Source organism: Salvelinus alpinus, chromosome 1 (genome assembly GCF_045679555.1).
Source record: "Salvelinus alpinus chromosome 1, SLU_Salpinus.1, whole genome shotgun sequence".
NCBI lineage: Eukaryota > Metazoa > Chordata > Actinopteri > Salmoniformes > Salmonidae > Salvelinus > Salvelinus alpinus.
Window position 1 is genome coordinate 48,678,926 of NC_092086.1, and position 144,179 is coordinate 48,823,104.

Here is a 144,179-nt window from a genome sequence, read left to right on the forward strand (position 1 = left end):
TGATCAGGACAGTACAACGGCTCCCCGCCAGCCCGATGGAGGGGACATTTGTTCCTTTTGTTAGCCACAATAGATGTGCCACAAATACCACTAGTTGGAGAAAGAGGGGCTGGGGGGCAAGACATGAGAGGTGTGTGTGGTAAGGATCTAAATCAACAAAAGCTATTATCCCTATGTGGGGTGGCAGGTAGGCTAGTGGTTAGAGCATTGGGCTAGTAACTGAAATGTTGCAAGATCGAATCCCCGAGCTGACAAGGTAAAAATCTGTCACTCTGCCCCTGAACAAGGCAGTTAACCCACTGTTCCTAGGCCATCATTGAAAATAAGAATTTGTTCTTAACTGACTTGCCCAATTAAATAAAACATTTGGTTTTATGTGGTGTGAGACCTTCCTGCTCCTTCAAGGCATCTTTCCACTGAGGTCAGAACAAACACAGAGGAGAGAGCACAGTGTGTGACCTGGGCCTGTCACCATAGTGACTCTGCAATGATATCATCCAAGATGGCCTACTGTCAACTGGCCCAATCATTGTGCACTTTTACAGGACTTTAGGCACCAAACCTACAAACCTTACAAGGCTAACAACCTTTAGATATTGGTTCTAGTCCCATCTGCCAAGGGTTTCAAATACCCCTGGATGACAGATGGCTTTGGTTCCCAAATACTGAGAGGCCAGAAGGACATACAGTGCCTTCAGAAAGTATTCACACTCCTTGACTTTTTCCACATTTTGTTGTGTTCCAGCCTGAATTTAAAATGGATTAAATTGAGATTTTGTGTCACTGATCAACACACTACACTCTACATTCAATCTACACCCACTCTGTGTGAAATAATAGTGTTTAACATGATTTTTATTATAATTCCCTCAGCTCTGTAACCCACACCTATAATTATATGTAAGGTCCCTCAGTCAAGTAGTGAATTTCAAGCACAGATTCAACCACAAAGACCAGGGAGGTTTTCCAATGTTTCGCAAAGAAGGGCACCTATAGTTTTGGTAGATGGGTAAAAAAGAATGACATTGAATATCCCTTTGAGCATGGTGCAGTTATTAATTAGACTTTGGATTGTGTATCAATACACCCAGTCACTACAAAGATTTAGGCGTCCTTCCTAACTCAGTTGCCGGAAAGGAAGGAAACCTCTTAGGGATTTCACCATGAGGCCAATGGTGATTTTAAAACCGTTACAGAGTTTAATGGCTGTGAGAGGAGATAACTGAGGATGGATCAACAACATTGTAGTAACTCTTTGTCCTGAACACAAAGTGTTATGCTTGGGGCAAATCTGCCACAACACATCATTGAGTATCACTCTTCATACTTTCAACCATTGTGGTGGCTGCATCATGTTATGGGTATGCATGTCATCGACAAGGATTAGGGAGTTTTTAGGATAAAAAGAAACGGAATAGGACTAAGCACAGGCAAAATCCTAGAGGAAAACTTGATTCAGTCTGACTCTAACAATGGGAGACAAATTCACCTTTCAGCAGGACAATTATCTAAAACACAAGGCCAAATATTCATTGGAGTTGCTTACCAAGATGACATTGAATTTTCCGTAGTGTCCTAGTTACAATTTTGACTTAAATCATCTTGAAAATCTGTGGCAAGACTTGAAAATGGCTGTCTAGCAATGATCAACAACCAACTTGACAGAGCTTGAAGAATTTAAAAAATAATAATGGGCAAATATTGTATAATCTATGTGTGCAAAGCTCTTCGAGACTGACCCAGAAAGACTCACAGCTGTAAGCGCCTGTCACGACTTCCGCCGAAGTCGGTCCCTCTCCTTGTTCGGGCGACGTTTGGCGGTCGACGTCACTGGCCATCTAGCCACCGCCGATCCACTTTTCATTTTCCATTTGTTCTGTCTTTGTCTTACACACCTGGCTTCACTCAACCAAATACTTGTTTATTATTTAATCCTCTGTTCCCCATGTTTTGTTTGTGAGTGATTGTTCATTGTACATCGGTCCATTTTTTGTGGACTCGCTATGTTGCCTTGTATTATTGTATTTTTTAGTAAAGTACGTAGATTACTCAAAACTGCTGTCCTGCGCCTGACTGTCTACACCAGCTACACACAGGACCATTACATCGCCACCAATCAAGATATTAGTGTTTAAAATTTCTATTAAGTACAAAAAATATATAGAATTCTTCTTCCACTTTAACATTCCAGAGTATGTTGTGTAGATGACAATTAAATCAATTTTAATCACACTTTGTAACACCATAAAATGTGGAAAAAGTCAAGGGGTGTTAATACTTCCTGCAGGCACTGTATGTGCAGGTACGGTATTATACTGTAAACAAGCAATGACAGGCAATGCATCTCATTCATCCAAGATGGATTTAGGCAGAGATTAACTAAAGTAACCTTTCGGGGCATCACCCGTTCATTACTGAAGATCCCATAGTGCGTAAGCAACAGTTTATATCTAAGAACCATAAACACAGCAGGTAGACAACCAGCAATCATCCTCCATGGGGATTGAACATGGTTTAAGTCTGCAACTGAAATCTTTCACCCCTTTTAACATGGCAAATTTCCTCATAGGGGTAAATCAAGGACTCTGTCTTTGTGAACATTATATTCACTCTATAACTAGTCAAGAAAGCCCCCCATGTTCATTTCAACCAACAGCCCTATGGTTGGTTGCCTCAAGTCATCACTAGCTCAAAGTCTTCTGTCTGTAACCACTGAAAAAATACTTAAAAACTAAAGACATGTGTCTAAAGACATAAGTGTGCCAGAAACTCCATCGTCACTCTGTCAGTTCTACACTTTTAGAAAAAAAGGTGCTATCAGGAACCTACAAGGGTTTTTCAGCTGTCCCCATAGGATAACCCTCTGAATAACCCTTTTTTGTTCCAGGAAGAACCCTTTTGGTTCCAGGTAAAAACCCTTTTAGGATCCATGTAGAACCCTTTCCACAGATGGTTCTACCTGGAACCCAAAAGGGTTCTACCTGGAACCCAAAAGGGTTCTACCTGGAAGCAAAAAGGGCTCTAATTGGAACCAAAAAGGGCTCTATCCTGTGGGGACAGCCGAAGAACTCTTTTGGAACCCTTTTTTTTCTAAGAGTGTAGAGACGTGTTCAGTGTGTGTCAGATAGGGCTTTGAAATGCGATGCCTCTCACCGTTGATACCACACTTGGCGTGTGTGGAGACGGCACACCCTCCTCAGACCGCCTGCCTGCCTGCCTGCTGGTGCCTGTCCATGACATGCTGCCTCAGCCACGCTAACTCCCTCTCTGTAGAAAAACAACCAAAACAGAGAGAAAAGGTCATAGTGTTCCTTCCCTCAGACAGAAAAAGAAAGTCACAGTAGTTTATCAAAGGAGAAGATCTCCACTTAACTACTCTAAGATGGTTTCTGAGGAGCCTCATAAAGGAACAGCAGCAGATGCCTATCTACCAGCATGTGACAGGGTCTAGGCCTAGGGAGAAAAACACTTATATAACAAATTTCCCAATTAACAGACCCTAGTGGCACTAAGAAAGAGAAGAGAAATAACCATATTGATTAATTGGATAAAAGATCTGTTTCACTAACTTAAAGGCAGTTCTAACTAAGGGTGCTTGGCAGCGTAGATTCCTCCAGATATTTCTTCCAGTCCTTAAGTTCCCAATTCCTCCGGGTACGTTACACTCATCCCTTTCTCCCTCCACACGGATGATGGCAGGCACCTCATGTGAGGAAGGATTGTGTGTCACATGATCAGTCTTGTGAGGAAAGATTCACTTAGAGGGCCCTTTGCCTTGACATGTTTGTCTGTGTCTCTAGCTGGTCTCTCAGTGCTATTGGATGTCATTGGATTTGCAATGTTGTGACTGAGACAACGTGCCCAGCCACACCTCTGTGCTTGTTTGTTTCTGTTTCACGTGTGCTTACCGTATGGCCATGTAAAACTTGCACACAATATTATGCTACTCTTTTTCTGAATGGAACCATTTAGCTTACGTACATAGCTAAGAGTTCAGATTTTCCCTGATATACAGAACAATTCAAATGCCAATTGAAGAACATCAGGCACATAACTTTGACACTTTATCTATTGGCACCGATCCAAAACTTACACAGAAAGCTTCTTTTTTTTTAAAACCGACAGCAGTCCAGACCGATTGGTTCCAGTCCCTCTGAAAGTGCTCACGGTCCCCAGGTCACGGCTGAACATCTCATATTTATGTGAGTTGAACTGCAGGCTGGCAGGCTAATTCAATGGTATGTTTTCATTAGGTCTCAGGGGCCGAGTAGAGCCCCCTCCCTAACGTGGCCTGTCTGGACTCTGACCCCGGTTTTATGCAGGGTGATAGCGATGGGGGTCAAGGTTTTGGAACGCACCCAGCCCAGACTTACGGTAACAATTTGAGGAGGCAGGCAGCAACATTACAGGGTTATGTAACACATAGTCGCCGGTCCTTAATGACTTCACAGGCCCGCTGGAATGTCCAATTCTCAATAAGTCTCTTTTTTCACCGCTCTGTTTGTGGCAACACAAATTAGGTTTGGTATGGTAACCTTAAACAAATTATTTTCTGTGCTGTCCTGTGCTGTGCAGTGGTGGAAAAAGTACTAAATTGTCATACTTGAGTAAAAGTAAAGATACCTTAATAGAAAATTACTCAAGTAAAAGTGAATGTCACCCAGTAAAATACTACTTGAGTAAATACTACTACTTGAGTCAAAGTATCTGGTTTAAAATGTACTTAAATACAGTGGTGGAAAAAGTACTGAATTGTCATTATTGAGTAAAAGTAAAAGTACATTTTTACTTAAATACTGTGCATGAGACCGGTGGCGATTTTCTAAGAAGCATTAGTAGTTTTCAATGGCCACCTGACAACCAGACATAGACATCTGAATTTTAGATTGGGTTCTTTCCATTTATCTTTTGTTCTGCATTATTTATGCATTCCTGTTCTTTCCCGCTTATCTGCTCACATATTTCTCTCCTTCAGTATAAACACAGGGAATGAAGATTGGGCTATCATGTACAAAAACAAAGTCTCACCCAATTTCAAGATAAATATGTTTCCTACCATTATGACACCATTGATTGATATTCAATGTCAGCAGCAGTACATTTGCATTCTGCTACAGCAGGACCCTGTAAGCTGACTGGTCCTGTGAATGAATGGCTTGATAAAGATCAATATGGCACCTTGCCACATGTGGTCTTTCCACTCTACACCATTTGTAAAGTGAGGTCATAACCTCAAGCTCTACCCCCCCCGCTCCCTTATTGTCTGGGATGTGTCTCAGCTGTGTAGGGAAACTAGCCCCCATATAGAATGACCAGCTCTGTTTGTCCAGGGGGCAATCCACCCCAACACAGGGGCCTTCAGCCCTATAACATTGAACATCCTCGGCCCAGGCCAGCCGTGATGTCAGCAAGCCTCTGGTGCTTAGGTGACACATTTCCCAGGGGACGGAGCCCAGCCCAGGCCTGGTGCTGCTGCATCATGGGCCAACTCACTCTGCTCTGCTCTACTGCGAGTTGTAAACAGCAATTACTTAATGAGGATGCCTGAATTCCTGCCATGCATGCTGCCCAATTTACTGGGTCTCCACTGTGGCTGCCCAATATACTGGGTCTCCACTGTGGCTGCCCAATTTACTGGGTCTCCACTGTGGCTGCCCAATTTACTGGGTCTCCACTGTGGCTGCCCAGGGTGGGATGCTATCTTATTATTTTGGGTCCTGATGAAATTATGCCATTGTAAGATAAAGGGAAAACTGCAATCCTTGACAACTGCCCTACTTTTTAAGTTATTTTGGACTTTAACATTGTTACGGGCCATGATATTTCAGGCCATGGTAGTTCTACTTTGTGTGTTTGTCTGAATCTGTCTGCCAATGGATGGGGACATGTTGTACATTCTTGCCAGATGACAGGCAGCAGGGCAGGGACACTGACATAAAATGTGCCACTCCCAGTGGTGGGGTGAAGGATACATGTTCAGGATGAGAGAAGCGCAGTTCCTAGCATCATGCCCCTTAGGCAGTCTGACTGACTGCCATGATTGCAGTATATGTGGGAGAGATGCATGCCTCACCTGGTAAAATCTTGCCCAAAGTAATGATTGACACATTTGATTGCTCACTTGCCTACAGCATGTTTCTGTTACATCACACACGTATTGTTTTTCAAATCAAATGTTATTTGTCACATACACATGGATAGCAGATGTTAATGTGAGTGTAGCGAAATGCTTGTGCTTCTAGTTCCGAAAATGCAGTAATATCCAACGAGTAATCTAACCTAACAATTTCACAACAATTACCTTATACACACAAGTGTAAAGGAATGAATAAGAATATGTACATAGGTGTGTGTTTTTGTTGCAAAATCTAAGCGGTAGGCGGTAATGTTTGGTTACTTACTACCTGCATTAGAGGTGTAGTTGTGTCCATTTTTTAAAAGACATCTACAGAGGCAGTAGGAGTAGGCAACCTGTTGAATGCCACCCCAAGTAGGCTAGTGCCTGTCTATCAGCCGTGTCGTAGTATGCGCACTGCCTTTAACCCTCCCCCTTAACAAAGTCAAATGACCATTGGCTTTCATGTCACAGCGTCACTGAGAAAGCCTGGCCCTGAGATAGAGCAATTTTGGGACTGTCTATCCACACGCAAACCAACATACAGCGCTTGGCTTGATTACAACTGCGGTCTATTACCAGTTCCTTCATACTTTAATGATTCATCTGTCTATTTCTTGCCAGTCAGTCTTTTTCTGAGGGTCACAGAATTCACCTGGGGACTTTTTTTTGTGCTGAGAAGTTTGCTGTTCTATTACAACATATTTTTCTCTTCGTTTATCTTCCTCTGCATTTTTTTGTGATGAAATTAACTTGAACGTATAGAACAGCAAATATAACTTCTGTCAAGGAAATATCTTGTATCATCTCTCTCCAAACGGACAGCGAAGCAATGATGAACAAGAACGGGATGGTGACAAAAATTCACACGAGAATTAGGACCGATCCTTTCACGAGCAATTATGAGTTGCTTGGCAGAGAATTGGGCAGGTAAGTCGCATGAAATGTTGAATAGGTTACCCTGTCCAGATCATGAAATTATGAGCTAGAATAGATGTCAATGCGTGCTGCAGTGCGAAGTAAACACGGGGAGGCAGGGGTAAACGCACTGTTCAGTCTTTAAAGTGAGGGATTACAAATTGGAAATGTTTGTATTTTTCTCTCTGCACGTGCAAACGGGAATAAGTAAACATTTCACCGTGTCGGCCTAATCCGGATGAGTGGCGCTGGCACTGCCATGAAGACTCTCGTTCTGCGCCCATGAAATTGTTTTGTGTGGTTGGCATTTTTTTTTTGCAAAGGAAATCTGTGGGATTTATTCATCTTTGTGTGAGCCCTGATATTTCTGGAATTTGATTTAAGTATAACCAGCCTGGTCTCATAGACTAGACGTAACATAGTAAACGTATATCTGGCATTCTTAAATTTAGTATGATATGTTACTTTTGGTATGGTTACTTATGGAAAAAAATTGGTTTGTTGGCCAGGTGTATAACGCGAACGTCTAGCATGCTTGTTGGATTCTCATCGTGGACAACTTTAGCATTTTAGCAACTTTGAAACGACTTACTACTTTTTTGCTACTTTGCAACTACTTAGCATGTTAGCTATCCTTCCCCTAACCATAACCCTTTAACCTAATGGTGGTGTAAAGTACTGAAGTACTATATATGTTTTTTGGGTGCATCTGTACTTTACTATTTATATTTTTCGCAACTTTTACATTCCTATAGAAAATGATGTACTTTTTACTCCATACGTTTTCCCTGACACAAAATTACTCATTACATTTGAATGCTTAGCAGAACAGAAACATTGTAAAATTCACACACTTATCATGAGGTCCTCCCTACTGCCTCTGATCTGGTGGACTCACTAAACACATGCTTCATTTGTAAATTATGTATGAGTGTTGGAGTGTGCCCTGGCTCTCCGCTAATAAAAAATGTAATTGTGCCATCTGGTTTGCTTAATAGAAGGAATTTGAAATTGTGTACTTCTACCTTTGATACTTAAGTATATTTAAAATGAAATATTTTAATGAATTGTGGTCCCGTGTGGCTCAGTTGGTAGAGCATGGCGCTTGCAACGCCAGGGTTGTGGGTTCATTCCCCACGGGGGGACCAGGATGAATATGTATGAACTTTCCAATTTGTAAGTCGCTCTGGATAAGAGCGTCTGCTAAATGACTTAAATGTAAATGTTAAATGTAAATAGTTTTAGACTTTTACTCAAGTAGTATTTTACTGGGTCACTTTTACTTGAGTCATTTTCTATTAAGGTATCTTTACTTTTACTCAAGTATGACAAGTGAGTACTTTTTCCACCATTGACGCTTAACCCTAACTCCTAGCCTAGCGAATGTTAGCAACAACAAATTGGAATTCGTAACATATCAAACTTTTTGCAAATTTGTAACATATTGAATGAATTGCAATTTGTAATATATCATACTAAATGGATGGACAGCCACAAATGAATACATACCATATGAAACCTATTATACTAAATGGAGTGTTCGGATGACAACAGCGCAGGCGCGTATTTTCAATCACACTAAGGAGCATCATAATTATGTCTCTATTGTAATGAGAGCTGGTTTTGTTTTGGTATGTAGGCAAAAAAAAATCATGGCTGATTTTCCATGAGTAAGGACTTGAGATGATAAATGTGATGCTAAATCAACCTTGTTTTTCTATGTGCTGTTTTATTTTGGGGCGGATGGTATGTTGAATGTTACTTAATTCTAAAACGGGACCATTTTTATGCTCATGATACACATACAGTATCAACACTAGCACAATTTTGTTTTCCTCCATTTGGAATTTATCCCAGCCTCAATCAATGGCTTGTGAGACTTCTCTGATTCTCCTTCAATTGTGGCACATTCAGAGAATAAATTGAGATGTCAGAGAATAATTTTACCCTATTTCCCTAACTCTCCCCTCTGTTACTGCTGTGGGGGCCCTCGGTAGAAAGGTGAATATGCAATGCATTTTACCAGCCCCAGTATTATTAGCAGGAAATATGCTCTGACCTACTGGTCTCAGTAGCTCCCTATCTCTATATCTCCACCATCCAAGGAATCTCTGGCACACACAAGCTATTAACACAGGAAGAGATGTTTGCTATTATTCTGTTTTTTCCAGAATCCAGACCATGCCTACAGCCTCACCCATGGCTATTTGTTTGGGATTGTTACAGTGTGCTAATTCCCTGCCAATCGGCCCTGTTTTGTCCTGGGGGTCAGGGTGGGGGATAACGTGCAATTACCTTCAGTCTCCCTCCGCCCTGCTCCGGCCCCCTGTTGTTCTCCACAGATCAGCGAGTGTGACCTACAATGCATTTGAACCCAGACACTAAAATGTGTGCATTCCAAGGCGGTTGAATGGGGGGGGTCTCAGAGATTTTAAACTCCCGTTAAAAAGCCAGTAGCCAGGCTACTACTTCCCTAGGTCCAAAATGTTTTATTTAGAACCTGTTGACTAGGATTATTAAATCCTCTGGACTTGGGTCATCGCATCGTTTCTGTCTCAGGTGATATTGTACCAATACCCCATGCAACCGTCCTTTATAACTTCATAGGGAGTGGGAGACAGGGAGGTGTTACATGTTTCTCTCTTTTCTGGATAGTATGCAGTCGGGTGCTAAATAAAGACTCATTCACTTTGCCAGTTGGTAGCAGCCAGATTTCCCTGTCTGACACCATGGGACATCCTGGGCCAGCAGCCAGGACCTGGGGGGGCTGTTTGCTCTGAGCGAGCCCAGCGTCCTCTCAGCACTTCTTCCATCTCTCTCTCCTCCTCATCCTCCTCTCATTACCTCCTCGCCCCCACAACATCCTGATCTGGCCTCATAAATCCCATTAGGTGCAGGAATGTGAGCTGTGTTGGATGCCAGGAGAGCAGCGTGTCAAGATTTAGATGGCCAGTAGAAGAGGAGGGATGGATCTCTCCCCCCTTTCTCTCTTCTCCACTATGTTTGAGACATTGTGGCCCCTGGTAAACCTGCTGGAGTGGATTTCCGCAGTAACACCTTTTGAAGGCTTCTGAAATCTGCCCCTGATTGCTTCCCTTCAATGACCCCCCTCCCTCTCTGTAAATATACTCCCACAAAAATCAGGCATTTAGATAACGTAGAAGAGTTTTGACTTTGAGGACAAGTTACAAGAGTTGACATGAAAGGTATTGACTTCAAATGAGTTGGAACGATCCCTGTTTCTAGGTCAAATGGGTGTCCTCTGATATTTACTTAGCCTAGATTTTCACTATCTTCACTATGATTTAGAAGGACAGCAAAGGGGTTGTCATTTAGCAAAAATGTGTGGGTTTTTGTGTCGTCTGAGAGGAGTTTATGAACAGGAAGAGGAACCCAGCCTGTACTGTGTGAGGCAGCTGAAGGCGATCAGCTGTCTGTTTTTCTCAAAAGGGGAGTGACTCATGTCTGGGTCACTCCCCTTTTGAGAAACACAGACCCCACAGGAAAAATAGTTTCTCAGTTAGATTAGTGCCATCACCACCACAAGTTCCTGGGTTGGTGTCTATGCATACTGAATGAAAACGTCCTTTTATGACCCCCTGTTGATTTGGAGAGTGACACACCACATACATGCAGACATGATGACGTGAAGCTGCATAATGATAGATCAGCAAATCAGGTGTTGGTGTGTCTGCATAATTGCCTTTTCTGTGGGTTTTGGGATTTACACAACATGTTAAAAGCAACCTTCAAGTGGCAGACGTGGTTTCTGTCAGAGTGTCTCTAAGGAGCAGCTTCCTGCTCAAGGAGAAGGCTGAAAGTCATGTATTCTCTCATGGGTCAGACATTTGAAGCATGTTGAATTCTATGTCTGTATCCACCTATAACCCCTGTGCTCTTGTCTCTGGTGTGTTACTACAGACAGTGTGTGAAAACAGCAGGGTAATGATGGCCTAGTTTAGCAACCTTTGACCTGTTGTCACCATCTTAAAAGGCCTCCTGTTGCTCCTCAGCATCGCCTGTGGTTTCTTTTCATTTCATCGGCAGTTCCCAGCACAGAGGTAGCTGCTCTGAACTTGGGGAATTGGCTAATTAAAGAAGAAAGGCTTTGACTTTGACTGGTTTGGGTCTTTTGATTTGGAACAATGTGCCCTAGCAATCCTCACTAGGGCTGGGAACCAGTGAGAGTGAAGAAAGGGGAAGGAGGAACAGCCCACAGGGAATGGGCTTGTGCCAGCTAACATATCCAGGAGGAGTAGCAGGCTTTGGTTTACAGCACCGCCAGCCTGGAGGAAAGATGTGAGAAAATGACCAGCACCAAGTTTACACTCCCTCTCCATACAGACACTGCTTTTAATAGCAGAACTGTAGGGATGCCATTGTCTACCTGTGCAGTTTCTATGAATGGTTGCCTTTCACTGCCAGGCTCTGTCTGGGTAAAGACATTGACTCCAAAGCAGTGTCTGTCGTATGTCAAGTAACATGGCAGAAACAGTTGTCAGTTGAACCAGGGAAGTGAGGGAAGGCCAAAATTCACTAACAGGGATGCCAAATGATTTGGTAAGAGAAGTTGCGGGCTCCATTTTCTTTTCAGGGGTTAGGAGGACTCTGCTGTGGCCTCCTGGACCCACTTCTCCCCTAGTCCAGCCCCAGGGAAGTGGGTGGTGCTGGTCGTAGTGCAGGCGCTGCCATGTTTGCTGGGCTGCCATGTTTGCTGGTCAGCCTGCACAGGCCTTTGTGTGGCTGTCCGAGGAGATGCAGGGTCCTGCTTACGGTCTGGGTGGAGGCGTTTGGGAATTCCATTTGTCCCCCGCTGCTGTAAGAATGGGAAGTGTACAAGGCTCCGTTATCGCCCTGGGATAGTGTTTGTAGAAGGCTGGACACAGTGGGGCGATTCTACACATCGGATTTCCTGCCCACACCCGCAGTCTGACCCGCAACACCTCTGCTGAATCCATCACTGTATGAAAGCAGCAAATGGAATGCTCAGATGGTATTCTAGAATTGTGGTTGTACGTTCCTCTTTTCTGTTCTCTGGGGGTGGGGCTTGTGGACAGACAAGCCCAGCTGTTGCACCCCTCTCTTTATGTTGACTTTTAAAGAGTGCTATTAGTCTTATCACACCCCCCCCCCCCCCCCTCCCCCCCCCAGCCTGTCCATACAGCCACTCAGGAGTGACGGTTGGGCCCATCTCCTGCCCGTCAGGCCCTCCACTGAGGAGGAAGAGGAGAGAAGGATATCTTACTACACTGATGAGGGAGCCTATCACTTGGTGTTCATCATCAGTCCATTGCATAACAATGGTAGATAACTCCATGTGTATCCCTCTGTTTTGTAATACCACTCAGTCCACCTCTTCATTTTCCTTGGTGGTCTTTCAGTGGCCTGTGCATCCTACCTATTGTAATCTGTTTCACTGCACTGCATTTTTTTTGTTACTATATTGGTTGTGTCATAATTGTTTGGAACTCTGTGCTGTAATTGCTGTTTATCTCTCCCATGATTACTCCCTGCAGGTTCATGGCCAGAGTCAATCAGATTTACCGATAAGACATTGAAGACAACCAAATCAAACGTGTAAGCCTACTGTAAATGAAACTGTTAATTGTGTTTCTGATTATTCAACATATCCCTTTCCCCCACTATTTTTCTCTTCCCAGGGGAAAGTTTGCTGTGGTGAAGAAGTGCATTGAAAATGCGACAGGGATGGAGCACGCTGCCAAGTTCTTGAGGAAGCGTCGGAAGGGCGAGGACTGCCGCATGGACATCCTCAACGAGATCGCTGTTCTGGAGTCAGCCAAGGCTAACCCTTATGTGGTGGCACTGCATGAGGTCTACGAGACCAACTCTGAGATCATCCTCATCCTCGAGTGGTGAGTAAACTCGTATGCATCAAAACGCAAAGACCATGGAAAAACGTGGTGTGCACAGTATGTGAGTGTGTATTTGGATCTCTGCACCACCCTTAGCTCATGTCGCCAGTGATGGGAGAAAATGCTGGTGATGGTAATCTAGAAGACCTTTTTAAACTCTCTGTACATGTTGATGCTCCACCACAATGCAGCACTGGCAGGAAAAACGGGATGAAATGATAAGGTTCCTAATGAGGGGGGAAATGAATAACCTTTATGCGCCATTTACCGAAAAAACTTTCCGTCTCTGCAGGTTTTTATCTTTCTGCGTAGTTTCGAGGGGTTTTGATGCGGTCGCCTGAGTAAAAATGTATTCTGCTCATATAAAACATGGGATTTTTTAAATGTCATCTTTGTTTCAGAACTGCATGAGATCTTGCGTAGACAGGATGTTGAGTGACGCGAATGTGAGAGCGTTGAGTTTCTTGATAAATGGTAGAACTTCCTGTGTTGCACTCTTTCTGCTGAGGATGCAGCTGCGTGTCACTCAAGAGTTTCTCACCTTAAAAACAGCTGCATGAACACGCACGCCAAACACACGCACGCCTGCTTGAACCTTGTAACCTTATAAGGTAATGATAAGTCCCCTGTGGTTGGTCGCTGTGCTCATAGCCACATCTCTGATTCTTGTTACCTTGCCTGACTGTGATTGTGTCAGTGCTTCTATAAACAGACGGACGAAGATGGACCAAATGACTCAATCTGGAAGATTCTTGAGAATAAGTATTTGTCACATGATACATTTTAAGGAAAACTAGCATCAGTCAAATTTATTTCATCATGCATCAAAGCATCCATTCCATCCAAACACAGGTGAACCAGTCAGGGTGGAAGGAAAGGATTTGTCTGGTGTCATATACTATGACCACTATCTAGTGTATGTGTCATGGCTGTCCTCCATGACCACTCTGGTCTCATTGTAATTAGGAGCCAGAGATGGTAATAAGCATCGTAATGATCCCCAAGCCCCATTACAAATAGACAACACCACACCAACCAGTTCATCTAGAAGACCAAAAGACTGTGTCCCCTCCTGACCCTGGTCTGGTCATAAACCACCCACATCTCCACCCATTCCCCTCCTAGACATAGAATGCTCCTGCAGAACAAAAGGTTCCCTATAGGGGGGGTGGTGGTATGTGCTTGGCCTTGGACCCCAGTGCGAAAGAGAAAGCAGAGCCACTATTTCATGCCTGCAGTGGCAGGCACTGGTCCATAGCCCTGCACTAGCTGCCAGATAACTTTGCACTTCCTTGTGCAGTCTTCCTTTGTCTGTCTGAAAGTTTTAGAGATTCTTATAGGCCTATGTTCATCCAGATCCCAGTATAGGTTATGGTTCCTAGTGAAATACCCTGCTAACTTGGTAATCTGCAGCCATTGAGATGCTGTTGCAGCCTGTATGACTGTGAACTCTTTGCCTGTTAAAGGGCTCTCTGACCTCAGCGTGGGCTAACTTTGCTGCAAACCAGAGAATAATGTTCCATTTCCTGTGGGTTTACATAGAAGCAGTTAGTAATGCTCCCAAAAGTAGAACACACACACACACACAGTAGCATGCGCATACACACACTCACACTCACACATTGGTCTGCACATAGCCACAACCACATCCCCACGCAACTTATGAGAAATGGAAGCGAGAAACAACATTTTCCTCATCAGTAAGTTTAAACCCAGTCTGTGCGAGCAGCACACATAATGACTAGTCAAACCAAAAATACCACTTTAATGAGAAATGAACCTGCGTCGTCTCTGCTTAGAACGCATTCTGACGGTTTAATCAGAATGGTTTTCTGTACTCGGGGCCTGCTTCTGATGGTGGTGAATAGTTAGTTGCAAGAAATACATTTCTTCAATGATTCTCCAACAAACATTAGATTGTCACCTGTGTGTTCCCAACTCTCTACGTGTCTTGTCAAGGAAACCCATGGTGTTCCCAGAGATCAAACAACCCTCTAGGATGTGACCAAACATCTTACGTTTTTGTCATATTGACAAATACAGTATTGTGCAGGTGCATTTCTAGAGGTCTACATTATACGTGGGAAAATTAGATGAACCAAGTCACCCAACGTTTGTTTTTCAAGGTCAGTGTACGCACGGCTACGGTTTGGTCCAACCCTCAGTCACTACATATTTGTTTATCTGGCAAACAATATGAGTTACACGTTTTGTGAATACTCAACTTAGCCGTTTCACCTCAGAGTCTTTGAACTCACGACACTGCTGTAAACTCTGCGGTAACTTCAGATAAGAGGAACTCAAAATCCTAACCAATTACAGGCAATCGGATAGTCTTGGGAATGGCAGTCCGGTCCACAGATTGCCCGGCCAATCATAACCTTAGAGCAGCTTTAAAGCTTTACAGGGTATGTTTCTGAAAATGTATCACTTTGACTCGCTTGATCTTTCAGCGTTGACGGAATCATTCCTGAGGTAATTTTTTCTAGAACAGTTTTTCAGCCCCTCTGTAATTGGGAAAGAGGGTGATGTTTTCTTCTCCCCCGCTGTCCTCCTAATTCTGCTTTCATCCTCAAGTGTAACGGTATCTGATGTTTTTACGTGGGTATTGAAACATCTTACGTAATGCAAATTGAAACCCTCACCTCCAGTCCATGTCAGCCATTTATCTTTGTCACTTCAAATGTATGCAGTCCTCAGATAAGTAAATGGATTATATACGAGTCTTTGACCCACATCTCCACTGTCTGGCATGGGCTGGCCTTCATTTAAAACTGCAATAAAGTCTTCAGGAAATCTTTTTAGGAACTAGTAAAAGTGTTTTTGAGGATGAGGGCTGTCTAATAAATTGTATTCCAATTTTCGAAATGGAAAAACCTCCTTGAAAAACAGTTTGTACCGAGTTCTCTTCGTTCTAGTAAGGTTTGACACATCAAGTCTCCTGTAACGGAGGATGAGTGTTGTCACAGCATAATCCCATCTAAATGATGACAACTCTGAAACCAGAGTCTATGTACTGTACTGAGTACACAATGCAGTCAACACACAGGCCTTGTGAGAAGTGATCAGTAGTAGGCTTTGAGGTTTGGTAGCTGGCCAGCAAGAGTAAAATGCCTATTCCTGGAGATCTTAAGCCCAGACTAACCGAGTTGGCTTGTGAGAATGCAGCCAATATCGTGAAGTACATACGTAAATACACACTCTGTCCCACATCCTCTCATTGAGAAGTCATGGCTCGTCGGTCTTCAGCTCATTCTCAAGTATCTCTTTGACCGCCCTCCGCCCAACCCTGATGTTCTGCGGGTGACGGCTACTGTGAATCTCTTTGATGGGACTCTGCACAGTTATTCTGTCATAAGTGGATAGGAAACCATTCCATGTCATCAGTCTGCTGACTGACAGTGGGGAGACTGATCCACTAAGGCATGGAGGGGGAAATGAGACCATACAAACATGATGGCAGGAGATGTATCAGATCTTTCCATAGTGCTTGGAGAGTATGTCCTCAGTCCATTTAATTTCTACAGGATGGCTCTTGTTAGTACTAAAAGCCTTGTCCCCTCACCCTCCAAAATACTTTAATAAACTCTCATATAGGAGATCTTTGTTTCCGCCTATTGGTAATTAGTTCAAACGGGGGAAAGGAAGGGGTGGGATAATTAGACCTATTTGAGTCAGTTGTATTATAAATTGAGACCCAGCTCATGCAACAGACCAATAACGGGTGGCACAATCTTTTTTGAACATTTTATTCGATTTTTTTTTAAATCATGCAGTTGTCAGCAAGCATAAATCAAAGCCATGCTTCCAACGACACACTGATGTCACATTTCCTCTATCCTAAAACTGGTCAACTAGGACTGCTATGCCTATTTGGTATACATGTGTACTGTCGAGACTTTGGTCCCCTTTCTTCTTTTAGTAGTCTTCCAACAACACTTTTTTGTGTGTGGGGGGGGGGGGGGGGGGGTTTAGGAGGTGGGGTGGGGGAAAAGGTCAAAAGAGACGGCCAGCATTAAATGTGTGGAGCCCCAAGCGAAAGGGGATTTATAGCCCAATGATGGATGTCCAGAAAAACACAATCTCCTATTTTCACAGCTGAGGACAGTAAAGGTGAGGATGCAACAGTGCGAGGCTGCCCAGGGATTAGATGGTGTGGTTATGTAACAGTTATGCCCGGGCCATGGTCGCAGATAAAAAGCATGTGTGCTGACTAAATCCCCCACACATGGCTGTGCTATTTGGCAAGCATCCTCTCTCCAGGCTTTTCATCTGCTTTGGAGAAACATCCAACACAAATCTGCCATGTCCCGGACGGCATTGCTTACCATTGTTACACAAGCATGACAAGAATTGACAAACCAAGAATTTGGCTTAACAAAAAAGATGTCAGCATTTTAATTTGGTAATTAGCCTTTCTATTTTCTAAGTGGATCCAAAAATAGGATAACCCCCCTAATCCTGAGTAGTTAGGAGTGGATGCCCAGATTGAATAAACTTCCAATTTTTGGGGAGCGACACAGCAGTGTGGTGGTAATCCCAGCAATTTAGTGTTCTATCCACTACTGTAAACTATGGGATCGTTTCAGTGTGCTGTCACTGTCTCAAGTCTTAGGAAACTCTTTATTATACGACAGGGATCTCTAGTTTGATAGATTTGAAATTCTTTCCCCTTCGTTTTTTGTTTTTGACTTAACTGATCTGGAATGTGTGTGTGTAAACTCTGGCAAGTCTTATCCGGGGCTGGCACTGACTGATATGGGTCCTCGTATCTCGAGTCAAAGCTGAGGTCAGGGAGGCACCATTTTTCTTCTGATTTCCCTGTGGGAACGTCGGAGTGCCACAGACAGGAGTCACATGCTTTGTGTGTGGATGTGGAGCATGGACCCTGTTCCCAAGCCCAAAGTACAATAACCACAGGGCCTGTTGCGTAACTTTAAAAGTAGAAAATCACGGGCTAGGGCTCGACACACTTCACCGTGTATGTGATAACGGGATAGGGGTGGGATTGGCATTGTCATCATGTTTGAGTTGATAGTTGTACAAATGCAGTGATTTTACAGTGTAAGGGTGTAGGCTTCATGAGTGTAAATGCTTTACAATGCATAATCAGCAATCAATCACAGCAGCCCAAGTAAAAACTACAGATATAATAACCATGTACTGTTCGTTGTTCATCTCGTCACCATGGCTCTATTTTGATCCCCCATTGCCTCTGTGTTTTCCAGTGCCGCCGGTGGAGAGATCTTCAACCAGTGTGTTGCGGAGAACGACGAGGCCTTCACAGAGAAGGATGTGATCAGGTTGGCCAGACAGATCCTCACCGGCGTGGCCTTTCTGCACCACAACAACGTGGTCCACTTGGACCTGAAGGTCAGTAGAAAGCTCATCTCGGAACCCAGAACCAAATCCGCTACTAGTTACGGCTGTCAAAGCGAGAGACTAGTAAAAAAAAAAACAGGGCACCCCTGGAATGGGCGACTGTTTCTCAACTGCCATATTTCTCCCCTTAAGCAATGAGAACCCCTTAATGTGGCAGAGCAGTAACTCTTCCTGTACATGGGACATGTCTAGCAAATAAAGACGCCCATCCAAGTTACTCTGTCAGCTTTTAACGAGTGACAACTGTTTTTATGTGAATGCTGCATAGTTCCCGTCCCGGAGTTCCCGCTCTTACAAATGAACCCTGTCAGGGTCTGGTTTCTCTCGAACTTATTTTGTAAAATACTGCAGGGTTGTGTCACAGAAGACACAGAACAAAAGCTGTAAGTCTTATAGGTTTGTTTTGTCTGCCCAGTGATGTCAAAAACATTTTGTATTGTTGATAATGATGAATAAAAAGCTGTTTTGGAGCGTGTTAGAACTTGGCAGACAGGTTATATATGAAGAAACCCTCCTCTGATCCAGGGGGTTTATGAGCAGCGTTTTTGGGTGAGGGGGACTGAACCGACTGTCCCCAGACTAGATTTGATTGGCTCCCCATTTTCCTTTTCTACTCCCCCACTGATAGACAGTATTAAATCTATTCCTGGTGAAATGTCACAGGCTTGCTGTCTCTGGCTCTGGTCTGTCTCTCTTGGTCCTTCATTTATCCTAGATTTTTTTATTTTATTTGACCTTTTATTTAACTAGGCAAGTCAGTTAAGAACAAGTTCTTATTTACAATGACGGCCTACCCCACCAAACCCTCCCCTTACCCGGACGATGCTGGGCCAATTGTGCGCCGACCTATGGGATTCCCGATCAAACCCGGGATCGAACCTGGGTCTGTAGTGACAGCTCTAGCGACGCAGTGCCTTAGACCGCTGCGCCACTTGGTCCCTCAAGATGTCCTGGCCAAAGGCCCCAGGCCAGGAATCTAGCCAGTATGACCTGGAGGTTAAGCATCATATATGAGCCATCTAATCTGATAGGCCCTCCAAGACATCCAACCTTTCCTAGGAATCATCTAATAGGCTAAGGGGATGAACCTGGTTTAGTGGTATTGATGTAACCAAATTGAATCCCTCTGTGGGTTTGGCTTATTCATGTAGAGGTAGATTAGACTCTTTAGTGGAAGGCCTTGAGGCTCAATGACTACTCAACTGATTATCTATCAAGCATGGTATGTGACCTCTGTCTGTCAATTCACTTACCATGCACTCTTTGGATTTGGTCTAATCTGTCTATCTCGGTCTCTCCCCTCAGCCCCAGAACATCCTGCTGACCAGTGCCATCCCACTGGGTGATATCCGCATCGTGGACTTTGGCCTGTCCAGACGCATGGACAGTGTGACAGAAGTCCGAGAGATCCTGGGCACCCCGGAGTATGTGGGTGAGTCCTGCCTCCTGGCTTCTGCAATCAGATTATATCAATAAGGAAGATAGATAAGCAATTCTTAACTTCAGTACTGTAAAATGTTTATTAGGACTAATTGGCGTTGTCTATGCTATTCCAGCTCCAGAGATCCTGAACTATGAACCCATCAGCATAGCGACAGACATGTGGTGAGTATGAGCTAAAGAGACTGTGTCAAGCAGATATCAGCTAGTGTCCTCAATACATCTTGGTTTTTCCAGAAGCCATAAAATATTGATCACCAGCCAGCTCCACAGTGGAAATCTGAGAGAAATACTTCCCCATGTCTTGTACTGACACCTTTTCCTCATCTCTCAGGTCCATAGGGGTCCTGACCTACGTCATGCTGACGGGCGAGTCTCCGTTCCTGGGGGACAACAAGCAGGAGACCTTCCTGAACATCTCCCAGGTCAATGTGGACTACTCCCAGGATGCCTTCGAGGGCGTCTCCTCCCTCGCCATTGACTTCATCAAGACCCTGCTGCTCAAAAACCCCAGGTGAGGAACAGGACAGGTTCAAGAGTCAACACTCACTTAGTTCAGTGCCACAGCCCGACAGATGTTCCCCCACATGTCCCATAGTGAGTTCAACACTGATTAACAGGTGAATGATGTCATTCATACTGCTGCTTGCGGCACATCCTCGTTAAGTCTCCCGATGCGTGGTAATGCATATGAATAATTTAATATAAGGATACTGGTCCTTGTTACGTTTCATCTATTAACACATTCTGTGTCACCACTGTCACTATTTGATCAAGTGTTCCAGCACAGAAGGGCTAGATACTGTATGTCACCATCATGTCTCAATGACAAACAGCAGTAGTCTATCGCTGTGATCCAGGGCCATAATCTTCACTCAATATAATTTAATTGCTGCAGATTATCGGCAGTATCTGAGTAATCCCAATGTCTGTCATGTCTGAGTAATCCCAAAAAGCGGAATCGCTGGGATGAAAAAGTGGTCTTTGGTGGTTTTTCAAAAAGACTCAGGGAAAGAAGAGTGTCTGAGGGAAGGGGAGGGAGAGGAAGTTGTATAACTGTGTATTTGTCACCTTTTTACCATTGGCTTTCCTCTACATATATTCACATGAGCTATTTCAGTTTTACTTTCAAAACGGATGAACAGAAGCTTTAAGGTCCTTGCTGCCTAGACATTGATGATTGATTTGAGATCTGACACGCATCCTCTCCGTCTGTGTGTCCACAGGAAGAGAGCCACTGCAGCGGAGTGCCTTAACCACCCCTGGCTGAATGGACCAGCTGACCTCTACACCCAGCTCCATGCCAGCTCTCTACCCTCATTGGACGAGCCTGAGACCAGCCAATCAGAGTCTGAGCCTGAGAGCCCGGCACCCTCCCCAGAGCTGGAGAGCATGGGTTCGTACCTGATGTGCCCCGGTCAGGTAGACCTGAAGACAGGCCGCAATGCCTTTTCCTTCACTTCTGAGCCCTTCGCCGCACTGCCAGAGATCCAACATGAGCTCATCTGCTGAGGAAGGGCTCCACTAGACACTGTGTGTGGTGACTGACTGGACTGTTGTCACAGAATGGACACTGACTGGAAGCCAGTGAGACCTGGTCTGGTCTGATGCAGGGCCTCCAGTTCTGTTTGACTCTGTATGTGTGCTGCTGCTACTGCTGCGATGGATGTGTGATATCTGTCAGCTGACCGTGTGCAGTAAATCCATGCATGTTTGATGCATGTTACCCTGTGCTGATAGTGTGCTGATGCGTGGCGTCTGGTAATGAGCCACAGACACACTTTAATGCATGTGTAGCGAGGGTACTGTAACTGTATGCGTGCTGTGAATGGAAGGAGTGGGCCAGTTCTTTGTGCTCGGCTATGAAGACTAGAACAGTGGGACTGACTTCATCCATCACTTGGTCTGGTCTGCACTCTCAGTGAAGGAAGTCCTGCTTTGTCCCAGGCTGGGTTGATCCCTTGTTGGCCCTCAACCTGGCTCTCACCTTGGCTGCCCTTCACGTTCCACTCCCTAACCGACCTTTGAACCAGGACTTCGCCTCTCCTTTGTGAGGATGTAACTGCTCACCCTGAGAGGAAATGACGTTGGCCAACAGGAAGTTGGAACCACTTTGCTTTTGTTGAGGTCTGAACATTAAATGCCTTTCATGATGATGTTGATTATGAAGGATGCCAATGTGGTTAGATAGATGTCCCTAGATGAGATGCTGCCTACGCAGCAAAGGAAAATTGACTGACTGTGTTAGGGGAGTGCCCTCACAGAAACCAGTCAGAGGGTTAAATAGTCTTCTCTGATTTTGTTTGTGTTCATATGACCACTTCAGGCCTCCAAACATAGAAAGCCATCTCAATCACCACATCTAATTAAATCACATCCTTTGTTTAGTGTAAGGACAATCTTGATGTCAATTTAAAGCACTTTTTATTTTGAAAAATGAACTACACAAATGATCAAAGTATTAACCAAAGTCTTGATGAAATGGCTCAAAAAGCACAGTTTAGTTGAATGATTAATTAAGACACAAATGTACATGGCCACTTCCCACCATCTATTGTTAATATATTTGCATCACTCGTTTCCACCAAGTGCCATATAGTTCACCTGTTGTGTTGATGTTTCTGTTTATTCTTGTAAGATTTTTTTTGTTGCTATTGTTGCACAATTTCCATGTACTCATGTTTGAAATATCAGTTTGCAATGTTGGATATGTCAAAATATATTTCGCTTCAGGCTTTGTGAACAGATGTCTTTTTGAAGAGGAAGTGACTAGGATTCAATGACGTCACAATAAGTTTGAATTGTGGCGTTTTAATGACAGTTCAATGATTTGCAACCAATTGAAAGGCTTTGAAGAAAGCTCCTTTGGATATGTGGTGTTTGAGAGTGAAGAGAAATTACTCTTGAGGACTTACTGAAGTGTATATTGTTTGATAGTGTAAGAATAATCTGTAAAATATTTTAAGATCCATAATGTATGAACATTTTAATAATTATTGTATGCCTCTTTTTTCTTCTTTTTTTATCTCGACTCTGTACTTGTGACTTTCATTCCTGGTTACTGCTCATGAATTTCAGGCAGGTTTGCACTTGTGTCCAGGTGGACGTTACATTGAAATTAATAAATGTTGATGGCATGCCTCGCAAAAATGTATCGAAGAACAATAAATGTACATTTTGTATTAAACTATTCATCTTGATGAATTTACTTCATTGTGTGGTCTGTTTAGGCATGGAACAACCACTGCTTGTCTTGTGCCCTCAACCAGAATGCAGTTCCTTGTACAAAGGACCAGGGAACCATTGTGACCCATTTTAACCTTATTCTCCTCTTGTGTGCTGAATATCAAGTCTCTCCACTTGAAAAACATTCCTCAAACTACAGTATCTTTAGTTTACACTGAAGACCATTTCCCAAGTGTCTGTCTTTCCTGTTTTTGGTCTTTTTGGGGAAAACAAGTTAAATGTAGCAAGAACAACTGATGGGTTTCCAGAAATATCTAGCCACACTTCACAGGAAATACCAGTGTCACTTAAAGGGACATGCTGCTCTGCTTTCTTCACTGGTGTGTACACACTCTAACCTGCTGCAAGTAAACAGGAGACAATGTCCCTGCATGCCAACGTTCTGGATTCTTGCTTTAATGTGCTCTTCCGCTGAGGGTCGGTACTAAGCCCAGTCCAGCTAGCTCCGCTCAGGCCGTGTTGAGCTCTGGACGGACGGAGAGACTGGCCCTGCCTGGAGTGACCGTTTCCCTTTTATATCCTGCTCCTCAGACCTTTGGAATGCAAATGTAAGTAACTTTCCCCCTCCCTTTATTCACCCTTGTTAATATAGCCTTTGTTTTCTCAGCAGGAGTGGCTCTGTTTTACACCATTGCTATATTTTCACACCTACCAACCCCAGACACAAATTCACACCCTCGCACGCTCACATTATGCAAACCATGACAGAGGTAATAGTCATAGCCTATGTTGCTGAGTTTCACACAGTTGCGGGAACATTTTGTCCTGATATCTGGAAGACAGCCATTGTGAGGATTTTAAAAATTAATTCAGGTGTAGTTATAGCAAGACCAAAGCCTTCACGGAAGAAGTACAGCTCAAAACCACTGGACCAATACAAATGAAAAGAATAAAGCAAAGCTTCCATAGACACTAAGATAACCTGCTCTCTGGAGGAGAAGCAGATGCAAAGGCTTTGGAGTAGAGGTTTTCCTTTAGTTTATCAGTCCTGGCCATCTTTTTCCACCATAGCAGGACATAAATTGATTCAATGATCTGTTACAGCATCTAACTCATCTCAATTGACCTTCACCCTCACATCTCCAGCCATGATGTTAGTAGTACTCTGTGTGAACTGTTTTGCTGATGTACAAAACAAAATGTGGCCGTTCCGTCCGGAAAATGTCAGACGTCTGGATTCTAAATCGTTCCTGCTAAAAGGAGCCAGCGAGCTTTTTGTTCCCTGGTAACCAAGCATCCTAAAAGAGCAGAAGTTGTCACAACCTTGATCCCCGAGTTGAAAATGTAACAGGGAATCAGAAAAGCAGAACGTGGGGAAGAGGAGGAATCTTTTGTCTTCCCATATCGACACCATTGACTGAACTCAACATCACCAGTTACAAAACCAAGATCGACCATGTTTGACAACAGGTTGGAATTAGGGATATGGACCACTGGACCGGTGTTCATTTGAATTGTTTGAGCATAGAGCAAATAGAATGTTGGACTTTGTTCCATTAGATCATATATGTCAGAGTCAAGGCCCGCGGGCCACATCCGGCCCGCGAGAAGGTTTTTTACGGCCCCTGGGATGATCTTGATTTATTATTAGAACCGGCCCGCAGACCGCAGCAAGCCGGCAGCCCGCAGATCTTTTACACGCACCAATACTACATTTCCCACAATGCAACGGTGACGCACCGAGCAGTAGGCTGCTGTGTAAATGAGATGGAGCTGCCTTGGGAAAAACTCGTGGGTTTGACAACCGACGGAGCACCTGCGATGTGTGGACACAGGAGCGGACTGGTGGCGAAGATACGGGAAAAGATGCAAGAGGAAAACGCGACAGGTGAGCTGACAGCTTATCATTGTATCATACACCAGGAAGCGTTGTGCGGTAAAGCCTTGAAAATGGAGCATGTAATGAGCATCATCACGCGCACAGTTAACTTTATCAGAGCCAAAGGTTTGAATCACCGCCAGTTCAAGGCATTTCTGACGGAGTTAGAAACGGAGCATGGTGATTTGCCTTATCACACAGAGGTGCGATGGCTAAGCCAGGGAAAGGTGCTTCAAAGATGTTTCGAGCTTCGTGAGGAGATTTGTCTGTTCTTGGACAGCAAAGGGAAAGACACAACACAACTCCGAGACGAAATGTTTCTGTGTGAAATGGCTTTTCTGTGTGACATTACGAGTCATCTGAATGCAATGAACTTGCAGCTGCAGGGTCGGGATCATGTCATCTCTGATATGTACAGTACAGTGAAGGCATTTAAAACCAAACTGACTCTGTGGGAGACGCAGATGCGGAAAGAAAATTTGAGCCACTTTCCCAGCTGCCAGACCATGAAAGAGAAGCTCTCTACCAGTGCGTTCCCGAGCGCACAGTTGGCTGATAAAATAGGTATGCTTGCCGCTGACTTTCGACGCCGATTTGCTGACTTTGAAGCACAAAAAAGCAGGTTGGAACTGCTCGGTAACCCATTTGCTGTTGACGTGGAAAGCTCACCACCAAACCTCCAAATGGAGTTGATTGACCTCCAATGCAATGATGCACTGAGGGCAAAATATGCGGCAGTGGGTGCTGCGGAGTTCGCCCGTTTCCTCCCCGACACAATGCCCCAGCTGCGCATCCAGGCTGCTCAAACGTTGTCTATGTTTGGCAGCACATACCTGTGTGAACAACTGTTTTCTTTGATGAACCTGAACAAAACATCACACAGAAGTCGACTTACTGCTGAACACCTCCACTCAATTCTGAGGATTTCCTCAGCTCAGAGCCTTACCCCGAACATTGATGAACTTGTGGAAAAGATGGGACACCACCAAGTATCACCCTCAACCTCAAACAAGTGAACATTACTGTGCAATCACATATTTAGAGTTTTTACTCAGTTCAAGTTTAAAAGTTAAAGTTTAATATTTGTTTTCACTGCATGTTACTTCTCCTTAAACAAAGTGTTGTTTTTGATTAATAGATTTTTGCACTTTATTTTATTGTATTTCAATCCAATTATATTTTAAAAATATTTCAGTTGAGTGGATGATAGAAAATTGCTATTATTGTTTTTTTCTTTGAAGTAAATTTAGCCCACTTTTGCTAAAATAGAAAATATAGGCTACTGATGGTGCCTTGAATACCGGTTTCTTTCATTTAATGTTCATGTTATGGGGATTTTTATATAAAGGAAATTTGTCTTTTGTGTCTGTTGAAAATTAAAGATTACTGACAGAGCCATAAGAAAATATTGCTTTATTTATCTGATCATATTGGAATATATTTGTTAGGTTTTCAGTAGGTTCAATTAGGTTCACTAGACTATATGCGTCATTTAAAAATTTTTCAATGAACATTCGAACAGTCCGGCCCTCGGCTTGTAGCTAAATTTTTTATTTGGCCCTCCGTCCATTTGACTTTGACACCCCTGCATTAGATCATATCGATATGACGTCTTGAGAGATCTTCCTTATGAGATTAGTGTGAAGGCTGTTTGTATGAAAGACCAAGCCAACACACGGCCTTACCATGCTCTATTTCAATACTTAAGGACATTTAGCAGCTGACACCATGGGAATAAAATGACTCTTTTCTTTTATACCCCTGCATACTTATTTTTCTCTCTCACTTTTCTCTCTTTTTGTTTGTCTTTATCCATCATGTTTCTCTGGTGCTCTTTCATATTTCATTCACCCCGTTCTCTTCAATCTCTAGATCTCTGTCAGTCTTTCAGCTTTCCTAGAAGCTGCTCCCTCACACCTTACATAACGGGGAAATTATTTGATGCTTATGTTCCTGATTAAAGTTTCATTATGGTGTGATCATGTTGATGTCAGAATAGTCAAGAGGGGGGATCACAAAACAATCCCTGCTCAGGGCCTTGGAGGGGGTAGGAGGTTCGGCTGCCTTAGGATACTCCCTCCCTCGCTCCACCCCACCCCCTTTACGCTCTTCTCTCTCAGGACCTGCTCACCTTTTAAATATCAGAACTTGTATCAGTTTGACAAGCTTTGTATGTGAACAATTATTAAGGCATTGTTAATGGTACAGCAATTAGATTCCAGTGAACTTTCTGTGCCATGTTGTTCAATAGGCAAGCCTGTCAATCTATCAACCCCTCATCACATCACGTGGCATTCCATTCCCATGGCCCATCCAACAGCGTTCCAGCAAATGACTCTAGTTGCCCTCTAGTAGCACAAGTGTAGCCTACAACATTGACAGTTCATTGACATACCAATTCATCTGGCATGTGCCTGTTTGTCTGGCCCTCTCCAATTAGTTTACTTGTTGTGTTACATTCCAGCATTGACCTCAAGTATCTCATGTCATCAAGTGCAGTTCACAGGAGACTGAGAGAAAACTCACTGAGAAAAGACTCAGATGGTCATGTCTTTGTGTTTCATGGCCAGTAGTGTTTCCTATTGATAACACGACCAACCACGGCACGTGCAAATACTGTTCCTCTCATGTGCAGTGACGTTCTGCTCGTGTCCTCTATAGATATCAACTAAGACAAAATAAAGAGAAAATTGCTTTCACAAGTTAGTCCCGCTTTGAAGAGAGAAAAAAGAAAATGTTCAGAGAGCACAAAGCCTATCCTAACCACGGGTAATATGTTTCTCATGGCGAGGCATTCTCAGCCAAGACATTGAATGCCTTTGGTTAAGCACAGCTATTTATTCTTTCCCTGGAAAAATCTTAAGAACACAAAAGCATTCTAAACAAGAAGTTGCTAGGTCCGATGGCTGATGTCTGTTTTTTCTCCGTCTGTGGCAACTGTATCCTGCCACAACATGGAAGAGGCATTGGCAGAAATGATATTATTGAACTTGGTGATACTCAACTCAGGGGGATCTTCTCAACTTCAACTCAATACCTTTGAAAAGGCCCCAATCAAAACAAGAGGCACAGCTAAGCCAGTCCTTATTGGGTTCATTTTCTGTGTGGTGGGTAAGCTCACTGACAGCAAAAACAATACTGCCAAATACAGTTGTTTGGACTGGAGTACTGTACACGCACAAACACACACACACACAAACACTAACGTGAATACACACAGGCACCCACAGTGAACTCTGTGGGCTCATTGTGACTCTACTAGTGTGTAAGGGAGTCCAGTGTTTCAGAGTGAGGGGGAACAGAACTGAATCTGGTGGTCTGGATCATTCAGAGCTCTTAGTCATTTCCATCCCAATCCCACATGTATACTGTTCCCTTCAGCTCTGGGGTTCTGGAACAGTCAAGTACACAACACGCTCTCTAGCTGCTATAGGCTGATACTGTTGGTCTTTCCCTCCTCTCCCGGCCTATCTCATGCACCAACTATCTTTCTCAATACCTCTCTACCCTGTGACTTCTTCTACTCTGCCACGCTTGTAGTTGTCAAAGAGGAAGGGAACAATACAACTCTGGCTTCCTGGATTTTAATTGCAAGCTATGACTTGCGATTCTTCAGTGACGTGACATAACTGCCACTTGGTGTGCCCATGTGAGTTGAGGATCAGACTATTTACCATGATGGTTTCAGCTGGTGGCTGGCATTAGCTGTTTTTGGTTCTGGTTTGGTGACATAACTGTCATGTTGTGTGTGTGTAAAGGAGAATGGTGACAATGGTGTGCTGTGTGATGATATGATGGCCATGGCAGCTGGTATTACTGGTTCTGTTCCGGCGGGTGTGTTGATGAGGAGGCAGGGAAACCAATAAACCTGTGTTCTTTCAGTTTAGTACCAGCTGATGTATCAGGATACCATGGAAGAACTTGTTGGAACCCTCTAAGAATACTTTCAAGGTTGCTCGGGGGAGCACAGGACACTTTAACGAGAAGAAAGGCTGTCATCGTTTAATTTGTGTCTGTAGCTTCTTCTTCCTCCACTTTTTGTTGTTATGTAACTCACTCCCACAGAGGTGTGTTTGTGTATGCGTGTGTAATGCCGTCGTTAGAGTCAGATGTTCATATTGTGAGAAACTTCCTGATGTAATCGGCCAAATCGTTGTGCACAAAAAAACCCAGCTGATAACAATGGCGAGGCCAGACAGGTCGTGGAAAAGTGTTTCTGTAACAATGTTATCAGAGCTCTTAGCAGTAATAACACTATCGTGAGGAAAAGCCCTAGCCCTCAGAATAGGGGGTTTCTCTGTCCCGGCCTCACCTGGGCGTTTAACATACCTAATGTACCTGTCACTCAAGTGTCTAACGCTCTCCTTTATCATCTCATCGGTCTCTCCGACTCCACCTTCTTACACTATCCGTCAGCTGTGCCAATTTAAGTTTAAGGAGTTTTTCTTTAACCTGTCTCAGGATAAACTGACAGATGGTACATTATTTAAGTTTAAGAGGTAGCTACTGCTGTGGGGAAAGAGAGGGGCCTTCAGAGGAATGTCAAGAGGTAACAAGTCCTACAACTCCCAGGACAAATTGTCTCGTCTTTCCTCCTCTGTTATTAAAATGGCAAACAAACAGGAGAGACTTGATTTCTTCAATCAGTTTATTTCTGTTTTTAAGTCAGATATTTTACTTGAAAGATACATCTTCTAGGACTGGGTCAGTCATCCTGGTCAAAATAGGTAATATGCTATGCTTAGGCCATGTTCCACAGTCGGGGTCATTAATGATCCTGTAATTCACAGATCATTTTACTCCCATTACTGTGGTTTATAGTGGTGCCTTGGATTAAAGCTAGAATAGGATTTCTCCATTTCAATGTGCCTGCAACTCAGACAGTAGAAGCAGATGCACATTGGAATAACTAAACAATAACTGGGGCTAGAAATGATTGGATATGTGTGCCGCCAGTTTGTCACCTCTAAGAACCTTGTGGTTGGCTGAGCACTGGGGTTGTCACATCCAAGGTTCATTGGCCCTAATTGTGGGAGGGGGAAAAAAAGTGCCGACCTAAAGAAAAGCATATGATCGATCGAATTCCGAAAAAAAAAAGCTTCCATAAGCCTGTCAAGAGGATGTTAAAGGGGTGTTAGAATCAGGCTAATGAGTTTAGCAAGGTACACAATGTTCCAATTCCATGGTAGAGTACACTGCCGTCCCTATAGACCTGTGTACTGTACACACAGGCCACACACAGACAGGCAGTGTACAGTACACACAAGTGTATAAAAATAGACTGTGCAAATAGTTATTCAACAAAATACTGGGCTTTGAAATGGAGGGGGGGGGGGGGGGGGGGGTGATACCTACCACAGAGCTGTGACTGTGCACATATTTGTACCTAATTGATTAATATCACATCTTGAGCCTGTAAGTCCCTATATCTTACTGTACCTGGATCATTGGATGTGAAGAGATTTGAGAATCAGAGCCAGTACAATTACAACAGCTGTAAAAGCATATTTTGACCCAGGAGAAATCTCTTGTAACCATACTAGAAAAATAACATTCCAAAGGAGATTATTTGTGGTCAGTTAAAGAACACTGTATATTTTAATTAGGTAAAGGAGAAAAATAAACTCATCCTTACTTTCTGCTTTGAAACATGACCAACGGGGGGCGGGGGGGGGGCTGGTGATGTAAACACAGTGGGGATTCTAGGCCTCTTACGCAAGCCAGCTCTTACTGCTGCTTATCCATGACACGCTGGGAAATAAAAGTTCGCTAAATAAACAACTATTATTACTTTGTGCTGTTATGACAGATGGGGGGGCCTAGTGTTGAAGGCCCTAGAAAAAAAATATTGTCAGGAGAAGAACACAGTGTTCCCTCTTTCTCCCAATGTCTAAGGACTACTGTTTAAAAAGGGCACGTCACAGTAACACATGGATCAGAACCACACCAGCCTCAGGGCCACACCATGTAGACAGAGACCCCATAGACATAGTTCAATTGAGGAGCCCCTCGACATGCCTTCCCTTGTGTCGTCCTTATTCCTTGAGATAAACCAGATCAGGTTTAATTATGGGATTGAGGGGGGCTTCTATTTTCAAGCTGTCTTCCACAGGATAAGAGGGTCAATGTGACTCTGCGCTAGCTGTGCAACAGGAGAAATATCTAGTGTGCACTTAAGATTTTTGGAGTAATCATATCATAACACAATCCCCTGCCATAATAAGTCTTAAATCAGGTCAATCCATTATGCAATGAATAAAAAGTGGTTTACTTTAAGAAAAGACCCATTATGTGAGAGCGGATGAGTGTACCTTGATGTGCTACAGTAAGTGCCCAGCCGTTTCTGGACTCATTTCGGTTAGCACGGAGCTTTAAGATATCACATTCCAGCCACAAAGTACACATGTAGAGCAGGTCATTCAAATAATTGATGTGTCACGGAGACGTTTTAGCTGATGTTAAGACCTTTTTACACATATATCGGATTCTGGTAGGACAGCCAAGGAAAAGTTCCCTTACGGTGCAAATTAAGTGTCCTTCCGTTGACAGCTAGTTTTGAAGAACAGAGCACTGTCTACTAAATAACATTTATCTTACTTGAATGATTCAAGTGAATAAGCTTTTGCAGTGAGAATGTGTTTGGCTGCTCGACCAGTGATAACTCCAGTGCAATAGCTCCCTCATGGGGACTGCTGAGAAACTAGAGACACTGATGCTGAAAACCATACCTGCACTACACTCAGTAACCACCAGAAAGTGCCCTTGGCTTGGTTTTTGTCATCCCTGTATTCATATAGCCACAGTTTCCGTTTTAGCACAGGCTTAGACCTTGACGTTTGTGAATGTATATTGAAAGCATGCATAATGCATTAACCATTTGACATACTACCCCAAAAAAGTGTTGGAATTGAATGTAAGTGTGGTGCTAGCATTCAATTAATTATTATCCACTTAACGGCATCTTACACCCTTAAACACTCAAAACCCAACACTAATTTACTTGATCTGTTAACTGCTCACTTGAAACGTATGACCCTCCACCAATCCCAGCCAGAAGAATTGTAAAATGTGTTTGTTTAACCAGCTCTTTCCTGTTTAATGACAAACACATACAGACAGATTCTCAATGCAACCACCCTCATATACAGATTTAGTTGATGTCTCACAATTATGACGATACACTGATCCCCTTTACATATTCCCGTTGTGTGGTTTGTCCTTCCCTCTCCCCTCACACGGGCCTACAACTCACGGTGTACACACTTAATTAGACAGGTGTGGAACAAAAACAACACACACAATGACCAATAATCTCATAGTCACGGATTATCACAGAAAATCCAGCTACTTTCTACACTATTGAAATACTCCACACTAATATGACACGTGACAGACAGGTTACCCAAAGTTCACTGCATATCACAGATATGTAGACCAAAACAGTGCAGTCAGTATAGAACACATCAGGTCAAAACGGCAGAAAATGATAGGACGTGTCAAGATCGTATAGATACATAAGAGATTCAATTCACTGCGTCGCATAAAGAAACTGCTAGCATGAGTCATTGTATGGTAGAACTCAATCCCTTTAGACTTTTTTACAGTAGAGGTCTGTCTGATTTTATGTGCTGCAGAGAATGTGTGGGTGAACATTTTGTGTATTAATATGAGCAGCGACGTGAGAGGGAGATGTTGATAAGAACAAGGGACAACTAAAAAAATAAAAAAATAAAACACTTAAAGACCTCCAGTAATCGCCTTTACTGGATTTGAGCCTGGTGCCATTTTCTCTCATTTTCCATGGACATCTACTGTATCAATGACAATCTGTAGATTAACTAAATTTAGACTACCGGAAAGCTAGTCCTCGTTTACAATGATCAGAAGTGCAATTCTCACAGGGAGGTTCAAACACATCATCGGACAGGTTTCACAACAAAAAACACATTAAATAATTTATCGAACAAACAAAACAATCACGGCACCAGGATATGAAATACAGATGTGATCAACTTCAGATTTTCAAAAAGAGCTATTTTACCCAAGATCCTGACCAGCGAGCTCAGAGTTAATCACATGGGATCCTGTGGCAACACCCAGGGTGGGTGGAGTCTACCTTACACCAACATCACATTGGCTGTCAAGAGAAACAGAGAGGTTATAGAAGCAGTGGTCAGGACAGTGTTCAGTCCTCAAACCTTCCCTCCAGAATGCTTTCAAAGGTGAACGGGAGGAACTTGAAGCCCTGGCCTACGTAGAACTTATTCTGGAATTCCACCCTAGAGAGAACAAGAGAGGCAACAGTTAACATCAGGCATATTACAATAACAATCAATGCAAAGATCAATGCTGCACAGACATACTAGTACAGCACCATCAACGGTTATACAAACATCTTTTGAAAGTAAGGCTGGAGTCCCTTTAAAATAGAGTTTCTTTGAGGTGCAATATAGGTAGCCCTTAATGATTGTATCAAGCCAAAGCCAGACGGAGATGATGGCGAGATGACCCCTGCTCTTCATTCCACAACCTCCCTGTGTAACCCACTTTGTATCACACCCACGTTAGGGCCTAGGCCTGGTCCTCAGAAGCGAAACACAACCCTCTTTCCATCTCCCTGCAAACTAACGGCTGGATAACCTTTCAGTGGAGGAAGCAGACATGCTTCTCATTCCTCCCTATGTCTGGAGGTAGATGTTCATCTGGGTAGGCTGGGGCTCTAGAATATTCCACTAGAATACGCTTACAAGAGAAGGTAAAACTTAGCGGGATATGTTTGATGTAGTCAACTAGCACTACTTTCTTTAAGAACATTTAAGGCAAAGAAACAAAGAAAAAGTGATATGCTTTGTGTTTCTATGAATCTGAGATGGTAATTTCTCCCTAGACTGAAAACTGATTTACAGTGAGCTCCAATAGTATTGGGATAGTGACAAATGGTTTGATGCTTTGGCTCTGCACTCCAGCATTTTTGATTTGAAATGATACACACAAATGTCATACCCTTCACAAAACACTAACTTCCCCTGTTATTGTTATGGTGAGAGGCTAGCATGTCTTGGGGGTATGATATTTGTGCGTCTAACTTTCTCGATCATCATTATTCACAATTCATTCAGGAGTATCCATAATTATGGTAGCATCCACATTAATGTAGTGTTTAGAAACATATTATATTCTTATTTACAATAAAAGTGATTACAAAATGATATTGACCATTAATTTCTATTGGGCACAAAATAATCTGAAACCACCAAAACAAACAGCAAATGCATCCAACAAGTTTGTAGAGTCACAAGCTTGATGTAGTCATTGTATACTAGGAATATGGGTCCAAACTTTTGACTACTTTAATACACAAGTGAATTTGTCCCAATACTTTTGGTCCCCTAAAGGTGGAAGGGGGGCTATGTACAAAAAGTGCTGTAATTTCTAAAACGTTTCACCTGATATGTACGAAAATATCCTAAAATTAAAGCTGACAGTTTGCACTTTAACTACAGTCATTGTATCCTTTCAAATCCAAAGTGCTGGAGTACAGAGGCAGTATTTGATTGAAGCTAAAATGTCAGAATCTAAAATAGACCAAGAAGTGTTTAAGGGATGACTCCTCTCTCAGCTACTGGAGGAATCTCTGGCTGGATCAAATGGTTTTGGAATAGGAGCACGTACGTATGCATGGTGGCCACAGCTAGATAAACATTTACTACTGCTATACATTTGACAGACGCCTGACATTACTTTGGCAGTTCAAAATCACATTTACAACTGTGTTAGTTAGCGGCCACTAAGAAAAATAAGTTTGAAAAAAAAAAACACAAAAAAGTTTAGAAGGCCTAAGGGCCTTTCCCTAAGGGCCTTTCAGTGAGAGTGGAGCATTAGATTCCAATGTGCTGGGTAAATACAGTGATGAGGGTCTGTGTCAGTGCGGTGCGAGGGTGCTAGTGGATGATCACTTCCAGTTCAACAGGGCTGTTCCGAGACACCAGAAGTTTCTCCATGATGGCCAGCATATCACACACAATCCTCCACTGCTTTATGGGATGCAGAGAGGTTCCAGGTTCCTGGCCAGGAAAGAGCTGAAGGTGAGCGCTGGATAACCACAGCTCCCAGTAGCACCGGTCTGCTTAATACAAGTAGGACGGAGAGACACGCCCTGTTTCCATTGAGACACACACGGTTGAGGGCTCAGACGATGCCCCGAGTAACTAGAGCTAAAACGTCTGTTACCATAGTTTCACCAGCAGGGGGCGCTACAGGGCTGAGCCACACCTCCATGCCCTCTGACAGAGGAGGAAACTACTGAAGACATGCTCCTTCCTTTACAGGGTCTACAGACAATCACGGATTACAAAAATAAAACCAGCCCCGTCGCGGACTTCTTGCTTCCAAACAAACCGACGTGGCCCGCTACCAAGGACTGTGGGCTCTCCTCCTCCGTGGCCAACATGAGTAAAACATTTAAACGTGTTAACCCTAGCTTTAAACGGCATCCCTAGCTGCGTCCTCAGAGCATGCGCAGACCAGCTGGCTGGAGTGTTTACGGACATATTCAATCTCTCCCCACATGTTTCAAGATGGCCACCATTGTTCCTGTTCCCAAGAAAGCAAAGGTGACGGAACTAAATGACTATCACACCGTAGCAATTCACTTCTGTCATCATGAAGTGCTTTGAGATACAAGTCAAGGATCATATCACCTCCACCCTACCTGTCACCCTAGAACCACTCCAATTTGCTTACCGCCCCAATAGGTCCACAGACGATGCAATCGCCATCCCACTGCACAGTGCCCTATCCCATCTGGACAAGAGGAACACCTATGTAAGCATTTAACACCATAGTACCCTCCAAACTCGTCATTAAGCTCGAGACCCTGGGTCTCGACCCCGCCCTGTGCAACGGGGTCCTGGACTTCTTGACGGGCCACCCCCAGGTGGTGAAGGTAGAAAACAACATCTCCACTTCGCTGACCCTCAACACTGGGGCCCAACAAGGGTGTGTTCTCAGCCCTCTCCTGTACTCCCTGTTCAGCCACGACTGCATGGCCAGGCACACCTCCAACTCAATCATCAAGTTTGCAGACGACACAACAGTGGTAGGTTTGATAACCAACAACAACGAGACAGCCTACAGGGAGGAGGTGAAGGCCCTCGGAGTGTGGTGTCAGGAAAATAACCTCTCACTCAATGTCAGCAAAACAAAAGAGATGATCGTGGACTTCAGGAAACAGCAGAGGGAGCACCCCCATATCCACATTGACGGGACAGCAGTGGAGAAGATGGAAAGTTAAGCTCCTCGGTGTACACATCACAGACAAACTGAAATGGTCCACTTATGCCGTTGAAGAAGGAGCAACAGCGCCTCTTCAACCTCAGGAGGCTGAAAAAAATAAAATGTGGTTTGTCACCGAAAACCCTCTAACTTTTACAAGTGCACAATCGAGAGCATCCTGTCGGGCTGTATCACCGCCTGGTACGGCAACTGCACCGCCCACAACCGCAGGGCTCTCCAAAGGGTGGTGCAGTCTGCATAACGCATCACCGGGAGCAACCTACCTGCCCACCAGGACACCTACAGCACCCGATGTCACAGGAAGGCCAAAAAGATCGTCAAGGACAACAACTGTTCACCCCGCTTCCATCCAGAAGGCGAGGTCAGTACAGGTGCATCAAAGCTGGGACCAAGAGAATGAAAAACAGCTTCTATCTCGAGGCCATCAGATTGTTAAACAGACATCACTAACACAGAGAGGCAGCTGCCTACCTACAGACTTGAGATCATTGGCCACTTTAATAACTGGAGCACTAGTCACTTGAATAATGCCACTTTAAGAACGTGTACATATCTCACATTACATCTCATATGTATATACTGTATACTACACCATCTACTGCATCTTAGCCGCTCTGTCACTGATCATCCATATATTCTTATCCCATTCCTTTACTAGATTGTGTGTTTTAGGTTTTGTTGTGGAATTGTTAGATATTACCTGTTAGATACTGCTGGACTGTCGGATCTTCACTACACTCACAATAACATCTGCTGGCCTCCCGGGTGGCGCAGTGGTCTAGGGCACTGAATCGCAGTGCTAGCTGCGCCACCAGAGTCTCTGGGTTCGCGCCCAGGCTCTGTCGCAGCCGGCCGCGACCGGGAGGTCCGTGGGGCGACGCACATTTGGCATAGCGTCGTCCGGGTTAGGGAAGGTTTGGCCGGTAGGGATATCCTTGTCTCATCGCGCTCCAGCGACTCCTGTGGCGGGCCGGGCGCAGTGCGCGCTAACCGAGGGGGCCAGGTGCACGGTGTTTCCTCCGACACATTAGTGCGGCTGGCTTCCGGGTTGGAGGCGCGCTGTGTTAAGAAGCAGTGCGGCTTGGTTGGGTTGTGCTTCGGAGGACGCATGGCTTTCGACCTTCGTCTCTCCCGAGCCCGTACGGGAGTTGAGACAAGATAGTAATTACTAGCGATTGGATACCACGAAAATTGGGGAGAAAAGGGGATAAAATGTATTTTTAAAAATAAAAAAACATCTGCTAACCATGTATATATGTGATCAATAAAATGTGATTTGACCCAAGTCAATGAGGACTCCAGACTAGCAGAAGATGGAGCCCTCCACAGCTTACAGTGGCTGTTAAGAGCAGGGAAGGTTCTAGAGACCTTAGTTTGAGACGCCACAGACTGAACAAACATGTTGTCTATGTGCAAGAGAGCAGTGTGTCTCTCACCAATGCAGACGCAGTGCGTGCAGGAAGGCAGACAGGCCCTCCATGATGAGCAGGATGCAGACAGTGAGGACGGCAAAGGCCCCGAAGATGATGGACAGGACAACGAAACCCCCAAATCTCCTGGAGGACAGGCCAAGGTGCATCACCATGGTCCACAGAACCTCTGACAGCTCTGTTGGATCACAGAGGGAGAGAAGGAAATCAACTGTTTTACTGTACCCTTTCAAAGAGAAACCAAAACGGGTAGAGAGCGAGACGCAGCGAGAGAGGAGAACATGAGAGAGAGAGGGTTATGTACTCACGTGCGTGGGCCAGGCTGAGGGCCCATAGGCGTAGGTAGGAAGCTGTGTTGGAGATGCAGCCCAGACAGTATTCTATGGTGTGGATGGCCTGGTGCACAGCCACGTCCCCAAAGTTAAACTGGAGGAGGGAGAGAGAACACACATCCAGTATGAACCCCTAGGGGACAAGGACACAACAGTACAGGGACCGGGAGACCGGTCCAAATGAGGTCCGGGGCAATCTCTAACGACAGTAAAGTTCATGGCTAAACGGTACCACATTGAGGAAGACATTCACCAGATTAAAACAGCTCCAGAAACAGCAGCCTGACCCACTAGTCAGACCTCTGTAGCAGAGGTCTCCCAAGAAGCTCCTTCCCTACGACCCATGAAGCAGACAAATGAGGAGCTCTGCAGGATATGCCATGCTGGTAATGGTAGTACCATCTCATGATCGGGGCAGAAAGGAAGCACTACTAGTCTAAGGGTGCGGCCAAGTGTGCTGCTGCACGTTAGAAGAATCCCTTGAACACCCAGAGACAGCAAAAACTCAGACCACACACACAGTCAACAGCCTCAGGGGACAGAACACACACATGCAGGACAGAGATACACACGATCATACACAAGCAGGGGCATAGAGAGACTAGCAAGACATGCGCTTTGGGTAAGGGGATGGGGGGGGGGGGGGGGGTGAGTGCCTGGCTTACCACTTCCTCCTCGGGGGCCTTGAAAGCGATTGACAACAAGTTAGGTTTGTTAGTGACAGGTGACATGACACAGTGATGAGAGAAACAAGAGAAAACAATGACATTAAACATAGGAAGATGTATAATATACACAATGTGATTAGGTGTTGCAGTCGTCACAGGCACTGGATCAAAACTACTGACAAAGTTTCTTAAGGGGCTGCATAAAAACATTATGGCACTGGTATCTAGGTGATGCATAGCGATTCCTCCAAAAGCATGCATTTGTGCATGCTTAGTATTTTGTGACAACATTCTACTGTGACATTTCCAGATATATCTATAGGCCTTTGGTCTTTGGCATATTGTTGTTGTGTTTACGTCTGTGGTTGCTAGGGGAGACAGTGATGGGGAATGTAATGACCAATGGGGTTGGTGACCCACTTCTGACAGTGACAGCAGGTGGGACTGGGCTGTTTGGGTTACACCCTGCTCAGCCATTCAGGAAGGCTGGTTAGGAAAAAGCTAACTAAAGCTTTAGCCTAGTTAACGGTAGTATAGCTATTTACCATATCTAAGACCAAAGACGGTATTTCCCAATTTAACACAAATTAATGAATTAAGTTCTGTCTTTGAGGATTAACACGGTTAGCGTAATTTGGATACTTGACCAGATGACCCGAGTAGTTTATAGGCAAGAATTCTGTATAGGTGGCCTGTTAAAATGAGTTCCTCTATGTTAAAACAGAAATGCTATATTTACTGTGTTAGTTACTTAGCACCCTGCCTGCCTGAACACCTGCTAGCCAGAGGGAGGAGCTGCACAACTCTAAACACATAACACAAATGCAGTCTGGTCAGTGAACTGGAAATACACTATGCAATTAATAAATGGCTTGAAACGGATTGCATGGTGATACATGCAACCACTGCAATCCATTCAACCTTTTGTTAATGAGCCAGAGCTCACATTATCAACATGCGATGTAACACGGCTCTAAAACGTCTTGGAAATGAATACAACATATTACAATTAAAAGATTTGTTCCAGCACAGCCCCGTCCACTGAATCACGTAGAGATCGCTTCTCATCCAAGTCCATAGTTTATAGTGGCATGGACTGTAGAGACTAACATTGCTAAATAAAGTAACCTCCAATCAAATAAAATTCCTCTCCACTTCAAAGTCAACTATGATAGGAGAGGAATCTGTGTGAGGCGCTTTGAAAGCTGCTCTATAAATCTTCGGTCCTGGAAGCATAAAAGAGCAAGCTCTGTCTTAACAGCCATAACTGCTTCCTGAGAGCTACAGAAACAAACGGACAGCTCGTCTGGTTTGAGGTTCACAGGAGCCTGTTGTATCGTTTCATATGTTTATCAGAAACTCCTGAAAAGGTGAGGGAGAGAACACAGAACAATCCCACAGACTTGATTCAGTGTGACTGTTTACCGTCTAAAAATTAAACTACATTTTTGTAGGTATTACAATAATGCACATGTTGAGTAAAAAGAGCTGCTGGATTAGCTTTGTGGTCAGTTTCATTTGCTCCTGCCAGATCCCACTTCTATAATGAATACATATTCTATGCTGCTGTTAGTGAAGCAGGGAATATGAGAGCTCTGGTAAAGTAAATGGGTTGAGTTTCTATATGTGGCTGATGACTTCATTACTCAAGGTTATTCCATCTGGGCTAGGACTGGATCATATGCCCTCGCTAGAAGCCTGTGTTTCAGACATAAGGAAGTGGATGGCTGAAAACGTTCTACTTTTAAACTCGGACAAAACAGAGATGCTTGTTCTAGGTCCCAAGAAACAAAGAGATCTTCTGTTAAATCTGACAATTAATCTTGATGGTTGTAAAGTCGTCTCAAATAAAACTGTGAAGGACCTCGGCGTTACTCTGGACTCTGATCTCTCTTTTGACGAACATATCAAGACTGTTTCAAGGACAGCTTTTTTCCATCTACGTAACATTGCAAAAATCTGACATTTTCTGTCCAAAAATGATGCAGAAAAATTAATCCATGCATTTGTTACTTCTAGGTTAGACTACTGCAATGCTCTACTTTCCGGCTACACGGATAAAGCACTAAATAAACTTCAGTTAGTGCTTATTACGGCTGCTAGAATCCTGACTAGAACCAAGAAATTTGATCATATTACTCCACTGCTAACTTCCCTACACTGGCTTCCTGTTAAGGCATGGGCTGATTTCAAGGTTTTACTGTTAACCTATAAAGCGTTACATGGGCTTGCTCCTACCTATCTTTCCGAGTTGGTCCTGCCGTACATACCTACACGTACGCTACGGTCACAAGACGCAGGCCTCCTAATTGTCCCTAGAATTTCTAAGCAAACAGCTGGAGGCAGGGCTTTCTCCTATAGATCTCCATTTTTATGGAATGGTCTGCCTACCCATGTGAGAGACGCAGACTCGGTCTCAACCTTTAAGTCTTTACTGAAGACTTATCTCTTCAGTAGGTCATATGATTGAGTGTAGTCTGGCCCAGGAGTGTGAAGGTGAACGGAAAGGCTCTGGAGCAACGAACCGCCCTTGCTGTCTCTGCCTGGCCGGTTCCCCTCTCTCCACTGGGATTCTCTGCCTCTAACCCTATTACAGGGGCTGAGTCACTGACTTACTGGTGCTCTTTCATGCCGTCCCTAGGGGGGGTGCGTCACTTGAGTGGGTTGAGTTACTAACGTGATCTTCCTGTCTGGGTTGGCGCCCCCCCTTGGTTTGTGCTGTGGTGGAGATCTTTGTGGGCTATACTCGGCCTTGTCTCAGGATTGTAAGTTGGTGGTTGAAGATATCCTTCTAGTGGTGCGGGGGCTGTGCTTTGGCAAAGTGGGTGGGGTTATATCCTTCCTGTTTGGCCCTGTCCGGGGGTATCATCGGATGGGGCCACAGTGTCTCCTGACCCCTTTCTCTCTCTCGGAGGACCTGAGCCCTAGGACCATGCGTCAGGACGACCGGGCATGATGACTCCTTGCTGTCCCCAGTCCACCTGGCCTTGCTGCTGTTCCAGTTTCAACTGTTCTGCCTGCGGTTATGGAACCCTGACCTGTCCACCGGACGTGCTACCTGTCCCAGACCTGCTGTTTTCAACTCTTAATGATCGGCTATGAAAAGCCAACTGACATTTATTCCTGATTATTATTTGACCATGCTGGTCATTTATGAACATTTTGAACATCTTGGCCATGTTCTGTTATAATCTCCACCCGGCACAGCCAGAAGAGGACTGGCCACCCCTCATAGCCTGGTTCCTCTCTAGGTTTCTTCCTAGGTTTTGGCCTTTCTAGGGAGTTTTTCCCAGCCACCGTGCTTCTACACCTGCATTGCTTGCTGTTTGGGGTTTTAGGCTGGGTTTCTGTACAGCACTTCGAGATATTAGCTGATGTACGAAGGGCTATATAAAATAAACTTGATTTGATTTGATATTGCCTACAGCAGTATCTAATGGAGTCCGCTATTGGGCCAACATTATAATAGACTACTCTGGTCAAATACTTCATATATGCTAGGCCAACAGAGTGGAGGCTAGGGGTACCCTGGTTTCTCACCTCATGCTCGTCGTTCTCCGAGTGCTGGGAGAGTTGGTCATGCTGGATGATCTCAGCCTGGTCCTCCGTTGGGCCGTTTCCCACCCGGATCCCTCCAAAGTTCTGGGTGCCCTGGAGGAACAGACAAGAGGGCGACAGGGGTTACTGCTGGGGTCACAAAACGCTACACTCCAGATCCCAATGGAACTCAATGGAACAAATGTGTGTGGGAGGGCAGATGTTAGTACAGTACCAAGTTCTTCTTCCAGAGGTACTGTCGCCGCATAACCAGGGTTTTCACTATCAACATACAGGGAACACACGCCAGGGCTATCAACACCAGCAGCGTCTGAATAACCATCTGTGGAGGGGAAGGACGAGAGAACGAGGGATGTTAGATGCGTATGGAGCGTCACACATTATCCCTCCATAAAATGGCTCGCTCAATTAAAAAAAGGGCAGATTGACAGATGAAAGGATGGATGGAATGATCACCTGTCCTCTGTAGAGGGGTTGGTTGGTGGGGTCGCTATAGTTGAACAGGAACATGTTGATGAAGGCGATGAGAAGACTTGGAGCATTTCTGGAGGTGTGAGCGTCGTAGGCCAACCACTTATAGAAGACCAGGATGACCAGGTACCCAAACAAACTGGCCATGAACACAATCTCTGGGATGAAGCCCAGGTAGATATTCAGGGGTTTCTTGAAATACCTTCAGAAAAGAACAAGACACGTTGACCATCGGATAAAATAGTCATGTACAGACAGGAAACAAACTGTCATGTTTCCTTAAAGTTAGTCTGGGATAATTAAAAAAGTGCCGCACCATTTGTTTTGGTAGACAGCAGAGGGATAAGGCTGGGGAAATATAAACCCTTTCAAATTCATAGACAGTGCTCTATATACAAGGACTGTAGCCTCTAAGCGTGACTCACAGGTGGTTGAAGAGACTGAGAGACACTCCAAACAGCATGTGGATGACCCCCAGGATCACTGACATCTTCATCTTGAAGGAGTTGAGGAAGGTCAGCTTGTTGGTGGCGATGTTCCAGATCTGAACACAATCAAACAGTTATAAGACAATGAAATCAGGATGATATAAATGTAACATATTACATTTAATATCACCTTTTTTTTTTAGCTCACTATCCATCTTTATTGTAAAGGGATTTCAGCATGTTCTCACAGAGACTGAGTACTCACTGGGTCAATGCCAATGGGGTAAGGTCCATTGAAGACTCCTCGTACTGCAGGGTCCAACTGTAAAACCTTGTTTTCATCAAGTGTCTGAAACCTGAGGAGAACATCAAACATGAATCATCACTTCACAGAGGGCACTGCCAACAAGGTACAGGAGGTATGAGACCGACAGAGAGGGATACTTACGACCAGGTGAGGTTGTTAACGCGGAGGTCGAACATGGGCCTGACGCTCCAACCAGAGCCAAACAGGTTGAGTGACTTGGAGAAGCAGTCGTTGTAGATGATGCCGGTGTAGATCGAGAAGATGCCCATCAGTAGGATGATGTAGCGCCCAGCAAACACCATGCTGAACATCTACACACAGACAGGAAGTGACACTGTTTGAATCTAACACCATGTTGAACATCTACACCCGCAGACAGGAAGTGACACATTACACTGTTAGAATCAAACTATGGTCACGTTCTGTTGCAAAACACTGTAGAACGTTGCAGACAGAAAAAACATGAATAGAGCCGAAGTGATTCCTTAATCTACACGTCAGAGGCATGTTTGTTCTACATAGAATATTTTTTATCTGAATGCTCCAAAATATTCCGTCCTGCTGAACGCGCACCACGTCGAACATCCACACAGACCAGAAGTGATACTTTACACTGTTAGAATCTGGTCTCAGTTACATTTTGTTTTAGCCATAGAAGGATTTGGTTATTTATTCACACTCAAAAAACATCAACTGGCCATCATGATGCACCTACAGTGTTAGGGCCATAGAATCTGTCTAAAGCAGAGAGGTAACCAAGCCCTGTTAAGTTCCCAGTAATGGAGCTAGAGGCTGGATAAGGGGTGAGGGATGGAGCTGATTGGCTGATGGCAGGGGTAGTGTTGTCCATACCTCGTTGTCGTTCTTCTGGGCGACCAGGCGGCTCTCTCTCAGGACCAGGTAGAGGGCAGCGCAGGTCATGAGCACCCCGTGGCCCAGGTCCCCAAACATGACAGCGAATAGGAAGGGGAAGGTGATGATGGTGTATGGGGCTGGGGACAGGGAGGGAGGGAATCATGAGCGTACACATTGTGGAATGGGAGAGTGAACCAACCCAAGCTCACACGTACCAGTGATACACAATACAGCATGATCGACAGTGATGGGGTGATAATGGGGGAAATAGACTTGGCACCGGGGGTGAACATTTATCACCTGCTTTGGCACAGTGATCTAGCCAGCTGGATACATAGACATGATGTGAGCTATGAGATCCCTACAAAATAAAAGTCTGCTGCCTAGTGAGGTACATGAAACAACAATGCCTATTATTTGAACAATAGGTAGTTGAATGATAAAAGGGGAATAAAGGATGGCGAGAGAGAGAGGAGGTTGATCGTGTCAGATGTGGTTACCTGGGTTCATCTCGCGGTAGTTGCCGATACCGTAGGCGTCTACGATGTTCTGGAAGCCCGAGGTGAACTTGTTGGTCTTGTTGAAGGTGGGCGGGGTCTGCTTGGTCTGCATCCTGTTGAGGATGGAGGGGACGGTGGAACCACTCTTCTCCTGGAGAACAAGACAGAAAGACGGTCAGAGAAACACGCTCAGAGAATGGTCAGGAGGACACAACAATACCACTCTGTTAACCTCTACAGGGAGTTGGGGTATTCAGCCCTACAAGGCATTGAGAACAGCAGGAGTTGCCCTGCTAGCTCAATCTCCCATGAATGTGTCTAACAAAGGGATGTTGCATTGTTCCAGCCAGAGTCTGACTGTCAGCTGGCCTGGGATCTCCTCAGGACTCAGGAATGAGAGGAATCCTCCTGCTTTCCCCATTAGTCTGTAGACTGGGCACTGGGACCTTCCATACCTCCATCACTCAAAGATCTGCAACAACATCTTCAATAAATCAGATGAATATGACAGACTCATTTCCACAGCTGATTTGGAGATGAATCTATCATACTACATGTATCATCTGATCTCCCACGCCTGCTGTGTGTGAAGGACAACAGTTTGTCCAAGGGATGGTTTGATGGCTGAGATAGAAGTAGAATCATTGTGTGTATTGAGGGCAGTATGTCCCTGTGTTTCTCAACGAGACATGTGGGGTAAAAATAGCCTGGTGGGATAAATGCAGCATGGAGACTGAATGCTGTGCGTGACAGGGTTAAGCACTTACTGGCATGAACAGGACAACAGAACAGGACTACAGAAGAGGACAGGACTACAGAAGAGGACAGGACTACAGAAGAGGACAGGACTACAGAAGAGGACAGGACTACAGAAGAGGACAGCATGACGTCCTGATACCGCTGGAATCTAGCCTCATGATAGGTGTAAAATCCTAACATACCCAGCACTCACGCAGTGCCTCTCCACGTCCTGTTAGCACTGTCTCTCAGTCTGGATCTGTTACGACTTAACGGCCTAGCAGAGTCCAGGTATAATGGCCTCAAAGCTGGGTTAACTGGTGACTATGAGGCTCGCTGGTTCGTAATGTCTTAATGCTACGGTGTCCTCCATAAATGAACTTGACCTAAACAGTATGATAGAAATGTCCCATTAAATAGATATGGGATATGAACCCAGTCCCACTATTTTCGACCAGAGCCCTATGGACTCTAAAAGGTAATAGGGTGCTATTTGGGACGCAACTTAAAACTTCCTGTACCTCCCCCACGCCTCTAGTCGAGACGGGTGTCCACTCGACTCACCGTGCCTCTCCGCAGGGCGAACTGGATTGAGTCCATGTCTGACACGGGGCACCACACCTCGGCGATCAGACACTTCTGGGTGACATCGATGTTGCACAGGTTCAGGGTGTGGTAGACGGCCTTCATCTTCCTCACCTTGATGAACCACACCCTGACGGTCTTGGCTGCAGCCTGCAGGACCCGCTGTCTGTGGTCCTCCGTCTGGTTCAGCACCTGCAGCGGAGAAGGAGATCAGGGTTTGAGATATGGAGACAAGATGCGACTAGGATGCTACTGCAGTTGAAACCTTGCGTGGCTGGGTACAGAACATATCCAGCTGTGTAACTAGCTCAGGTGCTCTGTACTAGACAGTCTACCGGCTGTTCATGTGTCTGACAACGTTTGCAGGCAGTTCTCAAATAACACATTCGCACTCAGCATTTAAACAAACAAAGGTATGCGCCTAACTAAACCGACCTCAAATGGAAAACAGATGCAGGCCTAGATGTAGGCCAGGGTCGGAGACTGTGGAATCAGGACAATCCTCTAGTAGTTTCCACTCAACGCTAGAATTGTGTGGGGCGTGGCATTGGTCTGCATAGTGTGCCTTCCCTACATGTCCAGAACAGCAAGTGCTGTTGCAATGAATCATGTTCCGCTTCTTATTTGTGGAGGTGGTTCACATTAATAGAAGGCTTTGCTGGACAGTGTGCACTATGTGATCAAGTTTGATAAGGGGTTATATCAGACCCAGCATAGCAGGGTTTCCCGTAAGAGCCGGCGGAGGCGTTCTCAGGTATGCAGCACTGATTCATATCAAGTGAATGTCTTATGATCAGCGGATTGCTAACATGCCGCTACCCTACACCCACTCTCGCCCACGTTGTTGAGACCCTCTCACGCCCACAAACACACACTGTTCACTCCCAAACTAGCGGGCCGGGCATTTCCCCTCCACCCTCGCCCTTCTCTCCTGTCGACGACTATCCCGCCCCCGTAGCGACGGGCATAACAGTGGACCTTCAAACAGCGAGGCAAGCATTCCCAGGCACTTACTGGCAATGAGAGGATGTTAACATTTCTGGCAGACAGGGGGCCTGCCAAACATAATGCAGAGTCGCTCACGCTCTGTCCACACTGGGGGCTGTAACTGATCCTGAACCACAGAGATTCTCAACACACACCACTGAAACACACACACACACACACCACTGAAACACACACACACACCACTGAAACACACACCACTGGGTGTCTGTCTATCAGAGAGAAGTGCATTGTGAGTGACTCAATTTTTTTTTAAACGTCAAGCTAAGCCCATTCCTGAGAATGTGAGTAGTAAATGTGGTCACTATGTGAGTGGAGTGGGTGGCTAATTGGCTGAACTCAGTGTAAACCACCCTGATGATCAGCTGGTTTCCTATATGCGAGGCGAGTGAGGGTTCCTCCTAGCCAAACAAGGAAAGGGAGCCTCCTGTCCATCCAAGTGCAAACCGTCTGCACCACCAGACTACGTAGGGCTTTGGAGCAGAACACAACAACAGAACTGGGTATTCCCAGAGGGAGTATTGGGTTTCTCTTAGTATAGGGATGGTGTTGCACCATACGCTGCTGCTGTTCCATGGAAGGCTAAACTGAAGTTCTGTCTGTGTGGGCTGGACTTCTAAAGACCACAGCTCACATGTTGCTCAACAGCTGCAAAAAACAGAAAACACTGAGACAGGCATTGTTCCTGGGTCACCAGACACAGTTGGCACAAGGAGACAGGGTGTTAGACACTGGATTATAATACCAAAGTGGTGTGTTTGTGTTGGGATTGTCCTTCACTCCTAGTCCCGTGACTGTTTTTGCCCCGTTTGAGAGCAGTGAGTCACTGTGCCAGGTTTAGAGGTGCTCTCCCAAAGCCAGGCCAGAGGCAGATCCAGTTCAGCCGACTCATGGGCCTGGCACGGCACGAGTGACAACCGTTTCTGACCTCTCCCTGTAACTTTTTCACACCCAGCTCCACCCAGCCCATTGATGCACTACCGCCAAAGAGGTTGAGTGAGTCAGACACTGAAGCCAGAACATCTTGAGATATGAACACTGCAAACAGACAGAAGTTAACTCAATTTGAAGGCCTCCCTAATGTGATCAACAAATATCTCCTCTGTGGTTTTGTGTGATAGATAAAATATCTATTACTGCAACACTGCTGGGGGAACTAATCTAGTATCAGTCTTTCCCTCCACTTCATCATAATTTGGCTGAGGGCTTGATGGCTCAGTACAGAGGAAATGGCAGAAAGAGGAACTGAAACTTCCGCAGACATTGAAGCAGCAAGACGCAGAGCAAGAATCCTGACTACGCAAAAGACTAACATTAGCAGAAAGTTAAATAAAGGTCTATCCAAAAATCACATCAAAAGATGACTAGTGTCATGTTGAACAATAGAAAGAAGGTTTCGTTCCTCAAACGAATGACTAAAACCGCCTTTGAATTAGCCACACACCTCATGTGGTCACCTACCACTCCCCTCCACCACAGCCTCTGGCAGCTGAGTATACAGTTACAGGGAAAACAGAACACTGATCAGAAGCCATGATAGAGCCCAGATCAAGTTCACAATGAAAACAGATGAAATATTGAAGGACTAATTCACTTGAAAATGTAAGGATCTGTTAGATTTAATTTATGTAACAAGACATTATGTAAATATCTGTTAGTTTTGGCTAGCTGACTGTGTGGACTCCCTGTCTGTGTTACAATAGGCCAGGCAGGTCGTACCATCTGCAGGTCATCGATACGGGTGGCCACCCCTGCAGCCATCTCCTTCCTCTCCTGGGGGGTCTCTGGACAGGGGTACAGTGACGCTCGGAACCTGAGAGGTGAAGGAGAGAGGGGTTGATCAACCCAGAGTGCCTGGAGCAGAACAGAAAACCAATTACAACATTCCTCTGTCTAGATTAGTTAGTGTTTCTTGAATTTCTCAACCAATCATAGCCCCTTACCCTTCACATATCTTCTTAACCCGAGTCTTCAGCTGATCTCCTTGGAAGAATATGATGAAGACAGACTTATAGACCTGGTCACCCTGTAGGGGAAACATATCAACATGAGTTAAGTGAAGAGAAGAGGAGACAAAACATTGCCTGATTATGATAGAGCAGAAATATCACTAAGAGTATGGATGAGGTAGCATGAATAAGGAGATCAATGCCACTCATATGACAATCACACAATGTCACCAAGCGGTCATGGTACAACAGTATACCACTGAATAGGTCACACAAAATCCATCCTGCACAGTTTGTGTTCCCCTAAAACCTCCAGATTATTATACTAGTATCAGTGAATAGTTACTGACCGTGGCAGGGTCCTCCAGTGAGTCTTCAATGTCTGCCTGCCTCAGGAACACGTTACCACGGCAAACCCTCCACAGCATCCTCTCAAACGTAGGGATGCGCTCCCTGCTGATCACCCCAGCAACAAACCTACAGGAGGACGATAAGGCATGGATCAGCATTTACAGTAGAACAGCTACGAAATGTATCCCTCATCTCAAAATAAGGTGTTTGATATTTGCAATGAGTTAGGTCCCTAAATGGCAGCTCAAGTTGGAGCTGATCCAAGATCAGTCCGTAATGCAATGGCATTACAGAATGAAACGTGGGCACATAAGGACAGAGGTCATTGATTTTGTTTGTTCACACTGGTGATGGGGGCACTGCTGATGAAAACATCCTCTCTGGATAGTGGTGGATATAGGAATGGTAGCTGAGGGCATGGGAGCCATGGAGGAGCATCAAACAGACATCAGATAGGAAGCCCTAGGGCCTTGGGGCACTGGATCCGTACCAAGCAATCCATTACCAAATGAGTGCTAACTTTGCCACAACCACAGTATTGAGCTATTTTAGTTAAGGTTTTCTGAGAGTGGTTTTTTCATACCATTTTCTGTTGAAATTGTCCCCGATTTGCTTACACTTTATGACATTTAATCAAATCTATTTTCTTTGTCTCTGTCTGCAAATAGATGACAAACTTTGAAGTCCCGCTCTTCTAGAATGTATGTGTCCACGTATCAATTTTGTGTTGCTGGTGTTTGCATGCTCTGTAAACTGCTTATCATCAGTCTGTGATTTGTCTATCTGCTCACTCGGTCCACTACTGAAGACAGAACCCTGATAAACAGAGCTACATCTTACTGCCAGGCAACAGGCTAGAGAGGTAGCACCTGTAGTAGTAGTAGTACTGGCCTCTTACCAACCATTAAAAGTCATTAGGAAACAATTGTCCACCGATACTGACAGAGCATGTGGGCTGTCAGCTTAGGGACTGAGTACGCAGAGAGACACAGAGCACCGCCACACACACCCCGTCAAGTGACCTTAGTGGCCCAACTAATCTGACAGCCTGAGCTTGTCCACCATTTAGGTTTCACACTGACTGACTCCAACTCCAGGAAGTAATGTAATGACAGTCTTTTCATTGACCTTTAAGTCTTGAGGAGATGGCTAATGCATCCTTAATAGAGTGGACCAAGGACTCAGACTCACCCCAGTCTGAGAGGAGGACGGGTCCCTGCTTCAGCGGGATCCATCAGGGTAGACGATTCCTCCAGCAGGTTGGGGTCCTCCATCTGCAGCGGGGTGGAGAATGACAACCATTACATTTAGACCAAGATATTTTCAGCCAATTAGACATGATAAAAAGCATTATAAATGCATCCCTGTTTTCAGGAACAACTGGCTTGCTTTGTTGGGGAACGATTTACACCCTGGGAAGGTTTGACAGTTCAGTCGGCAGGAGCATGATATTGAACACAGGCCAGGCTCTTTATAAAACATAGCAAACAGCTAGCTAGGGTTTTATATGAAGAGTAAATTATTGGCAAAAAAAGCTACACATTCAGCTGAATGATTTACCCCCATGCAACCTCATAAGCGCTTGTAAAATAGGTGATAACATTCTAAGTTCAAATAGCTTTGCTTGCAAACTCAGTGGAGTGGAGTTGATGCAGGTCAAAAGTACAGACAGTAGATAGTCTCGTCTCGGTCATATGTGAATGACTATCTGTGTATGGCGTATTACTCTGCTATGTAACCTAGGTGCATCATTAAACTTGAATAACTGGTCTGGGGTTGGGGATGTAATTACCGAACCGTTATAAATACACAAGCCGTATGCTACCATAGACTGTACATAGGATGCAGACATCTGACCCATACTAAGTTCACATAATCCTATGATTCACTATGAAGTCCGCAAGGGGCCTAGTCAATAAGGCAGGCACAGAAACGCTGTGAATAAATAGTGAACTGGTTCGTGTACAGTGGAGTTGACCTCGTCGAAGAATTGCTGAGTGCGGCGCAGGATATGCTTGAGCTCCGTCAACTCTAGGAAGTTCTTCTTCAGGGCCTCCTGGTTGGTGTTGATCTCCTTCAGCTCATTCTCCAGCTTCTCAAAAGTGGCCTATAGAGACAGACAGAGGGTGATGGGGGAGTTAGTGAGCTGGGGACATGGTGAGTTGAGCACTTTGTAACCAGAGTGGATTCTAAGAGAGAACGGAGTAAAGTTACCTCCAGGTCAATCATGTCCCTAGGGGGGGGGACCTCTGGGTTCTCTCCCGTGTCCACCATTGGAATGTTGGCTTTCTTGATCTCCTTCTCCACAAACCCTGTGAGAGAGCGAGATGACGGTCTGAGTAGGGATAACTAATAGCAGTGATACTGTTGTAAATATGCGGGAGTATAATGAGTGAAGCAATGGGTTAAACACTTGAGCTCACTCACGAAGCTTGCGGTCCATCTCCTCACATCGACGCACTTCGTTGACAAACTTGCGCTGAAACACGTTCACGTCTGGGTTCAACTGTAATGCAAACATGCAAACTATTCAAAACCTTTTGCCATCGCAGGGATAAAAATGCCTTCAATCCATTTGCCATTATCTGTCACATACAACTAGAGACAAACATTGTGTCGTAACACTAAGATGCATTCAAAGAAATTATAGCTTAGGCTACTTCTATAAAAATGCAATAACTTATCCAGGAAATCTCAGAGCGAAAACAGCATTGCTAATATCTTCTGAAAACAGTGCGGACACCAGTTAGCTATCATTTGGTCTTATGAATGAGGAGAGGTAATACAACCAAATAAAGGGTATAATAACAACATACTGGGTACAACAGCTAGTCCCTTTCAGTGTTTCCCCTAGGATTTTTTTCAGAACGTGTAGCAACATTGGTATTTGGGATGGGGAGAATGTCCTTATGCTGGGGCAGTCTGGGGGCATGCACACCCGTGAGATTTTTGGGGGAGAACGACTGAGAAATTCACTTCTGGTGACTTTTTAAAAGGACATTTTACGGCAAAATGCATTAAAGTTAAATTATGTTGACACCATCTGAAATATAATTTCCCTTTAAAAGCACTATAGCCTAACTGATGCAGCATAGCAGCTTCAAATACATTGGCTGAAACATGGCATTGCCCATCTGTATTTACCTCATTGAAAAACACCAAAGACTCAATGAGTCTAATGCTACAAATATACACCGAGTGTACAAAACATTAGGATCACCTGCTCTTTCCATGACAGACTGACCAGGTGAATGCTATGATCCCTTATTGATGCCACTTGTTAAATCCACTTCAATCAGTGTAGAGATGAAGTGGAGGAGACAGGCTAAAGTAGGGACAATTGACTATGGACTGTGTATGTGTGCAATTCAGAGGTTGAATTGGCAAGACAAAAGATTTAAGTGCCTTTGAATGGGGTATGGTAGTAAGCGCCAGCCGCACCTGTTTTAGTGTCAAGAACTGCAACGCTGCGGAGTGTTTCACGCTCAACAATTTCCCGTGTGTATCAAAAATGGGGTGCAACTCAATATTAGGAAGGTGTTCCTAATGATTTGTACACTAACTCCAGGGTTTTTTCTGGAACAAAATGGTGCTTAGGTGGTGAGTGTGGACGTGGTCAGTAGCACGATCCCCAACAGAACATTTGGCTAAAGAGACAAAAAGTTTTCCTGCAATTCTACACATTTTGCAGTGTTCTTATGCTATCTGAGTGATTCAAAAAATAAAATCAATGGTGGCCCCAATGTTTAGGTCCATTATATTTCCTACATACTACTTCAGGTGTTAGTCATCTATTTTTCAAATTAAAACATTATGCCATCCCAAAAATGTATAATAATATTTTTGGGGGAGTGTCGGCAATGATTTAGCAGCGGCGGCCTGAAACACTGCCTTAGTTTCCCCCCACACCATATGATCCCAGGAGGGATGTCATGTGTGAGCTTTCCCATGCTCAGCCTAAAGAGTCAGCTATGTGCACATGATGAAAATGTTGCAGACGCCAAGGTATGTGCTTTCACAACCATCTGACTGATTCGATGTTACTACAACAGACTACCATATTCATCTACCTTCTTCCTGAGTTTGTCCTTTGTTAACAGTCATACATTACACTGCTCTAGACCTATATAGCCTGAAGATGGATTGACAGACAGAATAGCACTCAAAATAGGAAAGGAGAGATAATAAGCATAGTCTAGCTCTAGAGCATCACAATGAGGAATGGAAGAAGAGAAGCCTGGACTCACATCACGGAATTGCACCATTCCGATCTCGCCCAATTCGCTGACGCAGCAGTAGGCAGACTCTGATTGGAGGTAGAGCTGGGCCAGGGTCATCTCCTCACTTCTGAAGAGTTCCCCCATGATGGCGTAGTGTAGTGCACCTGCTCAGCGATCAATGGGATCCTCCTGGATTTCTAGCTAGATTGAAGATTGAAAACGTCACCTGCACAGTAAACAGGAGAAGCTGAGTCCCACCAGAAGGAATGAGCCTCCAATGTTTTCAAAAAGACAGCCAACTCTGAGAATACATAAGCCTACATTGCCAACGAAGTTCCCTTGTGTTGTTTCCCTTCACACTACAATGGCCTTAACTTTATGATTTGAAGTGTAATTTCAGAGAAAATGATATTAACCTGCACCCTCTTCTAATGTGTGTTGTAAGGATGACCCTAATTGTACAGCAGTAATAAACATTCTGTATTAGTGATGTGATAGTTTATACTTAAGTGAGGAGCAGGCATGTTTCAGAAAAAAAATCTAGCATCTAGCCCCCATAATCTTTGCAGGAATTCAGTTTGGCTCATTAGTCATTATTTTGTCATGAAACTGGGGAGCCACTCTTCAAGAACCATAATACATGTAAAAGTACCATCATATGTGACAGTGTGAGATGAAACAGAATGAGGGTCGTACTATCTCATCTTGTACAATCAATGACAGATTTTCGAGCCAAGCCTTTGAGTTTCTCAGTCTAGGGTGCAAACTGACTCAGGACAGACAACAGGTTCACACTTTACTCATTAAAAGTAAATTAAACACACATATTCATATGTTCCTGAAGTGCAAATGCCTCGAGTGCCATAACAGGTTTAGCTAGCTAGCTAGCTATGGATTAAACCTCATCATGTGATCTGATTTACCAGTCAAGCAGGATTACATCGTCAATATCAACACTAACTACAACGGTTGAACTAGTGGGGATACATTTAGCAAACTATATCATTAAAGTCCATGCAAGAGGATCTTTTTTGTCGAGTCACTGCTTGTTTAGCATATCTGCATGACCATTTTTTTGTCTGCATCCTTGACAGCTCGAATCAGGCAGTGAGTCTTATCTAACGTTAGTGTTTGTGTGTTTTGACAGTGGTTAACTAACGTTAGTTACATTATAAGAACAAAGCAGTTCGCTATAAAATTCGGAAGCCAGCGGTACAGTTAATTGTCAGCATATATCTACGATATGAACTGACAATTAATTGTACCACTGGCTAACTGGCTAATTTAGCTAACTAACAAACATTAATAACAAGCTAGCTAGTTAGCCAGGATGCAGGCGAAGCACTTGTTGGACCTCAAACTTTCTGGTAACGTACGCTGGCTAACGTTCAGCAAAAACAACAATGTTATATTACAGTACAAAATGACTAGCTAACGTTCTTACTCGACTGACACTAAGGTTATTTGGCTATTTGACGTCTCTTGACAGAAATCTAACTAATCTTAAATCATAGCTAGCATAGCAAGTTAAACCTAGCTACGGTAACCGGATAACGTTAGCGAGGTGAATGTTACTGAATCATCCGTAACGTTTGCTTTACTAACTACAGGGGGGAAATATATATATTGGAAACAATGCTGGTAGTGAACAACGAATACTGTCACCAAAAAATACATTTCTTACTATTGTTGTAGCTAGCTACTAGTCTTCCACTCCCGGCTCCCAGTTTTCAACGCTGTTCCACACACAGCGCTCAACGAAATATCAGCTGATCAGCCTTCATAACCAGAGGCTTGGCTAGTGCGCTTCACATGACTGACGTCACCTATGCATAATATTGATGATCATGATGATGCACACCTCAACTCATATGAAGATAACATCTAATTGTTGCCATTCACGTTAAAATAATGTGTTATCAGACGCTCTTATCCAGAGATATTTACAGGAGCAATTAGGTTTAAATGCCTTGCTCAAGGGCACAATGACAGATTTTTCACCTAGTTGGCTCGAGGATTCAAACTAGCGACCTTCGGGTACTGGCCCAACTCTGTTAACCGCTATGCTACCTACCAATTAAACTTGTCCAAGCCACAGATCTGGGTGCAGACCCGTCAACTCCAAATTCGAAGGATAAAACATACAGTGACTTCAGAAAGTATTCCTACCCCTTGAGTTATTTTCTCACTCTTTTTCTCACTCATCTACACACAAAACCCATAATGACAAAGGGAAAACATGTTTTTAGACATTTTTTCTAATTTATTGAAATTTCACACGCCTGAGCGATTACAGCATGTTTCTTTAAAAAAAATATTCAAGCTCTGTCAAATTGGTTGTTGATCATTGCTAGACAACCATTTTTAGGTCTTGCCATAGATTTTCAAGTAGATTTAAGTCAAAACTGTAACTCAACCACTAACATTCACTGACTCTTGGTAAGCAACTCCAGTGTAGATTTGTGTTTTAGGTTATTGCCCTGCTGAAAGGTGAATTCATCTCCCAGTGTCTGGTGGAAAGCAGACTGAAACAGGTTTTCCTCTAGGATTTTGCCTGTGCTTAATTCCATTCCATTTCTTTTTTATCCTGAAAAACTCCACAGTCCTTAATGATTACAAGCATACACATAACATGATGCAGCCACCACTATGCTTGAAAAATTGGAGAGTGGTACTCAGTAAGGTGTTGTATTGGATTTGCCCCAAACATAACACTTTGTATTCTGGACAAAAAGTGTATTGTTTTAGAAATGTGTTTTGCAGTTTTACTTTAGTGCCTTGTTGCAAACAGGATGCATGTTTTGGAATATTAGGTTAGTATTGTGGAGTAACTACAATGTTGTTGATCCAGCCTCAATTTTCTCCTATCACAGTCATTCAACACTGTAACTGTTTGAAAGTCACCATTGGCCTCATGGTGAAATCCCTGAGTTAGGAGAGACGCCTTTATTTTTGTAGTGACTGGCTGTATTGATACACCATCCAAAGTGGAATTAATAATAACTTCACCATGCTCAAAGGGATATTCCATGTCTGCTTTTTTTTTACCCATCTACCAATATGTGCCTTCTTTACAAAGCATTGGAAAACCTCCCTGGTCTTTGTAGTTGAATCTATGTTTGAAATTCACTGCTCGGCTAAGGGACCTTACAGATACAGTTGAAGTCGGAAGTTTACATACACTTAGGTTGGAGTCATTAGAACTCGTTTTTCAACCACTCCACAAATTTATTGTTAAACTATAGTTTTGGCAAGTCGGTTAGGACATCTACTTTGTACATGACACAAGTAATTTTTCCAACAATTGTTTACAGACAGATTATTTCATTTATAATTCACAGTATCACAATTCCAGTGGGTCAGAAGTTTACATAAGTCTACGTAAGTTGACTGTGCCTTTAAACAGCTTGGAAAATTCCAGAAAACGATGTCATGGCTTTAGAAGCTTCTGATCGGCTAATTGACATCATTTGAGTCAATTGGAGGTGTACCTGTGGATGTATTTCAAGGCCTACATTCAAACTCAGTGGCTCTTTGCTTGACATCATGGGAAAATCAAAAGAAATCAGTCAATTCCTCAGGAAAAATAATTGTAGACCTCCACAAGTCTGGTTCATCCTTGGGAGCAGTTTCCAAATGCCTGAAGGTATCGCGTTCATCTGTACTAACAATAGTACGCAAGTATAAACACCATGGGACCACGTAGCTGTCATACTGCTCAGGAAGAAGACGCTTTCTGTCTCCTAGAGATGAACGTACTTTGGTGCGAAAAGTGCAAATCAATCCCAGAACAACAGCAAAGGACCTTGTGAAGATGCTGGATGAAACCGGTACAAAAGTATCTATATCCACAGTAAAATGAGTCCTATATCGACATAACCTGAAAGGCCGCTCAGCAAGGAAGAAGCCACTGCTCCAAAACTGCCATAAAAAAGCCAGACTACGGTTTGCAACTGCACATGGGGACAAAGATTGTACTTTTTGGATAAATGTAATCTGGTCTAAGGAAACAGAAATAGAACTGCTTGGCCCTAATGACCATTGTTATGTTTGGAGGAAAAAGGGGGAGACTTGCAAGCCGAATAACACCATCCCAACCGTGAAGCACGGGGGTGGCAGCATCATGTTGTGGGGGTGCTTTGCTGCAGTAGGGACTGGTACACTTCACAAAATAGATGGCATCATGAGGTGGGGGCAATTATGTGGATCTATTGAGGCATCATCTCAAGACATCCGTCAACTATACTTGTATGTGTGGGGTTCAGAGATGAGGTAGTCATTCAAAATTCATGTAAACCCTATTATTGCACACAGAGTGAGTCCATGCAACTTATGTCACTTGTTAAGCACATTTTTTTACATTTTATTCTTATTTACTTAAGACATTTAAGCTTTTCATCTTTCATTCATTTCTAAAAATGTCTAAAAACATAATCCTACATTATACGGTATTGTGTGTAGGCCAGTGACAAAAAAATCTAAATGTAACACATTTTAAATTCAGGCTGTAACACAACAAAATGTGGAAAAAGTCAATTGGTGTGAATATTTTCTGAAGGCACTGTAACTGACCATGAACCAGAGGTTAGGGGCAAACGGAGCCATGTATTTATTCTAAATATATATAGCTCTGGGGGCAACTATACCAACACCTAGTAGTGTCTGTGATTGTGATGTGGCCCTCAATTGAATAAGTGCACTTAGAAGACTAGATACTGACATATTTCATTTTCTCTTTTAACAGCTTGTTGCTAGAGTGTGTAGATGGGCCTGTCCTGTGTGATGTAAGTTGGTCTCCGGTGTGCCCATACATGTGTGATTGCTGGCCTGCCTAATTGTGACTGGTCAAAAAATGTACCACGGACCCTGTAATGAAGAAAATATATATTTGGAAACAGGAATGGCCATAAATGTAAAGTTGAGTGACTGACTAGCATTGACCTGGCAAGAATGTGTTAGCTTACTGTCATTGGAATTGATTGCTGAAAAATGACATTGTACAACGTGGAGGGCCCATGAAGACAATATGCCCTCTGCTGGAGATCTATACGACAGTGTAAATCACCATACTTTTCATCCTCTTTATGCAAGACATGTAGAATCCCAAGAAAGAGAGTCCACATTGCTTACGAATAGATGTCTATAAGGAGACAATATTAAGGTGGGGTCGGTTTGGTGTGTCTACCACCGCCTACAGCAGAAACATAAATAACACTTGGACAAATATAGCGGATAAAAGTCTCAGTGTGTGTACTGGTATATTAAATAGATAAAACATACTTTTTTAAATTCCCTTACTCTGAGTTTCTCTCCCTATTCTCTATCTCATTTACATTTTTGTCATTTACAGGTTGGACTTTGACTATAGAATACCACAGTATGAACCATATTACCCTTAAAACCTAGCAGTCAAACAAGAAAATGGTTCCAATCGTTTTTCCACCATTCATTTTTCCCATAGGGGATTTTAGAAACAATTAAAATTAGGCCTGTGTCACGTGTAGGCTTACCTTGGCGTGACGTTTTGATAACCGAGTAAATCTCTCTAGGACAAGGTGACTTTTATCAATATATACCCCCTCAAAAATGAAATACTAATTAGCTGCTAATGTGGCTCTCATAAAGAACTACAAATGCCATGATGATCTGGACGAGACTGCCTAATCAAGGCAAAGGTAAAAAATCTCTGGATTAACTATCTAAATTTAACAATGAATAAATTGGCAAAATGTATTTAAATTTACAATTCTGTGAACTGTCTTGTCCAAGTTTTAAATTGACACAATACATGTTAGCAAAGGTGTCAGCTAGAGATGACGTGCAGCAGCTTGCAGGGATTTGTAGTCTTGCATGATGTCCACTTTGATACTAATTAGCATTTTCAAATCTGAGAGTAAATTGAATATATTGATGAATTCACCTTGTACGAGAGAGATTTATATGGCTATCGAAACATCACGCCAGGGTAAGCCTACACGAAGCACAGCTCTTATTTTAAATGTTTCTAAAATTCCCTATGGGAAAAATGTATGGTGGAAAAACAATTGGAACCATTTCCCTGTTTGACCGCTAGGTTTTATGGCTATTATGACACCTCCACTGTCAGGCTCTATTCCCAGTTATAGAACATGTCTAGCCAAAACTCTATTCTGACTAAACCATGTGGTATGCTATTTGAAATGACAGATTTGATTAAATGAATGACGCAAGTGACTGGAGCTTTAAACTTTGCACTTAATCTGTGCCAGTTTGTGCCATTGTGTGCATGTTTGGCTCCTTCCCCTGCCTCCCCTCTGGAAGTCCCTACCATGGGGGCGGGTTCTGCCAGGCTCTGCCCAACCACTGGGGGTGGAGACAGAGGCTTGGGGTTGTTATACCCTCAGGCTGGGCAGGGGATGGGGTGGAGCCCCAGGAGCAGGGGGGCGGGTGGGGTGGACTGGGGGCCGGCTGTAGGAAAGGAAAAGTTTGACCGGGTGGTATCACAGGGAGTCCCGTCATTTGAGTCAGGACACACATGCCTCAGCAGTGAGAGGCTCCACTCCCGTTGGTTGGCCAGCATCCCAGGGCAGACGCAAAGACAGAGAGAGAGAGAGAGAGAGAGAGAGAGAGAGAAAGACTGAGACGGCTGAGAATAAGAGAAAAAGGAGGAAAAGAAAGACAGCAAGAAGACAAGTAGACTAGAAAGTGGGAAGAGGAAAAGCGCCAAAGAAGTGGAAGTGGAAGTGTCCCTTCATAGAAAGGAAAAGTATTTGGATTTGAATTTTGGTCAGGGTGGCCCCTTAAAGTTTGTTCTCCCGGTAGTGTATTTTTATCCCGAGTGAGCGTGAGAGCTGAGCGGTGTGTGTTTGGACCTGACAGCCATGGCGGATCCAGCAGGCTTGCAGAAGGAGCGAGTGGCTCTGACCGAGGTGTCTGACGACGACGAGGAGGTGTCCCTGGTGGCCGCAGCGGTCCAGCCCGCCACAGACAGCGATGACGACCTTTCAGAAGAAGTGGACCTGGTGCTGGCCACGGGCTCGGGCACCAAGAGTGAGGCGCAGGTAAACGGGGTCATGGTGCTGACTCTGCTAGACAAGATCATCGGGGTGGTTGACCAGATCCAACAGACCCAGAACGGGCTGGAGGCCAGACAGCAGGACATGGAGAAGTCCGTTTCTTGCATCCAGGGAGAGCTGGCCAAGCTGTCCAAGAGCCACACTGGCACGGCCAACACCGTCAACAAGATGCTGGACAAGGTGCGCAAGGTCAGCGTCAACGTGAAGACGGTCCGCACCAACCTGGAGAAGCAGGCGGGCCAGATCAAGAATCTGGAGAGCAACGAGAACGAGCTGCTCAAGAGACGACACTTCAAGGTTCTCATCTACCAGGTGAGAGTGGGAAACTGAGGGGTGTGTGTTCATACCAACAGGCTCTGAGGCAAGGCTGAATACAGGTGTGCTATCTTTTTTTGACCAGTTTGCTACAGCAGGAAAATAATGCTGCTGGAACAGGAAATGTGAATTAATATGTGGATTATAATTAATGGACATTTGTGTAGGGGTTGATACATTTTTAGTTAGGATAAATCAAGTCTGACATTTTTTTGTGGAAATTACAAACTTTAAAAAAAATATTGAACACAAAACAATTTTAATTTTCTGCTGCGCAGGAAAATTCTCTGCGGCAACAGAGTGGAAAAATGAGGGTAGCATATATGTAGTTTAGTAATGCTTATCCATGAAAGTTATTAGAAAGTGTTAGCAGTGTATCAGTGATTGAGTGGATCAAAAGATGGATACACAGCCACTTGTGTATGGTAGATTGTAACAGTGGGTTGCGGTAGGCTGCTTCAGATGTGAGGTGGAGAAACCTTGTACAAGACCACTAGATTCCACCACAGGGTTGGGTGAATTCTCCATAATGCATGGGAAAATCATGAGCTGGTGCAAAATACACTCTGAACTTTATTATAAAGTTACAGCAACTGTTTTAACGTTCTCTCACCAGAGTGAGTGACTCCTCGCTCAAGGATGAGTTTACAGTAAACTGGTACTGCTCTAGCTGGTATACTTGGCCAAAGCTATTAGGCCTCAGGCTTTCCATGACCAGTGAGTTATTTAGACCAGTGAGGTATTTAGACCAGTGAGGTATTTAAACCAGTGAGGTATTTAAACCAGTGAGTTACTTAGACCAGTGAGTTACTTAGACCAGTGAGTTACTTAGACCAGTGAGTTACTTAGACCAGTGAGTTACTTAGACCAGTGAGTTACTTAGACCAGTGAGTTACTTAGACCAGTGAGTTATTTAGACCAGTGAAGTATTTAAACCAGTGAGGTATTTAGACCAGTGAGTTACTTAGACCAGTGAGTTACTTAGACCAGTGAGTTATTTAGACCAGTGAGGTATTTAGACCAGTGAGGTATTTAGACCAGTGAGTTATTTAGACCAGTGAGGTATTTATACCAGTGAGGTATTTAGACCAGTGAGTTATTTAAACCAGTGAGTTACTTAGACCAGTGAGGTATTTAGACCAGTGAGGTATTTAGACCAGTGAGGTATTTAGACCAGTGAGGTATTTAGACCAGTGAGTTACTTAGACCAGTGAGTTACTTAGACCAGTGAGTTACTTAGACCAGTGAGTTACTTAGACCAGTGAGTTATTTAGACCAGTGAGTTATTTAGACCAGTGAGTTATTTAGACCAGTGAGTTATTTAGACCAGTGAGGTATTTAGACCAGTGAGGTATTTAGACCAGTGAGGTATTTAGACCAGTGAGTTACTTAGACCAGTGAGTTACTTAGACCAGTGAGTTATTTAGACCAGTGAGGTATTTAGACCAGTGAGGTATTTAGACCAGTGAGTTATTTAGACCAGTGAGGTATTTAGACCAGTGAGGTATTTAGACCAGTGAGTTATTTAGACCAGTGAGGTATTTAGACCAGTGAGGTATTTAGACCAGTGAGTTATTTAGACCAGTGAGGTATTTAGACCAGTGAGGTACTTAGACCAGTGAGTTATTTAAACCAGTGAGTTACTTAGACCAGTGAGTTACTTAGACCAGTGAGTTATTTAGACCAGTGAGGTATTTAGACCAGTGAAGTATTTAGACCAGTGAGGTATTTAGACCAGTGAGGTACTTAGACCAGTGAGTTATTTAGACCAGTGTTTCTCAGCTCCGGACCTCGAGGTCCAACCGTACAAATTTTTGCTGTAGGCCTGGACAAAAACACCTGATTCAACTCATTAGAGGGCTTGATGATTAGTTGACAAGTTGAATCAGGTGTGCTTGTCCGGGGCAACAATACAAATGTGTAAGGGTGTACTCGAGGACTGGAGTAGAGAAACACTGATTTAGACTAAAGGAGAGGAAGCTCTTGCTTGAGAGCCAAATGCTGACGCGATGTTGTAATTTATCATTTGAGATGAGCGTGTAACTTATACTTTCTTCTAAAACATAATGTCAAAGATTTCAACATTGGAGTTACGTGCATGTATCTCAACTTAGCATTCAGCCCTTTCTGAAAAACTCCAAACACTGTCTACCAACAGGAAATTATATTGCACAGATTGGCTATCCATGTTAAGTGTGTTAGTTAGTAGTGATACTCATCTTAGCCCCACTGGACACATACTGGTTGAATCAACATTGTTTCCACATCATTTCAATGAAATTACGTTGAACCAACGTGGAATACATGTTGAACTGACGTCTGCCCAGTGCGGTAGTTTGTATGAAGAATGATACATGGAGTGAGTTCATTGACCTTTCCCAGACCATAGTGTCTCATGGTTGACCAATGCGACTAATGCTATATAAAGCCAGACCTGTCGGACGAAATCCTAAGATGACACCATAAACACAGTAGTACCGGTGGTCCACATGTGATTAAACCAACGCCCTACCTATGACGACTGATTGTGACAGATAGTTGAAAGCCTCAACACAGTGTAAGATGAAGACGTAATTTTAGTCTTGAAGCGATGCCATGCTGCCTATTCATCATGGCCTATCTGGCTGGAAAACCCACAATAACTCTGTGTGAATATAGAACTGTGGAAAGAGTCAACTCTACTCTACTATAAGTAGTTGTAGCATACAACTATATGCTCCTCGCAGGGCTAACCAAGCTGCTTTCAAAGCGTATCTTTTAATTCAGTGTATTTTTGTACTCACTTTCTGCATTACCATTGATTTCCAGAGTTATAATTTATTTGTTTACAGTATGCGCTTGGGGGTATTTATCTTCGTTTTACCTGAGCGTATACAGTGAGTGAAGATACAGTACATATATTGTTTCATGCTCAATATAAACTTGAGTATGCCCTGGTATGTATTCCTACATTCCTCCCTCACATGTATGGCTGTCTCTTTGTATTGCCCTCTCCATAGCAACAAGCGGGGGTACTTTTTCCCCTGTGTCTCAATACAGAGTAGCCTAATTACAGAGTACCAGGCTGTATACCTCCCAGTCACACCACTCCAGTGTACATACATAAAGTCCTAGTCATGCAGAGGGATTCCGTTATGATGAGTGAGGGAAAGGGAAGGGAGAGAGTGTGAATGAGTGGCAGAGAGTTGAGTCTGAACAGCCCCTCTCTCTGTGGCAGCCTGCTACTCCATGGGCTGGTGGTTTTTTAGCCTTGCGTGCTGCAATGTCTGTCTAATGGCTTGCAGCTGGCAGCCTCATGGTAGGGCGAGACTTTGGGTTGTTTGCAACCTGGCTGGGGGCAAGTTCTGTGATGTCTTGTCTCCTGTTCAGACCTGGGTACAAATACATGTGCCTTTGAGTATATGGTATTTAAAATACTTTTTCTGTGTATTTGAGTATTTTCCGATACACAGCCCAAAACAAGTACTTATATTTGAGTATTTTAATGGTTATTTGTTAAAACCAAATAGTCTGCCAAATTGTATTTGACATCGTTTTCAAATACTTATTTCAAATACTATTTTCAAATACCCGTGTTAAATGCATGTGAGTGTTTTTGAGTAAGTGTTTTTCAGTATTTCAAATACTTTCCAAGTATAAATCTCCAAATGCATTAAAATATTAAACTACTTGTCTTTTCAAAGAAAATATATCTGAATACTTAATTTGAATGTATGTGAAAGTAATTGAGATATTTGAAATTGTATTTGAACCCAGTTCTGCTCTTATTAGCTGGCATGATTACAGTACAGTATATCAACCAGAGGGGAAGAAAGCAGAGGAAGGACCTATTTGGAAAATACATTTAGTCTAATGCCTAAATTATATATTTTGTCTTTTAATCTTTAGAAATGCCTATAGAGGAGGTCAGTATAATGCCTTATAAAACATTGACATATTTTCACACTGTCTGCTTTTGAACATAATTCACTAGAAGAGAGTTAAAGGTGTGTCAATATTAAAGGTACGTAAATATCTGGTAGCTGGCTGTTGTAGGCCATCTTGATCAGTTTATTCTAGACTGTCTGCATTGGCATGCGGTCTTATTTTCAGATCCCCGTCCTGGAATGTCCACTGTGGCACTAGGTTACACTATTGGCATTTAGCAGGAACCCAATCAGAGACGGCCGGTCTTAATAAATTACCTCAGTAAAGGAGGGGCCCCCTGCTGTTTGACACACTGCTCCTATCGCCCTGTCCTGGATTCTGTCTGAGGCATTCTGACTTCTTTTACAATCTGTGTGCGTGCGAGCAACCCAATGTGAAGTGAAAAGTATTACAATACTTTTTGGTTTCTCTGTTTACTGATGCCTTGTCATTTCCCCAAATTCATGCTTAATCAAGTTCCAAAAAAGCCATGGATGGAGCTGAGAATTCCTGTCACATTTAGTTCCTCATCCTCTCCATCACCTGTGCTTTGCCATTCAAAACAACTAACTAATACTTACTGTTGAACTGTGACTGTGTTAACCTTGACTCCCATATTACCCTATGAACTTTGACCCCTATGTTACTGAATGTACTTTCTGACTTTCAGAATGGTGACTGACTGAATGCCACCACTGTAACTGTCTGAACTGTCAACTGTGACTCCACTCCACACCACTGTAACTGTCTGAACTGTCAACTGTGACTCCACACCACTGTAACTGTCTGAACTGTCAACTGTGACTCCACTCCACACCACTGTAACTGTCTGAACTGTCAACTGTGACTCCACTCCACACCACTGTAACTGTCTGAACTGTCAACTGTGACTCCACTCCACACCACTGTTACTGTCTGAACTGTCAACTGTGACTCCACTCCACACCACTGTTACTGTCTGAACTGTGACTCCACCAGTAGTCAGTCGTATGAACTGTGGCTTTCATGTTGCCGTAGTCCTACACGGTTCAGTCCAAGCTCTATTTATTGCCAGCGACTGCATGGTGTCGGGTTAAAGGATATCGGAGGAGCTCGGCCAGAGAGTGACAGCATGGTGAATCAACACTGGCTCTGAGTCAGGTTTCACTCCTTTCCACTGTCTCTGTGGCAAACGCTCTCAGCTCGTTGGTGTTTGTGTGTTTGTGTGTGTGTGTGTGTGTGTGGGTGGGTGGGTGGGTGGGTGGGTGGGTGTGTGTGTGTGTTTGGGTGACATAGGTCAAGCAGGAAAGATCCCATACAGCCAGTCCCACACAGCCCCGATAAAGGAATTGCTCCCTGCGGTACCAGCTTGCCTCAGGGAAGGAAAGGGCTTGTGGGAAAACCCCCTCACTAGCAGGATTCTTGCTAAGTGTACCCCAAGCCTGGACATACACAATATAGTTTTGGCCTCTCTCCCATGGTGCAGCCGTCACTGGCTCACCATCTCAGCCCCATGTGCTGTGTTATTAACAACACCAGCGCCTCACTGACTCCGTTTTTCAGAAAACGAACATGGTCTTGGCCCAAGCATTTAGAGCTCTCAACCTGACCTCTTTATTGATGAGTAATATCCGGCTGAGTTACTGGTGGAGGTGAGGAAGAAACTGAACTTGGAGATCTGTATGATTACAGACCATAGCATCCATGCTCCCTGTAGTGTCATCCAAGGATGTGGTCGTACCATGAGCCTAGTGGTGGTGGGAGAAATGACACTTTGGCTGAGAATATCCAGCTTAACAGACAAAGATAAAGTGGACCTCCTGGATGCCCGAGTGACACCAATCCTTTCCCTCTTCATCTTCGAGCCCATTGATGACCAGTGATTTTCCAGTCGGCAGTTGCAATCCTGTTTATGACTAGTCCTGGCAGCTATTGTCATGCAGGGCTTATTTTTTTATTTAACCTGGTAAATTGACTGAAAACACATTCTCATTTACAGCAATGACACGGGGAATAGTTACAGGGGATGAATGAGTCAATTGTAAGCTGGGGATGATTAGGTGGACATAATGGTATGAAGGCCAGATGGGAATTTAGCCAGGACACCAGGGTTAACACCCATGCAATGGGATCTTTAGTGACCACAGAGAGTCAGGACACCTGTTTAACGTCCCGTTCAAAAGACAGCACCCTACACAGGGCAATGTCCCCAATCACTGCCCTGGGATTTAAAAAAAAGTAAACCCAAGGAAATGGGGCCTACTACTGGCCCTCCAACACCACTTCCAGCAGCATCTAGTCTCCCATCCAGGACCAACCCTGCTTAGCTTCAGAAGCAAGCCAGTAGTGGGATGCAGGGTGGTATGCTGCTGGCTTAGCATAACAGCAATTATCCATCCTCACTTGGAGAGCGAGGCATAGCCAGTGAGAGAGAAGAAGAAACAGGCCTGCCAGCTACTTATGCACGCTCTATGTTTTTGCAGTTTTTGTCGTGGAGCAGTGACTATATCATTGCGTTTCCCCTGCTCGCAAGAGTGTGAGGAAGATAATTATGCTTGAGAATAACCAGACGGCGGGAGACTGGCTCCTTTTATGGTCTCTCACCACATTTTCCACTCTACCTGTCTGTCCCCAATAGACACATTTGATAGGTACCTTCGTGAGAGTAGGCGGTCCTAGCGAACCCCACATGTGATACATCTCATGTCCATCATCAGAGAACTGGGGTTACGCAAATAACCTTACGTTTTCAACTGCTGATAGTGTCAAGTGTCAAGTCAAGTGTTCCATGTTCTGTCCGTGCATGTTCCGTGTTTTGCCTGTGTGAGTTTGTGCTGGCGTCAACCACAGCTGTTCTTCTCTCGTGTGAGTGCACTCTGAGAATAGCCACATCCTTTCATATTACTAGCATCAGGGAAACACATTGACAGGGATGCTTCATAATTTAACCTGGATCGACGGGAGAACACACAATCCACACACACAATCTCTCTCTCTCTTTCTCTCTGAGGGTCCCAGCAGCAGCTGACAGTGTTGTGGCAGCCTAGGGCAAAGCTACATCTCATGGCCCTCTCTCAACTTCAAATGTCCCTTGACCCTTGACCCATCTTCTATCTCCTCCTCCTCTACTCCTCCCCTCCTCCAGGGATGCTTCAGAGGTGTCTGTGGACCAAGGCCTTCCGCCCATCTGATCATTGCATTGCGGGTGTAGCATGGGCTGTCAGTCCACTCATTCATCTGTTATTGAAGACTCAAGATCACCATACTTTGTGAGGATCTGTGTGTCTATGATGGATGAGTCTCTTCAGCATCCCTGTACTGCTCTGGCACGGAGTCAGGGGACAGTGACAGTCCTGTCTCTGACTCTATCACAGGGGACATCCAACTTCTCAGTTACAGCTTGTCTCCCCCAGTCTCTGTCCCCAACCCCAGGCAAACCTGGCAGCACTTCAGAACCAATTACCTCAAGCTTGTGACTCCTCTATGGTCTAGTCGGGGACTAACCTGTCCTCCCAGACTCACTGTGATCACTGTGGGGGAACCGGGGAGGGGTGTGATGATAACGTACAGTAGGGTGGAGAGAGAGAGGAATGGAGAGGTAGACAGCAGACCAAGTTGGCACTGATTCATCCCCTTGGAATCTCCCACCTTCCCTCACTCTGTCTCTCACTCCCCTCTGGGTCAACCTCTCCTGTCATCCATACTCCTACACTCCCCCCTTCCCCCTGCCCTCTCCCCACCCTCCGGTTCCTGCAGCTTGTGGAGAGATGTCTGGCAGGCTCTACATTTCACTGTTGCGTGTCAGCTCTTCTGTGGAACACTGGCCGAGAGATTCAATACTAGGGTCATTGTGTGTTTGCGTGTGTGAAACGTCAGTTGACTGCCGCTCTCCCGCACTGTTCACATTTCTGAATGACACACTGACATGGCGTTATGTTCTATGTTGAGTGCAAATTCAGAAGTTGTATTGTATCAGTTTTGGTAAGCCGTTCAAGTACAGTTTATTTGAAGTGTATCCCTTCACGCCCGTTCACCTCACTTTATTGTTATTTTCATTTTAAGATGTCTGCCTGAGTATTCATGGGATCCTAAAAGTTGTATGGACAGAACAGAAGGAAGGCCACAGCCATAACATGCCAGGAAAAAGGGGGAGCCCTCGCTTTGACAAGGAGATCCTACATTCTTGTAGGTTAGCGTCAAATAAAATGTTCCTCTTCTTTCCTCCGGTGTGGGTTTTCCTTGAACATCCTGAGTTCACTCCAAACCACAGGCACTCTCTGTTGGCTCTCCCTCCCATCATCACCATCTTTATCATGGCCCAGGATCAGACTGGAACAGCCTGGAGCCAGCTAGCTACATGGACTGTATCTATTGGCAAAGTGTAGCAGTCTGTGCTCCTCTACTGATTATCTCCCTCTTCTCTCATATCTGTTCTGGCTTTAGGAAGAGTTCAGCCAAGAGCACTGAGCCGTCATTCATTTTGTTTTTCTTTCCTTTTTATACTTGGGAAAGATCAAAAAGCGCTGCGATGGGTGCGCTTGAATAGGTTTCACATCACAGTATCATTACCTGGCTTGAAAGGATTCTCTCTGCCTTTGATCTAACTTGTGTAAAAGGATTGTGTATTATTTTAACAATGTGGTTCCACTCTTGACAAAAGGGGTGTACGCCTTCCTTCGTTTTGATTCTTCGTGATTTGTCCTGTAACTTAATGTTTCAAAATCACAGAATAGTTATTTTCAGGTTTTTCTATTCTCTTGTCACAGTATTCATAGGGTTTATGTCCTAAAGAATGCAATGTATGCCTGATTTCAAATCAACCCCTGGCCCCTAACACAAGACACGGATGTAGAAAGAGATATACCAGACATGACTGGATAGGTTTAATCATTTAGCTCCACCTAATAACTCAGAGAGCTTGGTAGATTTTCAGCCATATTGCTTACACAGTTGTGTCAGATCTAGGAGGGCTTTGCCGTGGTCTGGTCTGGTGGTAGTGCCGCGTGCCGCTAAAACCTGACTACATATGCCCCCCAGCGGCGGTGGTTCTATCCACCTCTCTTCTGTCTTTCTTTACACCTCCCTCTACCATTAGAGTCCCCAACTAGATTCCGAGTGGATGATCTGGGGGACGGAACATAATTATAATCATTTGTACACTGCAAATTGACAGAATGAAGCCCAAACAGATGGGGCGCCTGTTGAAGACCCCTGCTCCACCCTATCACACCCAGTCACCCCCAACAAATACTAATTGGTAAAAGCTATTCTCCTTCTAATCATTTCTTTACAAAGATCTATGGGTTCATGAAGGTTGACAGATCTGTCTCATAGCTAGTATCAGGGTGGCATGGCTGTGTGAAGGCTTGATAAGAGATTGGCTGATAGACAGTGTTACTCTTGCGTACAGGCTTTTATATCACTGCCAGTGGGATATGTGCAGCAGAAAGAGGACCCCTGCTATTCCTGAGGCTGAAGGCCAGTGGCCCTCAGACACTGCCAACCTGGACACAGTATATTAACCTGAAACCACTGTAGTGTGTGTCTCTTTGTCCATGCCTATTTATATATTAGCAGTAGACTTTACAGCTGGAGCACATGCAGCATTGTTAACAATGTGCCTGGTTCACGCCGGGCTCATTTTGATGCTGTTGGGGGCGAGAGGTGGGGTCCTGTTGGGAAACAGCATCACTTGTTGTTGTGTCGTCTGACTCGCAGACCCACAAGACTGTTGTTTCCTGCTACCCATTAGCTAATTCAGCTCTCATCCTGTCAATGATTGCATGTGTGTGTACTTTTGTGCGAGTGTATGGGTCAAAGCCTTTACTCTTGCACTTGAGGACCGAATTAAGGAGACCAGATGAAGTCACCGTGAGCTGTACTTATTAAGACATACAAACATGAACTACTCGTATGACCCAGACGTCTGCACTGGGCTCAACCACCCACTGCCCTCTTGGCTTGCAGACCTCGCTCCCACAACAGAAGACATGATTTGCCAGGCAAGCTAAAGGTCAGGGCACCTGTCCACCCGCCACTCAACGTTCCTGGGTTGGTCAACAGATATTTTGTTCCAATTCCAGTCCACAGAATTGTGGGAGCTGGAGCAACATGTTACTTACTGTACGTTGTAGCCTACGCTCTAGCCGTTACTTCAAAGGCCACTGCCAAGATAGTAATAACTCGGCCAAATTGTTCAGAAACCGTGTAAAAGAAAATCTGCTCTGGTGCTTTGATTATAAATACTCTTGCAACGATGTGGAATGGAATGGCGGCGGGTCCTGTTTCATAGAGTGAGACTTGATTTAGCCACCGGCAGCAGCACAGAACGATGGTGTCAGTGTATGTGTATGTGTGTGGATGTGGATGTGCCTCTGTGTTTCTGTATCTCTGTGTGTGCACACCTGTGTCTTTGCGATTGTGTGTGGCTATTCAGATGTCAACATCTAAACACAGTGCATAACATATTTGTATTCAGAGAGTGTGTCCTGCAGTTCCAGGTGCAGCTGTGTTAGCTGGTGACATGTCCCCAATACTGATGCCTGCTGCTCGGACTGTGTGTTCCTGGCACTGGCCTGTGAGTTATATCCTGTCACTGAGATCTAGGCAGGGCACTGGGTGGGTTATGGCCACTCATAACTCTGATTATTAACCTAGCAGACTGCACACAGAGGGCATTAGACTGATCAAGCTTTGAAAATGGTTTCTTATCAAGGAGCTTTCATGGGTGGATGGAGGGTTTGACACTGGCTTTAGTTGTTATTCCTCTTCCTACATGTCACCCTTATTAAGACACACCACTGCCTGGAACTACTTAACACCTCTCTCCCTGAGAGGGAAGACATTTAAGTGCGGGTAATAGAACTAGTGCCTCCCACCCAGGTATGTTGATGTCAACTATAAGATATGAACCTCAGTGGTAGAGATTCGGACAACTCTGGCATATCTCATAATAGGACATTAATCAGTCGTATCAGGTGGCATAAACTTCCACCAGAGGTGGATGAGGGGAAGGAGAACACGTTGGATTGTGTTGGTCCCAATAAACTCCAGGGATAGTCTGATAGTGTAAACCAAAACAGAGGCTGCTGCACACCTGTCGAGCAGACAAAGGCTGAGAACGAAAGCTCTTCCTCGAATGTCAAACTTTTCCCATAAAAACATCCCCCTCCCTTCCCCAAGGATGTGCCCTTTAGATAAAGCAGAATCAGTTACGCAGGGGAGACAGTTAGAACAAAAGGCAGACTGACATGACGTAGCATTAATGGCTTGATGTGTGTCTTATGTTATTAGGCAGGAATGATGGCTCCATTAATCATTACTACAGCCCGATGCGATCTGATACAGACTTTATATCTAAACTGTCAACCTGGCATTAATGTTAGACGCTGGGAGCAGATCTTAGTACAGACATTACAGAATCACTACGTTAGAGAGTTAGACGTGCCAGTCATACAGAAAAACGTGTGGAAAAGCTAAGGTTCCATGATGGCTGGTGATGCAATGTTGACAGTGGTTGTAGTTGTAGGGTTTCCAGTGGTTGTAGTCATGGAGAGAGGTTGAGGGGATTGGCTGAGCCCTGGAAAGGGATATATCCCCGCCAGACTCCTGTGTGGTGAGGTCACACATAGCTCTGAAAGAAACCCCAAGGAACTCCCTTCCGGTGTCAAACAGGATGTACCATTACACCACAATTGTGTCCAAATAGAATACAGGGAACTTTTTCAACCTGGAATTCAGTTTGGAAAGGGAGAGGTCCTGGTGGCAAAGGTGTAGAGTGTATTTCCACTGCTTCATTTCATGTGAAGCCATCACAGTTGGGCTATGTTACATTGTTTGCCATAGTGGGATGGTGAGATCAGAGAGGAGCAGAAAATGCCGTGGGTCATTATCCAGAAATGCCTTTGTACTCCTCCACTGCATCATGATGGTGGTCATGAGGATTCCCCAGGATCCTCGAGGTAGATGGAACGAGAACCCGAACTCTGTGCCTTGGCTGTGTCTAATTGAACTAAAATAGTGAGCTGGGATGCATAGACTACCCCACCCCCTTCTGTAATAGCTTCTTGTAAATAAAGATTCTCATTATAGTCGTGTGTTAAATATGTTGAGCCCCAAAATACTATACCTATAGAAGGAGGCTTAAGCAATGGAAATGTACAGTAGCCTATAGTACATCAGCTGCTAGCACCATGTTTATAACTGCCAGGCCCCTCCACCCTCTGCTCCGGTCCCAGAAGGGGCCCAGATGGGTCATTGTGAAAGCTGAAGGCACAGCTGCATACTGCAGACTGGGGCTAGACAGGATCAGACAGCTGCCAGGGTGACTCACGAGGCATGCCTCTCATCTCTGCCCCAGGAGGAATGGTGGAGGGAGGACACGGGCATCTGATTAAGATGGGAGTAGATGTAATTTATACAGATGTAGGATCTTAATTTGATCGCTCTTTTGTTACTGAGAATTTTCCTGCACAGCATGAAATGCAAACTTGTAGTATATTCAAGGTTTAAAAAAAGCTTGTAATTTTCATTTTAAAATGTCAGACTTGATTTTCTCTAATGAAAAATGTATCAACCCCTACAAAAAAATGTAAATTCATTATAATCCACATAATAATTCACATTTCCTGTTGCTGCAGGATTATTTTCCTGCTGTAGTGAACTGGCTCATATTAAGATCCTACATCTGTCGGTAGATGTCCATTGCCTAGTAAAACCCAAGTAGCACTTCTTACCTCACTAGGCTTCATCTCTTGTTCTCCTGTTCTTGTGAAATATCTGATGCATGTGGGAGAGTACCAGAGTAAAGGGTTGGCATCAATCCTAATGTCATCCAAGCATGTCCTAATCTACATTCCCTACACTTTTGTTTTGAAAACTTTCAGTTCCATCCAAAAGGGCATGGACGGTAATTTACAAAACAATTTGGTCTGTGACATTCCTTATCTACAACAATTATCAAATCCACATGACATTTTTGATAGGTCATGAAAGAAAGACAGACATTAATATTAGGTTTATTTAATTGATGTTATAAAATGCTGATGTCATAGGACTGTGACTGATATCTAAGGAGAGAGAGTCTGAAAGTGTGGCTTTGTGTTGCAGAAAAGGGGCCCTGGGCTGGCTAGGAGAAGAAAGAGACGCCATAGTGCCCTTATAGCCATAGCTGCTGTAGTTTTTAGCTGTGGTTTGGACAACTGTTTGCTCTGTTGTCGTCCATGGCAACTAGTGTGTGGTTAATAATGATCCCCAGTGCCTATGAGTCAGAGGCAGAACACTCAAACTCAGAGAAAAATAACCAACTAGAAAGCCTTTTAAGGTTTTAGTAGTAAAATGCTGCATTCAGATGCCAAAACAGGATAGGCCTCATGTAGCATCGGTGGGGACTGCAAGACTTTAAATGTTAAGAGGCCTGTTTACCACTGTACCTTTTACTTTCCTTCTCATACCTCTCTCTCTCTCTCTCTCTCTCTCTCTCTAATACATACACACACACTCTCTCTCTCTCATTCACTCTCTCTCTCTCTCACACACATACACACTCTCTCTCTGTTATTTAATTCTCAGTCCGCAGAATGCATGACTTGTTTACTGTGTTCTCTGGGCCTCAGGCTGGTTTGTGTTTTTTCAGAATACCTCCTAGGGAGTGTTTCCCTCATGAGCAATAGACAGATGTCGACTTGCCTGGACTCAGCACCCTGCATAGGATACACTGTCATAGCCAACACACACTGTACACAAACACACACAGTATTGCATATAGAGATTTACAGACACTCTTGTTCCACATTACACACAAACATGAGTGTGCCACACACACACACACACACACACACACACACACACACACACACACACACACACACACACACACACACACACACACACACACACACACACACACACACACACACACACACACACACAGTATAACCAGTGCTAAATCTCCTCCATCTGCCAGCTTTTCCATGAGCTGTAATTCAGCCCCCTCCCAGGCCACTCTCCCTTTCGGGCCGAGCAAAGAAAGAGACACTAACAAACAGAGCTCCCTCTTTCTTTCTGTGAAGATTCACACACACTCAACCAACCACATTCTCCACAGGCACTCCTTCAAGCATAGTAGCGTACACACTCACATGTAGACCAGACTTTTCCACGGCTAGAGTGGGAGGAGAGAGGAGGGTAACACAGGGACACTCATGGAGTTTCCATTTCCGTCCTCTCTTTCCCTCCGTCCGTTCCCTATCTCTCTCATTAATCACACACAGGGAGAGCTACTGATGGCCGCGAAGACGTGCATTTCCTTTCCTACATGATTTTAATCAGGCTGCGTCGGGGCACCACCTCGACACAGGACATGGCGATGCCCTCAATGATGTAGCGTCCTACGTTTGTATGACTTCAGCCTTTCCCAGAATGCCCGGCTGAGCAGTTTTTCCATTGCCTGTAGCCTCTTCCTGTTCCAGACTTCACAGCTCCTGATTGTTATTCTGCAGTGAGGCTCTGAGTGAAGGTTTTGAGAGTCAACAGGGTCTGACTCTGGAAGAACCAAGGGCTGGTTGGGGGAAAGAGCTTTTTAATGGGGCCTAGTCTAGACATAGTGGCTGGCTGGCATCAGAGGACTCTGCGCTCTCAATTTGTTCTCTCAGTTTCTATGTGGCATTGTACCGAGGTGGGCGAGGCACCCATCATCTTATTACATCACCCCATCAGTGGTAGGCCAGGCCAAAATGCTGCTTAGGGGTCATGTAATGTACTGTTTAGCTGTAGCAAGATTGTTGATTTTTTGTATGATGATGACAGTTATGTTCTGAATCTAATCTGTCCCATAGAACGCCGTACAGTAGCGTTTTAGTACAGTAGTTCCTCCGATGGTGTCGCTGGGGGGGGTCATAATCCTCCATAGTCGTTTATCAGGCTAATCTTCACACCCCACCAGGGGCGATATTCCACAATGGTGGTTGCCGGGGTGACATGATCCTATGTTTATCTGTTGCCCTGTTGAGGACTGGGAGGAGAGGCTAGGAGGGGAGGGGGCAGAATGTTACAGTGGCTAGTAGCCAGGGAATGGTGGATAGAATCCGGAGAGAGGGAAAGGCAAGCCCGAAATAAACACACACACTGCAAGCCGAGTAGGACACAGCACCAGATAAGGAAGCAATGGTCATTTTATGATAGGTTCCACTAGTACCATTGTGAACGTCAGACCAGCACAAGGATTAATAAGGGGAAGGATGTGGTATTGGTTAATGCTGATGCAGAAATACAGTATATGAAACAATGCCATATCTGATGTAGCGTCCCCTTACAGGCTGCTAGAACTTTCTTGTCCCATAGATGGAGTGCAAGATTGTATGAACCAGTCCATTGGAAATATTGAGAACATTTGCAGTTATTTTGGTTATACTAGAAACTAGTGTCAGGGTCTTCTCAGCCAAACTAATTGGTAAATGTTCAGTACACAAAATAAGTGTAATCACCAACAGCTTGTGAAAGAGCATGTCATACAGGTTTGTATGGTGTCAAATAAAGAAACTAGCATACTAGAAACTAGCATACTGAGCCAACTAGACACAAAAGCATTTCCTGCTATTGGTAAACTACCTCACTGCACACTCCTACCTTGCTGAATCATTGCGATAACTGTGGTAAATGTTCTCCTGGTGTATCTCATGCATACATACACTCTCTCTGTCTCTCTTTCTCTCTAATAGGCTTTTCAGTCTTAGTGAGTGTAAGGATGGATACAGTATATGAAACGTATGAACATAATATCTGCCTGGCAGTGATGAGGTATGATGTTCAGTATGCCAGAATAAACCAAAGTATGGAATTCAAAATCACAAAGGATTTGTCTCAGAATATATGTTGCAGGCTTGAACATCACATTATCCTGTTTAACAGTGCACGCTGCTCCAGTCAAGTACTTTTTAAATGTATTTCATCATTGCAAAAAACACTCACATCTCCCCCGGTACAAGTGTAATGAAAGTCATCACAAAAAGCCTTTAGCTTTGCATGAGCTGTGATCCCGAGCTGCTTGTTTGAACTATGATGAAACAAATAGAAAGTGTCAGGGGATTGTTGCCTTGACGATAACAAGGGAAGAAAGGAAAGTGGTACTAATTGAGGTGGAGGAGGGCTAGATGCTCTGGGAGTACACCTACACAGGAAGGAACAAATGATAAAGAACGATTTAATATGAGGTAACAGCAGGGTGGAGAGGTAGGAAAGGACAATGAGTACACCTTTTAATGAGATGTTAAACATTACAAACCTGCTTACATGTGTCACAATAATGCAAAACTCCACCTTTAACCTTATTACTGTGACAGGTTACCATGGCATTGTTTTTACATCGGCAGTTCCTGACCGAATTAGTTGAATAAAGCGATACAGATCTGTTCCATCGCAGTGCCTCAAATTATGCCCAACTCTGTCAACAGGCCAAACCCAGCTAGCGGACGGATTATCTCCCCCAGCCATCGCCTCAGGAATCAATAAGCAGTGTGATTACGCAACACATTGCAAAGTAGACAGGGAAAGGGGAAAGACAGTGGAGATGAGCATTTTATTTTTAGGCAGAGGAAGAGAAATGGAGAACACACAAAGCAAACATGGGGCCTCACGAGTGGCGCAGTGGTCTAAGACACTGCATCGCAGTGCTTGCTGTGCCACTAGAGATTTTGGGTTCGAGTCCAGGCTCTGTCGCAGCTGGCCACGACCAGGAGACCCATGGGGCGGTGCACAATTGGCCCAGCGTCGTCCGGGTTAGAGGAGGGTTTGGCCGGCAGGGATGTCCTTGTCCTATCGCGCACTAGTGACTCCTGTGGCGGGGCGGGGGCACTGCACGCTGACACGGTCACCAGGTGTACGGTGTTTCCTCCGACACATTGGTGCGGCTTCCGGGTAAAGTGGACATTGTGTCAAGAAGCAGTGCGGCTTGGCTGGGTTGTATTTTGGAGGACGCACGGCTCTCGACCTTCGCCTCTCCTGAGTCCGTACGGCAGTTGCAGCGATGAGACAAGACTGTAACTACCAATTGGATACCACAAAATTGGGGTAAAACTATTTTTATGAGTAAAAAACAAAGCAAACATACCTCACACACACCTCATAAAACCACATCAGAGATGAGCTCCCCAACCCTCAGTGTCATAACACAGACTCAGTTGTGATTGTTTCACTCCCTGATTGCAAGCCGACCTATCCCCATTCCCCACAATGCTCTCAATGTGAGATCACACACACATGGCAGGGGAGAGGGGAATGTGACTCAGTTCAGACACTCAGGACTGGGCCAGTTTCCCAACATTCAATCTGGACAGTGTGTACAGAGACAGAGAGAGTGTTGAGAGAGACAGTGTGAAAGAGTTTAGAGAGAGAGAGAGACAGAGAGAGAACGATAGAGAAGCAAGAGACACTTGAAGAGATAAGTGATACTATATAATTTTTCTGAATGAGTGAGAGTCAAATGTAAATACAATCTTATAAGTCACATGGTAACACGAGGCACAGTAATACGAGGAATAAAATAAAATACACAAGAATGGAGCTATATAGAGGGAGTACCAGTACCGGATCAACAAGGTAATTGAGGTAGATATGTACATGAAGGCAAGGTAAAGTGACTAAGCATCAGGATAGATAATAAGAGTAAATTAAAGAACAGAGTAGCAGCAGCATATGTTGAGTGTAAAAGGGTGTGTGTGTAGTGTAGTGTAGTGTACATAGTCTTATGAGTGTGCATAGAGTCAGTGCAAAATGTTATGTGTTATGTGTGATGTGAGCAGTGCTACGATGGGACAGGGCGGGGCAGTGACAACAAAGACATAGCTGTCTCTATGGGATGCAGGGTCAGAGGGGTATGCTAGGATTAGCATAGGGAATTAGGAGGGATAACATCCTCTGCATATTCCTGGTCTCCCTCAGTGGATATTCAATAATACAACATTTCTCTAACGTTGTGAAAACATCATCACTGAGACATTGAGTGAGTGGCAGCTGTCAGAGAAGCATAGGTGTCAAGTGATGTTTTGGACAGATGGGTTGTGTGTGAGTATTTGTGAATCTCAGTGTGAAGTACTGGTTTTATGAACAGACAATGCCATATCTGATGTAGCGTCCCCTTACAGGCTGCTAGAACTTTCTTGTCCCATAGATGGAGTGCAAGATTGTATGAACCAGTCCATTGGAAATATTGAGAACATTTGCAATTATTTTTTTACCTTTATTTAAGTAGGCAAGTCAGTTAAGAACAAATTCTTATTTTCAATGACAGCTTAGGAATAGTGGGTTAACTGCCTGTTCCGGGGCAAAACGACATATTTGTACCTTGTCAGCTCGGGGATTTGAACTTGCAACCTTCTGGGTACTAGTCCAACACTCTAACCACTAGGCTACCCTGCCATTATACTACAAACTAGTGTCAGGGTCTTCTCAGCCAAACTAATTGGTAAATGTTCAGTACACAAAATAAGTGTAATCACCAACAGCTTGTGATAGAGCATGTCATACAGGTTTGTATGGTGTCAAATAAAGAAACTAGCATACTGAGCCAACTAGACACAAAAGCATTTCCTGCTATTGGTAAACTACCTCACTGCTCACTCTTACCTCGTTGAATCATTGTGATAACTGTGGTAAATGTTCTCCTGGTGTATCTCATGCATACATACACTCTCTCTGTCTCTCTTTCTCTCTAATAGGCTTTTCAGTCTTAGTGAGTGTAAGGTTGGATACCTACAACCTTTCAAATGTCACTGGTAGTCCTACCTCTTTAAAGTTCATCTCAGTAAGCATATTACATAACCTAACCCTTTGATGTGGTTATCACACAACCGGTAGGGAAACACATAACTAGACATTTGACTTAACCATTAAACTTATTTTCCCACAACCCACTGCTGACGAAGTGTGATTTTCAATCTGACTAAAGTCTCTCACTCTTAAATGTTACATCAGTCACAGTCTGCAGGTTCATATACAAACAGAGGTTTCAGGCAGACTTTATTTAAAGTATTGTAGTCATTCATTCTAGTGTACATATGGAAAGTCTGTGCTATTAGCTGGACAGTATTTCATTGTCTGTGTTGATTTTGGAGTCTTGGTCAGTTTGTATTGCATGACCACTAGATGGGGCTGGCCACCAGTAGCAGTCATGTTTCATATATTTCTTTATGTGACTGATTAAATGTAAAGTTACATATCTGAGGCAAGCCATGAAGATGAATAATTTATCATACACATAAATGTCAAATTTCATTTCCATCTCAGAGCCCACATTCATATGAATTGATATTCATTCATTTTCTATGCCTTAGGCTTTTACGTGACACTTCAATATAATCTCTATAATCATGCAGTCAATTTGAAAATGTGTGTATATATATATTGGACAAATCCCATTCTGTGAACACATTGTTCCCTATGAATGAACACATTAGGATGGGAACATCTTATCTCACTCAAAGTACTGATATATAATGAGGTAGATTTAATACTCTTTGCAAACTTATGCTTGAAAGCAAATCAAATATAAATGGTAAAACAGAATAAAGAAATATGTAATAATGTCCTAGTCTATCAGCTGGCTGCAAAACAGGATCTGCTGCGGTTTTTATGACCCTAACTGGAGCCTTAAACATAAACGTTCATACTTATCTTGTATGTTGACTCTTCCTGTTGTCTAACCTCATCCACTCTCTCCTTTGTGTCTTCACAGGATGAGAATAAGGCCGCTAAAGCCTCTCTAAAGTCATCCAAGGTGGCAGAGAATGTAGCTGAGAGCTGCTCTGTGGAAGGGGGGCTGGAGCAGATCCCTGAGGAGGGGGGCGAGGCGGCTCTCACTGGCTTCAACTCAGACGAAGAGGTGGAGATCGAGGAGATCATCGAAGAGTCCCGGGCGGAGAAGATAAAACGCTCCAGCAAGGCGCGCGTGGACAACATCAAGAAGGCCTTCTCCAAAGAGCAGAGGGAGAAGAGAGCGCAGAAGACCAAGGACAACCTAGAAAAGACCAAGCAGAAGACCAGGGATAACCTGGAGAAGACCAGGCAGAAGACCCACGACAAGCTAGAGAAGACCAAGCATAGCCTGGAGAAGAAGATGGGCAAGCTGGGCAACAAGATGACCCCCAACATGGAGCGGAAGGAGAAGCTAAAGGGCTCCAAGGAGATGTTGAAGAAGTCTCTGACCCCCGACCACACCGTCTACGCCCGCTCCAAGACGACCGTGTACCGTGTGCCGCCCTTCACCTTCCATGTGAAGAAGTTCCGTGATGGAGACGTGGAAGTGGTGCACACAGAGGGCACAGAGATGGTGGAGGTGGCCGAGAATGAGGCCCTGCAGGCGGGAGAGGGAGACGTGGAGGTGGAGGAGCTGGTGAGAGTAGTAGACACTCCAGAGATGGCTGCTGTCCTGGAGTTGGATGAAGAGGAGGAGGAGCTGGTGAGAGTAGACACCCCAGAGATGGCAGCTTTCCTGGAGGTGGCTGAGGACCAGGTGGCAGAGCATCTGATCAGGCTGGAGAATAAGCTCCCTGTGGTGAAGACAAGCATGAAGACAACCAGCAAATAACTCTGTCTACAGGGCCCAGCGGGATTGGAAGAATGATATGATAGAGGGATGAGGAGACAGAGGAGGAGAGTAAAGAAGAGGAGAGAAACATACTACATTTTGATGACAGTGACACAGCATGCATGATAAGGACTGTCGGGACAATGTTCACAATCTATTCATCTTTTAATAAAAATAATAATAACATAATATGCCATTTAGCAGACGCTTTTATCCAAAGCGACTTACAGTCATATGTGCCCAAATACATCTTGTTTGAGAGAAAAAAAGTATTACTCATCAGGAATTACTTTCAATTTAGTATTTGCTGTTCTAGACAATAAACAAACAAAAAGAGCGTTTAACCCAGGCATTTTTGTTTCTTCCTTACATATTTTCTTGTCTTTTAGTTTGTGAATGACTCTGGTTGGTATAGTCTGGGATATTGCTCGTTGATATAATTTTGTAAATTTTTTGTTTTGAAATAGAATAACCACAATGCTAATGGAATAAATAGTAGTTGCTATTGTGATTTGATGTCCAATAATTGCTAACGTAGGATATACAGTACATAACAGTGTGTATGGAAATATCCCCCCTGGGCACAGACGTCAATTCAACATCTATTCCACGTTGGTTCAACGTCATTTCATTGAAATGATGTGGAAACAACGTTGATTCAACCAGTGTGTGCCCAGTGTTGGGGTGTCTTGAGATTTTCTGATTTGATGGTCGGTGGTCATGTGATGTGCAGGTCAGAGAAATTAAGTTTTGACAAATGAAGAGTAAGAGCACACACTGGAAACACCAAAGATGGTTTCAACGTGCATGGGGAGAGACACAGGGGACTGTCTTTTCCTTGACTGAAGAGTTTACAGATCGGTTAAACAAATGCTCACAGCCATTTTGAGCAGCCAGATTTCTACTGTATGAGAGGGCATACAAGCTCTGTCAACATGTCAAGGTTTTGAAAGGGCAAGATAGATAAGATAAGGATAAAGATTAAGCTAGTTTTCACTTTTCTTAAAGGAGCACTATGAAGCTTTTATTTCTGATCAACAGTGTGGCCCTAATGGTTAATTGTTTTCATTTTGGAGGACTGAGAGGGAGGGTCACGGCAAATGCAATATTAAAAAGAAGAGGAAAAGACTCACTGATTGGCATAAATGGAACTATTTTTGTGCGTGTGTAACGTTTCAGCCACAATCTTGAGCCAATCAGGGAAAAACTAGTGTACCTTTAAACGATGTTATGGGGTGGATGGATGCCAGGCGTGTAAAGTAATCCTTCTCTTTAATTATTTCTAAACTTTTTCACGTAAAAAACAGGATCGCAACAGATCCTATTTTTTTGTTTTGAAACGGAGAACGAGAAGGGTGAAGGATTAGTGACGACTTGAAAGAGATCTGAATTTAGTTGCATAGTTTTACCTTCCTTTTTTTAAAGAATGTTTCATCAAGTTTCTAAGTTGTACTATATTGTGATATCTGGAAAAGAGTTATCTTTCTCTCAGTTTTTAGTTACCAGTGTAACCACCAAACTACCTGGTTGTTACTAGGGCTGGTCACTGATGACAGGATAATGACATTTTGAGCCGTCTTTTAATCAAAGGTTCCTAGTGCCATCGTTCTGTAGAAGTTAACTTGTTTCACTGTTTTTACATGATAATGTTCATAAAAATTAAAAATAAAAAACATTTTTAATTGTACTGACACACATTGTACAAATGTATGCATGTATGCTCACAGTGCTACAAGAATCATACATGTACTGTACATATATGCTGTAATAAGCACACACATAACTGTGTTAACCTGCCACATTACTGTTCCTCCAGAGGCTTCTCTCCTGGAAGAGGAGTCTGTCTGAGATTGACAGAGCCTTGCTTATTGAATCTATCACCATGGCCACAGCTAACCAGGATATATCCAGCACTTCACCTGGACTGCATTGGGTGCTGTAATTGTGGGGAGAAAAAGGAGAGAATCTTGTAGGAACCCCTCCAGCACATGTCAATGTGCCAGGTGACAGTTAAATGAAAGTCTATAGTGACATACAGAAATGTAAGTGCTATCCAATTTTGTTTGTGCCGGCAGCAAATTACAAGGGATTGTGAATGACATGGCAATGTTACGAAGGTGAACAAAAAAATATATGTCTGTTCCTGGACCTCAGTCTCTGTCTATTTGAATTACTTGTCAGCTTTTTTGTGCCTGTGTGGTCTGGCAAGGGTCTGATATAGGGAGATGATGGTGATTAGAATAGATTATTTGAGTTTGACGTGAAGTAAGACCAGTAAATGCAATACAAGCTAAAAGCTGTTGTCTCGTGTTCTTTCTCTACCTACAAGACATGCCTCTGGAAAACAAAGTAGTGAGACTATGCACAGAAGGACTGAAAGCACACAGGGCCTGGCTCGAAGACAGTGCTACAGAAGGCTTTTCTACATGTCTCCATAGCCATCTGTGTCTGACCGACCTTGATGATGGGGCCGTGGTAGGGAGGGGAGGTCTCTGTGGAACACCATTAGGATAATCAATGAGGCAGGAATCTGATTAAGGAGAGTGCTTTCTCTGAGGAGAGTGAGACGGAACACAGAGCGAGGATGTGTGTGTGTGTGTGTGTGTGTGTGTGTGTGTGTGTGTGTGTGTGTGTGTGTGTGTGTGTGTGTGTGTGTGTGTGTGTGTGTGTGTGTGTGTGTGTGTTAGATAGAGAGAGACAGAGTGGGGGGGGGGGGGGGGGGGTTGATCATGTGGAGGGAGAAGTCAGTGCAGAGAGAAGGAGAGATGATGCAGTCAAAAAGCAACCAAAGATATTCCTCAAAAAATCTGTAGGTCTTTGTGCAGTTCATATTTTGTGTTTACTTAATGTTTTTACAAGGCTGAAATGGATTCTCATGACATAAATGCCAAGGCCAATACTGAACACACAGATACATTAGAGATTGACTAAGTTTTTGTCAAACACGAGCTAAGTTTACCACCATCTCTAAACATCCCTCATCTCCCCCAATTAACCGGGGAGATTAATAGCATTTCCTGCCTTCTTCGGGAGAGAATGGAGATACAAGCAGTGACCGCTCATCTTTCAACTGTTTAATTTATTTGCCATGTAGTGTAGTCTCACAGCATTGTCAGTCAATATGCAGTTCTTTGTAAAATGATCAGACAAACTACTGCAGGTTACCAAGGTTGGGGCCAATTCCCTTTAAATTCCAGTAAATTCAGAAAGTAAACCAAATTACAATTCCAAATGTTCCTAAATGAAAAGCATTTCAGATCATTTGAATTTCAGCGTACTTCCTGAATTGTCTGGAATTGAAAGACAACTGACCTCAACCCTGCAGGATACTGTACATATCCTGATTACAAGTATAGAGAACGTAGCACTGCCATTTTCACCTGAACCGAGATGATGATCTCTCCCTATTGTTATGACAGATCAAAAAATGAAGCTTGCTTTTTCTGTTGAATTAAATTACTATTTTTGTCTAACCACTTATATATCAATAAAGATACATGATTTACACCAGACTTTACCACTGTGCTGATTGAATGGGTCAAAGTTCAACCCAATGCTATGTGAATTGCAGCCAGTACAGCTGTATTATAGATTAGTCACCCGGGGTAAACAGATTAGTCACCCGGGGTAAACAGATTAGTCACCCGGGGTAAACAGAGGCCGTTTCATTTTCTTTGAATGAATTTGCATCATAAAGAAGAAACCAACATGTTCACTTTTCCTTGAAAACCATTCAAACCTACACATTGTAAATAATGACATTGCTCCATAGGCCGATGTTACTCCATAATAAACACTGACTAATGATGCGAAACACCGTAAATGAAAGAGAAGAGTGCTTGAGCTATTGGTCATTAGGGATAGAGATTTGAGTCATGCTGCTTCAATGTGTGAGTGAGTTTGTAATGAAAGTAAACATTGTCAACCGTGTTTCTTTGCCTCCGTAGATTACAACAAACAATGGAAAATCTGGGAGTGGAAGAGGATCCAGAGTTGTAGCTACAGTGAGATTAACTCCATCGAGCATGCATTTTAGTATAGGTTTAGTCCTAATCTCAGGACACCGGTCATATTCATTTGGTTTTCACAGCATGTGACCTGACCTGCTACGATTATGATAACCTCAGTAATGTTTCTACTCTTGTTATTTCCCTGCTGAAAAGGGACACTCAAATTATGCTATTAGTCTCACAATGTACTATAATGACCTAGGCCTATAAGGTTAGCTACCTGAGAGATGACCACTCTCAAATTGACGGGCAATGCCACACAAGAAAAATGTGAACGTTTAGGAGCATAGAACCCTGTAATTCTTAGGTCCCATGAAACCAAGTAAACATGTTGATCAAATATTTAATTATTGCTGAAGTGTTTTGCTTTCGCCTACATAGATGATGATGAAGAAGAAGACTAGACCCAATTTTTCTCAGTGTAATAATTAATATGCTATATTTCAAATACTAGAATAAAACTGTTTTCAAAGCCTTGGTTAGAGTATTTGTCGATGGCGAATATATGTTGATTTGGGTAAAACAGAAATATCAACGTTGTTCACATTTCTTCTTATTACACTTCTGATGACGTAGAGACTGCCAGTAATTCAGATGACTTCCAGTTCAGCTGTTCAGTTGGGGTTATTTCTTCTCCCGCTGCAAGGTCATGCTTGTACATGCAATTTTCCCTACAAACGGAGGGAGTGTGTTATACACGGAACAGCCTCCGTGTCGAGCGCAATAAACACTACGCCCACAACCTCCCTTTAGCGTTAATCCCGCCTTCTTGCAATATCCTACACAAAGATTGGACGAAATTGTGTACTCGTCATCTGTTGCATCCTAGGTATGTCAATCAACGCTTTCTTGAAGTTTGCCTGCACTCCGGGTGGAATTGGACAACTAGCTGTCAGTGTGTATAGTATTGCGACATTGAAGTAGGCCAACGTTACTGTAGTTCCGATTGTTAGAAATACAGTTTGGTTAAAAGTTCTCGATTGTCCTGTACAATAAGACATTTCGTTCTGGTGGTTTAAGCCTGGTGTCTGGCTACGATTTGACGGGATCATTTTTCTGACACACTTTCTCGTGGACAGCGGGGTGAGTAGGCGGTCGCAGAACCCTTTGCTTTCTATTCTTTATACATCATATTGTGGTTGGGCCATGAGAGTAAAGTTCTAAAAATGTGTTACACAACACATTGTAGTTGTGTGTGTGGTGGGCGAGCAGGATCAATGTATTATCAGATTGAGGATACACTGCCAATCGGTGAATCTCACTCGACACAAAGTAACTGGAGCTACGTCCTCCATGTTATTATTACATAAGTCGCCAAAAGTTTAATCACACTGTTTCGCAAATAGATTAGGCCTACCAATCGCTGCAGCGGTTGTTGGTTCTACGTTTGCTTTCAAAGGATAGCATACGCCGACCGTTTATGCCTAATTATTGTGATGATTTGCTGGCCATTTCTTCAAAGATGATATTGCACATTTTCTGAAGTTGCAAGTGCAACCATGATGGGATGCTGACTTCGGTCAAAGCCACATCCAATGGTGCAGGTTGTGATGACCACTCTCATGTGGGCATGTCACGGCCATTTGATCCATCAAACGGTGCTTGGGAAAGTCATCACGTGAACCATGCGTGCCTCCAGGTTTGCAACAACCAATCTACAGTTTGAGGGATTACAAACACACACAACCAGTGGCGTGTATTAATGGATGCCAAGGGAAGCCCAAAAATGAAAAATAATAAAACATGTATTTCGTCTGTTTCATAATTGTCCTACGCTCAGCCTCTTGCGAATTGAATCTAACAGGAAGAATGCATCAGAGCGATCAAAACATTCTGGCCTCGCTTGACAAAAAAAGTATAATCAATTAGCCAATCAGCGATGAGCTCAACTGTGAATGGGACTGGCGCACCAAAACAAGTGTAATGGGAAGCCACGTTGGATTAGGAATCACTCCTATCAAATCCCATAAGTCATTGACTGAAAAACTTGAATTGTTGCATATCGTTGGGTTGTTGTCCTCCTGTGGTTAGTCAGCAAGCTAAAATTGACCCTTGCCTAAATTAGCCATGGATGGAGATAGGGATTTGGACTTGTGGTTTTACTTCATTCTCAGCACTGGCCAATGATGATTATGCTGATTCTGATCCAACTATTAATTCATACATTGTTGTGCCCCTGGCCTTAGAGGATGGAAACTCAATATGTAGCTAGATGTAGAAGGTTAATGTTAACTAGCTAACGTTGCCCATGAATGGAAGTTAGGCTAGGGAGCAAGCATTTTAGCCAGGTAGCCTAAAATAAAAGCGTGTTCTGTATGACAGTGATGGACTGTTTCGTCAACATGAAAGAGAGGAGGATGGCATTGGCGTTTATCTTCAAGGGTGGGGTGAGTCAAAAAAAAAAAATCTACTTGCACGAAGGCGTGCTCTCTCACACACACAGAAATCAGAACCATGGACAGCCACATCATATTTAGCTTACGTTGATTGGACTAAATTGTTTTTGGTATATTTTAGTTGTCACTGATGTTGAAATGGTGCTGGAATAGTGGAGGAAGCTACTGTTTTCTTTGTGATTTGCAGTAACTCTGTGGTTTTAAATCAATAGTTGTTTAGTGGTCTGAAAATGTCAGAAACATTAACTTGCTTGACCATGCTGTAAGTCATGTAGCTGTTTGTTACATGCAATATGCTTTGTGGACTTCACTGGACAGAGGTAGCTATCCGGTTTTGTGATAAAACAAAGGTGTGGTTGAATTTATTCTGCCACTGTGTCTTCTATTGTCTCGGCTTTTGGGCCTACAGTACCAGTCAAAAGTTTGGACACCTACTCATTCCAGGGTTTTTCTTTATTTTTACTATTTTCTACAATAATAGTAAAGACATCAAAACGATGAAATAACACACATCGAATCATGTAGTAACCACAAAAGTGTTAAACAAATCAAAATATATTTGAGATTCTTCAAAGTAGTCACCCTTTGCCTTGATGACAGCTTTGCACACTCTGGCCCCTGCGGGCCCCTTTTTCTTGATGATGGGCAGCAGCACATGTAAGTGACTATAAAACTGCAAGGTTGTCGCTGATGTTGATCCTTACTTGTCCCATGCTCTACTGACACTGCACCAGGATACACTTACTGGAATAAAGTAATACATTTTCCTGGAATCTCTTCCTCAAATAATGTTTCCATTGTCCAATGTTCTTGTTTCAGCTTTTGCGGTGCTTTTATGATAACTGAAAGGTGTTTCCTGAATATTTTATGTCTAAATATCATAGTTTAAATTGCTGTGTTTTTTTCTTTTTTACCTGGGCCCAGATTATCTAAACATTTGATCCAGAACAAAATTATCCTGTGTTGTGTTCCCTGTTTAAAAATACAATATTTCAACCAAATGTTATGGCATCATATAACATGATCTGTGTTGTAGCATATGATGTGGTTAGAGATTTGTTTCCATTGTCTCTTAAAACTACATCCAAAAATGAGGACGGACCACAACGGAAGGGGGAGCAAAACACAGGATCATTTTGATCTGGAAAAACTGCGCCGTGGTGACTGAAAAGAAAAGCAACTGCTTACTGCATTGAGTCAGACGTTGATATTGTAGTGAGGTGTAGAAATGTGTTATACTTACTCCCTGCCTGAGTTAGAGAAATATGGGGTTTAACAGTTCACTGCACAACAATAGTACAATGACAACGCTGGTTTTTAGAAAGCCACAGTAACATTATTATTTCTGTTACATAGAAAGCACTAGGCCCAGGCCTAGTTATGTACAGGGCAAGAGGATGTGGCTGCTTTCATGGCCCTCATGACTGACGCTTTCTAGTAAAATTGTTATCTTTAGCTGAACAATGCAGACTAGGTTCCTTGAAAGGCTGATCCCACCTCCCGTACACAATGTACAGTGTACAGTACACCACACTCTTTTAGACAGTGTTTAGACATGCAACAAATGTTTTTATGGTGTAGCCTACCCATAGTGGCTGCAGAGAGATACTGGTGATTTTAAATGAGTGCTGCCTTGCTGCAGTACAGAATGTTTGTTTCCTGTTCTTGAGACCTACAGTTCTCTCAACACAGGCTCAGTGAAAGTCAGTTCATGTTGACTTGCTTCTGTAGGTCAAGGCTGTATAGATCTCCAGGTCTGTCTGGTGTTGTGCCACTGTTCACAAAGCTGTGTTGTTAACCCTGGTGGAGCTCTGTGCTTCTGTGGCTCTCTGTGGTCTGCCTGTGCATTCCACCCCACTCTGTAATGTGAATTATGGGACAAGTGCTGCACAGACAAAAGCTCTGCTCTTTTCAGTTGTGTATGTAGAACTATAGCGAAGCCAGCAATCTTTATAGGTACTGGTAATGCCCACTTTGGATATGATATGAATCAAGTGGTGTCCTTTTCATTCTCTGAGTGTGACTGAGTAAAAAAGAGAGAGGACCCACCATCTCGGATCGTTCTGAAAGCATTTCTGTAGTTAGTAAAAGATACGATTTAGCATTTCTAAAAAATAATTTTGTTAAAGTATAATTTGATCTCTGAAAATTTAAGCAATTTTTTTGCACCCAAATTGGCTTTTTTTTTTTTTTTTTTTTCAAGATTCAGATAATAGTCAAATATAGTACCCAACACCAAACTTCTTCCTACCAATGAGTAAGACATGAGAAATCCCCCCAAAATTGCAAAAAGCTACCCATGGATGCAGGGTCCGGTTGAACAAAGGAAGTTTCTGCTTTTTAATATTTCATCTATCTTGTCACCTATATTTTATGGGTTTTGACTGGGTTGTCACCTGTTGCCAAAGAGTTGTCTGTTTTGAGGTACTGTAAATTACAAGCTTAGCTGTTGATTGACTAACATGGGATCCATTTAAGCCCATGCACTTTGTATGACTTGAGAAACTCCAGTAAGAGGAAGTTGAAAGAAAACAACAAGTAATTGAATGGGAAGGTGACAGTTTGAGTTTTGACACATGATGATGAGTCAGCTCAGCTGCTTTGCATTGTGGTTTGAGTCTAGTTTTTGTACGTAGCACGATCTCATACCAGGGGTGTATTCTAGAGGTCGAACTATTTTATTTTTCAATACCGATACCGATTATTGGAGGACCAAAAAAAGCCGATACCGATTAATCGGCTGATTACATTTTTTAAAAATAATAATATTTATATATATACAGTGGGGAGAACAAGTATTTGATACACTGCCGATTTTGCAGGTTTTCCTACTTACAAAGCATGTAGACGTCTGTCATTTTTATCATAGGTACACTTCAACTGTGAGAGACGGAATCTAAAACAAAAATCCAGAAAATCACATTGTATGATTTTTAAGTAATTAATTTGCATTTTATTGCATGACATAAGTATTTGATCACCTACCAACCAGTAAGAATTCCGGCTCTCACAGACCTGTTAGTTTTTCTTTAAGAAGCCCTCCTGTTCTCCACTCATTACCTGTATTAACTGCACCTGTTTGAACTCGTTACCTGTATAAAAGACACCTGTCCACACACTCAATCAAACAGACTCCAACCTCTCCACAATGGCCAAGACCAGAGAGCTGTGTAAGGACATCAGGGATAAGATTGTAGACCTGCACAAGGCTGGGATGGGCTACAGGACAATAGGCAAGCAGCTTGGTGAGAAGGCAACAACTGTTGGCGCAATTATTAGAAAATGGAAGAAGTTCAAGATGACGGTCAATCACCCTCGGTCTGGGGCTCCATGCAAGATCTTACCTCGTGGGGCATCAATGATCATGAGGAATGTGAGGGATCAGCCAAGAACTACACGGCAGGACCTGGTCAATGACCTGAAGAGAGCTGGGACCACAGCCTCAAAGAAAACCATTAGTAACACACTACGCCGTCATGGATTAAAATCCTGCAGCGCACGCAAGGTCCCCCTGCTCAAGCCAGCGCATGTCCAGGCCCGTCTGAAGTTTGCCAATGACCATCTGGATGATCCAGAGGAGGAATGGGAGAAGGTCATGTGGTCTGATGAGACAAAAATAGAGCTTTTTGGTCTAAACTCCACTCGCCGTGTTTGGAGGAAGAAGAAGGATGAGTACAACCCCAAGAACACCATCCCAACCGTGAAGCATGGAGGTGGAAACATCATTCTTTGGGGATGCTTTTCTGCAAAGGGGACAGGACGACTGCACCGTATTGAGGGGAGGATGGATGGGGCCATGTATCGCGAGATCTTGGCCAACAACCTCCTTCTCTCAGTAAGAGCATTGAAGATGGGTCGTGGCTGGGTCTTCCAGCATGACAACAACCCAAAACACACAGCCAGGGCAACTAAGGAGTGGCTCCGTAAGAAGCATCTCAAGGTCCTGGAGTGGCCTAGCCAGTCTCCAGACCTGAACCCAATAGAAAATCTTTGGAGGGAACTGAAAGTCCGTATTGCCCAGCGACAGCCCCGAAACCTGAAGGATCTGGAGAAGGTCTGTATGGAGGAGTGGGCCAAAATCCCTGCTGCAGTGTGTGCAAACCTGGTCAAGAACTACAGGAAACGTACGATCTCTGTAATTGCAAACAAAGGTTTCTGTACCAAATATTAAGTTCTGCTTTTCTGATGTATCAAATACTTATGTCATGCAATAAAATGCAAATTAATTACTTAAAAATCATACAATGTGATTTTCTGGATTTTTGTTTTAGATTCTGTCTCTCACAGTTGAAGTGTACCTATGATAAAAATTACAGACCTCTACATGCTTTGTAAGTAGGAAAACCTGCAAAATCAGCAGTGTATCAAATACTTGTTCTCCCCACTGTATATATATATATATATTGGGGGTGTCTTGCTAATTGCCTATAATTTCCACCTTTTGTCTATTCCATTTGCACAACAGCATGTGAAATTTATTGTCAATCAGTGTTGCTTCCTAAGTGGACAGTTTGATTTCACAGAAGTGTGATTGACTTGGAGTTACATTGTGTTGTTTAAGTGTTCCCTTTATTGAGGGCAACAACCCAGCAGCAGGACCGCTACCTCCGCCTTTGTGCAAGGAGGAGCACTGCCAGAGCCCTGCAAAATGACCTCCAGCAGGCCACAAATGTGCATGTGTCAGCATATGGTCTCACAAGGGGTCTGAGGATCTCATCTCGGTACCTAATGGCAGTCAGGCTACCTCTGGCGAGCACATGGAGGGCTGTGCGGCCCCACAAAGAAATGCCACCCCACACCATGACTGACCCACCGCCAAACCGGTCATGCTGGAGGATATTGCAGGCAGCAGAACGTTCTCCACGGCGTCTCCAGACTGTCACGTCTGTCACATGTGCTCATGTGCTCAGTGTGAACCTGCTTTCATCTGTGCTCAGTGTGAACCTGCTTTCATCTGTGAAGAGCACAGGGCGCCAGTGGCGAATTTGCCAATCTTGGTGTTCTCTGGCAAATGCTCAAAAAAATAAAGGGAACACTAAAATAACACATCCTAGATCTGAATGAATGAAATATTCTTATTAAATACTTTTTTCTTTACATAGTTGAATGTGCTGACAACAAAATCACACAAATTATCAATGCAAATCAAATTTATCAACCCATGGAGGTCTGGATTTGGAGTCACACTCAAAATTAAAGTGGAAAACCACACTACAGGCTGATCCAACTTTGATGTAATGTCCTTAAAACAAGTCAAAATGAGGCTCAGTAGTGTGTGTGGCCTCCACGTGCCTGTATGACCTCCCTACAACGCCTGGGCATGCTCCTGATGAGGTGGCGGATGGTCTCCTGAGGGATCTCCTCCCAGACCTGGACTAAAGCATCCGCCAACTCCTGGACAGTCTGTGGTGCAACGTGGCGTTGGTGGATGGAGCGAGACATGATGTCCCAGATGTGCTCAATTGGATTCAGGTCTGGGGAACGGGCGGGCCAGTCCATAGCATCAATGCCTTCCTCTTGCAGGAACTGCTGACACACTCCAGCCACATGAGGTCTAGCATTGTCTTGCATTAGGAGGAACCCAGGGCCAACCGCACCAGCATATGGTCTCACAAGGGGTCTGAGGATCTCATCTCGGTACCTAATGGCAGTCAGGCTACCTCTGGCGAGCACATGGAGGGCTGTGCGGCCACCCAAAGAAATGCCACCCCACCGGTCATGCTGGAGGATGTTGCAGGCAGCAGAACGTTCTCCACGGCGTTTCCAGACTCTGTCACGTCTGTCACATGTGCTCATGTGCTCAGTGTGAACCTGCTTTCATCTGTGAAGAGCACAGGGCACCAGTGGTGAATTTGCCAATCTTGGTGTTCTCTGGCAAATGCCAAACGTCCTGCACGGTGTTGGGCTGTAAGCACAACCCCCACCTGTGGACGTCGGGCCCTCATACCACCCTCATGGAGTCTGTTTCTGACCGTTTGAGCAGACACATGCACATTTGTGGCCTGCTGGAGGTCATTTTGCAGGGCTCCTCCTGCTCCTCCTTGCACAAAGGCGGAGGTAACGGTCCTGCTGCTGGGTTGTTGCCCTCCTACGGCCTCCTCCACGTCTCCTGATGTACTGGCCTGTCTCCTGGTAGCGCCTCCATGCTCTGGACACTACGCTGACAGACACAGCAAACCTTCTTGCCACAGCTCGCATTGATGTGCCGTCCTGGATGAGCTGCACTACCTGAGCCACTTGTGTGGGTTGTAGACTCCGTCTCATGCTACCACTAGAGTGAAAGCACCGCCAGCATTCAAAAGTGACCAAAACATCAGCCAGGAAGCATAGGAACTGAGAAGTGGTCTGTGGTCACCACCTGCAGAACCACTCCTTTATTGGGGGTGTCTTGCTAATTGCCTATAATTTCCACCTGTTGTCTATTCCATTTGCACAACAGCATGTGAAATGTATTGTCAATCAGTGTTGCTTCCTAAGTGGACAGTTTGATTTCACAGAAGTGTGATTGACTTGGAGTTACATTGTGTTGTTTAAGTGTTCCCTTTATTTTTTTGAGCAGTGTATATATATTTGTAATAATGACAATTACAACAATACTGAATGAACACTTTTATTTTAACTTAATATATTACAGCAATAAAATACATTTAGTCTCAAATAATGAAACATGTTCTATTTGGTTTAAATAATGCAAAAACAAAGTGTTGGAGAAGAAAATAAAGTGCAATATTTGCCATGTAAAAAAGCTAACGTTTAAGTTCCTTGCTCAGAACATGAGAACATATGAAAGCTGGTGGTTCCTTTTAACATGAGTCTTCAATATTCCCAGGTAAGAAGTTTTAGGTTGTAGTTATTATAGGAATTATAGGACTATTTCTCTCTATACCATTTTTATTTCATATACCTTTGACTATTGGATGTTATAGGCACTATAGTATTGCCAGCCTAATCTCGGGAGTTGATAGGCTTGAAGTCATAAACAGCGCAATGCTTGAAGCACAGCGAAGAGCTGCTAGCAAATGCAGGAAAGTGCTGTTTGAATGAATGCTTACGAGCCTGCTGCTGCCTACCACCGCTCAGTCAGACTGCTCTATCAAATCATAGACTTAATTATAATATAATAACACACAGAAATACGAGCCTTAGGTCATTTAATATGATCAAATCCGGAAAGTATAATTTCGAAAACAAAACGTTTATTCTTTCAGTGAAATGCGGAAACGTTCTGTATTTTAACTGCTGCATATACCCTGACTCTGCTTGCACAGGACGCAAGAGAAGTGACACAATTTCCCTAGTTAAAATAAATTCATGTTGCAGGCAATATTAACTAAATATACAGGTTTAAAAATATATACGTGTGTATAGATTTTTAAAAAGGCATTGGCGTTTATGGTTAGGTACACTGGTGCAGCGACAGTGCTTTTTTTCGCGAATGCGAAATGCTTCACCCGTTTGGTGAAGTAGGCTGTGATTCGATGATAAATTAATAGGCACCACATCGATTTATATGCAACGCAGGACAAGCTAGATACACAAGTAATATCATCAAACATGTGTAGTTAACTAGTGATTATGTTAAGATTGATTGTTTTTTATTACTTTGGCTCCTTGCTGCACTCGCGTAACAGATAGTCAGCCTGCCACGCAGTCTCCTCGTGGAGTGCAATGTAATCGGCCATAATTGGTGTCCAAAAATGCCGATTTACCGATTCGTTATGAGAACTTGAAATCGGCCCTAATTAAATCGGTCAACCTCTAGTGTATTCATTATGCCTTGCAATGGAAGCCATTTACCGTTTAAGAACCAAACGGAAGCAAACCAAACAAAACGTTTTTGCAACAGAATTAGCGTAATGAATACACCCCAGGCAGGGTGATGCACCTGTTTCCATCAGTGTAGTGAAAGAGGAAAGGGAAGGTGACATGTCTAACATGTGAAATGAGTAGGGGTGCCCTCTAACTTTCCTAGCTTTCCTTTTCTCAAATAACCTTGTAATGTAGTGGACCCTCACAGCAGAGTTTAGTAGAGCCCAGGGACAACATGTCACTATAGCCTAAGCTCTCTCGAAATGAGCAAGCCCTTGAGCAGGTATTCATCCAATATGAATATGTCACTCCATAATCAATACATCTCAATAGTTTAAACATCAATGGCCAATACATAATATATTTTAACATATCAGGACACACATAGGAAAACGCCCCTCAACATAGAACATACTAATTACTGAGCATGCAAACCTGCTCGGTATATATGCAGACGTGACCGACCCGGTCGCGCTAGTCTGAACCCGCGGTGGTGAGTTCAGAGCCCTATACTACGTATCTGGTTTGAGGAGTTAGCGAGAACTTTGGTCAACTAAGTTCAACTCGGGAGAACCAGTACCACGAAAGTGGCTCACCTTTTAAATCAGGCGCAGTGCTGTGAAAAAGTATTTGTCCCCTTTCTAATTCTCTACGTTTGCATATTTTTGATACTGAATGTTATCAGATCTTCAACCAAATCCTAATATTAGATAAAGGGAACCTGAGTGAACAAATAACAACAATTACACATTTAATTTATTTCATAAACAAAGGTGTGCAACAGCCAATGCTTCTGTGTGAAAATGTAATTGCCCCCTTACACTCAATAACTGTTTGTGCCACCTTTTAACTGCAATGACTCCAACCAAGCACTTGCTGTAGTTGTTGATCAGTCTCTCACGTTGCTGTGGAGGAATTTTGTCCCACTCTTCCATGCAGAACTGCTGTAACTCAGCGACATTTGTGGGTTTTCAAGCATGAACTGCTCATTTCAAGTCCTGCCACAACATCTCAATTGGGATTAGGTCTGGATTAGGCCATTTCAAAACTTAAAATTTGTAGCTTTTTAGCCATCTTCATGTAGACTTGATTGTGTGTTTTGGATCATTGTCTTGCTGCATGACCCAGCTGCGCTTCAGCTTCAGCTCACAGACACTTATACTTTGACTCATCTGTCCACAGAACATTCTTCCAAGAGTCTTGATGATCAACCAGATGCTTTTGGAAAACTTGAGTCAACTTTTTGGATGAGTCCCATTTATGTCTGGTGAAAACCAAACACTGCCTTCCACAGTAAGAACCTCAACCTCATGTGGTTTGGGATGCTTTGCTGCCTCAGCACTTGGACGACTTGCCTTAATAGAAGGAACCATGAATTCTGCTCTGTATCAGAGAATTCTACAGGAGAATGTCCATCCGTCTGTAAGCTGAAGCGCAGCTGGGTCATGCAGCAAGACAATGGTCCAAAACACACAATCAAGTCTACATGAAAAGGGTTAAAAAGTTTTGGAATAGTCAAAGTCCAGACCTAATCCCAATTGAGATGTTGTGGCAGGGTTTGAAAACTCACAAATGTCGCTGAGTTAAAGCAGTTCTGTGTGTAAAAAATAAAAAACAAATAGTAATATTCAAATGTCTATCACATGACACATTTAGTAATGACAGAATGCATTTAAAACTTCACGCACAGTAATACTTTTGAATGACTTCAAGGGATACTTTGTCAATGTATCTTCTTCTCCAGAGTCAGATGAACTCGTGGATACCATTATTATGTCTCTGCATGCAGTTTGAAGGAAGTTGCTAACTAGCTGTAGCACAATTGATAACTAGCGTTAGCGCAAGGACTGGAAGTCTGTGGATATCTGCTAGAGAGCATTGGCTGCAGGCTGTCTTCAGTCGTCAGTTGGATGGTGTTTCCTCCGACACATTGGTGCAGCTGGCTTCCGGGATAAGCGGGCGGGTAGGGGGCAGCATTGGGAATTTTAGATGAAAAGCGTGCCCAAATTAAACTGCCTGCTACTCAGCCATAAAAGCTAGAATATGCATATAATTAGTAGTTTTGGATAGAAAACACTCTGACGTTTCTAAAACTGTTTGAATGATGTCTGTGAGTATAACAGAGAAAAAAATCCAACCAGGAAGTGGGAAATCTGAGGTTTGTAGTTTTTCAACTCTTTGCCTATCGAATACACAGTGTCTATGGGGTCATATTGCACTTCCTAAGGCTTCCACTAGATGTCAACAGTCTTTAGAACCTTGTTTGATGCTTCTACTGTGAAGTGGGGGCGAATGAGAGGGGAATGAGTCAGAGGTCTGCCAGAGAGCCATGAGCAGACCACGTGCGTTCACGTGATAGTTAGCTTGCGTTCCATTGCATTTCTGGAGTCAAAGGAATACTCCGGTTGGAACATTATTGAAGATTTGTTAAAAACATCCCAAAGACTGATGCTATACATCGTTTGACATGTTTCTACAGACTGTAACTGAAATTTTTGACTTTTTGTCTGAAACTAGTGATCGTGCGTCATGAATTTTGATTACTGGGCTAAACGTGCAAACAAAAGGGATGTATTTGGACAAATGATGGACTTCATCGAACAAAACAAACATTTATTGTGGAACTGGGATTCCTGGGAGTGCATTCTGATGAAGATCATCACAGGTAAGTGAATATTTATAATGCTATTTCTGACTTCTGTTGACTACACAACATGGTGGATATCTGTTTGGGTTGTTTTGGTCTCTGAGCGCTGTACTCAGATTATTGCATGGTGTGCTTTTTCCGTAAAGTTTTTTTGAAATCTGACACAGCGGTTGCATTAAGGAGTGTTGCATTAAGTGGATCTAAAATTCCATGCATAACAGTTGTATCTTTTAGCAATGTTTATTATGAGTATTTCTGTAAATTGATGTGGCTCTCTGCAAAATCACTGGATGTTTTGGAACTACTAAACATAACGCGCCAATGTAAACTCAGATTTTTGGATATAAATATGAACTTTACCGAACAATACATACATGTATTGTGTAACATGAAGTCCTATGAGTGTCATCTGATGAAGATCATCAAAGGTTAGTGTTTAATTTTATCTCTATTTCTGCTTTTTGTGACTCCTCTTTTTGGCTGGAAAAATGGCTGTGTTTTTCTGTGACTTGGCTCTGACCTAACATAATCGTTTGGTGTGCTTTCGTTGTAAAGCCTTTTTGAAATCAGACACTGCGGCTGGATTTACAACAAGTGTATCTTTAAAATGGTGTAAAATACTTGTATGTTTGAGGAATTTTAATTATGGGATTTCTGTTGTTTTGAATTTGGCGCCCTGCAGTTTCACTGGCTGTTGACGAGGTGGGACGCCACCGTCCCACATACCCTAGTGAGGTTAAGAAGCGCGGTTTAGCGGGTCATGTTTTGGGAGGACGCATGACTCGACCTTCGCCTCTCCCGAGCCCGTTGGGTAGTTGCAACGATGAGATAAGATCAAATTTGGGGTGAAAAAAAGGGGGTAAAATACAACGACAACAAAAAGCTTTAGCAAAAGGAATATGCTTGTTCACGCTAGCAACATAACAAACAATGGCAAACATTTTGCGTTTTGTCACAGGTGCTCTCCAGTGCACATCACAAGCTTTTTTGTGTGATCCTGTGGCTTATAACTAGAGGTCGACCGATTTAATCGGAATGGCCGATTTCAAGTTTTCATAACAATTGGAAATCGGTATTTATGAACAGCGATTTTGCCGATTTCTTTAAAAAAAAAAAATTTTTTTTTATTATTATTTATTATTATTTATTTTATTTTTTTATTATTATTTTTTTACACATTTATTTAACTAGGCAAGTCAGTTAAGAACACATTCTTATTTTCAATGACGGCCTAGGAACGGTGGGTTAACTGCCTTGTTCAGGGGCAGAACGACAGATTTTTACCTTGTCAGCTCAGGGATTCAATCTTGCAACCTTACGGTTAACTAGTCCAATGCTCTACTCACCTGCCTCACGAGGTGCCTGCCTGTTATGTGAATGCAGTAAGAAGCCAAGGTAAGTTGCTAGCTAGCATTAAACTTATCTTATAAAAAACAATCAATCAATCAATCAATCATAATCACTAGTTATAACTACACATGGTTGATGATATTACTAGTTTATCTAGTGTGTCCTGCGTTGCATATAATCGATGCGGTGCGCATTCGCGAAAAAGGACTGTCGTTGCTCCAACGTGTACCTAACCATAAACATCAATGCCGTTCTTAAATCAATACACAGAAGTATATATTTTTAAACCTGCATATTTAGCTAAAAGAAATCCAGGTTAGCAGGCAATATTAACCAGGTGAAATTGTGTCACTTCTCTTGCGTTCATTGCACGCAGAGTCAGGGTATATGCAACAGTTTGGGCCGCCTGGCTCGTTGCGAACTAATTTGCCAGAATTTTACGTAATTATGACATGTAACAGGAATATTTAGACTTATGGATGCCACCCGTTAGATAAAATACGGAACGGTTCCATATTTCACTGAAAGAATAAACGTTTTGTTTTCGAGATGATAGTTTCCGGATTCGACCATATTAATGACCTACGGCTCGTATTTCTGTGTGTTATTATGTTATAATTAAGTCTATGATTTGATATTTGATAGAGCAGTCTGAGCGGTGGAAGGCACCAGCAGGCTCGTAAGCATTCATTCAAACAGCACTTTCGTGCATTTTGCCAGCAGCTCTTCGCAATGCTTCAAGCATTTCACTGTTTATGACTTCAAGCCTATCAACTCCCGAGATTAGGCTGTTTAACCGATGTGAAATGGCTAGCTAGTTAGCGGGGTGCGCGCTAATAGCGTTTCAAAAGTCACTCGCTCTGAGACTTGGAGTAGTTGTTCCCCTTGCTCTGCATGGGTAACGCTGCTTCGAGGGTGGCTGTTGTCAATGTGTTCCTGGTTCGAGCCCAGATAGCGGCGAGGAGAGGGATGGAAGCTATACTGTTACACTGGCAATACTAAAGTGCCTATAAGAACATCCAATAGTCAAAGGTATATGAAATAAAAATGGTATAGAGAGAAATAGTCCTATAACTACAACCTAAAACTTCTTACCTGGGAATATTGAAAAAAAACTTCTTACCTTTCATATGTTCTCATGTTCTGAGCAAGGAACTTAAACGTTAGCTTTCTTACATGGCACATATTGCACTTTTACTTTCTTCTCCAACACTTTGTTTTTGCATTATTTAAACTAAATTGAACATGTTTCATTATTTATTTGAGGCTAAATTGATTTTATTGATGTATTATATTAAGTTAAAATAAGTGTTCATTCAGTATTGTTGTAATTGTCATTATTACAAATAAATAAATAAATCGGCCGATTTTAATCGGTATCGGCTTTTTTGGTCCTCCAATAATCGGTATCGGCGTTGAAAAATCATAGTCGGTCGACCTCTACTCATAACCTCTGCTTGCATTAGACAAATGATTTGACTGACTTCATCATATCTGTGGAATCGACTAGAATTATAAAATTGTATTTTTTGTCCTTACTCCAGTCTGACAGGAAGTGGACATGGCAAGAAAAGTACAGGGGAAGTAAACCAAGATTGCAATCAAATCTACCAATTTCAACGCCAATACGAGCAGTAAAGGTCATAGGCAATTTAAACTCCTTGTTTCACCTGTGTAGGACAAGAGGAAGTGACGTTTTATAAATGAGGATTAATCCCAAATGGCAACCTATTCTCTATAGTGTACTACTTTTGACCAAGGCACAGGAAAATCTTACCATTTAGGACGCAACCCTAGGTTTCTCTGCAAAGCAAAATGCGGTTGGAGCATGTTTGTTCACCTGTTATCCAAGGAATTGAGTCTTTGTGATTGGATAAGTTCTGTTATCTGAATCTGTCAATGGAGCATATCAGATATGATGACGCAAAGAATGGAAGAAATCTCAAATCCCGTGATTTTAAAATGTTACCCTGACTAAACAGTTTGCTCCTGTTTCTCTCTTCTGGATGTCCGTACATCTGGCCTACAGTACAACATGGTCTTGCTACTGTATAGGGACTTGTTATCAGGACAGTTGTAGCCTAACCATCACATTGCATATTATTGTGCATTTGAGCTACTAGGAGAACATTGTGTTCCTTCCTGTGTCCAGTAAAATGAGAAGGGTGGCAGATGTTTGCTGATGACTGTATGATCTCTCAGGGCTGGGGGATGCTCTGTAGTTCTCTACCTTTCCCTGGTGGTAATTAGGATTTTGTCAAGGCTTTTAGCAAGTACACTGTAATGTAGGAAGAATACCAGGCCTGGGTTAGCATGGCTGCTCAAATAACTAACTCAAGTCATGACCACTGTTAGTGGAAAATCACTCATTTTTTAAATATAAGTGCACTGTTACGGAAGGAATGAGGAGCAGCAACATTTCTGTGCTATGTTGTCTGCATTACATGGCCTACATAATTCAATGGTTTGTTGACGATGACAACAGTGACATTATATTCTACTGGTGATGAATATCAATGATGTGGTTCCTGTTTACTTTGAAGTCTGAATAGTTTTCTTGTAATGCTGAATAAATCTTCTAGTATCAGACCTGGGCTGGAGGGAGATCACAGGGTTTCTGTCTGGCTCACCTCGCCCAACGGGGATGCCAAAGTTCAGGGTATATTTTGGTCTGTGTTTCTCGGTGAAGGCTGTGTGTTGAGCTGAACAGGATGTCTCTGTGTGTTTATAGGAAGCTGGCTGAGGTACCATCAAATACTTTGTCTTCGGTTTCTGAGGTTTTCCTGTCAGTGCGAATATGACGTGTCTATACATGCTCTCATCAGATTCAATACAATCAGTGTTAGAACAAATCAATTGATCAAGGTATTGGAAATGTTTCAAAGTAGAGACATACTGTACGGTGGCCTCAAGGTTTCATCCTGCATTGGCAAGCTCTCAAGAGCCGATCTTATTATGTATCACGAGACCACAGCTGTTCCCCTCATTAGTATCTAGTTTCCTTGTGTCTTCCGTGCCTTCCATTTCTCTCTCACACTGTTTCCTCGTGTGTGTCCTATACAGGGTTGTGGAGGCAGCCGGCAGCATGGCCCAGTGGAACCAGTTGCAGCAGCTGGAGACCAGGTACCTGGAGCAGCTGTACCACCTGTACAGCGACAGCTTCCCCATGGAGCTCCGGCAGTTCCTCGCCCCCTGGATCGAAAGCCAGGATTGGTGTGTACTTTCCTAGTTCCTGTGGTTCACAACATCACTACAGAATGGGTACCTAGTACCTACAGCTCACTAGTACCACTGCTGCTGGCAACACTCGGCAGGATGACATGGCTCAAATGTTGACTTTAGTCATCAGTGTGGTATTGATTTCCCTCTACAGTCGTTTTGATTTATTTTGAAGTAGCATCAACAACTTTCCAGCTAGACTGTTAGCAGGGAACGTCAGGGAACAACACACAGGAAATGATTGTACTAATTGGCATCTCATGATGGCAAGTTGTCAGTTCTGCCAGGGAAAAGGGTACTTCCATATGAATTCAATAACTTTTTGATAGCACCCCTTTTGATTCGAACAAAACCTTCCATATACATTTGCCCATTGTGGAAGTGCTCCGAAAGTGACTTTTTGGACCTGAATACCAAAACCTTCAAGAGATAAAGGTGCTCAAAGTTGACCTATATTGCATACCCCACCATACCACGAGACATGTCTTCATCACTGGAAAAGATAAACGGTTGAGATTAATATAATTTAGAAGCTTACGAACAGGGTTGTCAAACTATTTTATAATTTCATTTTTTTACCTTTTAATGTCAATTATCAAAAAACACAAACTCCAGTGTTTTTTCATATTCGCATATGTTGCGGCTAAGAACCTATTTTTACATAATCTAAGGTTTTTGTGTTGTGCCCGCCATCGGTTGAGACACAACATGCTCATGAATACAGGTGGGTGTCATGTTTTGGCTGATAAATGTGCTCAAATGGGAAACTTTCAAATGGTACCACAAAGATGGTTGTAGGTCCACACACAGAGAATCTTGACTTAATGGGAATATGTTTTCAATTATACTGTCAATCATCCATAGGAAACCTATTGAAATATACATAATAGAATAGACATTACCATTTTTAAGTTGACATTCGTTGGTGGGTGGACCGGCAGTAATCTTTGTGGTAGTAATTTCACTGAACAAAAATATAAATGCAACATGCAACAATTTCAAAGATTTTACTGGGTTACAGTTCATATAAGGAAATCAGTCAATTGAAATTAATTAATTTGTCCCTAATCTATTGATTTCACATGACTGGGAATACTGATATGCATTTGTTGGTCATAGACACCTTAAAAAAAAGGTAGGGGCATGGCTCAGAAAACCAGTCAGTATTTGATGTGACCAGCATTTACCTCATGCAGCGCGGCACATCTCCTTCGCATAGAGTTGATCAGGCCATACTATTAATTATATTTCTATGATTGAAATGACACCCACCCTGTATTCAACAGCATGTTGTGTCTCAACCGATGGCGGCACAACACAAAAACCTCAGAGGATCTAAAGTAGGGTCTAAGCTACAACGTATGAACAAAATCGGAGTTTACACGTTTTTAGATCGTTGAAGTTAAAGATAAAAATATATATATGTTTTTATTAATAAAACAAATAAAATAATAAACAATCGTTTGACAACACTTTTAAATTATATCAAACTCAACCGTTGATATTTTCCATTGGTGAAGATATGGATGTCTCATGGTGTGCTGGGGAATGCCAAATGGTTAAACTTTGAGCGTGTTTTGGCATTCAGGTCCAAATAGTCACTTCCTGACAGCTTCTTCCATTGGCAGACATGTATGGAAAGTTTTGTTTAAAGCAAAAGTGATGCTGTCAAAAAGTGACTTCAAATGGATTTACCCAAGGCCATTTCAGTTCCCAAACTTCCTTGTTACCGTAAAAGTCTGTGCTCCTTATGCAAATATCTTTCAATCTTTCCTGCCAAATGGTTCTTAGTTTCATACCAAAGCAAATTAGATTCAGTGGGTCATATTTTCATATATATATATATATATATATATATATATATATATATATATATATATATATATAGAGAGAAAGATATATCATGGATATCAGTGCATTCGGGAAAGTAGTCCGGCCCCTTTCCCTTTTTCCACATTTTGTTACATTACAGCCTTATTCTAAAATGGATTAAATTAAAACATGTCCTCAGCAATCTACATGCTCCCCATCCAACCTGACAGAGCTTGAGAGGATCTGCAGAGAAGAATATGAGAATCTTCCCAAATACAGGTGTGCCAAGCTTGTAACGTCATACCCAAGAAGACTCAAGGCTGTAATCACAGCCAAAGGTGCTTCAACAAAGTACTGAGTAAAGGGTCTGAATACTTATGTAATGTGATATTTCAGTTTTTTTTTTAAATATATACTTTTGCAAACCTTTCTAAAACCTGTTTTTGCTTTGTCATTATGGGCTATTGTGTGTAGATTGAGGGGGGAGGGACAATTGAATCAATTTTAGAATTAGGCTGTAATGTGGTCTGAATGCATTGCATTCGGAAAGCATATCATATCTTATCTGTGGATTAATTTTTTACAATTTGTTTGACTAATAACTAGAGATATGAACATTATTAGAGGCTAGGTTGTTACTATAGGTTGTTCTCAATACCCTACCTGGTTAATTAAAGAAAAAAAGCTTTTGCTAAACCACTCTCTATATGCTCTATGCAGGGCGTACGCAGCGAACAAGGAGTCCCACGCCACGCTGGTGTTCCACAACCTGCTGGGGGAGATTGACCAGCAGTACAGCCGCTTCCTGCAGGAGAACAACGTGCTCTACCAGCACAACCTGCGACGCATTAAGCAGCACCTGCAGTCCAAGTACCTGGAGAAACCTATGGAGATCGCCCGCATTGTGGCCCGCTGCCTCTGGGAAGAGCAGAGGCTGTTGCAGACCGCCACCACCGCCGCACAGGACGGAACGACGTCTCACCCGTCTGGCACTGTGGTGACGGAGAAACAACAGATCCTGGAGCACAACCTGCAGGACATCAGGAAGAGGGTGCAGGTGAGACTGCAACATGTTTAGTCCAAAGAATATGTGGTTTTACACAGGCATGTTATTTAAGACCTCATTTGATTTACATGCTTTGCTTGTTACTTTGCTATAGGATATGGAACAAAAGATGAAGATGCTTGAGAATCTCCAGGATGATTTTGACTTCAACTACAAGACCCTTAAAAGTCAGGGTGGTAAGTTTCACTTTTAATATTACATACAATTCTAGATTTATTTTTATTGAATTTTATCTGAATTCATGGATAGGAATTGAGTCTGTTAGAGGCTCTAATTTTATACTCCACTACTACTATTTATTTTGCTTGTTGTTTTGAAACTCTGACCCACCATCAAATACTACCAAATATCACTGACTCTTAAATCTACAGATAACCCACCCAACTCCTCTCCTATTTGCTCAGAGTTGTCCCAGGACATGAATGGGAACAGCCAGGCGGCAGCCACCAGGCAGAAGATGTCTCAGCTGGAACAGATGCTGAGTGCTCTGGACCAGCTCAGGAGGGTAGGGCCCTTATACACCCCTCCTTAGTGTCCATCTGACCCTACATCGTACACCCCTTCTTGGAGGGTCCTAATACCCTGAATCAGGATAGTCAGAATTTCTGCGATAAGTAGGCTAGGCTAGTTGACATTCTGCTCGAACCACATACGTGTGCAATAAATGACATAAACCTGCATATTTACATGTTTGTTAAATAGTAAGCTATAGAGTTGGGTTAGTCATTCTCTAATTCTCAGCAGCAAGCTCAAACTGTCTGCCCCAAGCAGCCTGCTTCCCTATCCGTTGCAGCCCCGACATAAACATTTGGACTCAGCAGCAGTACCTTTCACTACACATGCAGAGATCTGTGATATGTGTGTTGACATTAATGTGTGCTCGTTCCTTCATTTTCAATTGAGTTAAATGAATATTCATGCTGCTGTCAGGCACTAGATATTTATGAGCGAGATGAGGAGGGCGATAATAGCTGTCTAATATTGGAGAATGTGAGGCTGGAGACTATTTAGTTTAAATTTCCCTGAGGCCAAAATTGTAAAACAAATTCACTAATCATGTTGTCTAACATGATAATCATCCTAAGAATTGTGTGCAATATATAATCGTAGCCTCGACGTTCGAGAACCGGGCCAGCAACCGGAGGGTTGTCGGTTCGAATCCTAGTGCTGGCAGGGAGTGAGCTGGCAACCGGTGGGTTGGTGCAAGGAATTTAACCCCCTAAACTGCTCATTGGGCGCTGCACTGTGGCTGATGTCCATCTTGTGTGGATTAATAAAATGTATCTTAAAAGTAATTCCAGAGCCCCCTGAATATGACTTTAACACTGGTTAAATCAGTGTCTGACAGATGTGCCGTTGTCCCTCTCTGTTGTAGCAAATTGTGACTGAAATGGCAGGGCTGCTGTCAGCCATGGACTTTGTCCAGAAGAACCTGACCGATGACGAGCTGGCTGACTGGAAGAGGAGGCAGCAGATTGCCTGCATCGGAGGACCACCCAACATTTGCCTGGACCGCTTGGAGACATGGTCAGTTACCATTAGTAGCCTTTACTTTCCACGTTAAAATGATTTTATGTGCCCTCCCCATGACCGTACACCATCTCCCCCAACACTCATGTAGAGTAAACGTCAGAGTGGCGAAGAAGGAGAAGTTGCTGTTATTGGTAGTCAATACAAGACACCATAAGATTAAATTGTAGTTCCAAAAGTGTTTAACAAACAAAGTAGCACTGCCATAATGAGGGACCTAGATTAACCTTTGTGACCTCTAGGATTACTTCCCTGGCTGAGTCTCAGCTGCAGATCCGCCAGCAGATCAAGAAGCTGGAGGAGCTCCAGCAGAAGGTGTCCTATAAGGGAGACCCCATCATCCAGCACCGGCCCGCTCTGGAGGAGAAGATAGTGGACTTGTTCAGAACCCTCATGAAGAGGTGGGGAGCTTCTCTTTTAGCTTCAATATCTATCACATGTCCAGATGGTTTGGATATTTATTATAGGATCAAATGTGCATAATATTCAGATGTTTTGTATACATGGCATAGCCTTTTGGCAAATATGGAGATATTTTATTATGATGGGCATTAGATGAGGCTTCAGAGTTTTGTCTATCACAGACTTCCATTGTGCTCTAATGCACCGCCTCTTATCTGGTCGTTGTGTTGCAGTGCGTTCGTGGTGGAAAGGCAGCCTTGTATGCCCATGCATCCAGACAGACCACTGGTCATCAAGACAGGTGTGCAGTTCACCAACAAAGTCAGGTAAGAGGAGCTGCGGGACAACTCAATGGCACCAGTTGATGACTATGTTGAATACAAAACTGCCTTATTTGATGTCTTTGGCGTTTGCTTTATGTGCTCTCACCAAATGTTATTTTCCAAATCTTTTCTCTCTTTTCAGATTACTGGTGAAGTTTCCAGAATTGAATTACCAGCTGAAGATCAAAGTTATTATTGATAAGTGAGTTTTGCATGCCTTGCGTCCATCACTCCCACGATCATGTCCGATTTGCGTGGAACACCACGATCGACTCAGTCCCAGGGAAGTTGTGAATTGATCTCTATTGTTTGTTTCTCAGGGAATCTGGGGATGTGGCTGCCATTCGAGGGTAAGTGACTTTAACGTTACGTTGAAACCCTGTGTCTCCTACGCTATCAATATTAGAATGTCCCTTTTGCCATGGAGCCTTTGAATAACCTACCCTACCTTCTGTACACTGCTTCTCCCAGGTCCCGAAAGTTCAACATCCTAGGTACCAACACCAAGGTGATGAACATGGAGGAGTCCAACAACGGCAGTCTGTCAGCAGAGTTCAAACACCTGGTGAGTGGCTGTCTGTCAGTATAGTGGTGAGTCGAGTGTGGTACTGTACAGTATGTGCCTTGACTGATAACTGCCCTTCCCTTTCAGACCCTGAGGGAACAGAGGTGTGGCAATGGTGGCAGGACCAACAGTGATGTGAGTCCCACACTCAATCTTGAATGCTCCTTTTCTTATGGTGACTGATGTGGCTATACTGTTAACTTAAACTTATCATTTGGGGAATTGATAGTACCCATTGTCATCAGTATTGATAGTAGCAGTAGCATCAAATCGACCTATAACCCTGACTGTCCTGTTCCTCCCCAGGCCTCCCTGATCGTTACAGAGGAGCTCCACCTCATCACCTTTGAGACCGAGGTCTACCACCAGGGCTTGAAGATCGACCTGGAGGTGAGACCTAGCTCAGCTCTCTACCCGTGTGCACACAGGCTGCTTGGGGAGTTGCTGTTGTGCTTCCTGACTCCCAGGTGGTCTTTGTCAAGTCTCATTATGGCGACACCAAACACTCAGCATGTAGTCCCCTAACTCCACCTTAATCCTACGTCAGCAGTAATTGCATGGAGATTAGATATTTAAGGCCACGAGTTAGCTCTGCCACACACGCGAGCCAATAGACAAAAATAGTCATTATCATTAGCTTGATGGTGCCCTAGGCTTCCAGGGGCCTGGCTCTGCTCTCCCCATGCACAGAATACCAATGAGCTGATTCAGTAATCACACTTGTTCTCCATGCTTTCCCTACTGTTGCTTCTCCTCGCCCCATCATCCCTCCCCTCAACCCCCGGCCGGTGGAGCGTGTCCAGGGGTAATCCGTCTCTGACCCGCTCTACACCTCCCTCTGATATCACCGTAGCTAGCCCAAGCCCCCTGCTGGGACACAGGAATCATTCATCTAATGGTTATGTCCTGCAGGGCTTTGTGTTGAGCTCAACACTGCGGCGATGCCCCACCCTGAACACAGCAGTGTGAAAATGCATTAGCCAGGATAATTAACACATTAGCATTGAGAAATGGAGGGAAATTAGCGTGCGTGCGTTTGAGTGAGAGGGTTTGACACTCCCACGTTGTGAAATAATTGATCACAACACTCCGTCTTCTATAAATGACACCATTTAGCGAGGCGAGGGGTGCTGCTGTGTGATTGAAGACTTCATTCTCAGTGAGGGGCTAAGCACTCCATGTCTCTGCCATCTCACTCAGGACACGGACAGCTTTTCCTCCCGTACGGCCGACCTACTTTGTCACAGCAATCCAAAGAATAATAGTATTAAATGAATGTATTAAATGGCATTTCATGTCAGACTTGAATAGAATGACCGAACAACCTAGGTTAGTTTTGAAAGCCTGGCAAAAGGTGCTTCTGCTCCATACGTATATCCTAATTGAGCCTACGTCCAGGTTAACCATTCTTCATGCGTTTTCTCTATGGTCCATTAGACCCATTCTCTACCAGTGGTGGTCATCTCCAACATCTGCCAGATGCCCAACGCCTGGGCCTCCATCCTGTGGTACAACATGCTGACCAACCACCCCAAGGTAAGACGGCTAGCGTCACCTCGCGTCAGACCGCTGTCCTGTAACTTCTGTCCCCCAAATACAGTCTCATTGATATCATCTTTACTGTGGCATGCCTTCTTTGCATTGGCATCTGTCATGAAGAGGGTTAAAATGTGTGTGAAATCCAGCTTGACCTCCTCTTCCTGTTGTCATGTCCTATAGAATGTGAACTTCTTCACCAAGCCTCCGGTGGGGACGTGGGATCAGGTAGCGGAGGTGCTGAGCTGGCAGTTCTCCTCCACCACTAAGAGAGGCCTGACCATCGAGCAGCTCACCACCCTGGCTGAGAAACTACTAGGTGAGGAACCTTTCTGTCTGCAACTCTACCTTCATCTGGATTGGATGGCTCCATAGCAATAGAATGATGTCTATCACAGAACATTGAATGAGAGTCGGAATGAGTGTCCAACTCCAGTAAATATATTTCTATGGATGGTCTGTATGGCGTCAATGCCTACTAAATGTGTTTGTGTTGTTTGTCTAGGGCCGTGTGTGAACTACTCTGGATGCCAGATCACCTGGGCCAAGTTCTGCAAAGTATGTCCTTGCCCAATCAGTCTCTATTGATGTGTTGTTATAGCTATCTATCTGTCGTAAACAACTTCACAGTTTGAATTGATTAGTTCCTCCTTTGTCCTTCAGGAGAACATGGCGGGTAAAGGCTTCTCTTTCTGGGTATGGCTGGACAACATCATCGACCTGGTCAAGAAGTACATCCTGGCTTTGTGGAATGAAGGGTGAGAGGTCGCTTCTGTTTGTTAACCGACTTGTTACTGGAACAGCTGGGCAAAATCCAAGTTGGAGGGAGTTGAGTTCATGACATTGAGTTCATATGAGCACTGCTGAGAACTGTAATACTGAGCCGTTGAACCCTAGATAGCGGGAAACTGGATTGAGGAGGAGTACAGGTTTTAGGGTAAATGCGCAAGTGTCAAGTGTAATGCAGTTAAATTGTCTTTCTCTGGCTTATCCGTTGTAAGTGACAATAAAAAAAATGTCATATTTTTCTCTCTGCTCTCTCTCTCTCTGCAGGTATATTCTGGGTTTCATCAGTAAGGAGAGGGAGAGGGCCATCCTGAGCCCTAAGCCTCCTGGCACCTTCCTGCTGCGCTTCAGTGAGAGCAGTAAGGAGGGAGGCATCACCTTCACCTGGGTGGAGAAGGACATCAGTGGTAAGAGGACAGTGTGTTGGGCTGGCTGGCGCTCTGTCTCTTTCTCGCTTTTCTACTGTGCATGTCATTTGGTCTTTGTCTGAGCTAAATAATGTGCAACATAATCTCATTATTGCTCTCGTGACATGGTTTCATATCCCTCTCATTCTCTCTGTGTGTCTGTAGGGAAGACTCAGATCCAGTCGGTGGAGCCTTACACCAAGCAGCAGCTCAACAGCATGTCCTTTGCGGAGATCATTATGGGATACAAGATCATGGACGCCACCAACATCCTGGTGTCTCCGCTGGTCTACCTCTTCCCAGAGATCCCCAAGGAGGACGCCTTCGGGAAGTACTGCCGACCGGAAGCTGCTCCAGAGGCTGAACTCGGAGACCCGTGTAGTAGTAAGTCAATCAGGAAGTTGAACGTATTGTCATGAAAACTGTGGGATGAGTTAATGGGAGAAGATCTGGAAGTACCTCCATAATGAATACTTCTTTACCGTTTTGGAGGTTGGTGCTTTGTGAGATGGGGAATATTTTGATCTGTGTGTAAGTTAAAAGGTGTTTTGTTTTTCTCCCACAGCCATTCAACCATACTTAAAGACAAAGTTCATCTGTGTAACCCCGTAAGTATCCACTTTCCTTGAGAGCTGTTAGTGTTCAATTCCCTCATAGGAGTTAGTTAATGCTCCTAAGTGACTTCACACTAGGTTGTGTAATGGAAACTGGGACCGTCATGTTGCAAAATGTTTAACTCTTCTTTCTTCTACGAAATGTTTTGAGTGTCCTCCACAACATCCCCTTGTTGGCTTCTTGTAAGAGGGGGGGGGGAGTTTTACCCTGGAAGAGTGGTTCCCAGATCGTTCCTATATAGTCATCACCAACAAACTGACAGACGGATTCACTATTAGTCCGTGTCTTTCCCTTATTTATACAGTCGTTGGTCTGGCCTGGGGACAGTAGAACAGGAAGCACAGGACTGTAGGCAGGCAGGAGCAAAGTGTACACATCTCTCTAGACAAAGCAGAGTGGAGGAAGCAAGTAACGATCCCCAGACAAGCATACAGATCACTGATACGAATCGCTCAACACAACACCACTAATAGAACCAAAGAGAGAGCTTTCCTTGCACATCTAAGGGAACAGACAGAGTGTGTGTGAGGTGTTCTGAAGCCCATGCAGTGCTCTCTATTCCGGGACGGAGAGGGTGTGTATGAGTTTAGCAGAGGGATCAGAAGGGTGTGTATACTGGCTAACCCAGAGGTGGAGGTACTGTTTTCGGGGGGTGTAGCAGCGTTGGAGAGGTTTGCTCAGTGAGAACCTGACCTGTCTCTGTAGGATTAGATGAGTATGTGTACTACATAGGTAGAGGTGTCTGTTGGGGTGGAGGGGGGGGTGTTGGAGAGAATTGCTCAGTGAGATCCTGACCTGTCTCCGTAGGTGCCCTTCCGTGTTCATGGACTTTCCGGACAGCGAGCTGCTTGGGAACGGGATATTCCCTGGGTAGGCAGTGGGGGGATGGCATGTAGGGCTGTGTGTGTGTTTCTCTACGTATGTGTGTGAGAGGGTGGGTGAGACTCAGACAAGGAATGGAGTAATAAGTCTCTCGGCCTCCTCATTTAGACCCCCCCCCCCCCTTCCCCCCCACCGTTTTGTTTCCAACTCACTGCCACTCTCCTTGGTTCGAACACCACAGCATCTTCCAGTCATAGTATATGCAGCCATTTTGAGTTGGGTTCATTCTACTCAATGATGGCTTCCCTTTCCCAATCACATCCTCAGTAGATCATTCACCTTTCAAACTCCATTTTAAGTCTACGTACTGGTGTCATGACCACTCCATTAAAATCAGTCCACACTGGCCATGTGTAGTTTACAGCTTGATAATGGTATCAAAACGGTCCCCACTTCACAGTCATTATGAACGGGCTAGAACAGCAGGAGGGGAGAAGAGGCTGTGGATTGATAGGCTGTAGACTGAAGGGCTCATTAGAAGTGCCTTCAGTGGAGATGAACTCCTAAAGCCCTAACGTTGGTCCTTCCTTTAGTTCTCCACCGCGGGAAGTCGGTGTCCCCTTATTTGGGGAGGACGGGCTCGTGGTAATGGCTGGAGCCGTATCAGTGGAATGGTATTAAATACGTCAAACACATGGTTTGATGCCATTCCATTCGCTCTGTTCCAGTCATTATGATGAGCCGTCCTCCCCTCAGCAGCCTCCACTGTTCTCCACATATGTTGTGAGACGTCATTGCACTTTTAGAATGGAATGTCTGTCAGAAAACCCTCTGGTTTTGGTGTGTTTCTGCCCACTGGCCTGCTCTAACAAACTAGATTGTCTAGAATACTTGTCATTAACATTCCCACTAACAATCCCAGCATCCTTATGTGACAATGTGCTCAGTGCTGCCCCCAAGAGGAGAAGTTGTTTCTCTCTCTCATTCACACATCTACTGCTCTCCTTTCCCCCTTTCTTTCTGCTACTGTAGTCTAACTTCAGTAATTCGTTTGCCACTGGGAAGCACATTGACACATAGTGGCTGAACTGTCCTAACCTGTCACTAATCCGACCCAGTCAACACTGAACTACTTGATTCATGTATTTAAACCTGTAATAATGTGGAGTATTGTCATTTTCTATGGTGACATAACAGCAGTGATGATGATGAAAATGACTTGCGCACTGGAAGTAGACTGACAGTTAGCTTATCGCTTGTGGTAAAAAGGACATAGAGGTCTAATCACTATGACGTCTGTGTGTGACTGTATGTGTGTTAACATGTAGTCTTGGTGTCTCTCTCTTCTCCTGTATTGTCTTGTTGCAGCACTAACTCTGGTAACACCAGTGACCTGTTTCCCATGTCCCCTCGCACCCTGGACTCGCTGATGCACAATGAGGCTGAGGCCAACCCTGGCCCACTGGGTAAGTCCTAACACACACGCACACAAACACACACATGCACATACTCGTACTGTGCTTGCATGTGAGGCAAGGTTTAACTTGTTTTAATGGCAGCCCTCTTGCTTTCTGTCTTCCCAGACTCCCTCACTCTGGACATGGAGTTGAGTTCTGATGTGGCGTCACCCATGTGAAGAGACGAATGAGCCAGACTCATTTTTAAATCTTTTAACTCCCCGTTTTAAAAAATATATATAATCCACAGGTACCTCTGTCCCATATTGTGAAAGGGAACAAGATACATTACATTTAGCCACTTGTTTTGTTCTTTACCTTTCACCTTAATGCCTAAAAACACACATACAGTGTCATTGCGCAAAATGGTATGCAGAATCATCTGGATATGTGTGCATCAAAATTAAAACATTCACCTTCTGCTACCATTTCTGTCAAGCCATCGACGCATACAGTTTGATGCATATGTTAGATAAAGGCAAATGTAGCGTTCCATTGGAAAGGAATGTACTTTAGGTGTACCAAAATGCAATGACGCTATCGGTGTGATCGAGGCGTTGGTGTCAATGTTTCGAAAAGCCACGTCTCAGTCCCTGTGGGTGTTTCACAAAGTACCTTATTTAAATTGTAGATTTTTTTTTATACAAAAGTATATATTTTTTCCCTTGACCTTCTTTTAAAATGGTTTTGATCTCAACCTTCATTTATGAACCAGCGCTTTTGTTTTTATAAGAATGTCTAAAGAGGAAGATTGCTGTCTAGCTTTTCAAAGATAAGTTATTTGTTAGCTTCATAGTTCTCAATTACCTATTATATGATAACCTTTTTGGTAGTCCGTCTGTCTGTGTCCCATGTCATTCTCTATTGAAGGGGACACCTGTATCTTTATTTTTATTTGATTGAGAAATATCCTGGTCCATTCTTTCCGATTTGTATCTTATTCCTTATTACAAAAAACCTGCATCTAGAATCTCACTAACACGAGTCAGTAATATGTGTTTGTAAAAACCAAGGAGATGAGAACCAAGGTGACTAGTGAATTTGTTAATTGAACATTCATTCATATAGGTAGTTTATGTGAATGGCGCTTGTTTTTGTTTTAGGTGTCTGAAATGGCATTGATAATGGCAGGATATTTCTCTGACCTTCTCTCCTGTCTCAGCCTGGGCTCAGCCCTGCTCTCAGCTGGCAGGCAGCATGTCTCAGTTGAAGGGAAGATACTGATTTCTTCCCTGGATTGTAAGAGCACGTTGACGTTTGTCATGAATCTTGCCCTGAGCAATTTCCACTAGCTGGACCAGCTGCAAATTCAAAATTGGCGACGTAAAAATGTATGAAAAGAAAAATTACCTTTTTTTCCTTAATTTAAGGTTGGGGTTATCAGTGTGGGTTAGGGTTGGGATTAAAATCTGATTTTATGACTGTGGCTGTGCCAGCTTGTGACCACTGCAGAGCTCCCTCCAGGACAAGATTGATGACAATGAATGCAAACCTGTTATTGTAGATAGAAATGTACATTATTCTTTGGTGTTTTGAATTCATACATACCCCCTTGTCCTTCATAGTTTGTCATAATGAGAATACCATTTGTTGTTTTCATTAAACCATAACAATAGAGATGATCATTGCCGCAGTACTGCACTAGTCTTTTCCTAAATGGTTTATGTAGTGCCTTTCTCATACCGTATGAATGATTTATTTTAAGCTAACACTTCTTGTATGTGTTGACCTTGTTTTTTTTGTAATTTGCATAATGTTAGTATCAGTTTCAAGTGATATTTCACTATTCTGTTTGACTATATGCGCATGATGTGATGCCACATCACACACACACAACACCACACTTGTCCATCACTTCCTGACTTAAGTGCTCAGTTGAATCGGTAATTGAGTTCACTCTGTAGATGTTATTTGAAAAAAGATATCTGTAAATTATGCTGTAATTAATCTTCTATTTGTTTAAAAATCATAAAAACAAAAAAATGTATATCTCATGGACTCATGTTTGCCTATCTTGTTATTTGATTTTCCCTGTTTGATTGAGGTCTTCATGATGATTTTTTTTTACCCGTGAGCCAGTTGCATATCTTAAATGTATATTTACCTATGTGTTTGCAAACAAGCTCTCATACGTTGCAGCTCTGTCACTCGGTCGAATATGGTAGTGAGAAGATGGAACGAGATGGATTTTGGCTGACATTCTGCAAATTTTCTCATCGATTAAACATTTGATCTCAATACAGTTTGATGTTCCCAAAACTAGAATCTGTTTTGAACAAAGGTTAGACTTTACCCTTTGCAAAAAATTTTTTTTTAAATCTAATTGTTTAGAGTGCAAAGGCGAATTGCACACAAGCACTTCACAAAGTAGGCATTCCCTAAAGGAAATATGCAGATGATGGTAGAACGCGCCAATAGGATCTCGCTAGCTCGTGCTTAGCTCTGCCCACCTTGCTTGTTTTGCCCACTGGCTCATTTGTTCCTGTTAGACCACAGCCTGTCGTTTCTATCTTGGTTTAGTTGTAAAAAATCTTTGGTGGTGCCCCAAAGTGGTGATAAGCCCAGTCATTCTGGACGGAGGCTAACTACTGTTTAGTCTAAATTACGCTATAGTGTCTGGAAATAAGATGACATTGCAAAAGTAGTCTAATATTTAGTAAGAAACAATTTTGCCAGCATTACTTTAGGCACTGTTGTCATTTACTAGTAGTTGATAAAAAATAGCTAACAACGATGCTAACGTTAGCTAGCTAGAATCCGGTGGCCTCCCTTCAACTTTAGCTAGCTAACATTATACTGCATCTAAAGTCAATCTGGTGACATCACAATGACAAAAGGTTTTCCCACTAATTAGTTTGAATGCCATTGTATTTCCAAGCCACTAATGCACTTGACAGAATCTTCATCAGTGCTCATTGACAAGGCATTGAGTAGAATGCTCAGTCAGCCATCAGTCCAAAACAATCATTCAAAACAATATTGTGACGAAACATGCAAGTCATGAATATGCAGAAGGACAATTATATAGCTACACATCATTTGTCTCCTGACTGCATATCCTCTGAGTATCAGTGATGCCAATTTAGCAATTTTGTAGCTAGATTTAGCAACTTTTCAGACTACCTTTTTTTCCCCAACTGCACCTAGCAACAAATTTAGCTACTTTTAAAAATGTATTTTGAACTTTTGAAAAGTGACTCAAACGCTAAAATGCACGCAATTTCCCTCTAAATGAAACAAAAACGATGTTCTCTGTCACACACACGTGCCTGGCTGCAAAAGTGCATTGTGAGTGGCGTCAGCAGCAATTTCAGCAAATTGCAAATCATTGTTGGCTGACTGCAGCAGCAGTAGTACTGGTTCGACGCGCCAAACCCAATGACTATAGTTGCTCACGAATGTTTGATCTTGAACAGAACTTACAACATCAATCAACATGTCTCAATCAAAATTGTACAGAAAAGAGTGGGAGTCTGTACCTGAACAAATGTCAAATCATATTTTTTGCAGAGCTGGCCAGTCAATTTGAGTATTTAAAAAAAAAGTATTATTTTTTTATTTTATTTTATTAACAACAAATCAATACAGAAAGTACATAAGGGAACACAAGTATATATAGATTATATATAATGGACAATCGAGCTAGGGGGTACAATATCACATTACAATTACACAAGGACCTTAAGGGACATACATACACTTACAATTCTAACAGCTTTTTTGTTAGTAGAGTATTTAACATTCTTAAAATACAGCTCAATTTCTTTTTGTAGGGTATGAAAATTTGTTTTTTTGTTAGTAAATTTACATTTGTATATGAAATTTGGCCAAAAGAATAATGAAATGAATTACATAAAACTGTTTCAGCTTATTTTTATCGTATGTAAAGAATCCAAGCAGTACATCTCTCCACAATAGTGTAAAATCTTCATAAATGTGTTCAATTATAAATCTACTGATTTCTTGCCACAGTTTTCTTACATGTATACAATGCCAAAAAAGATGCAACACTGTTTCTGGGTGGTCATTACAAAAGGAGCAATTTTAGTTGATGTTTTCCTTAAACTTCTTCATATAGTGGTTGGCAGGATATTTATGACAGTCAATTTGAGTAACGTTATGTGTATTCAACGTAATGACGCAGTTTTAGGTTATCGCGCAATGACATCACAACGTCATTTAGCAACAAATCAACCTGCCTCTAGCAACTTACCCTGAAAATTAGTTGGCAACACTGCTGAGTATGACCTAGCTATTAAAACACATCTTGCTTGATGCTTAAAGCGTCCGCATGCTTCCCAGCCGAAACAGTAAGGTGGAGTTCGTTCATATTATTATGATGACGATATTTTGTGACGTTTTGGACTTCGGTGAGGGGTTTTTCAGCTGTTTGGGCACACACATTTGTTGGTGAGACAAGCCGAAGTTCGGAGCCGGAAGCCCCTTCGTCGGTGATTGGTCAACAGTAGTATTTGTTGTCATTCAACGAGAGACGATTCGTTTTCATGCACATTTTTTCATTGAAGAATACTGCACCAAACATTTTAGTAAGATGTAAAATTGCGCGAGTAAGATCTCGACAGTAACAATTAATTACAGATTTATTGAATCACCTTAGATTAATTCGGACTATTTTGAGGAAGTGGCTACAGCGTCTTAAAATGGACAAACAGTACTATTGGCTCGTTTTTCTCGTTCTTTACGCGAAGGTCTTTTAAGGGAGTATGTGAGTGCACTCGTTCGTTTAAAAAAAAAATATTTTATTTCAACTTTATTTAACCAGGTAAGCTAGTTGAGAACAAGTTCTCATTTACAACTGCGACCTGGCCAAGCAAAGCAGTGCAACACAAACAACAACAGAGTTACACATGGAGTAAATAAGCATACAGTCAATAACACAATAGAAAATAAAGAAAGTCTATATACAGTGTGTGCAAATTGGGTGAGGAGGTAAGGCAATAAATAGGCCATAGTAGTGGAGTAATTACAATTTAGCACTGGAGTGATAGATGAGCAGATGATGATGTGCAAGTAGAAAGTGTGGCCAACTGAGCCACACTGGTCCCGTGTGGCTCAGTTGGTAGAGCATGGCGCTTGCAACGCCAGGGTTGTGGGTTCATTCCCCACGGGGGGACCAGGATGAATATGTATGAACTTTCCAATTTGTAAGTCGCTCTGGATAAGAGCGTCTGCTAAATGACTTAAATGTTAAATGTAAATACGGGTGTGCAAAAGAGCAGAAAAGTAAATTAAAAACAATATGGGGATGAGGTAGGTAGATTAGATGGGCTATTTACAGATGGGCTATGTACAGCTGCAGCGATCGGTTAGCTGCTCAGATAGCTGATATTTAAAGTTAGCGGGGGAAATATAAGTCTCCAGCTTCAGCGATTTTTGAAATTCGATCCAGTCATTGGCAGCAGAGAACTGGAAGGAAAGGTGGCCAAAGGTGGTGTTGCCTTTGGGGATGACCAGTGAGATATACCTGCTGGAGCGCGTGCTACGGGTGGGTGTTGTTATCGTGACCAGTGAGCTGAGATAAGGTGGAGCTTTACCTAGCATAGACTTATAGATGACCTGGAGCCAGTGGGTCTGGCGGCGAATATGTAGCGAGGGCCAGCCGACTAGAGCATACAGGTCGCAGTGGTGGGTGGTATATGGGGCTTTGGTGACAAAACGGATGGCACTGTGATAGAGTGTATCCAGTTTGCTGAGTGGAGTATTGGAAGCTATTTTGTAAATGACATCGCCAAAGTCAAGGATCGGTAGGAGAGTCAGTTTTACGAGGGTATGTTTTCAATCAATCAATCAATTTTATTTTATATAGCCCTTCGTACATCAGCTAATATCTCGAAGTGCTGTACAGACACCCAGCCTAAAACCCCAAACAGCTAGTAATGCAGGTGTAGAAGCACGGTGGCTAGGAAAAACTCCCTAGAAAGGCCAAAACCTAGGAAGAAACCTAGAGAGGAACCAGGCTATGAGGGGTGGCCAGTCCTCTTCTGGCTGTGCCGGGTGGAGATTATAACAGAACTATGCCAAGATGTTCAAAAATGTTCATAAGTGACAAGCATGGTCAAATAATAATCATGAATAATTTTCAGTTGGCTTTTCATAGCCGATCATCAAGAGTTGAAAAACAACAGGTCTGGGACAGGTGGCGGTTCCATAACCGCAGGCAGAACAGCTGAAACTGGAATAGCAGCAAGGCCAGGCGGACTGGGGACAGCAAGGAGTCACCACGGGCGGCAGTCCCGACGCATGGTCCTAGGGCCCAGGTCCTCCGAGAGAAAGAAAGAGAGAAGGAGAAAATTAGAGAGAGCCGAGATTTTCAAAATTTCCATAAATGACAAGCATGGTCAAATAATAATCAGGAATAAATCTCAGTTGGCTTTTCATAGCCGATCATTAAGAGTTGAAAACAGCAGGTCTGGGACAGGTAGGGGTTCCATAACCGCAGGCAGAACAGTTGAAACTGGAATAGCAGCAAGGCCAGGCGGACTGGGGACAGCAAGGAGTCACCACGGCCGGTAGTCCCGACGTATGGTCCTAGGGCTCAGGTCCTCCGAGAGAAGAAAGAGAGAAGGAGAAAATTAGAGAGAGCCAAGATTTTCAAAATGTTCATAAATGACAAGCATGGTCAAATAATAATCAGGAATAAATCTCAGTTGGCTTTTCATAGCCGATCATTAAGAGTTGAAAACAGCAGGTCTGGGACAGGTAGGGGTTCCGTAACCGCAGGCAGAACAGTTGAAACTGGAATAGCAGCAAGGCCAGGCGGACTGGGGACAGCAAGGTGTCATCATGCCCGGTAGTCCTGACGTATGGTCCTAGGGCTCAGGTTCTCAGAGAGAAAGAGAGAACGAGAGAATTAGAGAGAGCATACTTAAATTCACACAGGACACTGGATAAGACAGGAGAAGTACTCCAGGTAACCAACTGACCCTAGCCCCCCGACACAAACTACTGCAGCATAAATACTGGAGGCTGAGACAGGAGCGGTCAGGAGACACTGTGGCCCCATCCGAAGAAACCCCCGGACAGGGCCAAATAGGAAGGATATAACCCCACCCACTTTGCCAAAGCACAGCCCCCGCACCACTAGAGGGAAATCCTCAACCACCAACTTACAATCCTGAGACAAGGCCGAGTATAGCCCACAAAGGTCTCCACCACAGCACAAACCAAGGGGGGGCGCCAACCCAGACAGGAAGATCACGTCAGTAACTCAACCCACTCAAGTGACGCACCCCTCCTAGGGACGGCATGAAAGAGCACCAGCAAGCCAGTGACTCAGCCCCTGTAACAGGGTTAGAGGCAGAGAATCCCAGTGGAGAGTTTTGCGGCGTGAGTGAAGGTGACTTGGTTTGCGAAATAGGATGCCGATTCTCAATGTAATTTTGGATTGGAGATGTTTAATATGAGTCTGGAAGGAGAGTTTACAGTCTAGCCAGACACCTAGGTAAGTGTAGTTGTCCACATATTCTAAGTCAGAACCGTCCAGAGTAGTGATGCTAGTCGGGCGGGCGGGTGCGGGCAGCAAACATTTGAAAAGCATGCATTTGGTTTTACTAGCTTTTAAGAGCAGTTGGAGGCCACGGAAGGAGAGTGGTATGGCAATGAAGCTCGTTTGGAGGTTAGTTAACAGTGTCCAAAGAAGGGCCAGATGTCCAAAGAAGGGCAGGTGTCTTCACTGACATTTTCAACATGTCCCTGATTGAGTCTGTAATACCAACATGTTTCAAGCAGACCACCATAGTCCCTGTGCCCAAGAACACAAAGGCAACCTGCCTAAATGACTACAGACCCGTAGCACTCACGTCCGTAGCCATGAAGTGCTTTGATAGGTTGGTAATGGCTCACATCAACACCATTATCCCAGAAACCCTAGACCCACTCCAATTTGCATACCGCCCAAACAGATCCACAGCTGATGCAATCTCTATTGCACTCCACACTGCGCTTTCCCACCTGGACAAAAATAACACTTATGTGAGAATGCTATTCATTGACTACAGCTCAGCGTTCAACACCATAGTGCCCTCAAAGCTCATCACTAAGCTAAGGATCCTGGAACTAAACACCTCCCTCTGCAACTAGATCCTGGACTTCCTGACGGGCCGCCCCCAGGTGGTGAGGGTAGGTAGCAACACATCTGCCACACTGATCCTCAACACTGGAGTTCCCCAGGGGTGCGTGCTCAGTCCCCTCCTGTACTCCCTGTTCACCCACGACTGCATGGCCAGGCACGACTCCAACACCATCATTAAGTTTGCAGACGACACAAAAGTGGTAGGCCTGATCAACGACGAGACAGCCTATAGGGAGGAGGTCAGAGACCTGGCCGGGTGGTGCCAGAATAACAACCTATCCCTCAACCAAGACTAAGGAGATGATTGTGGACTACAGGAAAAGGAGGACCAAGCACGCCCCCATTCTCATTGACGGGGCTGTAGTGGAGCAGGTTGAGAGCTTCAAGTTCCTTGGTGTCCACATCAACAACAAACTAGAATGGTCCAAACACACCAAGACAGTCGTGAAGAGGGCACGACAAAGCCTATTCTCCCTCAGGAAACTAAAAAGATTTGGCATGGGTCCTGAGATCCTCAAAAGGTTCTACAGCTGCAACATCAAGAGCATCCTGACTGGTTGCATCACTGCCTGGTACGGCAATTGCTCGGACCTCGACCGCAAGGCACTACAGAGGGTAGTGCGTATGGCCCAGTACATCACTGGGGCTAAGCTGCCTGCCAACCAGGACTTCTACACCAGGCGGTGTCAGAGGAAGGCCCTAAAAACTGTCAAAGACCCCAGCCACCCCAGTCATAGACTGTTCTCTCTAATACCGCATGGCAAGCGGTACCGGAGTGCCAAGTCTAGGATAAAAAGGCCTCTCAACAGTTTTTACCCCCCAAACCATAAGACTCCTGAACAGGTAATCAAATGGCTACCCAGACTATTTGCATTGTGTGCCCCCCCCACCAACCCCTCTTTTACGCTGCTGCTCCTCTCTGTTTATCATATATGCATAGTCACTTTAACTATACATTAATGTACATACTGCCGCAATTGGGCCGACCAACCAGTGCTCCCGCACATTGGCTTACTGGGCTATCTGCATTGTGTCCCGCCACCCGCCACCCACCGCCCTCCAACCCCTCTTTTACGCTACTGCTACTCTCTGTTCATCATATATGAATAGTCACTTTAACCATATCTACATGTACATTCTACCTCAATCAGCCTGACTAACCTGTGTCTGAATGTAGCCTCGCTACTTTTATTGCCTCGCTACTGTATATGTACGTTATTTTTCACTGTCTTTTTACTGTTGTTTTATTTCTTTACTTACCTATTGTTCACCTAATACATTTTTTGCACTATTGGTTAGAGCCTGTAAGTAAGCATTTCACTGTAAGGTCTACACCTGTTGTATTCGGCGTAAGTGACAAACTTTGATTTGATTTATACAGAATGGTGTCGTCTGCGTAGAGGTGGATCAGGGAATTACCTGCAGCAAGAGCGACATCGTTGATATATACAGAGAAAAGAGTCGGCCCGAGAATTGAACCCTGTGGTACCCCCATAGAGACTGCCAGAGGTCCGGACAACAGGCCCTCCGATTTGACACACTGAACTCTATCAGAGAAGTAATTGGTGAACCAGGCGAGGCAGTCATTTGAGAAACCAAGGCTGTTGAGTCTGCCGATAAGAAAACGGTGATTGACAGAGTCGAAAGCCTTGGCCAGGTCGATGAAGACGGCTGCCCAGTACTGTCTTTTATCGATGGTGGTCATGATATCGTTTAGTACCTTGAGCGTGGCTGAGTTGCACCCGTGACCAGCTCGGAAACCGGATTGCACAGCGGAGAAGGTACGGTGGGATTTAAAATGGTCAGTGATCTGTTTATTAATTTGGCTTTCGAAGACTTTAGAAAGGTAGGGCAGGATGGATATAGGTCTATAACAGTGTGGGTCTAGAATGTCTCCACCTTTTGAAGAGGGGGATGACCGCGGCAGCTTTCCAATCTTTAGGGATCTCGGAGGATACGAAAGAGAGGTTGAACAGACTTGTAATAGGGGTTGCAACAATGGCGGTGGATAATTTTTGAAAGGGCCCAGCTGATTTGTACGGATCCAGGTTTGCAGCTCTTTCAGAACATCTGCTATCTGGATTTGGGTGAAGGAGAAGCTGGGTAGGCTTGGGCAAGTAGCTGCGGGGGGTGCGGAGCTGGTGGCCAGGATAGCCAGGAGGAAAGCATGGCCAGCCGTAGAGAAATGCTTATTGAAATTCTCGATTATCATGGATTTATCGGTGGTGACAGTGTTACCTCGCCTCAGTGCAGTGGGCAGCTGGGAGGAGGTGCTCTTACTTTTTGGAGTTAGAGCTACAGGATGCAAATTTCTGTTTGAATAAGCTAGTCTTTGCTTTCCTGACTGACTGCGTGTATTGGTTCCTGACTTCCCTGAAAAGTTGCATATCGCGGGGACTATTCGATGCTAGTGCAGTCCGCCACAGGATGTTTTTGTGCTGGTCGAGGGCAGTCAGGTCTGGAGTGAACCAAGGGCTATATCTGTTCTTAGTTCTACATTTTTTGAAAGGGGCATGCTTATTTAAGATGGTGAGGAAATTACTTTTAAAGAACGACCAGGCATCCTCGACTGACGGGATGAGGTCAATATCCTTCCAGGATACCCGGGCCAAGTCGATTAGAAAGGCCTGCTTCAGAAGTGTTTTAGGGAGCGCTTGACAGTGATGAGGGGTGGTCGTTTGACCGCGGACCCATAGCGGATGCAAGCAATGAGGCAGTGATCACTGAGATCCTGATTGAAAACAGCAGAGGTGTATTTGGAGGGCAAGTTGGTCAGGATAATATCTATGAGGGTGCCCATGTTTACGGATTTAGGGTTGTACCTGGTGGTTTCCTTGAAAGTTTGTGTGAGATTGAGGGCATCTAGCTTAGATTGTAGGACTGCCGGGGTGTTAAGCATATCCCAGTTTAGGTCACCTAACAGAACAAACTCTGAAGATAGATAAGGGGCAATCAATTCACATATGGTGTCCAGGGCACAGCTGGGAGCTGAGGGGGGTCTGTAACAGGCGGCAACAGTAAGAGACTTATTTCTGGAGAGATTAATTTTTAAAATTAGAAGCTCGAACTGTTTGGGCATAGACCTGGAAAGTATGACAGAACTTTGCAGGCTATCTCTGGAGTAGATTGCAACTCCTCCGCCTTTGGCAGTTCTATCTTGATGGAAAATGTTGTAGTTGGGTATGGAAATCTCAGAATTTTTGGTGGCCTTCCTAAGCCAGGATTCAGACACAGCAAGGACATCAGTGTTGGCGGAGGGTACTAAATCAGTGAGTAAAACAAACTTAGGGAGGAGGCTTCTGATGTTAACATGCATGAAACCAAGGCTTTTTCGGTTACAGAAGTCAACAAATGAGAGTGCCTGGGGACACGCAGGGCCTGGGTTAACCTCCACATCACCCGAGGAACAGAGGAGGAGTAGGGTGAGGGTACGGCTAAAGGCTATCAAAACTGGTCGTCTAGTGCGTTGGGGACAGAGAATAAAAGGAGCAGATTTCTGGGCGTGGTAGAATAGATTCAGGGTATAATGTACAGACAGGAGTATGATGGGGTGCGGGTACAGTGGAGGTAAACCCAGGCACTGAGAGATGATAAGAGGGGTTGCATCTCTGGACGCGCTAGTTATGCTGGGTGAGGTCACCGCATGTGTGGGAGGTGGGACAAAGGAGGTATCTGAGGCATGTTGAGTGGGACTAGGGGCTCCGAAGTAAACTAAAACACTGATAACTATCCTAAACAACAGTATACAAGACATACTGACATTTGAGAGAGACATAAAGCGAGGCATAAAGCAATCACAGGTGTTGATTGGGAGAGCTAGCTAAGACAACAACGGGTAAGACAGCTAATCAGCTAAGACAACATCAACAGGTAAAATGACGATGAATGGGCAGAGAGGGTCGGTTAACTACACACAGGGCCTGAGTTCTGTGTGTTTCGTTTAGGAGTTAACCGAACTGAAGCATGGTAACGCCTGAGTTGATCAGAAAACACTTGTATGAGTGAAAGTCTGTTGGACCAATAGGCAATTCATCAGGGATGTCTGCCGCTCTGCCTTTGCTTTAACGCTGCCTTCACCCAGGGCTTTCATCTATAGCTGTAAGACTAGCAAAGTCTCAGACAAAAAAAAACACCAAAATGACTGACTTTGTCTATGCGATAGCGATTCTGCATAAAATGTAAATCTTTTGGAATGTTATTTGTCAATTCCTCTGAGTTTTGACTCAATCTTTCAAAACGATACTGAGTGGTCTTCTCTTGCCTTTCTGTACGTGGTGAAACTGGAAATCCCATAATATGACGGCACGTTGAATATGTGTGCTGCTTCACTACCCTGAGGAAACCCATCTGCTACGGTGTCTCACATTCACTGCATAGTAGCATACTGTATGCACACAGGTCTGGTCTGGGGCTTCCACTGTGGTTTCACTTATTTACATTGTCTATAGTTGTCCCGTTGAGTCACTCCTTGGTGTAAACTGGTCTGAAATGGCAGATGTAAAATATAGTATTTTTCGTATCATTCTAGTCTCATCACATTCTTAATGTATGTCTGTCAATGTCGCTCTCTTCCTCTCTCTCTCTATTTCTTCTCTCTTTTATCTCTGATAGGAACTAGCCTTCCCCCTGTCCTGCTCGGCGTGATGAGCTGAGTTAAGGTGAATGGTGAAATGAAGGGGCGTGAAGAGGCAGAAGGAGACTGAGAGCCTTGCCTTTCATCAGCAGCTGCTGACTCAGTTTCTGAAAGCAAAATGTCACCCCTCCAGCCTGCTTGGCCAGCAGCTAATCCGTTTGGAGAATCGATTCCATTTTAACGGTGTGCTGTGGAGTGGCCTGATGTATGGCTGGAGTTGTGTGTGTGTGTGTGTGTGTGTGTGTGTGTGTGTGTGTGTGTGTGTGTGTGTGTGTGTGTGTGTGTGTGTGTGTGTGTGTGTGTGTGTGTGTGTGTGTGTGTGTGTGTGTGTGTGTGTGTGTGTGCACAGAGGGCCTAGTGGAGTGTGTGTTTTCTGTTGTTGCCTTAACAACGTTTTTTGTGTGTGAAACCAAAGTTAGAAATAATAAACATTTGTTCATAGTATTGCCATGCATTATGTGTCTTGAGAAATGTTGGCTTTCCGCAAAACACTTCCACTTCCAGCTGCTGCGTTTGGCCAAGTGACAGTCGTTAAGTCGGAAAACTCTCATATTTCAAATGCCTAGCAGCGTACCGAAGGACACTTACTTACAGAGGAGGAGAATGGACTGTGGACCAAATTCTGCTTCATAAATTAGTCATTAGTCACTGAATAGTTTATGTGTTTATGCAGTATCAATCACACAAGTTAACATGTAATTTACTGTTCAGTCTCTAGGGACCAACACTGCTGGGATTGGGTGCATGTAGGTCTTTCTATCTGTAATGGAGGTTATTCAATGAGATTCATATTTCCTGATTGTTTTATGTCTCCAGCCATATACTTAGCTATGTACAAACATACACTCACATAACTACCAAAACCTGCTTTTGTGTGTAAAGGTTACCAGTGCCTGAGGCTTACACGGATCTAAGATATGACACACACACGTCTCTGTCTCTTCTACTCCCTGTCAGTCTTTCTATACATCTCCCTCAGAGGGGACCATTCTCTGGTTGTTTTGTTTAGTCTGCCTGTAAAGCTGGTAGACGGCTGCTGCTGGCCCTCTCCCAATTAACTCAGTTTAATCTCATTCTCTCTATCTCTATTAGAAAAGCACATGTGCACGTGTGAGCTCACAAACATTGTGTTTTTTTCTTTAAACAGTTTTCTCCATCTTTAGTTGTTCTACCTAATGATGTCACTGCCATCACTCATTGTATGCTCAATGAGAGATTGCTGGATGAAGTCTTAGGGCCAACTATTAACCTGTTATGGAAAATCTGGTATCCTAAATGAGATCCAAAACATATCCACTTTAACCCCGTCTGTCCCTCTACCACAAGGTGTCACTGTGCTCCTCCAGCTAGAGAATTGTCAATATTACAATGCGCAGCATTTTAAAGTTTGAGTATCCATGATGATCATATCCATACATGATCACTTTGATGACTAATAACAACGGGATGTTTTACAGTCAATCGAAAGGTTTTTGTAATCTACCATGCAGGATTTGTTTGCAGTTGGTGTGTGTGTAGATCTGTGTAAATTTGTGTGAATAGCGTGTAGCACAGATTTGACCATTTAACTTATTTACAGTTGGAAAGGGCCTAGAAAAAGACTCCCCCTGGGAAGTGACACACAACCTCTCTCTGCTAACACCTATCAGGCTCTGGTGCGGTCTGCAGCTTAAACATTATATTAATGTGCAGGGAGAAAGATGCCGTGCCTAAATCTACTGCCTGCAAGGACCTAGCAAAAGATGAATCACTTAAATGTTTTCTTTCTTTCACTCCACCATGCATTTTAGTAGAAAGTGCTTTGCTTTTAGTCAAATGAGACAAAAGCCACTGCCTATTTTGTTCACAAACAAAGTACTTATAAAATAGATGCTATTTTCCATCTGACCTAACAGAACCTTAGCTGTGTGTTGAAGGTCTGTCTGTCAGCAGCTATATGAGTGCATAGCAGAACATAGAGGGTACAAAGGCCTACAAATCGAAGAAATGTGCCTTGCTGGACATCTCCATCTCTTCAACTTCCCATTGGTTTTCTCCACTTTCTTCCCATTGAGACACATTGAAAGCAAAATGTACACATGTTGGCCTGTTCTTGTGAACAGCTGTTATGTGGTTCAATGTGGTTCATCAATAGGCTATGTACTGACTACACATATGTACTGTCGTGCTATTTAGAAAGAGATCACATTGCTCTTACAAAGGATACTTCAGTTACTACAAGAATAGTTCTAATGATGATTATAACAATAGCATATAACATGATAATATGTAGGAAAATAATAATAAACTATTTCTCCTTCATCTATTATTACTTTTATTATTGTTGTTATTTCATCAATACAGAATTAGATCATTTAATTGCCTTACATTTGTTAGGTTAGGTTATGTTATGCTGGTAAATTAACTTACTGAAGTAGGGACAATATATTGCACATGTTAATGTTTTCATACGACAATATTCGCCTGTCAAACAGAAAACGCCGGAAGTGGGCGGTTAGAGAGAGGGAGAGAACATAGAGGGTGCTATCTGGGATCCTTGGGAAGCCCCTACACACCATTGATGTTGACATTTAAAATGGTTAAGGGCAATGGTTAGGTAAGGGTTATGGTTAATGTTAGGGTTTGGGATATGGACGTCCCAATGATCCTCTTTTGCACTAACCGTGCCTAGGGTGGAGAGCAAGCGATAGACACGAGAGAGAGAATGTAAAAAACTGCGTAGCGAACAGTTAGAAAGAGACCGGAGAGGTTCATTTTCTGGGTCGTACGTACGTTGCGGAGCTTTACCTTACTTTTATGCAAAAAGACAACTCAACTGATCGTCCCGTCAAGGTAGGTTTGTTAACTATGTCAGCTTCGAGAAGATTTTGTACAAGCATATTTCGTGCAGACGGTTTCTATAGTGAAATAATGTTCTGTCAGCGCTTTGGTTAAACAAACTATGGTTAGAGTTGTGCGGCTCTGCCGTCTTTTACGCTAGCCAAGCGTGGTTATAATGTCACCGACAATACCACATGTGAAGCTACAAATATATTTTTAGTGTTTACAATATTGATTGAGTGTATTGTTCATATAATATTTACTTTGTTGTTGGTGTTTGTTGACCCTTTCTCCTATATATATATATATATATTGAATCAACAGGCTGGGTCCAACCCCCTCCTGGGAGCCAAGCGAGAACTCGAATACGCTAGATCATTTATTTTCTTCAACATTGCAATGTTTTTAACATCTTAAAGACTATATTATTAACAACATTTGCATGTAGGCTATAACACATGTTATACGGATCATTGAAATAGCGTGTAGCCTAGGTCAAACGCAAATTGGAATGTGAGTTTATTCTATCAAACCGTTAGCCAGCGCGAGGCGAATATCATGGTATAATGAATGTGCGTGTGGAACTCCTCTCAAGAAGTTGTGTTGTAGCCTAACAGGTGAAAGTTCAACTTGTATTGCACATCTATTTTAGTTAGGTAACTTTCGAATTTAGATAAGAACTAGATAAATAAATGATCAATGCCGATGTAAAAAAAATATATGGTGTCTGCCTGTCAATGTAAAAATAAGCAGTTGTATTATTATTTATCCTAGACAAGCAGTTATATTTTTATATATATATTGAATCAAGACAAATACGCTATATATTATTGGAATGACTTTCAGTGCAACAGAGAAACTATGAGTAATAATCCACTCTAAAGTGTTTGTGGAGATAGCACAAACACTTTAGAGGGGATTATTTGGTAGAATATTTTTCTGAGATGTTTTTTATTTTGTCCAAGTTTGCTGGTGAAAATGGGCGTCTACCGTTTTTAAATTAACGGAATAATTTGACAAAATGTCAACAACCATGTGATAATACACAACTGTGCACAATTGCTACTGTAGGCCATATTGGCTGCAGACTTTACATTTGGTGTTGATATGCTGGTAAAGTAGTCCAATGTTTATCTTATTGCACCTGGAGAGCAAGGCAGCCTAGCTATTGGTCAGGTGATGCAGTCAAGGTGCTCCTGTTTATTTGAGTGCTTTATGCCAGTTGTTCTCCAAGCCTCCTTACCACAACTGAGTAAACATGAGTGTTTGGAACACAAACAAAGGATTTAATTTAAGAGGCTTTATGTCAATGATTCATAATTAAATCTGGAATACAACAAGCCACTTCATCTAGTTGTCCTAATAGTCTCCCAATCAGTCATTGATATGTGTCAGGTAGTGTTTTACTTGTTTTATAACAAAATGGCCACACAGGATGCTGTGTAAAATGTGGTCAGTCGTCATAACAATGAAAACAAACATGAAAACAAATAACAAACACGTGCTGTATGAGTAATCCCTTTAGTACCAAAACTGTCCTTCTGTTTGCTTTCTTATTCCTCTCTCGTGAGAAATGAGCTCAACATATTTTGTACACACTGGGCTTCAACTAACCTGAGATGAACGGATTCACACTGTGTTATAAAGGGAGCTCATTCACTTGTTTTCCATCACATTTGTTGCTATTGGGGTTAGACGAAGCTCCATCACAGTATCGATGACGTGGACGTCGATTAAATGCGGAAGGCACATATCGGCGGAATGCATTCAGTTGTGCAACTGACTAGATATCCCCTTTACCTTTCATTCATTCATGTCACAGAAGCCACTGATGTGTTTGCATTAAAATGCCACTGAAAGCAGTGCTGGTTGTGTGGTTGTGGTTGTTGTCACTGAAGACATGGACATGTCCCGTAATAGTACACTGTGTGACTCACATGTAAAGGTATGTAATTGGAAACATCGTTGTTGGTGTTTGGCTGAAATGTCACCACATGCATTGATGTTATAGTGTTTTACTAGACTGTCATATGGCTCAACCTTACAAGCACAGATAGGTCTCTGTATAAAGGAAATACCCCTAAATTGTTGATGTGTTGATGACTAAAATGTCAATGTCACTGCGAGCTTGAGTGGTGATAAGATTTGTGTATGTGTGTCTGCGTGTGTGCGCGTTACAACCACACTGAGTATGGACATTGATGTTTGTTTAAAGAAACTCAGATAAAGAAAGTCATTACTTCCTGCGATGCAGTTTGATTGCACCCTTCCTTGTCCCTGCGTATCCTACCTCTTTCATGTTATGATGACCTTATACACACACCAACTGACAGCAGCACAGGTCAGGATGCTTTGATGAGTGTTTTGCTAACCAGGGGTAACAGTCAGGTGCACTACCAGACTTCCTTGACCCAGCCCACCACCCCTTGAAAATTAATTGATTTGGTAGATGTTTTCATTATTCTGACCCCCTGCAGTTATAGTTTTGCCTGACGACTCATTCTGAATTTAACTCTGCTGCGCTATCGATCGCTCCATACATTCGTGGTGGAGAAGAAATGGTAGTGGGTGTGGTGTTTGGCCGAAGTGATGTGGATGGGTAGTCAGGCTAGTTATAATTGGAAGACGAAGTGTAAACTCTAACATACCTTTCCAGCTAATAGGCTATCTCCAAAGACATTTTTGCTAGTAGAAGCTGTTTAGCTGGTTAAACAAAGGTTAGCCATGTGTTGGTAAAAACTAATGTCCAAGTCAAGAAAGCTTATACCAGCAGCCTTACCTGCTTTTTTCAGTATATGTCAGATACTCCAGTGAGTGTAATTAGCTCCAATTACTGTCATTTGCTCAATATTAGGAGTTCAGAAATCAAGTTGACATAAAAATGTGTTTATTCTGTTGTTGCTAGTGATATTCATTTTTAATATTTATTAAAAAAAGGATCCCCAGTTGAATACCCCTGATCTAGCTGAATTCTCTGACCCCATATCTCCTCCGCAGCATAATGTAGCTTCCCCAGACAATTCACCACCCACAACCACTCCTTATTCCTCCTCCACCACCCACAACCACTCCATATTCTCCCTCCACCACCCACAACCACTCCATATTCCTGCTCCACCACCCGCAACCACTCTATATTCCTCCTCCACCACCCACAACCACTCCTTATTCCTCCTCCACCACCCACAACCACTCCATATTCCTCCTCCACCACCCACAACCACTCCATATTCCCCCTCCACCACCCACAACCACTCCTTATTCCTCCTCCACCACCCACAACCACTCCATATTCCTCCTCCTCCACCACCCACAACCACTCCATATTCCTCCTCCACCACCCACAACCACTCCTTAAATCCTCCACCACCCACAACCACTCCTTAAATCCTCCACCACCCACAACCACTCCTTATTCCTCCACCACCCACAACCACTCCTTATTCCTCCACCACCCACAACCACTCCTTATTCCTCCACCACCCACAACCACTCCTTATTCCTCCACCACCCACAACCACTCCTTATTCCTCCACCACCCTTCCACCATCCAGGGCTCTCTGACTAGTTGGGTACTCAACATCAGGTCATCTTGCCTGTTTGGTTTGAAGTAGAGATTGAAAGAAGGATGCTTGCAGTATTGATGTTCCTGAACCGAGTGCTCCTGTCATACCATGTTCACTGCTATCTACTACTTTTCTCTGGGGCTGCATGCCCTTTAGTAGATGAGGACTTTTGAAAAAAATACTGTCGACTTTGGCTCTATATATGTTTTATTATTTAGATTGGATTTTTGAAAGGTTTCTGTGCCACGCTAGTATGAATGATTTGGGAGACATGCGCAGGAATGCGTAATAGGGTTTTTATTTACGCCCAAATTTCAACGTGCCATGTAAAGGCACGGGGACGAAGACCAAACAAACACTAACAAAAACACAGGGTTGAAACCCAAACAAAAGAGCGAGGAGTACCTCGAATAAATAACACACGCGCACAATGATTAACACACGGGACGAGACCCATAATCATCTGCGCAATCCACAAGGGCACGAAAGCCAAAACACACAGCACAGCTACTCACACGCACCAACGGACATTGTAACAATAATCGACAGGACAATGGTAAACCAAGAATCACTAATCACTGGGAATAGGGTCCAGGTGTGCGTAATGAAAATTCCATAGGAATCCGTGACATTCTGGCTCTGTTCCATTTCTTCTTTGGCTGCTTATAAGTTCTGCTGTATTGGGCTTTCTGTCCTGATGCCTGCAAAGTATTTGTGGTACTAGGTCCTGTAGATTTTCCTTAATGGATTGTCTGCCCAGCTTCATCTGCACAATTTGGGATGTGTTTTCCCTCTCTAAAATAAATAAGCACTTGGTCAGATATCAATGGAAATCGTTATGGTAAACCATCAAGGATTGTTTGCACCACTTAACCCTGACCCACTTGACATTATGTGAAGCGCTGCCTGAGGAGCCCACACGGTTAATTCAACTGGACTATGTAACTGGCCGTTTCCACTGCCAAGACAAAGTTTCAGAGGTCGTTTTGGGTCTGGCTGGCGCGGACAGTTGGCATACTGGGCACACATGAGTTGGACAGCACAACCTGTCCTAGGCAGGGAGGGAGCAGAAACAGACACAGAGACAACTCCAGGAACAGCAGGGGAACAGGGGAAACCCTATGCTTAAGGATCCCGTCTCTCAACAGGCAGGGCAGGCCATGTGGTCACAGCATGCCCGTGTGCTTAGCCCCACTTTATCTCCTTCCCTGCTACCAGGCAAGCCATGGCAGGGATACTGACCTGGTGGGTCTTTACTGGAAGGGCTGGAGGAAAGAGGAAGATGAGAGGTTTTGGTGCATGGGTGGGTTGTTCTGATGCTGGTGAAAAGGGATGGTTAGTTGAAGTATTCCATGCATGCCTGTGATGAATTCATGGATGTAACACATTTTAATTCTGTAGTTTCCATGGCGCTGTGAGGTCCCCTAGGCAGAGAGCTCTGTATATATTGTACATATTTTAGGGCTGACCCCATTTAGTCGACTGGTCAATTGTTTGGTCAATAGGCTGTTGGTTGGATGAGATTTCTTTAGTCAAGCAGTCGCAATTTTTTTTTCATGGGGCACAAGACACCTGACATCTGATTGGCACCTGTCTCAGTGGACTAATCCAATGCGGAGGCCACAGGGATGGCATAGTCCATCACTCTAAGACATGTGATACTGATATTGTATATGCTTGTATTATGTAAAAATAATGTTGCAACACTAATATATCTAATATTATTTTATAACAAATGTTCTTTGTCCTGCGTTGGGTACGGTCGCTGTCCACAATTCTGAAAGATAATCTTCAGTGCGCTTTTCCCTATGTTGCCATGTGCATAATAGCAAAGTTAACCCGCATATTGGGATTGAGAACAATGCGGCGGAGGCAGCAGAGACAAGGAAACAGCCCTTGCCTTAGCCTAATTGTCAAAGTAAATTGAGTAGTGAGGAAATCCCAAATTCATTAGGTCTATAATCAATAGCCTAACAGTTAAATGTGCCTGGCTTTATAAAAGCATCCATATACAGTGCCTTCGGAAAGTATTCATACCCCTTGACTTTTTCCACCTTTTTTTACGTTACAGCCTTATTCTAAAATGGATACAATATTTTTTCTCCTAAGCAATCTACACACAATATCCCATAATGACAAAGCGAAAACAGGTTTTTAGGAATTTTTGTGTCAGAATTGTGTCAATGCACAGATCTGGGGAAGGGTACAAAAAAATTCTGCAGCATTGATGGTCCAAGAACACAGTGGCCTCCATCATTCTTAAATGGAAGAAGTTTGGAGCCACCAAGACTTCCTAGAGCTGGCCGCCGGGCCAAACTGAGAAATCGGGGGAGAAGGGCCTTGGTCAGGGAGGTGATCAAGAACCCGATGATCACTCTGACAGAGCTCTGGAGTTCCCCTGTGGAGATGGGAGAACCTTCCAGAAGGACAACCATCTCTGCAGAACTCCACCAATTAGGCCTTTATGGTAGAGTGGCCAGATGGAAGCTACTCCTCAGTAAAATGCACATGGCAGCCCACTTTGAGTTTGCCAAAAAGCACCTAAAGGACTATCAGACCATGAGAAACAAGATTCTCTGGTCTGATGAAACCAAGATTGAACTCTTTAACCTGAATTCCAAGCATCACGTCTGAAGGAAACCTGGCACCATTTTCAGGGGCAGGGACTGGGAGACTAGTCAGGATCGAGGCAAAGATGAAAGGAGCAAAGTACAGAGACATCCTTGATGAAAACCTGCTCCAGAGCTCTCAGGACCTCAGACTGGGGCAAAGGTTCACCTTCCAACAGGACAATGACCCTAAGCACACATTCAAGACAATGCAGGAGTGGCTTCGGGACAAGTCTCTGAATGTCCTTGAGTGGCCCAGCCAGAGCCCGGACTTGAACCCGATCGAAAATCTCTGGAGAGACCTGAAAATAGCTGTGCAGCAATGCTCCCCACCCAACCTGACAGAGCTTGAGAGGTCAGCAGGGATAATGGGAGAAACTCCTCAAATACAGGAATGCCAATAAATTAGCAAACATTTCAAAAAAAAATTTTTGTGTGTTTTCACTATGGGGTATTGTGTATAGATTTTTCAGAAAAAATATATATTGAATACATTTTTGAATAAGGCTGTAACGTAACAAAATGTGGAAAAAGTCAAGGGGTTTGAATACTTTCTGAAGGCACTGTATATCTACAGAAATAAGACAGATGTAGCGTCGGTTAGCTGTAATGAAAAGCACTATACAAATACAATCTGTTATTATTATGGTTATTATTGTTATTATTAATAATAATCATAATGGTGTATACTGTATATGGGAAAAGTTCCTGGCTTGGTTATCAGTCACTAGTCCCTTGTCCTGTCAGGATGCTGTGAGTCAGGAGTCACTTATGAAAGAGACCGATGATCTCATACAGTTGGGGAGAGGAGGGCAGTAGCGGTGCGTGGGGGAAAATCACTAAGGAAGCCATGCAAGCCAGGTAAAAAAGCAATTTTACAACCTGTGTGTTGTGATAATTGCATTGTTTGCTCTATAATCTGTTAGTTCATATGCCTTGACACCGTGATATAGGCCTAAGTTCGAGACAGTAAGAAGACAGTGGCAGAATAAATTCAACCACACCTTTGTTTCATCACAAAACCGGAGAGCGACATCTGTCCGGTGAAGTCCACAAAGCATATTGCATGTAACAAACAGCTACATGACCTACAGCATGGTCAAGCAAGTTAATGTTTCCGACATTTTCAAACTACTAAACAACTATTGATTTAGAACTATGGAGAGTTACTTCAAGTCGCAAAGAAATCAGGCGCTGCCTCCACTATTCCAGCACCATTTCAACTTCAACATTTCAACATCATCTAATCACCTCTGCTTAGTCTAATACAGACAGTGACAACTAAGATAACAAAAATAATTTTGTCCAATCAATGAAAGCTAAATATGATGTGGCTGTCCATGGTTCTGATTTCCATGTGTGAGTGTGTACGTGTGTGTGTGTACGCGTGTGTGCATGCGTTTGTGCGTGCAAGTAGAAAAAACATGTCGACTCACCCTACTTGTAGAGAAACAACCAATGCCATCCTCTCACAAATCTATCATAGAGTACACGCTTTTAGTTTTTGTTGTCGTAGGCTACCTGGCTAAAATGCTTGCTCGCTAGCCTAACTTCCTTTCATGGGCAACGTTGCGCCAGGCCAGCTAGTTAACATTAGCGTACTACATCTAGCTACATGTTGAACTTTAATCCTCTCAGTCCAGGGGGACAATGTATGAATTTATGGTTAGATCAGAATTGCGGTTATAATCATTGTCCAGTACGGAGAATTAAGTCAAACCACATGTCCAAATCCCTATCTCCATCCATGGTTAATTTAGGAAAGGGACGATTTTAGCTAGCTAGCCACCGGAGGACAATGACAACAAGATTTGTTTTACTGTTAATTACGTGTTGCTTCGGATGTGATGTGATTGGTGTGAAGCTAAATTCAAACTGGCTTCCCTTGACACTTTTTTTTGGTGCACAGTTAAGCTCACTCAGTTTCTCTCAACGCTGATTGGCTATTATTTTATTCTTTATTGAGGGAAGCCAAATGCTCGCTGGCTTCCCTTGCTTTCAATTCTACTGGCGGCAACAATGTCATACTCTTTTAAACCAGACAGCATCAGATAGATGGCCTACACATATTGAAGGAAAATGATGAAACACAGAGAGACCGAAGATGGAGGGGGGGTGTGGCATCTCTTGGCGTCCATGAATACATGCCGCTGGAGGAGGGAGGGAAGGAGGAAGAAAAGGGAAAAGGGGAGGAGGTGTTGATAGGAGGTTCAAATTGTCCATGTTTGACCATTGAAAATCATAAAGGCTGTTATTGGGGTAGGATAATCAAATCTTAGATGAGGACTAAGAGGGGGTTCCAATTTGAGCATGAGGAAGTGTTGCCCAATCAGAGTGCGGTGTCATGTAGGCTACAAGGAAGTGGGCGCGTTCAACATTGCAGCCGACTTTAAAGGCGAGTCGAGACTGACTGATCTACAAATCACCTTGCATCTAAAAAACGACTCAATCTTATTTGTAGATCAGTCAGTCACGATTTACACATGATACATCGCGGTGTTAATGATCTCAAACACAGCCAATGAGTACCTAAGTGTGTGCCGTGGCCTTTTTCATATGGCCATGGTGTTGATTGGTTTCTTTTTACATTCTCTTCTCTCTCTCTCTCTCTCTCTCTCTCTGCCTTTAGCTGAGTAACAGTGTGTTGTCCAGTCCAAGCAGAGATTAAACCTCACTAGGGTGAGCGTGAAACGGGTTGAAAATGTTTTCAAGCAGAGAGAGGAGCAAGGGAGAAAAACAGTTAAAGGGAAAGAGATACTGTAGTAGGGGAGGAGTCCCTGGGTCTATGAGAAAGCATGTGGTGGTGAAAGCAAGGCTCACACTAACCCCTACCCACACTAACCCTGCCCCTTTCAGTTGGTCTCAAACTAATCTTATAGTCACATGACCTCCAGAGCTCTCAGTCTTGCCTAGGTAAGACTGATCGGTCTGTCAAATACATCATGTAGCCTGGGTCACGGGTGACAGCTACATTCCATTACTCTGAAGTTTGTATCTAGTAACACTAAATGGGCTATATTGTTAACAAGAGGTTTATCATCCAACTAAAATCCTTCCTTTTAAAATGGTTAAGATGGTCCACATAGTCATCAACACCCATAGAGTTGAATCACTTCTGCTGGTCTTGATGTGCCAGTGCAACGTATCTCTCTCTCACTCACTTTTGCTCACTCTCTTTCACTGTATTTCTCTGATAGACTGTAAAAATATATGTATTTGAAAGATTTCTCTCATCCTCTGTGTTGCGCACCAGACACTGAGACACGTGATAAGGCCTCCGGATATTATCTTTGTGACACACAAGAAATTACCAGCGCTCTCGAAGAAGGTCGCTCTCAGCCCTCGCTCTCAGCCAGCCATGGGAAGGTAGCATGCAAATTAGGGAGGGACATGTGGCTGTGAGCATCACGTTTTTCCTCAAATGTCGCCTGTGGATATTTTTGTTTTTGCTGGGATTCCGAGTTTCTGACTGAGTTAAGCTGACTGGGTTAAATGTGATATGTATTTGTTAAATGTGATGGTCTTTGGATGTACCTTACTTAACTTTTATTTCTGGTTAATTCCTTCTTAAATGTCCATTGGAATTGCTTTGTGGTTGGAGATTGGGGGATAACTGGTGTTATCTATCCTTGTTGCAATATGCAAATTGTATGCAAATAGTTGTATGCAAATAATTTCACCCAGTTATTTTCTGTAAAGTAAACACACATGAGCAAAATGCTGTTCTATGCTTCAACCACTTCACCAGAGTTACATTCAATAGACTCTAAACAGGAGCAGGCAATTTCACATTGAAGATGAACCAACAGGCATGCTCATTTGTGTTCTCATAGCATTTACAGTATATTCTTTATTTTTCGTGATATCCAATCGATAGTTATAGTCTTGTCGTATCGCTGCAACTCCCGTACGGACTCGGGAGAGGCGCCGGTCGAGAGCCATGCGTCCTCCGGAACGCGACCCTGCCTAGCCGCACTGCTTCTTGACACACTGCTCGCTTAACCCGGAAGCCAGCCGCACCAATGTGTCGGAGGAAACACCGTACCGCTGGCAACAGAGGTCAGCGTGCATACATCCACCACAAGGTGCGACCCCTCACGGGTCTCCCGGTTGCGGCCGGCTGCGACCGGCTGCGACACAGCCTGGGATCGAACCCGGGTCTCTAGTGACGCGATGCATTGCCCTAGACCGCTGCGCCACTCAGGAGGCCCTATTTACAGTATATTGTAATGGTTTAAATTATTGTGATATCATATGACTGTGATATCATTTTGTCCAGCCCAACATATTATTTTCAAAGTAATTATTTAAAAGCTACCCAATCTTCGTACTGCATGCTCACCTCATGCTGGGTTGGCACCGGGGGATATGAAAGAAGACGTTTGAACTGAAATGTTTGATCAACTCTACAGGAGGACCAATTTGCTGCAGGTCACGTCATGCTGGACAGCAGAATTCGTTCATATGTTAGCAAATATCAATACCACTTACATGCTGCTCAGAGCAAGCCGTAGCTACCATGCTAACCACTTTTGGCCCTGACATTGAAATAATTTACCTGTCTGTTGGAGATAGAGACCAGTACAGTCTACTAAGGGTTAATTCCCAACCGATCACTTGATTCCACATCACTGGTTCCTAAACTTTTGTTTGCAACAAAAAAAATTGCCACAAGCCTGAAAATCTTTCTTGATACCCACCAATCCAACAAATTCTCACCTAGCCTTCAGGTGCCACAGACTTTCTCCCCCTGCACTCTTTAAACTTCTGGCTACACTGTCCTGTCAAGACAGGCACAGATCATAGATTTGTAAATGAAGAGAAAGATTTCACAGAATGGACTGGATGAGTGTACAGCTGTAGAATCTTAATTTGAGCCAGTTTGCTACAACACGAAAAGAATCCTGTAGCAACAGGAAATGTGAATTATTATGTGGATTATAATGAATGGAGATTTTATCCTGCAATAGGGTGGTCAAATTGAAATCTTACATCTTTAGCTAGCTATACTATCTACAGTATGTTGTTTGCATCTGTGTGACCAGTGTTCCTGTTGTTCATAAGGCGAGGCAGTGATATCCCCCCAGATAACCTGGAGGAGAGACTAATCTAGTGGCTCCAGTAATGCACTAGAGGTCAGGGGTCGTCTGCTCTGCCCCTATTGCCATAAATCAGCCTGGCATAAGCCTTGCATTAGTTCACTGAAAGGTCAAGCCTTATAAGCTCACACATGACTCGACCAATGGCTGGCTGCTACACTGAAGATTAGTATGTGCTCCAGTGGTGATGTCATCTAAACTCTTACGGTCCTCTACTGATGATTTCTGTTTCTAAACCTATTGGGTCATTTTGGTCTAGTGTTTGGTTTATATTTTGTCTTGTCTTTCCTGGTTTTAGTTTTGTTGAGGATTGTATTGGCTGGTTAGGGTTTGAATTGGCTGTATTTTTCAGCAGGTGGTTTTGTTTGAACACTGGCTGGTTGTGGAGTATAATTCTACAGTGTGTTCTGGAGAACTCAACTGTATTCTTTTGGCTTTCTGAGGAATTTCTTCTTGGTTAAAGATCCTGGCAGAGAGTAAAGTGGTCAAGCCCACTGTTTCAAGGGAGTTTGAGAATCATCTGCCTGTTAAATGTAGTGTAACTTAAAGCAGGATGAGGCCTAACCGGTAGTCGATCACCACTTCCACGTTCAAACCTATTACTGGTTACGTTACAGCAGGAGATCCTCAATAAATATAAAAACCCTGACTGAATGATGAAGCATGTGGGTGGCAGAGAACTGAGAAGGGAAGGAGTGAGACAGAAATAGGGAAATAAGAACATCTCATCAGATGCCACACACACACACGTCACGTTGCCATTATTCCCGACCCGCTTAATCCCAGAATGTAAAAAATAAATAATAATATAGGTCAGGGCTGCGCTCCCTCTGGGGAATGGGCCAAATGTCTTTAGCAGATTAAGACAAGATGATGATAATGACGATGATTATGATCCAGAACAGACCGGCCTTTTGTCAAAATGAATGTTGCTGCTTTAGTGGTGTTGTGTTTTATAATCTGTTGTTTGACAGGATCAGGCTGCCAAGCTGATTGAGCAAGTCTAAAGCCATGTCTGTTGGTCGGTCGGTCGGGCTGTCTGGTGTCAAACAGCAGGCCCTTCCTGTCCCTCTCCATCTCTTTCCGTCTCAGTAGGATCTGTGGTTCTGACAGTCTTAATCACACGTATCTCTCTCTCTCTCTCTCTCGCTCTCTCTGTCTTTCTCTCTCTCTTGGTTCCCCTTTAAATTTAAAATAAATAACCTAATGAATAAGAAAGTATTGTCTCATTTCTGGGCCCAGTCTTCCCCTCTGTCCTAGGCTCTCTGTTCTTCTTCTCATCCCTCTCCATCTATCTCTATCTAGTGCAGAGCTAGTGTAATGTGGACCGTCAGAGTGTGGACCTGGGGTTCTATTGATCCAATTACTTCGTCATTGCCCCCGGCGGCTCTTCTCCTCTCCAGCGTTGTCACAACTTCCGGCGAAGTTGGTTCCTCTCCTTGCCCGGGTGGCGTTCGGCGGTCGACGTCACCGGTTTTCTAGTCGCCACCGATCCACGTTTCATTTTCCATTTGTTTTGTCTTCATTGTACACACCTGGTTTCTATTCCATAATCATTGTTCCCTATTAAACCCTCTGCTTTCCCCCTTGATTTTGTGCGTGTTTGTTATTGTCAAGTTGTCTCGTTTTGTGAACTGGATTATTTTGTCTCCTTCATGGAATATTGTTTTTGAGTAAAGTTCCGGTTATTACTCATCTCTGTGTCCTGCGCCTGACTCCGCCTTACCAGCATCACCTATACTTTTGACAAGCGTGGCTCGCTGCTGCTCACTCTGCACGACATCTCTCTCGCTCTCTCTCTCAGCTTGCGCTGGAGGATCCTCATATAACATCTCCAAATTATAGTTGAAGGAGAAAATTAAATATTGACTGTAGTCTTATTAAAATGAATAGAGTATGGTTTTACCCCACACTGGTGGCTGCCTCTGTGCACAGCCTGGGACATATCAATGATTAAACACAGAAAAGTATCTGATAACCCAGGCCGGTGGAGACAAGAACTGTGTGTGTGTGTGTGTGTGTGTGTGTGTGTGTGTGTGTGTGTGTGTGTGTGTGTGTGTGTGTGTGTGTGTGTGTGTGTGTGTGTGTGTGTGTGCGCGCGCGCGCATGGGGTCAGAGTTCAACGTTTGATAAACAAACAGAACCCTTGTTCATATCACACTTACTATATAAGTGCAACCTTGCACTTTTAAAACACCAGTGTTTTTTCTTCCAGGTTCCCACCTTTCCCAAAGTTACACCAGTGAAGTAAGTCTGTGGTACTGTACAGTGTAGTCCCCTTCTGTTGCACAGGGTCCCACGCTTTCTCTGGGAAGCATTCAACCGTATGAACTGATCTCATGTGCCGTTAAACATATGCAGAAAGCGAGGGGAAGAGGGAGGGAGAGAGAGGGTTAGAGAGAGAGAGATGGGGGGGACAGAGAGTGCAAGAGAGAACAGAGAGAGTAAATACTCAGTGTAACATACGGTATTAACACGATTCATGGTCCTCATGAGGTACTTTCTCCAGCCTCACATTCTTCCCCAATCATCCATTGCGTCACCAGACCCCTGTGCCTCGCACAACATGGATTGAGTGGATGTGCTCTGTACATGAATAGGATAGAAATTGGATATGTTATCCCCATCATGGCCTTTATTCCCTTGGTAGTTTGTTACGTTATTGTGGCTGTCTGCGTTGCATTATAAAACGTTGCCATTGTGTTATTGTGCGGCGTACATTATGAAAAATATGTGGACATGCAAACTAAAATACCCATGAATGCACTCTCTCATAAACGCAAATGACGAGATAAGAGAGGTGACGTATCCACTAAGATAACGAATGAATGAATGAATGGATGGATGTCAGAGAGAATAGCCTTGCAAATGCATTATTGGCTAATACAGAAATTGAAAGCGTGGTTTGTTAAAGATCAGTGTACTGTATGTGTTACACTTTACCTGTGTATGCAGGATGGGTTCGATATTTACATTTACATTTAAGTCAAATTGGAAAGTTCATACATATTCATCCTGGTCCCCCCGTGGGGAATGAACCCACAACCCTGGCGTTGCAAGCGCCATGCTCTACCAACTGAGCCACACGGGACCTATTGGTACTGGTATGGTACTGGTTTTGTTCACAGTGTCCTGGCCTCAATGGAGCCCGTCTCTGAGGACTTCTCTCCTCCCTTCTCATGCCTGTTCAGTGCAGTGGCAGTCAGTAGGAGCCTTTTACCCAGTCAATATAGACTGGTGACAGGACAGGGCTGCTGCACAAACTGCAAGAACTACTCTCTGGCTGAGT

The 144,179-nt window shown here is 43.6% G+C and overlaps 5 protein-coding genes across 17 annotated transcripts; 4 read left to right on the plus strand and 1 right to left on the minus strand.

Moving 5' to 3' along the window:
* Positions 1-6,585: 6,585 nt before the first annotated feature.
* Positions 6,586-22,936, plus strand: LOC139578583 (serine/threonine-protein kinase 17A-like). Its single transcript, XM_071406403.1, has 7 exons — positions 6,586-7,045; positions 12,694-12,906; positions 18,135-18,279; positions 19,594-19,720; positions 19,845-19,893; positions 20,063-20,242; positions 20,955-22,936. Exons 1-7 carry the CDS (start codon positions 6,948-6,950, stop codon positions 21,238-21,240), a joined length of 1,098 nt encoding a protein of 365 aa, XP_071262504.1. The 5' UTR covers positions 6,586-6,947; the 3' UTR covers positions 21,241-22,936.
* An 8,928-nt stretch (positions 22,937-31,864) lies between these two features.
* LOC139578589 (V-type proton ATPase 116 kDa subunit a 1-like) lies at positions 31,865-55,451 on the minus strand. 7 transcript variants are annotated; one of them, XM_071406451.1, is made up of 22 exons: positions 55,170-55,451; positions 53,513-53,686; positions 51,693-51,771; positions 51,480-51,577; positions 51,244-51,372; positions 50,457-50,539; positions 49,265-49,391; positions 48,909-48,991; positions 48,685-48,778; positions 45,940-46,152; positions 44,638-44,788; positions 44,135-44,274; positions 43,424-43,593; positions 43,241-43,331; positions 42,973-43,091; positions 42,533-42,749; positions 42,291-42,398; positions 42,059-42,169; positions 38,516-38,533; positions 37,827-37,944; positions 37,525-37,696; positions 31,865-33,072 (listed from the first exon to the last, which is right to left on the minus strand). In XM_071406451.1, exons 2-22 carry the CDS (start codon positions 53,627-53,629, stop codon positions 32,979-32,981), a joined length of 2,532 nt encoding a protein of 843 aa, XP_071262552.1. In that variant the 5' UTR covers positions 53,630-53,686; positions 55,170-55,451; the 3' UTR covers positions 31,865-32,978. The 7 variants fall into 7 exon arrangements, with proteins under 7 accessions (XP_071262552.1, XP_071262524.1, XP_071262533.1 ...); XM_071406423.1 differs by having other exon boundaries at positions 51,232-51,372; positions 55,170-55,304; XM_071406432.1 differs by having other exon boundaries at positions 51,232-51,372; positions 53,513-53,682; positions 55,170-55,277.
* Positions 55,452-59,969: 4,518 nt separating this feature from the next.
* On the plus strand, positions 59,970-83,012 carry LOC139578625 (caveolae-associated protein 1-like). Its single transcript, XM_071406476.1, has 2 exons — positions 59,970-60,852; positions 80,468-83,012. Exons 1-2 carry the CDS (start codon positions 60,346-60,348, stop codon positions 81,317-81,319), a joined length of 1,359 nt encoding a protein of 452 aa, XP_071262577.1. The 5' UTR covers positions 59,970-60,345; the 3' UTR covers positions 81,320-83,012.
* Positions 83,013-86,180: 3,168 nt separating this feature from the next.
* On the plus strand, positions 86,181-116,069 carry LOC139578629 (signal transducer and activator of transcription 3). 7 transcript variants are annotated; one of them, XM_071406492.1, is made up of 23 exons: positions 86,181-86,412; positions 102,595-102,744; positions 105,283-105,619; positions 105,723-105,804; positions 106,000-106,133; positions 107,004-107,155; positions 107,401-107,559; positions 107,794-107,886; positions 108,026-108,085; positions 108,204-108,233; positions 108,355-108,448; positions 108,536-108,583; positions 108,755-108,838; positions 109,886-109,984; positions 110,168-110,303; positions 110,490-110,542; positions 110,648-110,742; positions 111,038-111,177; positions 111,343-111,561; positions 111,743-111,785; positions 112,600-112,662; positions 113,983-114,080; positions 114,174-116,069. In XM_071406492.1, exons 2-23 carry the CDS (start codon positions 102,617-102,619, stop codon positions 114,248-114,250), a joined length of 2,424 nt encoding a protein of 807 aa, XP_071262593.1. In that variant the 5' UTR covers positions 86,181-86,412; positions 102,595-102,616; the 3' UTR covers positions 114,251-116,069. The 7 variants fall into 7 exon arrangements, with proteins under 7 accessions (XP_071262593.1, XP_071262610.1, XP_071262628.1 ...); XM_071406509.1 differs by having other exon boundaries at positions 106,033-106,133; XM_071406501.1 differs by having other exon boundaries at positions 86,182-86,412; positions 114,198-116,069.
* Positions 116,070-121,583: 5,514 nt separating this feature from the next.
* On the plus strand, positions 121,584-129,041 carry LOC139578652 (uncharacterized). The gene is made up of 2 exons (XM_071406556.1): positions 121,584-123,006; positions 123,545-129,041. The coding sequence occupies exons 1-2, from the start codon at positions 122,464-122,466 to the stop codon at positions 123,638-123,640; spliced, it is 639 nt and encodes a 212-aa protein (XP_071262657.1). The 5' UTR covers positions 121,584-122,463; the 3' UTR covers positions 123,641-129,041.
* The last annotated feature ends 15,138 nt before the right edge of the window (positions 129,042-144,179 follow it).

Bases quoted from the DNA above. Each gene is read 5' to 3' on its own strand.
- LOC139578583 (XM_071406403.1), top strand. From the start codon at position 6,948: ATGATGAACAAGAACGGGATGGTGACAAAAATTCACACGAGAATTAGG. The intron at 7,046-12,693 runs GTAAGTCGCATG...TTCTCTTCCCAG, and splicing joins CTTGGCAGAGAATTGGGCAG to GGGAAAGTTTGCTGTGGTGA. The intron at 18,280-19,593 runs GTCAGTAGAAAG...CTCTCCCCTCAG, and splicing joins TGGTCCACTTGGACCTGAAG to CCCCAGAACATCCTGCTGAC.
- LOC139578589 (XM_071406423.1), bottom strand. From the start codon at position 53,629: ATGGGGGAACTCTTCAGAAGTGAGGAGATGACCCTGGCCCAGCTCTAC. The intron at 44,789-45,939 runs GTGAGTCGAGTG...CTTGTTCTCCAG, and splicing joins TCGCCCTGCGGAGAGGCACG to GAGAAGAGTGGTTCCACCGT. The intron at 43,092-43,240 runs GTGAGTACTCAG...GATTGTGTTCAG, and splicing joins ACCCCATTGGCATTGACCCA to ATCTGGAACATCGCCACCAA.
- LOC139578625 (XM_071406476.1), top strand. From the start codon at position 60,346: ATGGCGGATCCAGCAGGCTTGCAGAAGGAGCGAGTGGCTCTGACCGAG. The intron at 60,853-80,467 runs GTGAGAGTGGGA...GTGTCTTCACAG, and splicing joins TCAAGGTTCTCATCTACCAG to GATGAGAATAAGGCCGCTAA.
- LOC139578629 (XM_071406492.1), top strand. From the start codon at position 102,617: ATGGCCCAGTGGAACCAGTTGCAGCAGCTGGAGACCAGGTACCTGGAG. The intron at 107,560-107,793 runs GTGGGGAGCTTC...GTTGTGTTGCAG, and splicing joins TTCAGAACCCTCATGAAGAG to TGCGTTCGTGGTGGAAAGGC. The intron at 111,178-111,342 runs GTAAGAGGACAG...GTGTGTCTGTAG, and splicing joins GGTGGAGAAGGACATCAGTG to GGAAGACTCAGATCCAGTCG.
- LOC139578652 (XM_071406556.1), top strand. From the start codon at position 122,464: ATGATTGTGGACTACAGGAAAAGGAGGACCAAGCACGCCCCCATTCTC. The intron at 123,007-123,544 runs GTAATCAAATGG...TGATTTATACAG, and splicing joins ACCATAAGACTCCTGAACAG to AATGGTGTCGTCTGCGTAGA.